This window comes from Rhinolophus ferrumequinum (genome assembly GCF_004115265.2).
Source record: "Rhinolophus ferrumequinum isolate MPI-CBG mRhiFer1 chromosome 15 unlocalized genomic scaffold, mRhiFer1_v1.p scaffold_54_arrow_ctg1_1, whole genome shotgun sequence".
Taxonomy (NCBI): Eukaryota; Metazoa; Chordata; class Mammalia; order Chiroptera; family Rhinolophidae; genus Rhinolophus; species Rhinolophus ferrumequinum.
Genome location: NW_022680357.1, coordinates 4,742,455 through 4,863,890, shown reverse-complemented (window position 1 = coordinate 4,863,890; position 121,436 = coordinate 4,742,455). Strand labels below are relative to the sequence as shown.

The 121,436-nt window shown below is 43.7% G+C and overlaps 7 protein-coding genes, 1 long non-coding RNA gene and 1 pseudogene across 20 annotated transcripts; 5 read left to right on the top strand and 4 right to left on the bottom strand.

Annotated features, from left to right (window-relative positions):
• The first annotated feature begins 6,970 nt into the window (after window positions 1-6,970).
• Window positions 6,971-12,112, top strand: ZNF597 (zinc finger protein 597). Its single transcript, XM_033101033.1, is given in 8 exon segments — window positions 6,971-7,124; window positions 7,307-7,379; window positions 8,205-8,331; window positions 10,271-10,766; window positions 10,768-11,030; window positions 11,033-11,186; window positions 11,188-11,276; window positions 11,279-12,112. Coding segments are annotated over 7 exon segments (1,257 nt in total). The 5' UTR covers window positions 6,971-7,124; window positions 7,307-7,346; the 3' UTR covers window positions 11,374-12,112.
• A 13,152-nt stretch (window positions 12,113-25,264) lies between these two features.
• Window positions 25,265-32,547, bottom strand: ZNF174 (zinc finger protein 174). Of its 2 annotated transcripts, XM_033101315.1 has the most exons (4): window positions 32,208-32,547; window positions 31,048-31,723; window positions 29,821-30,043; window positions 25,265-26,447 (listed from the first exon to the last, which is right to left on the bottom strand). In XM_033101315.1, exons 2-4 carry the CDS (start codon window positions 31,453-31,455, stop codon window positions 25,843-25,845), a joined length of 1,236 nt encoding a protein of 411 aa, XP_032957206.1. In that variant the 5' UTR covers window positions 31,456-31,723; window positions 32,208-32,547; the 3' UTR covers window positions 25,265-25,842. The 2 variants fall into 2 exon arrangements, with proteins under 2 accessions (XP_032957206.1, XP_032957205.1); XM_033101314.1 differs by having other exon boundaries at window positions 31,048-32,547.
• Window positions 32,548-33,278: 731 nt separating this feature from the next.
• ZSCAN32 (zinc finger and SCAN domain containing 32) lies at window positions 33,279-46,898 on the top strand. Its single transcript, XM_033101298.1, is given in 8 exon segments — window positions 33,279-34,621; window positions 36,982-37,147; window positions 38,822-38,916; window positions 39,230-39,353; window positions 42,857-43,333; window positions 44,094-44,540; window positions 44,543-44,722; window positions 44,725-46,898. Coding segments are annotated over 8 exon segments (2,073 nt in total). The 5' UTR covers window positions 33,279-34,255; the 3' UTR covers window positions 44,943-46,898.
• LOC117019515 (zinc finger protein 75D) lies at window positions 34,513-95,207 on the bottom strand. Of its 8 annotated transcripts, none has more exons than XM_033101306.1 (11): window positions 93,973-95,205; window positions 93,701-93,805; window positions 93,082-93,597; window positions 91,719-91,917; window positions 90,945-91,036; window positions 90,533-90,659; window positions 89,370-89,461; window positions 57,739-57,865; window positions 55,939-56,049; window positions 47,581-47,727; window positions 34,513-34,610 (listed from the first exon to the last, which is right to left on the bottom strand). In XM_033101306.1, the coding sequence occupies exons 3-10, from the start codon at window positions 93,484-93,486 to the stop codon at window positions 47,651-47,653; spliced, it is 1,230 nt and encodes a 409-aa protein (XP_032957197.1). In that variant the 5' UTR covers window positions 93,487-93,597; window positions 93,701-93,805; window positions 93,973-95,205; the 3' UTR covers window positions 34,513-34,610; window positions 47,581-47,650. The 8 variants fall into 8 exon arrangements, with proteins under 8 accessions (XP_032957197.1, XP_032957195.1, XP_032957196.1 ...); XM_033101304.1 differs by lacking the exon at window positions 34,513-34,610 and adding an exon at window positions 39,385-40,117; XM_033101305.1 differs by lacking the exon at window positions 34,513-34,610 and adding an exon at window positions 43,125-43,252.
• Window positions 52,481-55,616, bottom strand: LOC117019520 (zinc finger protein 75A-like). Its single transcript, XM_033101316.1, is given in 3 exon segments — window positions 52,481-55,045; window positions 55,047-55,444; window positions 55,446-55,616. Coding segments are annotated over 3 exon segments (495 nt in total). The 5' UTR covers window positions 55,476-55,616; the 3' UTR covers window positions 52,481-54,978.
• Window positions 60,050-64,987, top strand: LOC117019621 (zinc finger and SCAN domain-containing protein 32-like; annotated as a pseudogene).
• A 31-nt stretch (window positions 95,208-95,238) lies between the features above and the next one.
• On the top strand, window positions 95,239-100,729 carry TIGD7 (tigger transposable element derived 7). 4 transcript variants are annotated; one of them, XM_033101310.1, is made up of 2 exons: window positions 95,239-95,691; window positions 98,963-100,729. In XM_033101310.1, exons 1-2 carry the CDS (start codon window positions 95,675-95,677, stop codon window positions 100,611-100,613), a joined length of 1,668 nt encoding a protein of 555 aa, XP_032957201.1. In that variant the 5' UTR covers window positions 95,239-95,674; the 3' UTR covers window positions 100,614-100,729. The 4 variants fall into 4 exon arrangements, with proteins under 4 accessions (XP_032957201.1, XP_032957202.1, XP_032957204.1 ...); XM_033101311.1 differs by having other exon boundaries at window positions 97,597-100,729; XM_033101313.1 differs by having other exon boundaries at window positions 95,394-95,691; window positions 99,141-100,729.
• Window positions 100,730-106,200: 5,471 nt separating this feature from the next.
• On the bottom strand, window positions 106,201-113,110 carry ZNF263 (zinc finger protein 263). Of its 2 annotated transcripts, XM_033101299.1 has the most exons (6): window positions 112,376-112,795; window positions 111,347-111,527; window positions 110,806-110,879; window positions 110,386-110,512; window positions 108,776-108,892; window positions 106,201-108,274 (listed from the first exon to the last, which is right to left on the bottom strand). In XM_033101299.1, the coding sequence occupies exons 1-6, from the start codon at window positions 112,763-112,765 to the stop codon at window positions 107,106-107,108; spliced, it is 2,058 nt and encodes a 685-aa protein (XP_032957190.1). In that variant the 5' UTR covers window positions 112,766-112,795; the 3' UTR covers window positions 106,201-107,105. The 2 variants fall into 2 exon arrangements, with proteins under 2 accessions (XP_032957190.1, XP_032957191.1); XM_033101300.1 differs by lacking the exons at window positions 110,806-110,879; window positions 111,347-111,527 and having other exon boundaries at window positions 112,376-113,110.
• Window positions 113,111-113,156: 46 nt separating this feature from the next.
• LOC117019521 (uncharacterized) lies at window positions 113,157-120,415 on the top strand. Its single transcript, XR_004422507.1, has 3 exons — window positions 113,157-113,269; window positions 118,991-119,126; window positions 119,458-120,415. It is a non-coding gene; the product is annotated as an uncharacterized LOC117019521 (long non-coding RNA).
• The last annotated feature ends 1,021 nt before the right edge of the window (window positions 120,416-121,436 follow it).

Below are 121,436 nucleotides of genomic sequence, written 5' to 3'. Positions count from 1 at the left end.
AGCTGAAGAATGGAATAAGAAGGACCTGCTTACAGCCAAAGGCTACAATGATCAACCCTTAAAGAATTTAGTTCATATAGGAGAGAATAAACGTTATCACAGATTGAAACAGTATAAATAAAATAACAGTATTTTAGAAACGTTAAAAGCACATTCTTTTAACATTTTGACAAGGAAAAGGCGCCTAAAGAGATTAGAAGTTTTTGGTTGGCCCAGTGGCTCAGGCGGTTGGAGCTCTGTGCTCCTAATGCAGAAGGCTGCCTGTTGGATTCCCACATGGGCCAGTGCCAGATGGCTCAGTTGGTTGGAGTGGCGGCTCTCAACCACAAGGTTGCCGGTTCAACAACTCGACTCCCTCAAGGGATGGTGGGCTGCGCCCCTTGCAACTAAGATTGAACACGGCACCTTTAGCTGAGCTGCCGCGGAGCTCCCAGATGGCTCAGTTAGCTGGAGCTGCACCCTCCACAACTAAGATTGAAAGGACAACAACTTGACTTGGAAAAGTCCTGGAAGTACACACTGTTCCACAATAAAGTCCTGTTCCCCTTCCCCAATAAAAAAAAGAGATTAGAAGTTTTGAAGGTAATTGGTATACAAGGTGTGATCAAGAAATAAGATGAATGTTTAAATAAAAAATTTTATTATAGTAAAAGACACATTGCCATTAATCCCCCTCACTTTGAACACACTTATCCCATTGTTCTTGCCACATGCAGTTCTGGAAGTCCTCTTTCCTGAGTGTCTTTAGTTGGGCTGTCGTGGCTGCCTCAATGTTCTCAATCAATTTAAAACGTTTACCTTTCATGGTCATTTTGACTTTGGGGAAGAGTAAGAAGTTGCCCGGTGCCAGATCTACGCCAGATTCAGTGAATAGGGTGGATGAGGACACACTGTAATGTTTTTATTTCACAGAAATTGCCGAACCAGAAGAGATGTGTGATATGGAGTGTTGTTATGATGGAGAATGAAATAAAGACACTCACAAAAGAGGACTTCCAGAACTGCTTGTGGCAAGAACAATGGGATAAGTGTGTTCAAAGTGAGGGGGAGTATTTTGAGGGGGATTAATGGCAATGTGTCTTTTACTGTAATTTTTTTAAATTTAAACATTAGCTTTGTTTTTCAATCATACCTAGATCAAGAGTAGTGTAACAGAAAAAAAATAGTATAACAGGGAGATATAAAACAAGTAATAGATCCTCTAGTGTTGTCTACATAATATGATGTGTAGTGGCTGGTGCAATCCTGATTTATTTAAAGCAAACTGTATTTATATTTCCTTTTTGGAACAGTTTCTGTAAGTTCCTATTTTTAAAAAAGGCTGAAAAGGGCTGTCAGATGGCTCAGTTGGTTAGAGCGTGAGCTCTGAACAACAGGGTTGCCAGTTCAATTCCTACATGGGCCAGTGAGCTGCGCCCTCCACAACTAGACTGAAGACAACAAGCTGCCGCTGAGCTTCCGGAGGGGCGGCCGGATAGCTCAGTTGGTTAGAGCGCAAGCTCTCAACAACAAGGTTGCCGGTTCAATTCCCGCATGGGCGGTGGGCTGCGCCCCCTGCAACTAAAGATTGAAAATGGCAACTGGACTTGGAGCTGAGTTGCGCCCTCCACAACTAGATTGAAGGACAACGACTTGGAGCTGATGGGCCCTGGAGAAACACACTGTCCCCAATATTCTCCAATAAAATTTATTTTAAAAAAAGGCTGAAAAATCACTTGGACAAAATGAAAATTAATGTAATACTATTTACAACTCTGTAGCGTTATAGGTTTAAGTACCAGAAATATGCTACTGTAAGCAAAGATGCTATGGTAAGTCATGTTTCAGCCCATTCGGAACACTCTGAGCACTTTACACAATTATATTTAGTGTGCAATTATTAAATTATTTATTATTAAACTTGTTGCAAAAATAATTATGAGGAATTAGAAAAATCCACAGAATACAGCAAGATAAATGACAGGACAGTCAAGAGTGAGGTGGGTGTGTAAACCGCATTCTTTGAAGTCCTACATACTTTCTAGAGATTGGCTGCAAATTTAGATGCAATCTTTTCAGAGTCCACTTTGAAGAGAATTGGTTACAAGATTTGGTGAGTTAGTGTGTCAGAGGTGACTAATTGTCCCCTAGTTTCCATTGTCCCACTCTGCCTCTTCCTTCATTTTCTTTTTTAAAAAAATAACTGCTTCGGGCCGGACCGGTGGCTCAGGTGGTTGGAGTGCCATGCTCCTAATGCTGAGGTCGCCGGTTCGATTCCCACGTGGGCCAGTAAGCTGTGCCCTCTACAGCTAAGATTGTGAACAACAGCTCTAAGATTGTGAACAACAGCTCTCCCTGGAGCTGGGCTGCAGTGGGCAGCTGGAGGTTGGCGTAAGCTCCTGTGAGCTGTCGCGGGCTGCTGAGTGCTGCCATGGGCTACCATGTGCTACCATGAGCGGCCGGTGGTCAGCAGCCATCGTGAGCGGCCGGCAGCTGGCAAAAGCTGCCGTGAGCTGCCGTGAGCGGCCGACCGATGACTGGTGAACGACGGCCTCAGCCAGGGGGATCGCAAGGCTCATAATACCAGCATGGGTCAGGGAGCTGGGTCCTGCACAACTAGACTGAGAAACAATGGCTTAAACCAGAGTGGCAGGGGTGGGAAGGTGGGGAGTGAGGTGGAAGAAGAGGGGGGAAGTGATGGTAAAATTAAAAAAATAAAGTAACTGCTTTATCATATCTTCTTACAGTAATAGAACCTCACCCCTATAGCAGGCAAACTGCTGTCAAGCTAGGCTTATATTTCTTGGCCTCCTTTGGGGCAAGGTGAGGTTATATGCCCAAGTTTTTACCAATGGACAAGAGTAAAAGTCATGTAGGCAACTTGTGTGTCATGTCCTCAAAAGGAAATTGTGTAAATGTTAACAATTGATGAAGCTAGGTGAAGGGAACATAGATATTTATTGCATTATTCTTTCAAATTCTCAGAAGGCTTGAAATTTTTAAAAGATGGGGTTTAAGAAAAGGAAATTGCTTGCTTTCCTCCTCCTCTCTCTCTCCTTTCCCCATGTTGCCCTCATGGAATATGGATGCAATGGTAAGCCCCTTCAATCATACAACAGAGGAAAACCCTATGCAGGTCCATGCTACTCAAATTGCTCTGTGGTCCAGCCGCATCAGCATCACCTGGGAGCTTGTTAAAAATGCAGAACCTCAGGTCTCACCCAGATTGACTGAATCAGAATTTGCATTTAACTGAGAATCTGCATTTAGCAGGATCCCTAGGTTATTCATATGCATATCAAAGTTTGAGCACTCCCCAGGCGAAGACAAAGTAACAACGTTCTGTTGTTTCCAGCGTTCAATGTACAGATGAACTTAGGATAAGTTTAAGATGAACTGTCAAAACTGAGAAAGGCGTCTATATCCATTCAAACTTTAAAAACACTCTTTTTAAACACAAATGAGAAAATAATGATAGCTATTTTCCCAGAGCTTACTGTGTGCCAGGCACTGTGAGATCCTTACACAGGATCTCACTTATCCTCAGAACAATTGTTTAAGTTAGGTACCACATATTACAAGGGATATTCAAGATAGTTGTCCTCTTAAAAAAAAAATTCTACTCTCTCCCATTGTGTGGGTAGGACTTACTCCACCCCCTAAATGATCCCTAATTGGTCTAACCAGTGAAACTCAGCACATTTTTTCTTGGATCCCTGATTGGCTCAGATAACTCAGCAAGCTGGTCACAGGGATTTGTTCAGGAAAGGTCTAAACAGCACAGAGTTCAGTATTGATTGGTCCCCTAGTCTTTGCCTTCCTGGTTTTTCTCTTTCTGGTGTGCTTTGAGATATTTCTTCCACTTGATCTAACAGACCACTGCCTCTGTGATAAGCAGTCTCTCCTTCAATTTATCTACTGAACTTAAATAAAAAACAAAACACGCTTTTCAGTTCCAGAAAGTTTTGCTATAATCCAGTTGTATTGGGGGTAGAGCTGTCATTGTCTCCTCCGGGAGTTCCGTTTCATCAGGAACTGCCTATTCTGAGAGTTCTGCTGGCTCCTCTTCCCTCTGTCTACAAGGTGTCTTCAGGTGTATTGTTACTTTTCTCTGGCCTACTCCTGGCTCTTTTTACCCTCTCGCCATTGGTCAAGCAGAGAGATAACCTAGCGACACTGCCAGTGGGTAGAGCCAGCAGTCCCTATGCCTGTAATCTAACCACATTCCCAGCTTCCGAGCAGAAGCAGTCCTTTATAGAGCACTTGAAGAAAAGCCCTCAATGCCTACCTCAGCTGCAGAACCCTCTTCCAGCCTCAGAGATAAGGAGGTTATCAGACTCCTCTGGACCAGGCAGAGCAACAAGCTAACACCTATGTGGGCAGGCTCTGCCAATTACCCACCAATAATATCTCATGAAGGATACAGTAAAGGCTGTAAGAACCAGAGACATACTTATTTTTAAATAATGGACCCCCAAAAGCAGTATCTTCTGGGGTGTTAAAAATGCCAAACCTAGTAAGCAGTTAATTCTGGAAATCATGTTTAAAATTACCAAGGAAAAAATATATAGTGAGCAGTCAACAGTGGTAATATCAGGGTGGTACTTTTATTTTTGGATTTTTTTCTTATATGCATTCTATAACTTTCTAAAGTGCATGTATATTACTTTTCAAATAATAAGTCATTCTTAATTTTGAAAAGAAGAGATCTGATCTTCATAGAGAAAGCAGATGTTTAGCTATAGGAAGGATGTTAACACATACAGATTGTTATTTTTATGTTAAAGGCTGAAATGAAGAAACTTGCCAAAAGGTGTTGCAGAAGGACTTTTAAAGTTTTGCTGATTGAAATATTTCACTTGAACATATAATGGATAATAAAGTCAAGTATCTTTGAATTTTAAAAAATCAAGTTAGTATAACTCAGTCTTATTCTTTCAGTCTTGGTCTATCTTAGCTCATCTCTTTACTTTTAGCAAGATCAAGCTTTCAAGCTTCTTTCTTGATCTACTTGGTTAGTTTTGGTAGTTAGAAGGTCTAGGAAAGATTTTGTTTCCTCTCCCATTTCAGAGATGACCTCCTTTCTCTTGTTATCCATTAAGTTAATACAAGCTTCATTTCTAGCTATTGACACTGTGTTTATCTGTAATAACAAGCACAGTTCAAAGGAAAGGGTCATGAGAGTCACTCGTTCTTGATGAAAGAGCCAAAACTCAAAATCAGGAGAATCTGAACCCCAAATGAGACATCTCTGAAACAGGAATATAAGTGCATCATTAAATATAAGTGCAAAGAAAGAGGGGAAAGAGGACTACTGGAACAGCACAGCTGCTCTGTGATGAACATGCTTTTGATTCATACCAACATATAGCAGGCTGTTAGCTCTTCCTAACCATTTATGCTTTGGATTTGTTTAGCCTGTAGAGAAGTTTGTCCTTATCATTCTTACACCTGTCCTTTCAACACCTTTTTCCTTCCTCCTGGGACCCCCAGATACATCTTTTGTGACTCATTCCCTCAAGGCCTAGCTCTTAGCTAGCTGGCAACAGATGTCACTTGTGGCAGATACTGTTAAGTTACCTATCTGACACCTAGTCTACTTCCTTCTTTTTCTTTTACAACAGTGCTCTAATTCTGTGCAAGTAGATGGCTAGGGGAGGCTGGATCCTTCCCACAGTGCCAGGGAGTGAACTATGATGGGTCAAAGCCAATTATGGTAGGTAGTCTTTTTACTCTTGATAATGACTGGTTTAGGATAGATACATGATAGTGCATTGTCATCTTCACTAACATGCTAAGGATGGCAGAGGACAAATATGGAAGCATTGGGACCTTGATGGTGTCACTGAACCACTAAATTAACAAACCTGTAACTGCCCTACCTTTGAACAGGGTTTGTTGGGTTTTCAATTACCTGAGGCGGAAGCTATCCTGATATTCCACTAAACCCCAATACTTATTTTGTGAACTTTGATGATATTTCTTAACCATGCACCCATTCCTTGTTTAACCTTTTAAGTACAGGCATATGCCTGGCACTAGAATAAGGAAATATATTGAGACTCACTCAGAATTTCCTATGAAGGTATGTAACATCCTTATTTTTTCAAACATCTTTGTAAGCTAGAAACTTCTTTGAAACTACACTCTAAGGAGAGGTATTCGGAACTCTTTGAAGCTGAGAAAAGCAAAGTTGTATATTGGCCAAGAGGACCCAAGCAATTAGTGGCAGAGCTTGGAGAAAGAGCTCAATTTTTAACTTCCAAATCTCTACACCACAGCACCCAGTGTCAGTAAAGTGGAAAATATGTCGCAATGGGGCAGGTCGCATGTGAGGTACAAGGAGGCATACGAGACACAACATCCCGCGAAGGAAAACGATGGCTCTACTCCAGCTTCAGGCTCTGAGACTGATCTCAGTAGGGCTGGAGCTGCGGGGCATACTGCCACTAGAATGCACTGGGTCGGAGATTTACAATCCGGCCTAAGACGATCTGAATTTTGTCGAAGTAGAAGACACCACTTTACATTCTACGTACCCACAGTCAGCCCAAGACAAGAGGGCCGCTCAAGCCAAGGACCCGCATTCCTGGTTGGTCACTCATTCACCTTACCCCGGCCGCACCCAAGTTTCGCTACCAATAATCTTTCGGGTTTCGGAGTCTCCCTCTCTTAATTTCCTTCGGGTTTCGGAGCCTCCCTCTCTTAATCTCTTTCTTCCTGAAATATTACGTCCCTCTTGAGTCACCCTAACACTCCACTTGATGGGATCAGCCCTCAAGAAACTCGCCAGGGAGACCCAGGCAGCGGAACCGGAAATACTTGCTTGGAAAACCAGAAAGAAAACTACACCTCCCAGCATGCACGGTGAGACATCCGTCGGCCGTTAAGGGAATTGATTGGTAAACACACTAGAAGACCTGCCCCCTCCGCAGTCACGCTGGCCAATCACAGGACAGGGTTGCGTAAACGAAAGGGGGCGTGCGGCTTCCGGCTGCTTTCCCGGCAACTCCAACGTTGGAGAGAATGGGAATGTGTGAGACTCGAGGGGGCGGTAGCTCGCAGTCTCGGATCTCTTTTGGGGTAACTTTCTGCTGCTTTTGCCTGGGTAGCAGGAGATTTTTCTAAGATCATTAGTCCCAGTGGTAAGTGGGGCCCCGGCCGGCACGGGAGTATGCCCTTCCGAGGCAGAGTTCGGGAGAGGAGCCATCGTTTCAGGTCTTAAAGGGGCTGGGAAAGCGAGGGAGCCTGGGGGTGCTTGGAGGAGCTTTGCAGCAGAATTGGCCCTCCAAAGATTTTTCTTGTTCTTCCCAATTCTGTCCCGAAGTTCCTGTGGTGTCTTGAAGAAGGCACTCCTGCTTTCCGAGATGGTGTCCATGCTCGCACCACCCAGGGCTCAGGTGAGACCAGGTCCCTTCTCCCGGTCCAAGTTCCGGTCGCTACTTTCTGGCCTCTGCCGGTCCTCATTTAGAAAGTATGCCAGGAGGCCCTCTGATCTCCAAATATCCCTTTCACCAAGATGCCTTCATTCCTAGACCAGGCACATAGGAAAACTGGCTTATGAAATTCTTAAATTCAGAACCACCACCTGGGAACGGGGCCCAGTGGAGAAGGCCCCGTTCTCAGGGGCCAGATACAGAGTATCTCGAAGTATTTTTCCTGAATGCTGCTCAAATTGCAGATTTCTAGGCTTCATTCCACACCTGAATAAACAGAACAATCCCCTCAAGTGATTGTTAATCACACTGAAGGTCTGTTGATTTATAGGACTGGTAAACTTAGGGAAGGAAATAGGCCTGGATGTGATGCTACAGTGAGCTTAGCAGAGTGTTATCTGGAAGGAGAAGGACTAGCAAACGGGAGGGTGTTGGGAGAACACTGGAATCCCTATCCCTTTCATGATTCTTCCTAGACTGTGCAGTCGTCCCTTTTCCCTTAGAGCATCCATAATTTATGTTCCCCAAAAGTTGTTCCCTCATCTTTTCTCTTCTAAAACTTCCACAGCTTACCATTTTGGTCCTGAGACCACTGCCTCAAAAATTATGTCCATTTTTAGTCCCTCCTTCCCAATCCCCACCACCATTCCCAGCAGCACTCAGGAACCTTTTACACCAAGCCCTTTTCTTTCTTGCATCTGATGTTTCTGGCTCCTTTCAGCTTTCCTAGACTGAGTGAGGGGGTGGGGTTCATGCCGCTTGTCCTGAGATGGACTCTCATTGTTTCAGGGACTGATGCTGTTTGAGGATCTGACCGTGTATTTTTCTCAAGAGGAAAGTGTGAGTCTGTACCCTGGCCAGAGGTCACTCAGCAGAAACACCACACAGGAGTGTTTCGAGGATATGGCCTTGATGGGTAAGGTGATTGTTTTTCCTGCATTTTGGAACTTTGGTCAATTCTATGAATAGGAATTGATGTCTCATCCACATGTTTGTATCGGGGGGCAGTGGGACCTATCCCTGGGTGATTTATGTGGATATAAGAACTTGCATGGCAGTGCAATTTTCAAAGGATGAGATGACTTTTAAAAGACAAAAATCCTGTCTAGTATAGTGACTGGTTTTTCATGAGACATGGCAGTACCTGATTATCTTCCCAAATATTTGTTACATCAGTTTACAATTTTACTTGTGAAACCCCATTAGTATAGGTTACTATCATTTGCTAAAGTTTGGAAATTGATTTACTGTCAAGAAGGTGCTCTGCCTTTCTCACCTTAGGGGAACTCTATGCAGAAATGTTCTATGCCTGAGTACATTTTATCCCTGACTAGGGCTGATTATTTGAACTATCCCATACTCATATTTTATATTTTCCACTTCTCTCTTCCTCATGTTCATGTTTTCCTCTAACATCTCATACATATGAAGTATATTTACAATAGTTATTCTAACATTCTTTCTACCAGTTTTATCATCTGGGTCTATTTCCGTTGCTTGATTTTGCTCCCAGTTATGGTTCATACTTTTCTGCTTCTTTACATGCCTGGTAATTTTTGATTGGATGCTGGGCATTGTGAGTTTCATACTGTTGGATGCTGGCTTTTTTGTATTTTTTAAAAATAGTTTTGGACTTTATTGTGGAGTGTATTTAAGTTACTTGGGATCGATATGATCCTTTTAAGGCTTGCTCTTTGCTTTCTTAGGGTGTATTCAGAACAACCTTTAATCTAGGGCTGATTGGCCTGTTACTAAGGCAATGTCTTTCTGAGGACACTACTCAAAGCCCTGTGCATGAGGGAATCTTTTTACTTTGGCTGGTGGGAACATGAACTATTGAACTGTTCATGCATTCTGGAGACTGCTCTTTCTGTTCCTTTTTGGTGGTTTTTTCACTGCCCTGGGGTAGTTTCCTCAAATGCACTTTTAGATTAATACTTAGCCCGTCTTAAGAGGACCCCATCTAGATGCCCAGAGCTCTGTGCCTGGGCACCTTCCTCATCTCTGATATTTTGCTGTCAAATTCTAGCCACATTGGCATCACTGAACTTGGTCTCCTCAAATCAGCAAAACCACTGGGTACCATTTGGATTCCCACACAATGCACTTCAGCCCAGAAACCCTTTCCAGGCAGCGAGCTGAGACAGTCATGGGATTGTTTCTTTGGAAGGAAAGACAACTTTTGTATTGACATTATATTGGCTTTATAAATTAATAATGTTTGGGAAAATATTAAAAAGAAATGCTTCTTGGCAGGCCTGAGTTTTGTCAGCCATCCTAGCAGTGAGACTGGTTATTTTTTGCCTGTGGTTTGTGTAGCAGCTCTACCTTAATCTTTCCTTGGTGAGAGGTAAAGAAATTTTAGAGAATTCTCTTGGTGACAATAAAATGATTTCTAATAACGAGAGTGTTTCTCTGCTAGGTAGAAAAATACTCGTTTACTCTCTTTCTTTCTTGATAAATATGAATCCCACTCCCTCCTCGAATTGTAGTTGCTCAGCTATCACTTGAGACTGCTTACACAGTGAAAAGCTCTTGAGACCTAAATGAACTAACCGGAAGATCCCACCTCTAGACAGTGTCTACCAAGATTGCCCTTAGTTCCTATCCCACTGGACCCTGACTTAGTTGTAGCTATTTTCTGCTTCCTCCCTTCACAGGCTCACCTAGAACTAGATCCTTTGAGAAGCCAATAGAGCCTGCTGGCTCCTGATTGTGTATATTTACAGTGTCTGAGTTAAAGGATAAAGCTTCTACAGTTTCCTGGTCCGCTGTGTGACAACCTTAGCTGTTCTTTATCCAGTACCACTTTAGGGTGTTGTTTATGCTTTGCTTTGTTTTATTTTTATCAACAGGATGGGAAGGGAAGATTGAGAATAATCAGCAGTTAAGTTTACAATCTATGGGACTCGATGAACTTGCCCTAGAAAAATACTCCACTGCTGTGCCCCTTGTCTGTTACCCAGAAAAATCCTCTGAGACTGGAGTTAGAGTCCTTGAAAGGAAAATATCAGGTGGAACTTCTGCTTGCAAGAAAATGTTCATAAGCCTAGTAGTTACCATTGAAAACCACACCCCATTAATAGAACTATCCCAATATTTAGTAACCAGAGCACTTTCCGAAATTCTTCAATTTCCTGGGAAAGAAGCCAGAAATTCATACAAGTGTCCTGAATGTGACTAAAGCTTCAGTGATAATTCATACCTTGTTTTGCATCAGAAGACTCATTCGGGAAAGAAAAAGTATAAAAGTCATGCCTGGGGGAAGATTTTCAATCATAAAGCCAACCTGAGGACACACAGGAGAATCCATATTAGCAAGAAGTCTTGTAAGTGTGTTGAGTGCAGCACACTTCCACCAGCACTCACATCTGTCTTGGCACATGAATGTCCACATAAAGGAGAAACCCTACACAAGTGGCACATGCGGGAGACGTTTTATGTGGCACCCAGGATTAGCACAGCATCAGGAAACCCACGCTACCAATAAAGCCTATGAATGTACCAACTCTGGTAAATATTTTGGTCAGAAAACAAATCTTGCTTTGCATAAGAAAATGCACACATCAGCCACCCAGGATCAGTACACTCGCTGCATGAAATGATTCAGTAGCTCTCACATCTTGCCCTTCCCGAGAAGGGCCACAAGGATCACTCTAAATACTGCAGTGATTGTAGGGAAAAATTGCTTTTGTTTTCAAAATTCAAGCTTTTAAAATGTCCTGAATGTGCAATGACCTTTCTTTGTATCTCTGACCTTATTTCTCATCAGCATTCATAAAGGGGAAAAGTCCCACAAATGCAAGACATGTGAAAAAAGTTTTATTTTGGACTCACAGCTTGCATTCCACCAGAAGAGCCACAGGAACTTTTTACATGTACCATGTGTGGGAAAAGTTTCAGGTTGAAAATGAATTTCGTTATTCATCAGCAAACCCATTTGAAAAATGTCATGTAAATATAGCAAATATAGCTTGTGCTTTTCAGTATCTATACTAAAAATTGGGAACGATTACCCTTTATGCCAGGTATTATGGGGGAAGGTGAGAATTTATGCCAAAAATGCTGGTCTGTGCCTCAATATAGAAAGTCACTTTTCCAGATGAGGTTTCCTTCACAAGTAACTTCAGGTTTTACATTTTTCTTTATTTTCCAGATTTTGGAAGGTTATGCCAAATCTCCATAAGAGATTAGAAAAATATCACTTTTACAAAAACATTAATATAGACATGAGTGTAATTGTCTCTTTAGTGTAATATTGTTAATGACTGGTAGGCAGAAAGAAAATTTTTAACCCCAAGTGTCAGTTACTGTGAAAGAGGCATATTTTCAGTTGTTGCCTTATTGTGTGCTTACACCTGAACCTTGATGTAATTCAAACTGCTCTGAGCCCAAGGAGTTGAAGGAAGAGGTCAGGGCCTGCCAGTGAGCTCCATGCTGTTTTTTTATGATGAAGGTTTTTTCACCCTTCTGTTTACTGTGTCAACTGATGAAGATAGATTCCACAGACTGTCATTAACTCAGAGATATTATCAGCCTACCATATTAGTATGAACAAATACTGGATAAAAGTTAATATAGGGGGTCGGCCCAGTGGCTCAGGTGGTTGGATCTCCGTGCTCCTAACTCAGAAGGCTGCCGGTTCGATTCCCATATGGGCCAGTGGGCTCTCAACCACAAGGTTGCCAGTTCAATTCCTCAAGTCCCACAAGAGATGGTGGGCAGCACCCCCTGCAACTAAGATTGAACACGGCACCTTGAGCTGAGCTGCCACTGAGCTCCTGGATGGCTCAGTTGGTTGGAGCGCGTCCTCTCAACCACAAGGTTGCTGGTTTGACTCCCGCAAGGGACGGGTGGGCTGCGCCCCCTGCAACTAGCAATGGCAACTGGACCTGGAGCTGAGCTGTGTGTGCTCTGCACAACTAAGACTGAAAGGACAACAACTTGAAGCTGAACGGCACCCTCCACAGCTAAGATTGAAAGGACAACAACTTGACTTGGAAAAAAGTCCTGGAAGTATACATTGTTCCCCAGTAAACTCCTGTTTTCCTTTCTCTAATAAAATAAATAAATAAATAAATAAATAAAGTTAATATAGGCATGAAAAACTACATGCAGGAGTTTATTGCTATACATGGTTGGTTCACTACCTTTTTGCAGCATGAATGTTGACAAACTATTCAGAGTGAAAACTTTGTACTGAAGAAATTGACTTGAACAAATTTCTTGGGTTTTGTTGTTGATGCAGTGATGAAAATGTGTATCAAACACCTCCTTAACGTGATTACCAGAATATTAGGGTCTGTAATAGCTATCATGGATGAAAACAGCATTATTCCAATAGAATTCAGGTGTCAACAGTTTACGTTTTGTAATGAAAGCATGGAATTTAGTTGTCATTCTTGAAGGAGTTGGACTCAAAATTTTTTAGAGCTTTGTTGTAATAGGTAACAGTCTATTCACATCTCCCCATTTAACATAGAAAATCACTAACCCAGTAATTCAGAGAGTTAAAACTAAAAACAAGTGACATTTCACAGTAAATGCTATTTTGAGTTTTTGACTCCTGAGATTCCATATAATTAATATTGTTTTGATGAGGGCAGCACGTCATACAATCTGATACCGCAGATTTTGCTCAAAGTAATCTGCCAATTTACCAAATGTACAAAACAGATTATGGTTCATCTGAATAGTCTATTTTGAATTGTCCATTACACTTGTTTTCCGTATAGGATTTCAGTAGGACAGTGATTTTGCTTTGACCATTTGTTTAAAAAATAACTAAATGAGCTACATTAGAAGTGTGTATATTCATGTTAGTTTTGTAGATGAAAAGAGCTTTTCATCTGATAATAGTATGACCATTACCCTTTTCAGGCCCATATGATTACAGGTGTTTTGTCTTTTATTTTTTGACATCCCTGCTTGCATTAACAGTCTAGGGAGGATGGGGATATGCCATAATTATACTTATAGAAACCTAAGAATGCTGCAATCTCTAGTTTCTTTTGATACCTCATAAATATGTTGTATGCACTTGTACTGTTTGTCCGTTTAATGTTTCGATTTTACTGTTTTTGATGTATTTTTAGCAGGTTTAGCTCTAAATTGCAACCTCTTACTAGGCAGTGATATGTCTATTTGATGTGCAATTTGACATCCAGAAATGCTTTATGATGACAAGGTGAACTGTTTTCTACACTTCAGTGGTTTTAGGTGGCAGTGAGGTGAATTTTGAAGATTGGTGGGATTGTGGTTTGCAGAGGGTGAATAAATGACTTGGGGCCATTTAAAAATGGAGGTAAAGTCGTTTGCTCCCCGGAACTCATTAGAAAATGCCAGCGCCACTCGGGGAGACAGCGCTGAGACGTTCAGTTCTGTTCCTGTCTTTGCCCCAAGGCGGCGGCACAGGACCAGGTACCTGGTCACTAAGAGCAGCGGTTGCCGCCTGGGTGGAGGAGGATGGGAAGTCGAGGTATGTTGGGTGAGGCTTTCAGCTTTGCTCGGCCTCGGAGAACCTCTGCGGTTCGCGCCGGGCCACCAGCCCCACTGGCCGGCGGAAATGCCAACGACACGAGACGCGCTAGAGCGGTGCGCAAGGCTGGGAACCGGAAGTCGCGAGCTCACTTCCGGCTCCCCCTTCGGGCCGCTCCACTGCGCTCTCCCGAGGTACCCGAGGCTCGGTGGGAGGTGGGGACCCATCGGCGCGCTCGGCCGGGCTGCCCCCAACCCACCCACTGACGTGGTCTCCACAGAAGCCGAGCGGCGGGGGCAAGAGCCATTTGCCGATGGGCTCCTCAGGCCTTTCCTTCCGCATCGGCGGGAGGGTAACGCCGGCGTGACTGTCGGGGACCAGCCGGAATCCGCCCCGCGACTCTAGGCACTGACGGCGGTAGGGACGGGAGAAGGAGCCCCGTGCTGTCTCCCGGCCCGACCCGCGCTTTGGCAATGCGAAGCTACGGGCTCGCCCTGCCTGTGTGTCTGGCCTGTTGAAAGGCTTGTTGCTTTGTGCTTCTCACTTGCCCTGGGTGCAGTAGCTTCTCTAGAAGCAGCGCCAGTCTCGTCTGCCTTCTGTGTGTCCACAGCCGAATGCTAACATGCTTCTGTTACTTACGAGTGTATCCTGGGCTCACCTGAGTACATCCCCTCCACCCCCAAGAGAGCTTAGCCACTTAACACGACTACAAAAACTTCACTTTATATCTAGCCCATGTCTCTCCTCTCCCCTCCACCCTAGATCCCTATACAAGTATTCAAGTGCCTACTAGAGATTTTCCTTTGGATGCCTCTGAGGCATCAAAACAGATGCCCCAAACCAAACTCATGCTTTTAGCCCGTGATTTGTTTGCCTCCAGTATATGGTGCCACACCCACACAATTGCTCATGCTACCAACACACTCCATCTTCCTCTGGTCCTCATCCATTCGGTCAAGTCCTGTGCATTCTACCTCAAAAATAGCTCTCAAACCTGACTGCTTCTGCCTCTACTGTCTACCCTTATCAGGCAATTCTCTCCTGGGATGACTGAAATAGCTCCATCCACTCTCACACCACTCTTGTTCTCTGCTAGCACAGCCAGCACATCTGATCATGTCACCATCCAACTTCACATCTTCCATTGGCTTCCCATTGTCCTTATGATAACGTCCAAAAATTTCACCATGACCTTCCTAATTGTTACTTCCCTGCCAGCTCCAACTCCAGCTGCTCTCCATCCTGTCTCTTTCTAGCTGCACTTGCAGTTCATCAAATACACCACACTCTTTAGTTCCTCAAGAATTGTGAAACCACTTAAATCCTTTTACCTGGAACATCCCCCCATCTCTACCTCCTTTATTTTACCCTCCATATAGCACTTATCATGCTTGTAATTGAGTACTAATTACGTAAATAGTAGTTTAATGTCTGTCTGGGGAGAGGGACCAGGCACATGGCAAGTACTTAAAATTGTGCACTGAAAGAATACAACTTCTATGGCTCTATTGGATATAACTGTAAGACTGGAGGGAAGGGAATAGGCACTATGCTGTCACTTACAAATAGGGAGGAGGTGTAACAGTGGCCCAGAAAAGCCCCAAGGAATTTAGCAAAAAGCTTGACTAAAATAGTTCTCAGGATAAAAATGTTAAGATGCTCTATAGGCTTGAAAGGAAAAATTTAGGAAAGATGCACAATTGCTACAAGCCACGTTTTAAAGAAAGTGGGGTAAATGTGATATTTATTTCAAATAGGATTGTGTTGAGCTAATACAACAGAGAAGGAGACTTGAACGAGTTGAGTCTACATCTTACTGCCTTGAACTTTCTGGGAGTATAGTGTGAATGTTCAAAGTAGCATACATCACTGGACCAGAGGGCACCTGGCCTGATAACATCATTGCCTGTGCTGGTCCCATCCTGTAAGTTCCTCTCAGTGTGAGAGGGGCAAGCACCCAGGATGGGCAGAATGGTGCTACACTTGAAGGCTAAGCTGCACAGGAAATTCCATGAGGGGGAACTGCTGACACCTTGAATATCATGGATCAAAAGGGCCTCGGTCAGCAGGTCCACATTCCTGTTAGAAGTTAAATTTCATTTGACCTATTTGGCTCATGAGCCCATCCATGAACCAACTCCTGTAGCCAGGAGGATGGAGTCGACTGGCCAGGCCTGGTTCTCATGCACTATGGTTGGGGTCAGCCCCGCCAAAATCACATGGATGAAGCGTGACGGAAGAAGTAACTCTTTAAGGGATACTTAGGATACTGTATGAAGAATAAGGAAAGATGGGTGTTGGTGTCAAAAGTAACAAATCCGAGTAGAGAAATCGGAGAGGTAATGAGAATAGTGATCAAAATGGCTAACACTAATCAAGTGTTTCTTATGTGTCTGGCCCTCCTGTGCTAAGCACTTTTTTTGGATTATTTCACCATTATTATTACCATTTTACACATGTAGAAAATAGGACTGAACTGTAGGATATGTTGGGAAACAGGAGATAGGATGGAAGTTGTTGAAGGTGTGCTGAAAAATCGCTAGCTTCCTGTTTTGTGCAAACACCAGTAAATGACTGAGTCTCAGTCTTCTCAAACACCAGAGACTAATCATGAAGTCTCCCTCAAATTGTGTAAGGGTCAAGGAAGAGGCTGTAAAGTGTTCTCAGAGGAATCATTACTGCCATCAAGTGATTGTGGCAGAAGGAGAAAGCTGGAGGGCCTTGACCTTCCCATGTCAAATACAGCCTTCCCCAGTCACTTCCCATCAGGTTATGCCTGTTTAAGTTTCTTTCTTAGTAGTTACTGTTGCAGTTTTACATTTGTTTAAGGATTTTATTCATGTCTGTTTCCCCCTCTAAAATGGACTAAGATAGCATGCACATCGTCTGGGTTCACCATAGAACCCCCAACCTCCCCCCCCCCAGCACCTTATGGTGCCTGGTGCATAGTAGGCATTCAATAAATATTTGTTACAAGAGTGAACAAGTTAATGAATGAACTTCCAGTACAGCTTTTTAGCTTAGGGCCAACTGTCCCCAACAAGCAACTCGCTGGATGTGGAGCCAGATAAAACTACATTTCCCAGAGGGCTCCACAGTGGCCAGGCCCCTCTTCACACTGACAGCTATGACAAACAATAGGAGACAAAGCTTCCTCAGGTTGGGCTCTAGATGGCTCAATCAAAGAGGAATGAACAGTGTAGTTCCTGTCAAGGCCCCTGCCCATCACCAGCTGATTTATCTGCGGGTGCCTCGGCCCCCTCTGCCCAGCAAGTTCCAAGCCTTGCAGAAGAGACGCTGCTCTCGGCTCGCCACTCCTTGGGGGGTTTGGCCGCCATCTGCAGCCCCGCGCGCCATCCCGGGGTGAGGAGGTGGGACAGGAAGGCAGGGACAGGGTTTCGATGTGACTTGGATTGTGGGGATAACTGCAGAGATGAGGACCTGTAGTAGGGGTCATAGGAATGAGGAATAAGGGGTGGCTTCGAGACAGATTTGGGCGGCAAAAGGAACGATTCGGTGGGGTGAGAGAGCAGGCAGTCAGAGATGACTTGTAAGTTTCAGATTTGGGTGTCTTAACGGTTGGTAGCTTTGTAGAGAGAAGATCTCGACCCCTCCTAAGTTTACAGTTTTTTTGAACTATAGAGAGATGCTTTAATAATAAGGGAGTATGACATGGCAGCTGTGTGCTTAGTGCTATACAGGAGAGGCGTGTCATGCTATGAGAGGAATTTCACCTGGCCAGGAAGGTCAGGGAGCACATTTCCTTCTGGGGAGAGCTGGGAGCTACACAATGACCTGTAGCTTATTGGTTGGAGACTTCTGGAAAGGGCACAGGGCAGTGGGCTGAGGCCTGTAATGAAAACCTTACAAGAGTCTCAGCTAATGTGTCTACTTCTGACCCCATATATAGTAAGCTTTTCCTACTCACCTGTACTATTTCCAGGGAAAAACAGCCAGAAATTAGAGGACACAGGTGCCCAACTACATGCTATAGAGGTCCAGCCCCAGCTGCTTTGAGGCTGTCCCCTAAGCCATAAGATGGGTGCTGACTTGGGTGCCCTGGACCTCCCCATCCCCCAGAACTGGAAAGCCTCCTGATAAAAAGATGCCACTTGCGGGTGGGAATCCAACCTAGAAACTCATCTTTCTGGTCCTGAAACACTTCATGCTCATCTGATCAGCTAGTTAGGGTGAACAGTCTTTTGGGATATAACGTCCTGTCCCCTCCACCTGCCTCAGGACATCCCTTACTCGCTATGAGCAAACTTCTCCATCAGAGAGGACTTTCTCCTTGGCTCCAATATCCCTTCCCTGAGGGCACATATCTCCCTTCTGGTATGATCTATGACCTCTGGTTCCTCCAAATCCTGGATCAGAGAGGACTCTTACTGTCCTCTTCTAAACAGAGCCTCATTCCCAGGGAATTATCCTGCTCAGTGCGGTATATGCCTTAGAACTAGACACGCAGGGGCATACTCTCCAGAGGTGTCTGGATCCTCAAATGCTTTACTTCAACTTCGTACTGAAAAACACACCTCCCAGGTGGGCTCCATCTCTGCATTCAGAGGAATTAAGACTGACAGATTTTTACAAAGCCTTTGTGTGGGGTGTTCCAGAGGCTATAACATGGTCTCCCTCATTCCCGGTCCCCTGCACCTGCCCATTGCCTCTCTAAGGTATTCACAGGAGCAACCAGGGCTCCAGAGGCAAAGGCCTGTATGACTGGAAGTCCAGCATCTTAGAACTTAAAACAATGAGGACAGCCCCCGAATGAAATGTTGCACCTTATAAAGTGGCAAGTTCCCCATCTATGAAAATTTCTAACAAGAGCTTGGATGCATCTCTCAGGGTGTGGTGGAGGGATCTATGCAACAGGTAGTGTGGACAATCTTAGTTTTTCTTCTAGCAGTAGGCCACGATTTCTAAGTTATTTATTTTGAATAGGCTGTGATTTTGAAAAGGTTTGTAAAGAGAAGTGTGGGATAGTCAGAGGCAGACTTGATCACCCTTCGAGTTTTGCTGTGGGCCAGCCTTGCCGGTGGCAGCCTTGCCCACTGGTCTACACTTCCAGGTAGGCTGGACCAGACCTGTGGAGCCACCCGAAGCGGGGACCAGGCCTCTTGAGGGATGAGGCATTTCTGCTCTGTGGAGCCTTGCCTTAGCGTGCTCGGGCCCTCACCATGTTGGTGGTACATAAGTCAGACCTTCTCACTGAAACCGTATAGAGTTGAAGAAACAGATTTGAAAGGGAAACTAGAGCCAGGGTTGGAACTAGATTTGTCCAAAGCCAAAGTTCATGCACACTTGGTGCTACAGTCTGAACGTTTGCGTGACCCCCACCCCCCAAATTCATATATTGAAATCCTAACCCTCAAAGATGATGGTATTAGGAGGTGGGGTCTTTGGGAGGTACCTAGGTCATCACGGTAGGGCCCTGATGAATGGATTAGATTTCTTATGAGAGAGACCCCAGAGAGCTCTCGCGCCCCTTCCACCATGTGAGGACAGAAGAGCGCCTGCTATAAACCCGGAAGAGGGCTCTCATCAGAACATGACCGGACTGTTCTGGTGCCTTGCTCTTGGACTTCCAGTCTCCAGAACTGTGAGAAATAAATGTCTGTTGTTTCTAAGCCATTGAGTCTGTGGTATTTCGTTATAACAGCCCCAGCAGACTGAAACACTTGGTTATGCTGAACTGTCTCCAGACACTCCTTTCTTAGAGTTTTCCAAAAGGTAAAACAAGTGCCATAAAACCTTCCTCAGAACACTGTCTTCGGCCTGAACACCCACACTCCACATAAACTACAGATCTCTGCAGTATCACTTCCTGGGCTCTGCCATTTCCTAAGACTGTGTCACTCAGATCTGTCAGCTCAGGCCTTCCCTCCTGATGATGAAAGCACACTGCTCCTGCCCTCTCCCGACAAGGCTGATTCCTCAGTACAGGTATCTCCTGTCCCCATCACCACACAAACATACCCATGTCCCATGCCCGTGTCCTCGCACCTCCTGGTGGGACCCAGGTGAGCCCTAGTTTGTAACTTTCATCTTCGGATGTTCCGCCCTCCTTAAAGCTGCTCCTGTTGGGGATGCCCTCCTTCTACCACACTGGCCTCTCTCTTTGCCCCTAACCCTCTGCTCCCATCTTTTAGGGCAAGCTCTTCCCTAGACCTCTGCACCTGTTCCTGCTTGAAGGGACTCCAGGGACACATTAGTATGGCGCCACTCTCACAAGACTCTGGGCCCTCTGATAAACTTTTCATTGTTTTTTTTTTTTTTTAAACTAATGTATTTGCAAAAAGTAAGGAGCACATTATTCACAATAGCCAAAAGATGGAAACACTCCAATGTCCATTGACAAAGAACAGTTAACAAAATGGGATCCGGACAATGGAATATTATTCAGCCTTAAAAGAAAGGAAATTCTGACACGTGCTACAACATGGATAAACCTGGAGGACATGTGCTAAGTAAAATAAGCCAGCCACAAAAAGACAAATACTGTATGATTCCACTTATATGAGGTACCTAGAGGCGACTTTATAGAGACAGAATTATTAGGTTGGTGCAAAAGTAATTGCGGTTTAAAAGGTTAAAAACAATTGCAAAAACCGCATTTACGTTTGCACCAACTTAATAAAATGATGGTTACCAGGGGCTGGGGAAAAGGGAATGGGGAGTTATTTAATGGGGACAGAGTTTCGGTTTGGGAAGGTGAAAAAGTTCTGGAGATGGATATTGGTGACGGCTGCACAACAATGTGAATGTACTTAATGCCACTGAATTGTACACTTAAAGTGGTTAAAATGGTAAATTTTAGGTTATGCATATTTTACCACAATAAAAAATGGTTTAAATGGTAAATTTTAGGTTTTACAATTAAAAAATAAATTTAAAAAAGCCAATGTGAAAAAAGAAAGTAAGGAGTAGTGTAAGGACCATAGAAAAAAGGGGGTGCATCTGCTTTGGCCTCTCTCTAGGACATCAATTTTATTCATAAATAGCCCTTTGGAGAAATTCTTCTCCCTTTCCAGGACATTCTCCACTGTGACCACAGTGTAAGCAAGTGCCACATGCAGGAAAATAGGACCTCTCCTCCCTTGAATCCCAGCAGCTTCTGCTCATTCCAGGCCCAACTATTTGATCTGAATTGCTGACAGGAGATTTCAAGACGCTCAGTTTTACTTAACGTACGATTCGTCCTCATATATGACACTTTCCAGAAAACAAAATACTTTCACATATACACGTGTTCACTTCACCAGTCACGGAGGTTAAGCAGGGCAGGTCTTCCCATTTCCAGTGGAGAGAAAAGGCTTGGTGAATTTAAGTGACACATCCAGACCACCGGGCTGGAGAACGACAGAGCTGGGTACAAAGCCATCCCTAGGTCTTAGCTTGGTACAAAGTCCACTCCTCTGGTTTGTTTATGGAGCTGCCTCAGATCCAACTAAGCCCAAGTCACCCTGGGATCAAGGTCAGTTTTTGGGGTTCCTCTAGCTGGCTCTGCCCTTATCTGGTCCCGGACAAGTTTCTAGATGACATTTGGAGAGGTCTGCGTCATACTTCTGTTTCACTGGCTATCCAGAATTTGTGACTGTATTGGTCACTTTTGTATTTTGGCAGGTGACAGCTGCTTTAAAGAGAAGTATTGCAATTGTGCAGAAAGGTATATTAAAGCAGAATGGGAGAAAATATTTGCAAGTCATATATCTAAGGAAGACTTGATTCTAGAATATATAAAGGACTCTTACAACTCAACAATAAAAAGACAACCCAATTTTAAAAAGGCAGAGGTTTGGAATATCCATTTGTCCAAAGAAGATACCCAAATGGCCAGTAAACACATCATTAACCATCAGGGAAATGTAAATCAAAACCACAATGAGACATCACTTCATATCCACTAGCATGGCTATGATAAAAAAGACAGGTAATAACAAGTGTTGACCAAGATGTGGAGAAATTAGTACCCTCACATCCTGCTGACGGGGATGTAAAATGGGGCAGACTCTGTGGAAAACAGTCTGTCAGTTCCTCAATGGCTAAACAGAGTCAACATTTGATCCAGAACTTCCACTCTTAGATATACACCCAAGAAAAATGAAAACATGTATTTACAGAAAACTTGTACACGAATGCTTGTAGCAGTATTACTCATAATACCCAAAAAGTGGAATCAACCCAAATGTCCATCAACTGATGAATGGATAAACAAAACATGGTCTATCCATACAATGAAATATTGTCATAAAAAGCATGAAGTACTGAAATATGCTACAACATGGATGGACCTTAAAGAGGCTGTGCTGAGTAAAAGGAGAGGGGCGTAAGGGGGTGCACGGGTGGGGAGAGACTACTAATGACGACAGTATCTCCTTTTAGGCTATTGAAAATGTCCTAAAATTAGATTGTGGTGATGGTTGCACAACTCTGTGACTATGCTGTAATTATTGAACGGTACACTTTAAATGGATGAATTTTATGGTATGTGAAGTACATCTCAATAAAGCTATAAGAAATAGCATTTTTGTTCTAGAAACATCTGGGGAAATTTCAACACTGTCTATTGGATGGTATTTGGGAGTTATTGTTAATTTTCTGGGGTTTGATAATGGTATCATGGGATGGGTTTTACAAGTCCTTATCTGCTGTAGACGGAAAATGCTTTTCAGAGAAATCTGTGAGGTCCAGATTCCCCCACTTATGCATGGATGCTTCCCCCATCCCTGTCTCCCTCGGGGTAACCAGAGGACCAAATTACCTAAGTAGGAGTTACCCCAATTCCACATGGATTAAGTACAGGGCAAACCCAGAAAATATGGTGAAACTTACAAGCTGCTCCATGGGTGAGGGCTGCACAAGAGAGGAGAAAGACTACTTTCTTATGTGGGTTAGCTTATTGCAACCCAGCAGGTCAGTGTTTTGTGCTGAGGCCCTCTGGTGGAACAACACATGGGTGAGGGGAATAGGGGAGGGGGAACCCTACATTTGAAAAACTGAGTATAGACCTGCAAAGGTGGCTGAGCACCCAGGGGCCTTCTTTTAGGACTTCAAGCACTTCTCATCTGGAGTTGAGCCTTATCTGCCAAACTGGGCTGGGCGAGGTGAGGCAGCATCACCTTTTGGAAATGAGTGATATTCAGAGTGGTGATTTCATCACATTTATTCAAGGACCACAGTTGAACAGGTACTCAAAAACATTAAGATTCAGCAATTATTGATTTTGTAATCAGAAGAGAGAAAACATATATACACAGGTTCTTCAAAACATACCAACCAAACAAAGCTGTTATTTAAGGAAGAGTTCCTGTCCCAACTCTTGTAAATAAGAAAAGTGGAAATCTATTTTTTTTTTTTTTTTTTTTTTGCTTTTGGAGAGATCTTTGATTAACCAAGTTGATTCAATAGATGGGTGTGGTTAGCTAAACCATGGCCCCCCCCAAAGGTGTCCACATCCTAACCCCTGGAACTCATGAATGTTACCTTATATGCAAAAGAGATTTTGTAGATGTGATTAAGGATCTTGAGATGGGGAAATTATCTTGGATTATCTAAGTGGCCCCAACATAATCGCAACGGTCCTTATAAGAGGGAGGCCAGAGGGTCAGAGTCAGAGAAGGTGACGTGATGATATAGACTGGAGGGGTACAATCTGAACATGGAGGAAGGGGCCACAAGCCAAGGAATACAAGCAGCCACTAGATGCTGAAAAAGGCAAGGAAACCTATTCACCTGAGAGGTTCCGGAAGGAACCAGCCCGGCTTACACTTTGATTTCAGCTCAGTGAAACTGATTTCGGACTTCTGTCTTCCTGTACTATCTAAGAGATGTTTGTGTTGTTTTAAGCCACTAAGTTTGTGGTCATCAATAGGAAACTAATACAGACATAAATAGGATTAGGGAAGTTATTAAGAAACAACAGTGAAACTGGTGTGGAAAAAGGAACTGGGGTGAAACGGGAGCAGAATGAGAAATCAAGAGGCGTTGCCAGTGAGAGGCAGCAGACAGGAGTGAGGCAAAGTGCAGGCCTAATGAAGACAAACTCTTCTAATATCCAACATCGCTGGGAAGGGGACCATGGTGGTCTAAAGGGCCACGAAAAACTATGAGGAAAGCCATTGGGCTTCCATTAAGTCCATCTCTGCTCCAAAGAGGCTGTCCACTGCACTCAACAGACTGTCACCAGAATCTTAGATTCAGGCAGAAATGGGCCCTAAGGGTAAAGCAGGGGCCCTGCAGGTAAAGCAGAGGCCCTCGGCTCTTCAATTACCGACACCTATTTCTCTTGGCTGGGTGTGGACTAAGCCCAAAAGCTAAAATGATGAAAAAGTAAGGTTCTTATCCTTAAAGATATTTTATTCTGTATGGCACCACTGACATTTTTGACCAGATAACTCTGTTGTGGGGTCCATGCTGTGCACTGTAGGACATTTCGCGGCATTCCTGGTCTCTACCCACTAGAGGCCAGGAGCTACCTTCCCTTCCCCAAATCATAACAACCAACATTTTCAGACATTGCTAAATGCTCTAGGGGATAAATCTGCTCCCAGTCTGAGCACCACTGGTGAGCAGAGTGGAGCCAAGAGTGACACACCCTTTAAGTCGAAGTCTGCCTAGAACTTGTCAGAGAAGACTTTGCAGAGCAGACAACCCTTGGGAGATGAGAGAGGGAAGAGGGAGTGCGGGGGTGGCAGGTCCTAAGGGCAAAGAGAACAGTGTGTGCAAAGACCCAGAGGGCAGGGACACACATGTGTGCACTTGTTTCTGCTGTAAGGAAAAACGTAATGTTCTTGGGGGGAGAGGGGAAGAAGTAAGAGAGGGGAGGTGCAGCACAGGTCATAGCCCTAGAATGACCAGCAGTGATTTGAGGATATTGATGCTTTAAAAAGAATGCTACCTACCCACTTTCTGCTTGAAGTAGCGCATCTACCAACAGAGATCAGCTGGCTTGCCCAGTGTGACTAAAAATTGCATACTGGTTAGGTTTTTCAGACAATGAAGGGATGGGATTAAATGATCTCTCAGGCTTAGTTTGAGGGCTTTAACATTTTATATATTTTGTCATTTTTAGAAATTTCATTGAGGTTTAAATTACGTATCATACAATTAACCTATTTCAATGATTTTTAGTAAATATACTGGAATAATCCAGTTTTAGAACATTTTTGTCACCCCATTTTGTTATTCTTTAAGCTACTGGCCGAAGTGAGAAACAGTCTACACATACTACTTGCTTTTTGGTGTAGCTTTTCCCTATCACTTGGGTGGTTGCAGCAGCTGTGTAGATTTTCTTTTCCTAAATCAAAGGTGCTTTGATATAAAAAGATACCTCAGTGTGTGTGTGTGTGTGTGTGTGTGTGTGTGTGTGTGTGTGTTTATTTTGGTAAAAGCACTAATTACCTGGAAACACTCTACTCACACAAACATGCTCATTCTCTCCCTTCTTACATCCTTTGTTATGAACAACCAGGAATTATGCAAAGAATATTAGAGGATTTATCTTCCAATGAACTTTTGCCTTGAAATTCTTGTCGATCACCCATCTTTATTACAGAAATGTGTGCATGATAAAGATTGTCTGGTATAACAGCAAATGTATAACTATATGTAGAATTTACCCCTAAGGATAAATACCACAACGCAGGGAAGATTTAACACGAGGTGGGGGCACCTGCAGAATCATCCTGATTCTCCCTCATTAGTTACACCCCACTATACAGCAGAGATCCTAATTCTCTTTCACCCAATGCTCAGACCTGCCACTTCTTCACCCTGTCACCATGCAGCTGCTTCTGGGACTCCTTACCAGCAAAATATGCACCATCATTCAGGGACCTCTTCCTTTCCTTGTAAGTCACACAGACAGTCTTTGTGATTTACATGCAAGTAAGGAGAAGGGAAAACACAAATACCTTCCTTTCGAACAGAAAGAACAAAGCCCTGCTTTCAGTCCCCATGGTGGAGTCTGTGATGCTGGTGAAGGTTTGAGCTCTGGCGAAAGCTTTTCCCACACTGGCCGCACTGGTATGGCTTCTCTCCAGTGTGGATTCGCTGATGCAATTTCAGGGTTGACTGCCGCCCAAAGCAGTTTCCACACTCTCCGCACGTGTAGGGTCTCTCCCCTGTGTGGACTCGCTTGTGTCTTTTCAGTTCTGAATTCCATGTGAAGCTTTTCCCACAGTCATCACATTTGTAAGGTTTCTTTGCTGAGCGTGTTGGCTGGTGACCAAGACGTTGCAAACGATTGCTTAGGCTTCTTTTACTTCCTTTGCTTTTCTTTAGCTCTCTCAGTGGGTGACTTTTTAGGGGGCTGCTGATGTATTCCAGTTCTCTGCAATGTCTCTGGTAGTGAGCGAATGGCTTTTGAGCATTTTGGGGGCTGACCTGCCTCCGTGACAACCGGGGGAGTTCACTCATATTTGCCCCTCTTGGTTCAGGACTCTGCAGACCATTCCCTTTGGATCTGCCAGCTGACATTGCACATGGCTTTGCTCCTTTAGCCCCTTCCTGTTGTGGATTTTCCTTGTTCTCACTTTTCATTCTGGGGGCTTCTATAATTAGAAAGAATATGTTTCGTTTTCTGGGCTTTGAGGAAAGAATCTCAGCAACAGTTAAGAAATATACTGCAAGGTTTCTCAACGTGTGGTCCTCCATTGGCAACTTGCATTAGACTTATCTGGGGCACCTGCCAAATAAGCAACCTGCCCTTGCATCCCTGTGACTTCTGAGTGATAACCTCTGGGGGTTAGGACTTGGATATTTGCACAGTTAGAAGGCTCTTGGAGTGATTCAGATTTATATGAAAGTTAGGAACCAAGTTCTCCAACACTCTCCCTCCTTCCTATCTTTAGGGAAAAGTGTAGGAAAGAAGAAATAGGGAAAAGCAAACCCATCAGGCCTGAGAATCAACTAAGGAATGAAAAGAAGGAAGAGAGCTGGAATTTCAACACTGCAAATATACACTCTCTTACTTGGACACTGAATGACCACAATTGTCTCTTCAAATAATGATAAATCTAGCAAATGTGGCATTTTCTTTCCTTATAAAGTTGAGAGCATTTGTGTTTGGAAACTGGAATACGGGCTAGACATGTATTCTCATTATAGAAACTCCCCAACTTCTGACCACAGGATCGAGGATCAGGATGGAAATGAGCTGGATGGCCTGTGGGCAAGTTTGAGGATCTAGAGTTGTGCTATCCTATAGAATTCCTGCCATGCGAGTATGTGTGTGTGTGTGTGTGTGTGTGTGTGTGTGTGTGAGCTTTTCACTATAGCAGCCACTAGCCACATGTGGCTATTAAGTACTTGAAATGTGGCTAGTGTGACTGAGGAACTGAATTTTAAATTTTATTTACTTTTAATTAACTTAAATTCAGATTTAAATAAGTAGCCCATAAAATTATGGTACACTGCTTTTCAACAAGGTTGTCAAAACAATTCAATGGAGAAAGAACAGTCTTTTCAATAAATGGTGCTGGGACAACTGGATTTCCCACATGCAAAAGAATGAAGTTGGACCCTATCTCACAACATATACCAAAATTCAAAATGGATCAAAGACCCAAATGTGAGAGCTCAACCAATCTCTCTTTAAATAAAACATAGGTATAAATCTTTGTGACTTTGACTTAGGCAATGGTATTTTAGATGTCACCAGAAACAAGGAAACCAAGAAAAAATAGGTAAATTAAATTTCATCAAAATTAAAAACATTTGTGCTTCAAAGAATACTATCAAGAAAGTAAAAAGACAACCCACAGAATAGGAGAAAATACTTGCCAATTATAGATAAGGGTCTATATTCAGAAAATGTAAAGAACTATTACAACAACAGAAAGAATAACCCAATTTAAAAATGAGCAAAGGATCTGAATAGACATTTCTCCAACGAACATATACAATTGGCCAATAAGCACATGAAAAGATGCTCAACATCATTAGTCACTAGGGAAATAACTGAAAACCTCCATGAGATACTTCACGCCTAATAGGATAGCTGTAATAAAAAAGACTGACAATAATAACTGTTAGCTTAGCAAGGATGTAAAGAAATTGGAATCCTCATAGGCTCTTGATGGGAATGTAAAATGGTGCAGACACTTTGGAAAACAGTCTAGCATTTCCTCAAAAGTTTAAACAGAGTTACTGTATGACCCAGCAATTCCACTCCATACCCAAGAGAAATGAAAACATATACTCAAATAAAAATCTGTACATAAATATTCATAGCAGCATGATTCATATAGCCAAAAGCGGAAACAACCCAAACATCCACCAACTGATGAATAAACAAAATGTCCATTAACAGAGTATCATTTAGCCATAAAAAGGCTAAATGAAGTATTGACATATGCTACAACATGGAGGCACTTTGAAAACATTATGTTAAGTGAAAGAAGCCAGTTGCAAAAGAGCACATATTGTATGATTCTGGACAATGACATGTCCAGAATAGGCAAATCCAGAGACAGAAAGTAGACAGTGGTTGTCAGGGACTGAAGCGGGACGGTTGGAGTATGACTACATGGTTGGAGTGTGACTACATGGGTATGGGTTTCTTTTTGAGGTCATGAAAACATTCAGAAAGTACAGTCGTGATGGCTGCACAAGGGTGTAAATATACTAAAACCCACTAAATTGTATGTACATTTTTAAAGGCTGAATTTTATAGTATGTGAATTATCTCTCAATAAAAACTTAAATAGCTGCATGTGGCTAGTGGCAACTGTATTAGACAGTGCAGCTCTGAAGGAAGTCACTGTTGGATCTTAGGGATGAGAAGCATGACAATCTGTCATCTTGGGGACCAAATTAAAGGAGCGCGAGAGTGCACATAAACCCAGCTGCATCTCCTGAGGCAGGAGAAGGGAGTGTATGTGGTCTACTTTCTTCAGGACCATGTAGGCCATAGGTTATGGGGCAGAACCTCAGCCAGAGTGACAATGCTTTTCTACTAGATCTGCAGTTCTTCTCCATTCCTGAGTTCTGAGAGTAATCAAACCAAAGTGTTTCAATGAAGGTAGCAAATCTTAAGGAATCAAGGCTCTAGTCTTCCTATACCTCTTCTCTAACCTGACTGTATGCTGTATTCGTATCACCAAGACTGGCCAAAGTGTCACTGTCATTCAGTCTTAGCGATCACAGGACTGTGTAGAGCAGTGCCAGCAATTACACTGGCATTGTAACAGAGACAGGGAAGTGGACACAAAAGTTTAAAGCACAAACAATGTCACAGGAAGAAAAAGAGGCAGAAAATAATATGGAGTGGGTTTTTTTTCCCTAATGAGCAGAACATTCTTTAGGCTCCTTCTAAATATGGGACCATTTTAAACAAAACACAGCTATAGCTCGCATGGAAGTTCATCAGTGGTCATATCTGGATCTGTCTTCACTATAGGAAGCTCTGAAATGGACAGAAAAGTAGGCACTAGAATAGTCTTATTGTGCACTGGATTGTCAAATAGTTATTAACAGAAAATAAAAACATACTCCTTATGTATAGTATCACTACCATTCTAATTAGTGAAATTTGGTAGGGAATAAAGATCTACTACTACATACATTAAAACAAACAAACAAACAAAAAACCCAGGGGCAGCCCGATGGCTCAGTTGGTTAGAGCACGAGCTCTCAACAAGGTTGCCGGTTCAATTCCCGCATGGGATGGTGGGCTGTGCCCCCTGCAATTAAAGATTGAAAATGGTGACTGGACTTGGAGCTGAGCTGCGCCCTCCACAACTAGATTGAGGGACAATGACTTGGAGCTGATGGGCCCTGGCGAAACACACTGTTCTCCAATATGAAAAAAAACACAAACCAAAAAAACAACCCAATACCTGGTCTACGGCTTTTCAGAACCATGAATGCCTTGATGGAGACAAAGGACTGATGAGAGGGAGGAAGGAGGCACAGAGTGTTTACCTGTCCCAGCCAATTTCAGGGCTGGTTCCAGGAGGAGTGGAGACTTTTCCCAATGATGGGGGCTCAGTTGGTCCTGAGGTCCTGCCTGGGAAGGCTCCTCCAGACAGCTCTCCCTGGGATATCGCCTAGGAGTTTGCAGTTGAAAGTCTGGCAGTTCCTGTTCTCCAAGTTGAGATCCAGTTTTCTCCAAGAGCACCTTCTGCCCCTGCATACAAACGGCCACCTAGGAACAAGCCCCAGGCATTAGAGTGTAGCTCGAGGGCTGACTAAGTGCAGCTTTACCTCTCAAGTTCCGTAATGACCCATTTACCCTGGGAATTCCTGATAATGGCCTAGACGTCAACTTTGATAGAGACCACTGAAACTCTCAAAGGAAGCACAGGGAAGAACACGCGGAGTGACCAGAACGAGGCTGCTTCAAATTATCCAGTATTTCTTGAGTGTATGCCCCTAAAGCTTGGGCCTTTCTCAGGCCTGGAGTCCGTCATCAGAGAACAGGCAAAAACATCAGGGTCAATTATGACACTGGCTCAGCAGATTCCCACTCTATACCCACCTGCCTAGATACTTCTCCTGAAAAAGTCTCTGTAGGACTGGGAAGTTGTATGGTGGGGGCCATTAAACACCACCTTTCTCTCATAAATTGTTCTGTCCAAGACTCTCCCTGTAAGGAGATCTCAGTGGTCGTAGGGCTCTAAGAGGACTGCCTCAACCTTGTTCCCTGCTTCCATTCCCCAAAACACATGGTTGTTTGCTTCCTGCCTAGGCCAGACTAGGATCTGACAAGGGGGCAGGGCTGGAAGAAATACTAGCCAACTGAGCTGTGACTTCCTGATCCAAAGGCAATGTGCAAGGCACTTCAGTGGAACAAGGTCCGATTTAGTTCTCCCCAAATCAAATTCCTACCCCAAAGGATAACAGTATCTGCTAAGAAGCCCAATTGTAGGAAAACTTCAAAAGGAATGAGGGCGCTATCTGTCAACAAAGATTCAAGAACCTAATTTGATCCTCACTTCCTCACTGGAGTGCCAGTGGCTGATTTTTCTAAAAACCTGGGACATCTTGGGGTGAGGGGGGAAAGGAGTGTTCCCAAATAGAGGCCAGAAGACACGTGTGAAGCTATCTGGTCCATTTCTGAACTCTGTCTAACTAGGGAGGTATCCAGAGACCAAACACTATCCAGGTGAAAAAGAAATCCTGGGGACCACAAGAGAAGACCCTCCTTACCCATTGCTTTGGTCTCTTGGCTGCTCTGTGAAAATCTTCCACCAGGGTCACTATCTCCTTGCTGCTCATTGGATATCGATGCCTGACCCGACCTTGGATTTCTGGGGGCAGGATATTCAGAAACTGTTCCAGCACCAGCAGCTCCAAAATCTGCTCCTTAGTGTGCACCTCGGGCTGCAGCCACTGCCGGCAGAGCTGTCGGAGCCGGAAGAGTGCCTCCTGGGGCCCAGACACCTCTTGATAACAAAACCGTCTAAAGCTCTGGCGGGAGAGCTCAGGATCAGGACAGTCTTTTTGCACAGCCGGTCCCCGTTTCTCTTCTAGCTTTGTTATGATGTGTCTCTCTTGCTTGGAGGAGGCCTGAATGTGGGACTGCGAGCTCAAAGTTATCTCCATCTTAGCCGCCATTCTGGGGCTGAGGAGACAGCTTCTCTCTCCTTGTAAACAGCTCAAGCCCGAGAGATCATGGTCCTGGAGAAGTCTTTCTAAATGCTAGAAAGATAATAGAAACGAAGCTCCTGCAGGATGTTGAAGACGACAGGATGCAGTCAAGGTCTTCTCATTCTCTAGCTGTGACCCCAAACTCCTGAAGACAACACAATCGCTGGGAGTGGAAAGAATCTGTCTTTCCGCCAATTTCTAGAACTGTCTTGCGAAGGAGAAGAGTCATAACGTTCTAAAAGGAAAATGGGGAGAAGACTGCTTTTATTTCAGTGATAAGCACACGAGGTCGCAGAAGAAATGCGCAATATGACCTAAGGGGCTGACAGGAATCCCTAAGAAAAGTTCAAGTTGTCAGACAGGTCGCCTGCGCCAACTCTCCCGCATTCTGGTAAGGCCGAACTCGCCGGGGGCTACAGAGTGAGCCCAGGTAGGCCGCGGCGTACACCGGGGGTTGGGAGTTAGCGGAAACTCCCTGCTCACGAGAAAGGTAGACGGAGGCACCGAGGCAGCTCGCTCCCGAAGATACGCAGGCCCAGCCGCTCCGGCCTCCGAGGGTGCCCGGCTCGTGTCCTGCGCCTCAGCTGGCCGGGGCTTGGCGAAGCTCCGGCACTCCAGCGCGCAGCTCAGCTTCGTTGCCGGTTACGAGCCCCGACTGGCGCCTGGAATGTAGCGTTGCCAACAGCTTGACAACCTGAGCCCACCTGCAGTGGACTCACCTCTCTAGGGACCAAAGAACCGGAATCCAGGAGCTAGGGCTGAGGGCGGGGCAGAAGCCTCTTGTCGCGGACACTCCCACTGGCTGCCGAGGTGCTACGCCACGGGTGAGCCCGCCTCTTCCCCAGAGGGATTGGCTCCTCGAGGGCATTCTCTCTCGTCTATTGACTGTGGGCCCTGTCGATATTGGCGAGGAACATACCCAGCCGTCGCAGTGCATCCTGGGAATTGTAGTCCAGTGGCAATGCTTGCGAGCATGCGCAGTGGGCGGATTAGCACCAAGGCTCACGGTGCTGACTTCCGGCCCGGCAGGTGAGCGAGTTTGGGGAGTTGCTAGGACTCGTGTCTGGTGAGTGCTTTACTTGCTCCTGTCAGGGGATTCGCGGCTGGGCCCCACACCGGCCTGGGTTGCCTTGCCGCCGAGAGTCTTGTCGGGGCAGTTGGGCCAGTCCCGAACGTCCCTTGCATGTTTCGCGGTCACTTTCCTGCGCCCTGGTGCCCTTCACCTACACGAGTCGGCCAGGCCGGGTTCCAATCTCTGTGCCCGAGCCCGGACTCCCTCTGGCCTGTGACTCTGTTCCTCCCATCTCCGTCTCGCTGCAGCGGGAGCCTGCGGATGTTTTCTTACGCCACTTCAGCCACAGTACCTAACCTTAGCATCCAGTAGGCACTAGGAGTATTCAGTGCATCCTTGCGGAGTGAAAGTGAATCAGTCCGTCCCCCAGTTCTCATCCTGCTTTCCGCTGAGTGGACCATCGCCAGAGGGAAACACGTTTTTGAGAGACCATTTTTTAAAAATTAAGTATGAATGGGAATGTCGGGGTCAAGAGACTGCCGGCTCCGCCTTCTGCATGAAACTAGGACAGCACTTATTATTCTTCATCCAGATAAGGTGCGGGAAGTACGAAAATGTGTAAGGCAAGGGATAAAGGTTCTAGACATGGCCTTGCTGCTGAGAAACTATGCTATTTAGAGGCCCCTTTTTTGTTAAAAAGGGCTGCTAAAAAAAAGGCCTTTGATTCCTCTATCTCTAGTTCCTCCTGCCACACTGAAATGTAAAAAGAATACAAATAAAGTCAGTTCAAGTTCTTTGGAAGAAAGGCAACCTGAATCCATTTTTTAAAAAAGTAATTTTTTTTACTCCCATAAACAGGCTTATCCCTTTGGTGGAGAAGTGCAATGTTGAGTGGGAGTTAATTGCAAATAGCTCCAGTCTTGCATCCTCTCAATTTAACAATTCCCAGAAAAGTTGAAACTTCTCCCATCCTACCTGTATGTAAAATCTCAAGAGAAGAATTTTGACAGGCCCAGCCTTTCTCTGATGCTCACTCCTGGGGTAAGGAGAAGGGGTAGGGATGAATAGCCCCACCAGAGCCTATGGAACAGAGAGGGGCTCTTTCAAAAAGAAGATGCTGTTATCAGAAGTGGGGAAGGAATGTTGGGAGGAAGAGCTACAGCAAACTAGAATAATCATTTATTATCCACATTGTGTGTGGGGTGGTGATGGTAGGGAGAAGGGTGTCATAGCGATGAAGAGGTTACTCGAGAGACACTTATACTATACTCTCCTTCGGTGAAGGTGGCAATTGGGAAGGTGGGTCCAGGCTTCTTGAAGGTAGGGGAGAGCAGGAACAAGACCCAGACATGTGGGAAACATGAGGAGGAACAGCTGGACTACACTGTGAGGACTAGTTTGGGGGATTCATTAGCAGACAAATCTGGCTGGGGATAAAACTATATTTTTCGATATTTCTAATGCTTTGGATCTTTGGCTTGGATTGCAGAGGTAGTAAAGAAAAGGACAGAAGTAAATCACAAGAAGCAGAGGAAAGGGACATGGGACAGTATTATGCTGTCTTTCCATTCTCCCTTCAAAGTTGAGCCCTTTTCAACTGTGAGTCTGTACATTTATGTCACTTTCATTTGTCTGATTCCAGAAAGACACTGCTTTCACTGGTATCCGGGAGAACCGCTTCCTAGTGATGGGAAAAGAGATGGAATCTGATCCTGAGTGTGGGAGTGGCAACCAGTAAGCCAGTTCGTGAAGCAAATGATGGCTGCAACAAGGGGTCCCCAGCGACATCCATCCCCAAGCAAGGGCTCCACACAAGGACAGAAATCAGCCCCTCATAGCAACAGCCCTGACTATGAAGCTTCCTGCCAGCGCTTCCAGCAGTTCTGCTACCAGGAGGTAGCTGGCCCCCATGAAGCTTTTAGCACTCTCTGGGAACTCTGTTGTCAGTGGCTGAGACCTAAGACACACTCAAAAGAGCAAATCCTGGAGCTGCTGGTTTTGGAGCAGTTTCTCACCATCTTGCCAGAGGAGATCCAGACCTGGGTGAGGAAGCAGCATCCAGAAAATGGTGAAGAAGCTGTGGCTCTGGTTGAGGATGTACAGAGAGTACCTGGACAACAGGTGAGAAAAGGAAATAAGAACCTTGTGGTTTTGGTTATCAAGAAGTTGGGGTGAGGAGCACAGCAAACCAGTTACGAGAGAGGCACTTAGTTGATAAATGCACACTAGGCCTCTGTCACCCACCAGAAAGTACTAGCTATCTTGAGTTGGTCCTATACCCTTAGTCTATGGGAAGAATTTCACATTTGCTGAAATAACTTAGACATTTATATATTCAGTGAATGTTTAGAGTCCCTAATTAAAGTGGTAAAAACACTCAGAAAAGTTCTCCAAAACAAGGTCAGGGAAAGGACAACTATCCTTCACTCAGCAGGTCAGGAAAATTAGAGAGGGTGGTGAATTAAAATCTAATCTCTCTTACTAGAAGGTTCCTTGAGGGTAGAGTGCCATGGGTTGTACACTAAACCAAGCTGTATTAGAGCTGGTACTTGCTGCCTGGATTAGCTGGTTAGGGACAGTGATGAGTTTCACAAAATACCCTCTTGTGGAGGTAAGGACTAGGTCTGAGATTTGATCAGTGTATATATTTTGGGAGAAGGGAGTTGTGAAAGGCTCAGGAGAAGGAAAAATAACATGAGGGCTTTGGTTGTGGGCGATTTGGGGGAGAGAAGGCAGCTGAAATCGGAATCAGAAGTCGGGGAGAGGCATGGAGTAACGGAGTGTTGGTGAGAGGAATTCTGTATCCAGAGTAGGGCTGTGCTCTGAGCCAGAAGCAGTCTGCATGGCTGAAATGGGAGGTGTTTCCCAGTGAGGAGGCGGGATGTACGCTGGCTGTGGGAGGGAGAGTGGTAAAGGCGAGTGTAGATGTAATTTCGGAGGATCGAGTAATTTTGACATAATTTGGAGAGGGACGAGCAACATGGTGGTGATGCGTTAGGCAAGAAATTAAGGAAGTTAATTTAAAATCTATGGGATTGGGACTATTAATAACTAGAATGGAGTGGAGAAGGGCAAGTAGTAGCACGTGGATGAAGTTAGCATTTGGAGAGGTGAACTAAATAGAGTGGGGAACCCTACAGGCTGGTTCTCATCCTGGACCCAGCTCCCCTTGTAGATGATCTCTCCCTTGTCCCTCACCATTTCAGAGCCAAACTCTTAATAGGAATGAAAACAAGACAGGAATGTAAGGGTTAAAACAGCTATTTGAAACCAGTCATGGAAGTCAAGGGGAGAGCAAGAAGTGGAGGTAAGAAGTATGAACAGAGGTTGATACCATTTCTCAGACCCGGTTACCTCCAGTACCTCTCCTCAGGCACTTTAAGGATAAGATATAAGCTTGGGATTCAAAGAGTGAAGATGGTTATGAAAGAAAGAAGTTGATTTTAAGTGCCTACGATATGCCAGATATTAGGGATTTTACAGCGAACAAGACAGGTAGGGCCTGTGACCTACTGGATCATGCATTCCTCGGGGGAAACAGACAATCAGCAAAAGATACTTCCAGATACTTTGAATGAGCAAGGTGACCTGATAGGCATCTGTGGGGGAGACCGGGAGGGGGGCAGGGCCCCTCTGAGGGGACATTTGAGCTGAGACGTGATGGAGGAGGAGCCTGTGCCAGGGGCTGAGAGGAGAGCAATCCAGGCAGCAGTCACAGCACACTCCAGAGCCACAGTGGGTGAGGACTCAACATGTCTGGGAAACAAGGGAGGATGTGTGGCTAGAGCTTCAGAATCAAGAAGAGTGGTATGACAGGTGGTGAGAGAGGAAAGCAGGTGCTTGTCATACTGGGTCTTTGGTGCTGTGGAGAGGAGTTTGGATTTTCTTTTGGGTGCAGTAGGAAACCACTGAAGAGTGTTACGAGAGATGGATGGGATCTTACCTTTTTAAAAGATCTACTGGATTCCATGTAAAGAGTGAATGAATTAGAGGGTCCAGCAGCAGAGAGGAGGCAGGGCAGCCAGTTCAGAGGCAATGATAGCAGTCCAGTCCAGACAAGAGTGTCCTGACCAGGCTGGAGGGTGCTGAGAGAAAACAGAGGACCAATACAAGGGATTATTTGAAGGCAGAAATGACTGGATTTGGAGATGCAGGACTTGTGGGGAGGGGAGCAGTGCTGAGATCACAGGAGCCTTCTACATTGGAAGCTGGCATTCTCACTTCCAACAAATGTACACCACATGTAGCACTTCTGATGTGTCAGGCTCTATGGTAGGTGCTTTCATATAAGTGATCTTAATCACTTGAGACCAAGTGATTGAGGCCAAATTCTGTTCATTTTCATTTTTTGACAGTGGCCCTGACACTATTTCTCTTCTGCTTCCTTATGTCTCACATCCTTTTCTAATGCCAAACTCAGGGGTTGAAAAGTCCAGCGTAGGCAGGAATGTGTAGTGACACATGATGGGCTCCGTTCTCAGGTCCTGGATTCTGGGAAGGACTTAAAAGTGCTCTTCGAGGAGACACCCCCTGTGGAAGCAGCCAGAGAATCACTGAAATCCCACCTGAAACAGGGAGTTCATCCAGAGGAACGGACTTTGCAGGAGTCACCGAGCTCACACCAGAGACCAGGGGAACAGTCAGGAGGTAAGCAGAAGCCTCCACCCTCACCGGAGGCAGAAGAAGAACAATCATCTGCGGGAAATACAAGTCTGAGCTTGACAGACTAAAAGCCTTTGAAATATGTCCACAAAACAAGATATCAAATTAGTTGAAGGTCATAGCATATAAATAGAGTGGAGATCCTCGATGTGTTAGCCAAATTCTCTTTTATTGCAATGTAATTCTATTCTGAACCAGTTGTATTAAGGTGGACATGTTTACCCTCACCTTCTGCATAGCTGTTCATGTACTGACATTAAAATCCCTGCCCCATCCATCTTAATCTCTTCTAGAATGCATTTCTCCTATTATGTTTGCTTTTCTTGCAAAAGTCTATTTTTTTCTTACTTGTCTCAATTCTTTTAGACAAAAATTTTAATTAAAGAAAATTTTTCTTAGGTGAAATTCACATATCAAAATTATCCATTTTCAAGTGAACAATTCAGTGGCCTTTGGTACATTCAAAATGTTGTACAATCACCACCTCTATCTAGTTCCAAAATATTTCATCCCCTCAAAGGGAACCCTGTGCCCATTAAGCAGTTGCCCCTTGTTCTCTATGGATTTGCCTGTTCTGGACGTTTCATAGAAAGGGAATCCTATAATATGTTACCTTTTGTGTCTGGCCTTTTTCATTTGGCATGTTCCTAGCATGTGTCACTACTTCATTCCTTTTTTACGGTTGACTAATTTTCCATTGCATGGACAGACCAAGCAAGGCACACGCTTTATAATTCTTTCTGTGAAGCACTTGGGCTCCATACATTTCTAGACAGCCTAAATGTATGCCACTGCTACTCTTCTGCGTATTTGAAAGCTGCCATTACAGGTTCATTAAATAAGTTTTAAAAGCCATTTTAAACATCATATACCTCAAATCCTGGAGGAAAACATGGCGTCTTCATGCTGTTTAAATTGGCAAGCTTCTATTGATGAAATGGAAAATAGTCTAAGAGGTTTATTTGCTTTTGTATTTTTTAACCAATGTAAATACTCCATCATTATCTTTTTAAACTTAGCATTAATTTCCTTGTAATCTTGGGAACATCTGTGTTCTCTGAAGCTTAGGGTCTGTGAGTAAAGGCTGCAGGACTCACTGTGTCCTAGGTCTGCTCCCTGCACTGCCAGTGCCCACGGGCTGCTCAGATCTCAAGTGTTGTAACCTCCCAGTGGGGATCTGGGAGACAGTGTATTGTCTTGGTCTGAAAAAAATAAAAGGTTTGAGTTCCTGTAGTATTTTTAAGAGTATATGGTTATCTTTGGGTGGTGGGCCTATGAGAGATCCCCTCGCCATTCTTGTCCTTTCTATAACCTACATATATTTCTTTGGAATGGGCAAACAAAACAAAACACTGTTGTTTTTTTAAGCTATTATGCCAAGAAGAATCTGGAACTTCTCTACACAGAGAGGCCACTAGCTACGGCAGTCGTCCTCAGACTTGAGTGTGCCTCAGACTCATGTGGGGGCATGTTAAAACAGATTCCCAGCCATCAGCCCCCAGTTCTGATTCAGTAGATCTGAGGTGGGGCCCAGGAATATGGATTGTGCCAGCTTCCCAGGTGCTGCTGATGCTATGGCCCAGGGACCCACTCGGAACCTCTGCTCTGTGTGTCCGTTATGTGGAAGCTGCCCTCTGACAGTGGCTGTTTCTCCCCTAGCCTGGCTTACTCCAGAGGCTTCCAGGAACCATCCCCAGAAGAGGGGTCTTCAAGACCAGGAGACTGGTGCTGTGCTCTGGACCACTGAACCCCAGGTAAGCTGTGGTTGACTCCTTTTGTCCCTTGACGTTCCCATTTCACCTCACACTCACTCTGAAACTCATTATTTCCCAGAGATGTGAGAAAGACTTTTGGGTGGTCCCGTGAGCTTGTCTTGGGTTATTTTCTTATTCTGTCCACTCTGACATCATGACATGCCTGCTGACCCAACCTGATCCTCTCCTCGGAGGCCCCACCTCCCTTGCCTTTCTTTGCCCCTGACCTGATAACTGTGGTCCTGTCTTTGCCCTACCCCAGGCTACAGCGGTGCTATTTTATCAGTAGCAGCAGACCCTGGTGTTGTTATAGGGGCCAGTCACATTTGAAGACAGAGCTGTACCCCTCTATCAAGAAGGACGGACTCACCTTGGACGTGCACAGAGGGCCCTATACAGGGGTGTTACACAGAAGAATGACAGAAACGTCTCACTAGGTAAGGATCTGCATTCCCTCTAGGTCCAGAGTGGATTTGTTCAGTTGTTCAGAGAGAGTGAGTGTGAAAGAAAACGCGAAGGAAGAAGACAGAGGCAGTGGGGACCCTGTTAGGTAGAGGGAAACAGGAAAATACTGAGAGTAGGTAAGAGACAGAGAGAAAAGAAGATACAGAGAAAGGAAGACTCAGAGATGCAGAAAGGAAGTCATAAAGAGGGAAACAGACTGAAAGAAAAAGAAAGCAAGGGAGTCAGAGGGCTTACGACAAGTGTGGATAGCACGCATGTGTGACAGTGAGCAAGAGTAAGGGGGTGTGAGACTGACAGCAGTGGGGACAGAGTGTGGGGAGGTCAGGGGCAAGAAGGGGAGAGGAGTCAGACAGCAAGAGACACACAGAGCAGGACACAGACAGCAGCCAGTGGAGCACAGACTGTGCAATGAACAGGTGAGAGATGAATGAACACGGGCTCTCACACAGCTGTGATGTCCTGAGTGGCAGGATTAAAAAACAAAACAACCCACGTGTCATAGTGCTCATCCATGCCCAGGCCCTTTGGAGGCCCACGTGCCCTTTTTCAATCTCAGGACTGAGTTCTGGCCTTTGTCAAATCAGTTCTGTCCCACTGGGCCGCTCCTCTTCAGGGAAGCCTCCCCCTGAGCATCAGATTCAGAGACAGATGCTCTGCAACTGGCAGAGGCCTTGACGTCTCCTCCCTGCTTCTTCACATGCAGGGTTTCCCATTCATGGTCCAAATGTCATCTCGGCTGGAACAGAGAAAACACACGGGGGACCCCAGATAGTCACCGCTGCAGAGTGAAGAACAGTTCTAAGAGTTCCACAGTGAGACTGGACTGGAAGCCCATGAGACACCACTAATGGAGGAAGAAAAAAATCAAGGGTGATGCAAAACAGCTAGACTTGGGGGATAGGAAAAGTGGGAGGTGACCCTTGGCTGCTGATAAAACCAGGACTTCCCTGTCTGTTCTCAGGGAGCCTCAGTTTTATGAGAAATTCCAGGTGCACAAGCAGAGCAGTCAGCTATACAGAGAAGTCACTGAGCTCTTGTATGAACATTTCCAAAAGACTCTGGAGCAGAGTCAATCCAAGTTCAGAAGCTTCCAGGCCAGTTGCTGTCAAGGGAGGCGAGGCCACAGCCCAGAGCCCTGCGCCTTTCAGGAGCAGATGGAAGCTCTGCTGGTTCTCACAGGGCTCCTCTAATTCTCCTAGGAGCTTGGCAGACAGGACTGTTGAGGCGAAAGGGCCGGGTGAAGGCCCATGGAAGCAGAAAGAGGTGTCATGTGAGGAAACAGTGGAGGACTCAGACAGTCACGGATCTGACAGCAAGTAGCCAGTCCAAGAAAATGGGAGCCCCGGCACCTACAGACTGCTCCAGAGCCACATGGCTGAGGACCTGTCTGCACACATGTCCTGGTCACCTATAAACAAACCACTCCCCCACAGTAGGCCTTGTTTTCCAGCTATAAATTGAGGATGGTTCCTGCTCCCTCACTTTTGAGGGTACGTTGGGATAAAAGCTAGAGTGGATACACAGTGTAAAGCCATTCATTTGGCCACAGGCAGGTTACGATACATACAGGGAAAAGTTGCACCTGAACCCTTTTGTTGTCTGGTAACCCAGGGGATTTCGTTTTGAGTTGTGAAATTGGAAAGCCAAAGCCATATGTTCTGTGACCAAAGTAGTGAGGTGTCTGAGTAGATCTTAGCTCTAGATTTTGTCAGTAGAACATAAAATAATGAAGGTGATGTTGCCCTGGGGAATGACTGCTGTATTCTTGTGGAAGTTGGGTGATGTTCCAGCAGGTGCCTCTGTGTGAATTCAAAATGTTGTCCTTAGTCTAGGAATCACGTTGCACTGCAGCTGCAGGGTAATGGAGCAAAATAAGAGTGATCAGGAATGTGACGGCAGAGGGTGGGGTGCCTTTTTCATTTGGGTTGTCAGGGTAGCGTTCATTGAGAAAATGACATTTGAACAAAGACTTGGAGGAGAAGGAAGGAGCCATGTGGCTCTGTGGGGGAAGAGTGTTAACAGACAGGGGGAATAGCCAGTGCAAAGGTTCTGAGGCAAGAAGGCCAGTGTGATCTGCAGACTGAGGATGAGAGTGATAAACGAGGTTCATGAGCCAGATCGTGTAGGGCAGCAGTATCGGAAGTGACGTGAACTGAAATTGAGAGTCAGCATTTTAAAATGTTTATAGCACTTTAGCATTGCTGTACTACACAACTGATTTTTCCTGTATTTAAAAAAACACAAAAGCCTATTTTTTCAGAGATAATTTGAGAATCATTAAGATAGGGCCTTGAGGCCCTACATAAAGGACTTTGTAAGGACTTTGACTTTCTGAGTTATCGGGTAGCCTTGCAGGGCTCTGAGCAGAGGAATAGTAGTTTAAAAATGATTTGACTATTTCAGTTAATTTGGCACTGAACTCTACTTAAACATTTATGTGTGTCTCCTTTTTGCTGCAGAGACTTGTAGAAGATTGGCCTCCGTGGAGGCAGCATCCGTGTCAGATTGATGTTTGCATTTCCTATAAAATAGCACAGTAGGCACTCAATACATGTTAGTTGAATTGAATGAACAAGGACGGGGTGGGGGGCAACTTTGACTGCTGGGTTAGGAGGTCAAGAGTGGAATCAAGAAGACCAGGGAGGCAGCTAGGGCATAATCCAGGCATGAGATGATAGTGGCTCAGAGCAGAGTGGAGTATAGGGGCTGATGAGAGGAGGTCGCGTGCTCTTCAGAGCACCACAACTAGATGTAAGATGTATCAGAACGCATTTGCTAGGACAGCTGTGGACAAATGAGCCCTCACCAACTGGCCCAGATGGGCACCCCTTGAGCCTTAGGTGGGCATAGAAGTGTGTTGAGGACTGAGGGTTCTCGAGTCACCAGCCATCCTGAACTACTCTTCTCAGGCCTTTACTGCTTGTTCTCACTTTGGGATAGTAACTGCCGTAATGTAGTTTCTTGCTTCTACAAGGATGACAGGAAATGTAACATGGAGATGGGCAGACCAGAAGGTACCCAGGTATCAGAGGTGGGAGTAGGCAGAAGTCTCCTATAACCAGCTCTTCTCTCCTCTCAGTCTTTGCTTCCCTGCCCACCTCCCCTGTTCACCACGTTCTCTTATGTGGCCACATGCCCTCAGGGACTCGCACCAGTGTGGAGACAGGTGAGCACTGCCCTTATCATGAATCATCTCTCGGGGAATGCATGGGATTCAGGACAATTAAAGAGAAATACAAATGGCAGTGTCAGGAGTAGGCTATACTCCTTCTCAGCTGGAGAGGATGTCTTGTCTACTACACTGAAAGTTTCTGTTTCAGGAGAAAAGCCCACAGTGAGATACCTTCCAGACTGATGGCAGCCAGTTGTGGCATAGTTTGAGAAACTAGGATGTAACATGTTGGGCTGCTAAAACCCTGCACTACAGTATCCAGTCTTCCCTGACCTGATCATTGTGTTCTTTGTTCCCTGGCAGCACGTGTGCAGTGGAGCTACGAAGAGACCAAGATGCTCCTGGCCATTATCAGTAATTCTCAATTCCATGAAAAACTCCAGACCTGTCAGCAGAGCAGCCAAATCTACAAGGCTGTAGCAGAACGACTCCAGCAGCAGGACTGTCTGCGGACCCCAGAGCAGTGTTGCACTAAGTTCAAAAACTCATGGTCAGGTTACCACAAAGTCAGGAGATGCCATGTACCTGAATCTTGTATCTTTTATGAGGAAATGGATGCCCTTTCAAGCTCCTCTTCACCTTCTGTAGCAATCGATCCTACTCCTGACCAAGAGGGAAGTGACATGGGGTCTGGAGAGCTGAGTCAGCAGAACGGGGCCCCCACACAGACTGGAGAAGTTGCCATTGTGGATGGTGCAGCTGGAGATGAAAAGGATATCATGTATCCTGGCCAGGAAGTTAGTGAAGTTGACCTGCCAGTCCTGTTCCCGAACAGACTTGGTAAGACCTTTGGCTCTGATGGTCAAAGGATGAGAAAGCCCACATATAGGCCACTAGCCTAGCAATCAAGAGGGAGCCGTGTCTGTTCCAGGCCTCCTCGTCAACTTGATGAATGACCTTATATAGGCCAGGGAGTTTTGGTTTTCATGGAGTTTAAGTATTATTTCTTTTGAACTTTAGAGCCCTGATTTTGCATTTACCAGCCTCTTTCACAGAGTCCGTGTCATTTTTACCCCTGGAATTGCACTTAATCCGCTTCTTTAAATTGCCAGTTAGGCCTCACTCAAGCCCAAACACTATCCCCTTCCCTCTTTCTTCACCACTGATCCTCCTTTCATAACCAAAGCCTGCACTTGCCAGATACTCAGAAACTTCCTTTCTTTTTGTTTGAGCTGCCCAATCTCAGGGTGGCCTTTTATGATTCTGTTCCCAGAAAGTAGGCCATTCAAGAATTGAGACTATACCTACAGACAAGCTGACAGTTGACATAGAACTTAACTCTTTGCTTCACTTTTGTCATTGTGTCAAAATATCCAAAAAGAAAGAGAATAGGAAAAAAGTAGAGGTTTTATGATATATTTACCTGTGACCACAAATTTGGAGCTAAAAAGTATTACAATTGGAAAATAAAATTTAGGCTTTTTATTAGAAGACTGAATCACGTGAAGAATTCTCATTTCTTTATGGTAGTTTAATTGTAACTCATTCCTCATTCCATTATTTTCCTTCTCCACCATCCAATATAATTTTATTCTTTCAGGTTTTGAGATCAAGAATGGGATTAAAAAAGAAAATCCAAAATGGGATGATTCAGAGAAAGAAGTGAACAAGCCTTTACAGAGAAAGTCTAGTGGAGAACTTTTTTGGCACTCTGAGCTCAAAACAGGCTGGGAGGGTGAGCCAGTGTCAAGAAGACAACATAGACATTCTCCAGGGGAGAGTAAGGGAAGAATCAAATCCCAGGAGAGGATAAGTCACCATAGTCTTTGGATTGAAGAGAAGACTTCCACACATCTGTGTGGGAGAAACTGCTGTCACAGCTCTCCCTCCGCTCACCACCAGCCAGCTCCCGACGTAGAAAAAGCTTCTAAATGTCAAGAATGTGGGAAAAGCTTTAGCCGAGGTTCTTATCTTGTTCAGCATCAGAGAATCCAAACGGGAGAGAAGCCTCACAAGTGCAGTGTATGTGGGAAAGGCTTCAGTGAGCGCTCAACCTCACTGCCCACCTAAGGACTCACACAGGGGAGAGACCCTGCCAGTGTGGGGAATGTGGGAAAAGCTTCAACCAGAGCTCCAGGCTCACTGTACACCAGAGGACTCACACTGGGGAGAAGCCTTATCAGTGCACTGTCTGTGGGAAGAGATTCAATAACAGCTCCCAATTTAGCGCTGGAGAGTCCACACCAGGGAGAGCCCATACAAGTGTGCGCAGTGTGGGAAAAGCTTCAATGACAGCTCCCACTTCAGTGCCCACCAGAAAACCCGCACTAGGGAAAAGCCTTACAAGTGCTCTCAGTGTGAGAAAAGCTTCACTAAGAACTCTGCTTTTATCTGCCATCAGGAGGTATTCATAGAAGAGATACGTCATAGGAAAGAAGAAATGTGCTGAGTGTGTAGGAAACTGGACACATCAATTCCTTAGGTCAACATGTGTTTCTTAGAGCTGCTTCTGCTGTGGGGAGTTCTACTAGCCAATCCCTGGATTAGCAGTAAACTTACTGACAACTGGATCTGAAGAACCACATCCAGGAATAGAAATCACCTAAAAATACTGATTTCCATCTCTGCATATGACTGCACAGTCTTACAGTGGATTTCCATTTTGCTTTGAAGGGGGGAAAAGCTGTAGGACCATTAGTCCTGCCAGGAAACTACAGTATCCTTGTTCTGAACAGAGAACAGGTATGTAGTAGCCTGAGAACTGTTTCTGGGTCACGTCAGAGAAGAAATTCTCCTTCTTTGTGGGGAGCACATCTAGAAGTTTAATAGCCTGGATCTATTCTAAACCAATAATTGACCTCTAGGTACCTACTGTTATCTCCAAATCAGATAAAACTCTGTAACCCAACTACCACCAGAAAGGGAACAAAGGAAAAAAAGGATAGGTTAAGCCACTGGATAATACTAAATCTAAGCAACTTAGACTTAATCTTGGAGGAAGCATAACATCTAGTTTGATTTTTATAAGATTTCTCATCTTACCATCACCACATCACAGTTCCTGGTTTCTTGTCTCTTATAGAAAATTGTTTCTATGAATTTATGAGAATTACTATTTCAGATGAAAATAAAAGTGTTTCTCCCTCTACTTCCTGGCCCTTTGGTTATAATTTTCTCCATTAGAAGCTTAACACTCATGTAGAAGCCTGCAGGGTCCTGAAGGGGGTCTAAGTGTAGAACCTCAGGGCAGTAGGATATGCCAAGAAGGAATACAGGGCAGGAAATGGGGAGAGGATGAACTGAATTGGGCAGGAATGGTTTGAGCTATCACTGAGAAGGGAGATCACAGGTGTAAGGAAAGTATAGGGATACAGGATGCTCTGACTGTAGGGGAAAGGCAGGGTAAGTGTGAGGAACCCTAAAAACCAAAGTTAAAACGTACTGATTCAGAAAAAAGCTAAGTATTTAAGGTTTTGTGAAATCTCCATGGATAAAAAGTACTAAAATATGGGTATATTGTACACAGTTCTTGGCTCTTATAGTAACATCTTGGCAAGATGTTACTACCTTAGATAAGTTATGGTGAATATCAAGTGACATGGTCTCTGTTGAGCCATTTTGAGGAATTAAATATGAGCAAAGAACGTACATTCTACCTCAAAGAAGAAAAATTTTTTTCTCCTGAATTTTGGGGAAGAAGCAGCAAAGGCAGGAAACAAGAATATACTTCAGTGTTTCATCAGTTTGAGCCTTGCTGGGGCCACCCCTCATTTCCCTGCATATACTGTCCTTGACCATGGTCCTCAGGGCAAGCTGTGCAGGCCAGTTCCCAGGGTCACATACTTACCTCTTCTCTAGACGGAAATTAACATCTTTGAAGAGCCTGAGCAAAGGCAAAGAGGTGGGCTTGAGTGTGACCTGTTGGGACAGCCTGACCTCACTGGAGATTCATGATGGAGGTGACAGCGCGGGGTGGATCAATTATCAAAGCGCTTTGGATATCAGCTCCAAGAATCGAGACTTGGTAGAAGAGGATAACCAGTGAAAGTCGATCTACGCACTAAGGAAGTGGAGATACTCAGTAAGGCCTCCCTAGCAGGCTTCTCCCATGCCTGGGTCGGCTGTGGCCAAGGAAACTGGGATGCAACTGGAGAATTCCCTGCATTTTTAGGTTGCTTCCACCTCCAAATTGCTTTATTCCCCAGTCTGCTGTGCACAGTACTAGAGCTGGCAAACCTTGCCTGTCTGCTACTATGGATGGCCTGGAATAGACAGGCAAGAATTGGAGAATACATTCATTTAGGAAATATTTGATTGCCTATAATGTACCAGGTATTGTAGGACCTAGCTACAAAGCAGTGAACAAAATATACACTGTCTCTTCCTGAATCATACTCATTGGACCCCTCAGAAATTCCAGGGCTAGTCTGGACCAGTAACCCCTCAAGCTCTGAATGCCAGGTCTGCAGGGCCTCTCTTCCAAGATTTGAAATTCTGGTCAATTTTTCCTTGTATTCTCCCAACCCTATGTGTGGTAGCCGCTTCCTATACTTATGGTATTTGCTGCAATAGTGTCTTCCTCCAATTGCCTAATGCAGCGTAATTCTACACTACCCACTTGAGAATGAAACTGAAGTGGGTTATACAAAAGTTAACAGCCACACATCTATAGATTTCCTCAGAGGTGTAACATTACCCACTTGGTTTAGTTCAGCCCTTCAGATGTGCATTAAAAAGGCACGTTTTCCCCCTGTAAATTAACTTCTGGGGTTCTACATATGGTTTCTTTACTTCCTCACTGAAACATTTTAACTCATTGGTCCAAGTTTTCAATTGACACTATTCCTTTTTCCCAAGGATTCCAAACCACTTCCCATAAACTAAATCAGATATTCTCACTACAACCTAGACAAGTAGGGCAAAGCCTCCTGATTACAAACCTCACATATCTATTGTGGTTCCTCAGCTTAAGGTGGTAGATGGGTAATACCAGCCAAAACAAGAGCTGGGCCCCTCAAGCCTCCTTTCCACGCTCTCCTTTCCTCTTGCCACCTCTTGTATGCCTCTCCTGTGAGGGATGGCCTTACCAGTCAGTTTGGGAACAGCCCAGGACTTCCAGTATTCTGAAGTAGAGCGCACATTTCATTGCTCCCTTCGTCACCGCCGAATCCTCGCTTTCACCATTATCAGCTCCAGTCTCCTCGCAGCCCCACTGCTCATCCTTGGCTTGGCTTCTGGGTAGAGACAAAGAGGACTGAGCATTCTTTTCTTGTGGAAAACATAGGATGAGTAACCTCACCGCTCCCTGTGTGGTAGGATAGTTAAACTGAAGGTATTTGAACTTGGTGCAACCCTACTCTGACATGTCAAGGAAGCTGTACTCCTGAAGCTACTTGGACGTTCTCCATTCACTTGGCCATTCCCGCGGTACCTATAGAGGTTTTCATAGCTTTGCGATTTATGAGAATTGCAAGTTAAGTCTGGGTTTCCTTGTAGCCCTGATGCATACCTCCTATCATAGGTTGAGTGACTTGCATAGTGACTACAGTAAAAGAACTGGAGTTTGAACATGGGTCAAATCAATTTGAAAACCTTAAATTACTTGCCTGTCATTCTCAACAATCTTTTTGGCTAAGAATTTCTGTAAAACTTCACAGCAGAGACCTTACACTCTGTTAGACAGGATAAGGGTTCAAGTTTGGGGTCTTACTAATTGCTATTCTTGCTAATGTTAAAATGTAGCACAGTATTTTGTAGATGCAGCAGTAAACAGGATGAGCTCGACAGGAAGTCAACCTGGGAAGTGTAGCCAATTGCAAAGAAGAAATCAACATGTAATTAACCAAATAGCATATATAAGCAATGGCTAAGCCTCCCTTCTAGGAGACAGAGCTTTGGATGTGAATCCTGTCCCCTTTACTTACTGCAAATAAACAAAACTAATGACAACCACGTGTGGTTCTGGAGTAGAGCACCCCAAGGAGTGAGCCCCTTAATTTCACTAACAATACTGTAAGGGCAGTCTTGATGACATATTCATAGGATTAATGTCTGTCATCTCCTGAATGAATGTAAGGTTCTTGGACAGCAGGGAATTTGATTTCTTCTTTGCTGAATTAGCACCTCAAATAATGTCTGTTGCTAAATAAATATTTGGGAAATTAATGAATGGGTGGAAAAAAACACCAGGGAGACTAAGGTCATGAGTCCTCATTAACTGGGTGTCAAGTACTTAAGCATTATAAAGAATATTAAAGGAGACTACGGGTGGCCTGTGGCTGAGATGTTTCTGACAGTCTCTGGTCCATTTCTACTACTATTGCTCTAGGGTAGGATTTCTGCCCCTCGCCACTACTGACATTTTCGGCTGGACAGGTCTTTGTTGTGTGTGTGGGCTAGGTGGGTATCCTGTACATTTCAGATTGTTTAGCTGAATCCCTGGCATCCATCTACTAGATGTCAGTAGCATGTCCAGTGGTGACAACAAAATTGACTCCAGACATTGTCAAAGGTCCTTGGGGGGCAAAATCACCCATGGTTCAGAACTCCTTGTCTAGGGACATATCATTACACCAGGCTGGTATGAGTCTTCCATCTGTCTACCTGGTCTTCCTACAGAGCAGATCTGGCCTTGGCTTTCTACAAATTTAATCCACAGTTGTTTAACTATTCTGTTCAAAAGCCTTCAAGACTTCCTGTTGCCTCTGAAATAAGCCAAGATCTCCAAGCTTGCAAGGCTCTCCCTGGCTTTCAAGGCTCCAGCCCCATTGCCCACTGCCCCATACACATTCTACAGTCCAGCACAGGTGAACCAGTCCCAGGTCCTGGAATAGGTTCTGTGCTTCTGTAAGGGTGAAACTTAAATCAGTAACATAGTCAACCTATAGCTTGATTTACCTTGTAGCTTACTATTCAGCTATTTTCTGTTTCTACCCCACAGTCATTGCTTGATTCAATGACTATTCCTTTTGTCAAGGCTACACATACTTCACTAATCCAGTTAATCAGCTGAGCAATACTAAAAAAAAGTAATTCCTTAGTCCTCAGACATCCAGGTGCAGGAATCCATTTTGCGACTCCCTCCCAGTTTTTACTGGTGACACATAAAGTCATCGGCCAAAGTGGAGTCCAGAGATAACATTATCTTCAAACAGACCAGACCGCAGGAAGTGACATCAGCCTCAGACCTGCCTGCCTATCCCAGTTTTCTTTTTTCTTCCCCCAACCTATATGCCTATAAAACTACTTGATTATCCCAGGCTCAGGGAAGGTGGCATTTCTCAGGACAACAGTCCACCATTTTCCCTGGCTGCTGGCATCCAGAATAAAGGAAACACTTTTTCTCCTCACCAACTCTTGCCTTTTGAATTCTTGGGTCTTGTGCAGCAAGCGGCACCAAACCTGGATTCGAACACTCCCAGCCTTAGTGCCTTTGCCCATTAAACTTTTCCTTCCTAGAATACTTTTCCCTTGAGGCTGGATTCATTTGTCATAGACACTGAACAGGAGGGGTTGCCGGTCTCTATCCCTCCCAACCAAAGGAGGAAGGCCATCTGAGCGTAGGCATTAGAAATGCAGAACGAAGGAAACATGTTCTCAAGGAGTGCACCATCAAAGGCAAGAAACCACAGAATGATGACTGTTAACATCATCACCACTACACCCCACCCCCACCCCCACCCCCATCACCACTTTGAGACCTCTGAATGCTTTGAACTCCTTGGTCCTGTCACCTTTCCCAGGGCTCCTAATCTCACTCCACCTAATAACACAATTTGTTTCTGATGGGTTTGTCTACTCCATTGGTTTGGGAACTTTCTGAGGGCAGGAGTGCCTGAGTTTGTGTCCCCAACATCCAGCACAAGAGTTCACAAGGACACAGTAGGGCCTCAGTGAAGCCAGTGTTTCTTAGCGTGAAATGCAAGGACAAGAGGCCTAGCCTTTCAAAGGAATCGTAACCTGGGAACTGAACGGCTGGGAGTCCCGAAGGGCTGACACGCCAGGCCACCATGTTCCCACACCTCTCCAGAGGAAAGTGGTCCTGGCCCACGGCCACTAGGTTTCACAAGAGGGGCAGGGTAGAGGATGGCGCCGCACTGCTAAGGGCCCAACCCGCCTGTATACTCCCGAGGCACGAGCCGGTCACCTTTTCCAAACTGGAAGACCAGAAGCAGTCGCGGGGCAAGCCGGGATCCCCAGAAGTTAGACGCATGCACAAGGGCTAAGTCTGAAAAGAGCCGTGCTGGTTGCACAAGTGCTGCACTAAAGTACCGCCCTCCCCGCCTTGTTTCAACCCTGCACTCACTGATCGACTAGTCCTTGCCAGGGAGACAGCAGCCCCTCAGCGTCATACACAGGGAACAAAACTGCTGTTTGAGAACCAGGGGATCTGGGGCTGGGCGTTTATTAATCCCTCCTATTGGTCTATTGCTGTTTATTTGCAATACGCATCAGATTCGGTTACTGGATGTGTCCTTTTACCATTCCTGGTTTTGGCTCACACTGATTTACAGGTGCGACAATAATGAAATAAACATAACGCTTGTGTGCTTGTCAGTTCTAAACAGGTACATACTAATATCCTCACAAAAACCTTATAAAGTCAATATTACTGTTATTTTCATCCTACAGACAACAAAACTATGACAAAGTTTACATGACTGTCTAAAACTGACTTCCACCCCATTGTTGTATCCCCTTATTTCTTAATATTGCATCGCTATGGCAAAAACATTGTCACCTAACAATGAAATCTCTCCAACTCTCATCTCCCAAACCACACATCCTCTCCAGAGGTCATAACAATTATTAGCATGTAGATATTCACGGACCATAATCAGTAATTCTGCCCATTTACTATATCTTCAAGTTTTTGTTTCAATATATAGACCTTATCCTTTTTTTTCCCCAATACTGCTGCATTTAGGTAGTTACCATAATATATTCAATCCTCAATCATTTCCCTTTTGATTGACATTCAAAGATTTTCCTAATTTTCATTTGTGTGCTCTCGATTGAGATATTCTGGATGTATTTTCAAGAGGCAGCTAATTTAATGGATGTGTAGTGTAAGGGAAAGAACAGTGGAGGTTTCTGATTTTATTCTGGCCCCTCTCTGATTTTATTCTGGCCCTTCATCCATTCCACATTTATGAAGACTCTGGTTGCATAATGAAGACATAGTACTCCATCAGGATATAAATGGAGGGAGGTGAGATGTGAAATAGATGATATACCCCCTTAGGTAACATATTCCATCTTCAACACTGAGCAGTTTTCTCTAAGCCCTCTCATATGCATTATCTATTTTGATCCTTATAAAGTTCCTGCCTATTATATTCATTTTACAGATAATGAAATCGAGTGTCAGTGAGATCCACTGACTACCATAGTTAATTAGATACAGAGTACAATAAAATGTTCAAGGGTCTTGGCTCTTAGTGCTGAACTTTCTAAGGTACCCTGCTGCCTCCCTATTCAGAGGGCAGGGCATAATGAGATAACCACATTGACGTGAAAGAGAAATTAGAGTCTGAATTTCAAAAGAGGTTAAGTGTGGAGCGGTGCTTCTCAGCAGCCCTAGTCATGTGTCTCCTCAGCTACCTAGAAACTTCTTCGGTGCACCCTTAAAGACTTTGTTCCTCAGGGTGTGAATGAGAGAATGGAGCATGAGTGTAACTATAAAAACAGGATAAGGAAAGTAGCTGTTCTCAGGATAGATTTAGTCAGAGGTAACTGTCCTATAAAGTAGTCCACTACCACCACCACGTGGGAATTTCAGGTTATAAAGTCTTGCCTCTATCCTTGGCTGTACAGATCCTTGGCTAGCTTTGCCAATGTAGTCACAAGTGACAAGGTTTCAGCCAATGGAGACCAGGAAGAAGATGACTCTGGTCACTAAGATTTTGAATTTTTTGAAACAGGCCAGGTTATGCTACAGAAACACACACCATCAACATCTTAGTGGTTAAACACAAAAGTTTATTTCTTGTTCCCACGAAGTCCATTAAAGGTCTGGGACTCACCAGAACAGCTCTCCTGCAATGTGAGGGACTCAGCATTCCAGACAGGTTTGATCTTGTGGCTCCTCTCTGTCTGTGCTTCCATGATTGAGGTACAAAAAGAGAGCACTACAGAGTCGTGCACCAACAAATAAATGCTTCAGCCCAGAAGTGAGGCTTCTGAGCACAACTTACTGACCAAAACGATCTCATAACACTAACTGCGAGTAGAAAGGCATAACTATTCTCCTTTGTACTGTTCACTAGAATACAAGCTCCATGAGGGTATGCATTTTTTTCTTTTGTTCACTACTATATCCTCAGTCTAGAACAGTGCCTGGGCACATAATAGGCCCTCATTAAACTAAATGAATGAATGCAGTACCAGCAAGAAATCCACATGTATCTTGGGAGAAGAGACATAGTGCCAGCGGTCTAAGTCTGAGGGTGTTGGGTAACAGCCATGCAGATTAGCGATTCAGAGCTGGCCTTGATTAAGAAATAATATTTGGTGTAGTTCATCTCGGGGAAGAAAATAAAATCCCACTGAGTATACGAGACCAAAGCTCAGATGATTTACACCAAAAGCACTGAACCCATAGACCGAATCAAGTCAGCATAACACCACCACCAGTGCTTGGCTCCTCAAAGGAGCAACAAGAGCCACAAAGTCATCCGCTTCTTTAATGTAACCAACCCTCCCAACATATCTGGGGAGCAGGGAAAAGGGAAAGAAGGGCACATTCCTTGAGCATCTATTGACGGCCAGGTTGGCAGGCGCTTTTATGAATTCCTGTAACCTCCAGATCAACCCTGAGGTATTTTCTCTATTACAAAGAGAAAATGTGGAAACTTAAGAGTATTTCAGTCACTAATCAAGAAACAGGAATGTTTTATAAGCTAAAAATAGATACAAGGTCATCCAGGCTGGCTCTGCAGAGATATCATATAAATCAGTCCTGCTAACCCTGCTTTCAGACCTGTGTAATGAATCTAAGCGACAGACAACAGACCCACTGGCTATGGTATCTTGAACAAGTCCCTGTATCTCTTTGAGCCTTAACTTCATTTATAAAATAAGAGATTTGGAAGAGGTAATTTAACCCCTTCGCTGATACTACCTAAAAGCTCTAACAGACACACATCTGAGTCACTGTTGTAGATAAAGGCGGTGAGTTATTAAAAATTCCACAGCCTAGAGAGATTTTTCAGCAGTCTATCACACTTATCACTTAAGGCTATTGCTACATGCTGTGCTGGAGAAAACAGACACCAGTAGACCCTGCCTGCTTAACAGTTTACAGTGTAAAACAACCAACATGGATATGGATTCGTCCAGCCTTGCCAACCACTCAGCATCGATTCTCAAACCTTCCTTTTTAGAAACATAGTCTCCTGCTCACTGAATTCCCAGGTGACCATGCCCAGTAAACCATAGCATCCTGCTTGCAGCATACGCCCCAATTTCTGAACATACCTCTATGTTCTTAGTAACAAACAAAAGCTAAATGAATAACCAAACAAAAACCTGAGAAATTAATCCTGAATGCCCATTAATTTTCTTTTATGCTTCAGGAAAATCTTTATGGCTGTTTTATCCTATTAACATTGTAAGTGAAGAAAAGAAAGGAAACTGTTTTTGCAGAAAATTCTTTATATCTAATCTAATGCATATTTCATGGCTAAAAATTCCAACCCGTTTCCATATGATCTCATTACAAATGTTTTCATTTTTCTCAAACACCGCCAACGAGAGACATAAAATAGTGCATCATTAGTTATCTAGCAGATTCCCTAGTGGTGAAGTAAATATGATTTCATCACAGTAAAAATTTGTGCTAACATGAGTAAAGAGGTAAAGTGGCTAAAAAGTTTAAGAAGGAACTCATATGATATCCAAGAACAAGACAAAGAAATTCCAATTTGGTTCTTGGAAAATTTTACATTAGAATTCATTTCTGCCCCATGAGACTAGTGAAATTGGTAAGCTAACTACTTTGAGGACAATGGAATGCAATAAAACAAGTATATTATTGCTTTTGTTATGAAAGACCATGCTACAAATGTTTCTATCATTATGTGTTTAAGGGTAGCTGGGCAGATTGATGAAAAACCAACACTATTTACCTCTGTGATCACTGAAGACTGATTATCAGATTCATGGCTGCCTCTGTTATTTGAAGCTGAATTTGCTATTTTGCCAGGTACAATCCCAAAACAGCTTTTTCCATTATTCAGAATGTTCTTAGAACACCTCTCTTGCAAAGGAATTCCCTGAAGGTTGTAAGTGACTTAGTACAACTTTAATGCATCCCCTACAGAGTCAACCTTGATTCCTTTCTGTGAAACATGATGCTTATATTACCAAATTTTCCACTGATAAAAAATTCTTCATGCTTAGTAATTTTGTATTTTTTCATAAACTTTAGGGTCAAGTTCCAGTTGGTGAATTTGTTCAGACTGAGGGCACTGGACAAGCTTCCTTCACAGACTGAGTATCTGGTGTTTAAGGTTTGACCGCCTGCTGAAGTTTCTTTTGCATATACTAAAAGTGGGTTCTCCGGTGTTTAATAAGGTGGGAGTTCTGACTGAATTTTTTTCCACATTCATGACACGTAAAGGGTTTCTCACCAGTGTGAGTTCTTTGGTGTGTGTGGAGATTTGATGTTTGACCAAAGCTTTTCCCACACCATGAGCATTTATATGGTTTTATTCCTTGGTGTGTCGTTAAGTGCTTATTAAGATCTGAACTCCATCTGAACCTCTTATCACACTGTGGACATTTATACGGTTTCTCTTCAGTGTGAATTCTTTGGTGCTTAATAAGGTCAGAGCTAACTCTGAAGCTTTTCCCACATTCCTGGCATTTAAAAGGTTTCTCTCCTGCACGTTCTTTCTTGTGACGATCCATGAGTTTCAACAGCTCTTGTCTCCAGGTTAAAACTTTCTCTCTTTTCTTCACTGGAAAATCTGGGTGCCATTTCCCCACCCTGTGCATATCACTATGATTTTCTCTTTGTATTTTGTGGGGAACATTCACTCTGGCCATTTTTGATACTATGTCTCCTGGTGCTTGTATTTCCAAATCAGACAGGCACATCAGCTGATGATTTGCAATGTCATGTTTGTGTATTAACCCTGTTGGAATAAACATAAAAATCTGGAAGGAGAACTGATTCTGAGTGGTGAACACACAATGTGATATATAGATAATGTATTACAGAATTGTACACTTGAAACCTCTGTAACTTTACTAACCACTGTCACCCCAATTAAAAAAAAACAAAAACATAAAAATCAACCAACTGTATGGCAGAGCAAGAAGAGAGACAAAAATTCAAATATCACTAACTTCTAAAATACAGGTAAGTAGAATCTTAAAATGCTAAGCCTTGCAAAGGTTCCTATCAAGGAGCATTTCTCCTCTTCCCATAGTATATTTACCTGTAGGCAGCTCTCCAGGACTGTCCTTGAAATTCGGGGATCCTTGAACCCATGGAGCTTCCCCTTGCTCTAAACAGGACATCAACTTAGGTTTGGGAAGCACAAATATGGCTGTGAAATGGAAAAACTGAGGTCAAGGAATGAAAACTTCACAGTGGTTCCGTAATTCCGAATTATTTCAGAAAGAGCAAAGGACACTTTTACACTGTGTTATCTTAAATAGTTAGGATTAGACTCACACGTGAGGTATTAGGTTTACACTGTATATTGAATTTGTAGGTAGACATACACAGTGGAGACTGAGAAATAAACCTAGCTTCACTGATGGAAAGATCATAGGGCATGGGAATCTTGAGCATGTCCCCCTCTTCTGCCACCAAAAATACCCCGTATTTGACCAAGGAGTAACTAAACTCTAGAGGTTGCAGGGAATACAGCCTGGTCCTATTCACTCTTTAGGACTCACCCTGAATAAAACCAGGGCTAGGAGAGTCAATGTGAAGTTCAGTGGGTTCAGTACCATCTACACAAATGATTCCTGTCATGACGACAGCATTTTTTTATTCAGCACTAGAGCGCTAGACACTGGACTAATAAGGATTGCTACCACTCCTATAGCTCACTGGTTCACATCCCATTGGACCAAACAGACCAGAATCACTTTAGTGGACTTCTTCCAAATACAAATTGCCAGGTTTGGGAAGTACTCAGCATTCAGTCTTTCCACAAGTATCTACTGAGTGGCTATGGCGTGCCAGGCACTCTCTATGAACTATGGATACAGTGGGGAATGAGTCAAAGTCCACCGATCTCGTAGAACTTATTTTCTAATGGGAGAGGGAGACGATCAAGTATCAGTAAACAAATGAAATGTCAGGAACTGGAAATGCTTTAAAAGAAACTAAAGCAGAGTAAGAGAGCTTTTAGGATTCTGCTTCTGTGAAGCTATTTGAGATAAGCCTACATGGAAGGCCTCTCTGAGAAAGTGATATTTGAGCAGACTTAACTGTGCGAGGTTAGACATGTGGTAGAAAACTTGCCAAGAAGAGGGAAGGGGAAAGTTGAAATGAGTATGGCAAGTTCAAGAAATAGCAAGACCAGTGCAGATAGGAAGGGCTGAACAAGGGCATGAGTGACAGCAGATGAGGGAAGGGAGGTGAGGAAAAGCCACATTCTGGATGGTCCTTGGTAAAGAGAAGTTGTATTTTATTCTGAATGTCATGAAAAATCATCATAAGGTTTTAAAACAAGGAAATGTCATGATCTGATCAGGTTTTAAAAGACTCTGGCTGTTGTATGGAAAACAGACTGTGAGAGGGCAAGAGTGGTGGCAGGTGGTGCCAGTTAGGAAGTTACTGAGGAGGGCCTGGTGTGATATGCTGCTGGCTTAGACTAGGATGTTAATAACTCAAGAGGATGAGACATGGTTGGACTCAGGCTATGTCATGAAGGAGGAGTCAAGGGGACTACTAATGCATTAATAGTGGGGTATGATGGCAATATCAGAGGAAAGGATGAAGTATTTTTCTTGTTCTGAGCAAATGGGTGAATGGAGGGGTCCTTTACTGAGATAAGAAAGATATGAGACAGGAGGTTTGCAAGAAAGATGGGAAAGAGATCAAAGAGATCAAAAATTCTATGTAACATTAGGAATGTATACTTGGAAAAAGTTCCCAGGTGGCCTGAATATGCCCAACCAGCTACTGGAAAAGGGACGCTCTCCCAAAGGTGCATTCTCAGTAAGCTGAGAACATGACAGATTACTCAACTTCTATGTAAAGGGAAGGGGAGAAACTTTACCAAGAGAGATGACAGTCTCATAGTTTTCTTGCATGACATCATTGTAGAGGGCCTTCTGACTGGGATCCAGTAACTCCCACTCTTCCTGGGAAAAATACACGGCCACTTCTTCAAACGTCAACAGGCTCTAAAGAACAGAATGGGCTTCAGCTCAGTACTTGCCACTGCAGAAGCAGCCCTGCCATTTGGCCCCTGAAGGAATTAAGAGTACACAATTTTTTTAAAAGAAAGAAGAGAGAAAGGAAGGAGGCAAGTGATCAACAAACAGCCTCAGAGGTGTCCAGTTCCCCAGGAGAACATCGGGGCTAATATGCCTCTGAGCACCGGCTGGGCAGTGTGGGTCATGGGCAGCAGGGAAAGGCAGCCCTACACAGCTCGAAAGCACAGCTCACCTGGGACTCAGGCAAGACGAGCTCAGATGCCACTGTCCAGTCTTTGGTGTTTGTCTGCTCAGGTAAGGCAAGGATCTGGTGAATAGGCAAAGCTGTGGGTAGAAAAGAGCCATGGGAAATATCTTTCACATCTATGAACATCCTGAGGACATTTCTAAACTACAGAAGATCCTGATTCTTTCAGTAGAGATGGAAAAGCTTTACAAGGGTGTGTGATGTGCGGATGTAGCCTTGTCACTGATAATAAGAACCAAGTATCTACCAGCCCCTATAACAGGTTCCCGTTTTCGTTAGTGAAATTAATAAACGCCCTTTTTACTTTACTCTGATGACATAAATTAATCTGTTATGTAAAAATTAAATAGAGTTGACAACGAAATACTCAGGAATTTGGTGTATAATAAGAACTGTAGTTTTTTAAATCATTTATGACTTTTTCCCTGGTACACAATGGGTTCCCATTCTACCACTTATAGCCCATTTCGGATCCTAATTCCTTCTGTTTTAGGAAATGAGGTGCCCTCGACTTTCTACTTTTCTAAGGAAGAGGTCATGTGTAATTACCATGGTTCTGTGGTTTGGATATTTCTGTACGAGGCCAAACCCCACAATCACTCACAGCTGGTCTATTCTAAGATCACCTTCGGGAAGAGGGGTGTATCATAATTGCTAACATGGCTGTATTTGCAGATCCACAGAGCTGGGCACCCCAAAAATGATCACAGCATTCAGGCTGAGCTCCCAGCAGAAAGAAATGATCATGAAGTTCCTTACCCCTCTCGCACACAGGCTCGGTTTCTTTATGAGTATTTCTGCTCAGCTCTTCCTCTACACCCTGGTATTTATTCCAAAATTCTTCATCCTGGGATGTGCCCACTGGCGGCTGGGACTCTGCTGGCTTCAGCCTGAAGCCTGAGGCCTCTGCTGTTTCTTCCAAGAGCACTGCTTCCGTTCCCAGCTCCTGGATAGCAACCTGGAAACAATTTCCATCCTGTTACCACAGAACTTATGTTAGGGTTGGGGGTTGGTGGTAGAGGAGGAAAAGGGTTCAGAATGTGGAAAGTGTAAGACACTAAAAGAAATGATAAAAAGACTTAAAGAGATATTGGGCCACCAATTTTCCTCAAAGATCTATCCGGAAAGTCAGGCAAATTTAGGATGAAAGGAAAAAAGGTGTGGCTACTGCCAACCCTCCAACACAGCAGCCTCCATCCCTCTGCACAGAGCCCAGCTTAGACCACTAGCAGGGTTTGCAGACTGCCTGCTCTCATGCTGCCTTAACAGGCTTTCTCTCTAGACAAAAACCCGGCCTCGTGTCGTCCAGTTTTCTCAAAAGATTAAGAAACTGAATTTTAAAAGTTGTCCCGTCAACCAGATTGTCCCCAATGGCCAGAAAAGGTTTTTATAGAGAATTGGGATGAAATAGAGAAGGAAAGGGGAGGAACGATTCTGGTTCCAACCTCTCTCCAGAGGATTTTGACACCAAACATATGGCCCTACCCTGCATTCTTCACAGTAGGCCTGAAGCCAGTTGATGTGCTGCCACCTGCCCAAGGGCATACCCTGGCCCCCACTCACCAGAGCCAACGACCAACCACTAAGGGAGGCTCTTGTCTAGGGGATGAAGGACACTATCTCTCAGCATCATTCTTCTCTCAGCCACTCTGTTGGGATTTCAAAATCTTTGTTTCCCCCACCGCCTTCCCCACCCCTTCTTCTGTCTCCCCTCTGCCCCAACACTCTGGTTCAAGCCACTGTTTCTCAGGCAAGTTGTATAGGACACAGCTCCCTAGCCCATGCTGGTATTATGAGTCTTGCGCTCCCCGCTGTCTGAGGCAGTCGGCCGCTCACAATGGCTGCCGGCCACTCATGCTGGCCATTGGCCATTCACGGCAGCACACAGCAGCCCACAGTAACCCATGGCTGCTCACGGTAACTACCGGCTGCTCCTGGCAGCACACAGTAGCCTGCAGCAGCACATAGCAACCTGCAGTAGCACTCAGCAGTCCGTGGCAGCATGCAGCAGCCCGCCACAGCTCACGGCAGCTCACGCCGACCTTGAGCTGCTCACAGCAGCCCAGCTCTAGGGAGAGCTGTTGTTCACAATCTTAGCTGTAGAGGGTACAGCTCACTGGTTCATGTGGGAATCGAACTGGCATCCTTGGTGTTAAGAGCACCACGCTCTAACCACTGAGCCAACCGGTTGCCCACTGGTGGTTCAGCCCCAAGCTCAAGCCGTTCTTTTCAATCTAGTTGTGGAGGGCACAGTTCGCTGGCCCATGTGGGAATTGAACCAGCAACCTTGTTGTTAAGAGCTCGCGCTCTAACCAACCGAGCCATCTGGCCGCCCTGGCATAATTCTTGAAGTTGGCCAACAGCCTCACAGGGTCTAGCTACTTTCTAATAGTGGTAGCTCCGGAAGTGCTGGTGAGCGTTCTCAGAACTGAGACTATCCGTTTGTATGCTATATTTCTTACTCTGACTGGAGCTCTCTGTCACAGGTCCCTTGGTCTCCCACAGAGCCCTGATCTGAGGGGTCAAATACTCAGCCACCTTGAGACCTACCGTCATCATCCTTCTCTGGAACAGTTTGCTCCTGCGTTGGACACACCACTAGTATCACCTTTGAGAACTGAGGCTAAGTCAGATCTGGAATAAAATCAATAAAAGGTTCTTCTTCCTATGGCACTGAGGGCAGAAAAAAAGCACACATCAATAAACAAGTCATCTGAACTTTCCTACTTGCTAGTTATTATGAGAGAAAAACGAACAGAAAACATCCTGCCTTGCTTTCCCTTTAAAATCAAATGCCAGGCCCTTTATTTCTCTCCTTTTCTTTAAATTATTGAATTGAACTACAGCACAACTGATTAAAGACAAATGCCAACTTATGATTCCCTTAATAAACTAAATTCACGAAATGTTGGTGGGTGAGAAAATTAGCACCCACTGGTTGCAAAGAGTTTGGGGATTATCCAGAGATTTCATTCGTGTGTTTCTTATCCCACCTTCTCTGTGTCAAGGGAAGATTAGGAGAGCATTTGGAGTTTCTCTAATATTTAAACATATCATCCTAGTCTTCTGTGTTAAGATATAAGTTCTATGACCCAAGAGAATCCTAGAAGATGGAAGCTTTCACTTCAGTGTTCGAGCAGGCTCTCGCCTGGGGTATCTGTGCGGCCAGGGGTATCTGTGTAAAGGGTAGAAAGAGTGGCCTTCAGAGCCTGCCCATCTCCCCTGTTCACCACGTTCTCTTATGTGGCCACATGCCCTCAGGGACTCGCACCAGTATGGAGACAGGTGAGCACTGCCCTTATCGTAAGTCATCTCTCGGGGAATGCGTGGGATTCAGGATAATTAAAGAGAAATACAAATGGCAGTGTCGGGAAGTAGGCTACACTCCTTCTCAGCTAAAGAGGATGTCTTGTTGACTACACTGAAAGTTTTTGTTTCAGGAAAAAAGCCCACAGTGAGATACCTTCCAGGACTGATGGCAGCCAGCTGTGGCATAGTTTGAGAAACTAGGATGTAACATGTTGGACTGCTAAAACCCTGCACTACAGTATCCAATGTCCCTGTATTCTTTGTTCCTTGGCAGCACATGTGCAGTGGGGCTATGAAGAGACTGAGATGCGTCTGGCCATTCTGAGTAATTCTGTTTCATGAAACACTCCAGACCTGTCAGATGAACAGCCATATTTACAAGCCAAAGGGATGAGACTCCAGCATCAGGGATTTCTGCAGACCCTAGAGCAATGTCACACTCTAGGGAAGATGTTGAAGAAAGTTTGCCTTCATTGGTTAATGTGGGCTTTTGTCTATTAGCTTTTATCTGTTCCTGTATGTGAGGTGATTTCTGTACTGTGATCAGGGATTTGAGGAAATTCCCCCTTTGGTCGCATTCTCCTGAGCAGGGGAGACTTGAGATGAGCTTTTCTGTTTGGTCTCATTTTCTCGAGTATGGGAGATATGAGATGATGTTTGCTGTACTGTCTGCGTTGTGAGGTGATGGTTAGCTTAGGGCTAAAGAAATTCTTGATCAGGGGTTGAGAGAATTCCCTCTTTGTTCTGTCTGTTTCGCCCACATCAGCAGATGAAGTGAAGAAGTAGCTAAGTTATATCAGGACGACGTGGCAGGCACATCGCCAGGCTTTGGAAGACCTTGGCTGATGGTCCCAAGCAAGAACAGTAGATATTGCCTTGTCTGGATGAACTAGCCCTTCAGCCGGATAAGTAACATATTTTTTTTTTTTTAATCATTGACTGCTGGACGCTCCCAGAACTGGCTATTCCTTTAGAGGGGAGGCAGGAACACAAAACTGGGCTCTGAGGTACATCTAAAAAGATATACAAGACAGACCTCAGGTGGATTGAGATTGATTGATTGCTATTTCAAGAGACTGCTGTTCAGAAGATTTGCTGTTTCAGGACTGCTTTCCAGGATTGGATTGTTTCAGAGTAAGAAATCGGAACTTGCCTCAATGGGCAGTAGAGACTTCTTTTGTTGGTGAATTGTCATCATTCTAGTATATTTGGGAACTTCTATGCAGCTTGCAGCTTGTAGCTTACAGTATCAGAAGACTTCCTAACTTACAACAACAACAACGCCGACAGCAGCAGCATCTTGGGAACTAGAGAGCAGTGGTATGGGAGACGCCTGAGTTTCTCTCAGCTACAGACCTGGCAAGGTTTTGATTTATGACTTTTCCAGTGGTGTACCCCCCCGCCATTTGGTGATGTTTTGGCATGTACTGTAATACTTACTATCCTATAAAGCTTATTACTGCTTTTGGATACTCCTTACTGATGTTTGTGTATTTAGCGAAGTGATTTTTGATCAATAGTAAACATGTGTTGGGATCTCTTAAATTTATATGAATGTATACTCCTTTGGCATGACGTTGTTATCAATGTATATAGTTTAATCACCTTTACTTTTTGTCATTAGCACATTCTATTAATCGCCTTTGTCTTTTGCTATTGCATATTGCTAAATAAATTGATTAGATATTGCTAAATAAATTCATTAGCTCCACTTGAGCGTGTGTTCCTCCCCTTTTCGTTTCCCCACTCATCATTACACACACCAAGTTCAAAACCCTACAGACTGCTGCTTCTGGCCCAGATGGAATGACAAGGAGTCTAGAGAACTGAATCAGCAGAAGAGGAGTCCACAGAGGTTGGAGAAGGTACCCATGTAGATGGCACAGCCCGGGATGAAAAGGACTTCAGGGATCCTGTATAGAGGAGAATCTATACAGAATCTGCCAGGAAGTTAGAGGAGTTGACCTGCCAGTCCTGTTCCCAAACAGACTTGGCTCTGATGGTCAAAGGATGGAAAAGCCCACGTACAGGCCATGAGCCTAGTAATCAAGAGGGAGCCGTGTCTGTCCTGGCCTCATCATCATCTTGATGAATGGCTTTATATACACCAGGGAGTTTGGGTTTTCATGGAGTTTAAGGATTATTTCCCTTGAATTTTAGAGCCCCAATTTTGCATTTACCGAATTCTTTCACAGAGTGCATGTCATTTTTTCCCCATGGAATTCCACTTACTGTGCTTCTTTAGATTGCCAGTTAGGACTCCAGCCCAGATTCTCTCCCGTTTGCTCCACAACCACTGACCCTCCTTTCATCACCTAAGCTTGCACTTGCCAGATACTCAGAAACTTCCTTTCTTCTTGTTTGAGCTGCCCAATCTCAGGGTGGCCTTTTATGATTCTGCTCCCAGAAAGTAGGCCATTCAAGAATTGAGAATATACCCACAGATTGACAGATGACACAGACTCACTTTTGTCTTTGTTTCACAATGTCAAAGAGACAGAATAGGAGAAAAGTAGGTGGAGTTTAGCGTATATTTACCTGTGACCATAGAAACTGGAGATTAAAATATTACAATTGGAACATAAAAGTTAGCCTTTTAATTAGCAGAAGAGCAAATCATATCAAGAATTCCAATTAGGTATTTCTTCTTTATGGTAGTTTAACTCATTCCTCATTCCATTGTTTTCCTTCTCCGTCATCCAATATAATTTTATTCTTTCAGGTTTTGAGATCAAGAAGGGAATGAAAAAAGAGAATCCAAAATGGGATGATTCAGAAATGAACAAGCCTTTGCGGAGAAAGTCTAGTGGAGAAGGTTCTTGGTATGCTGAGCTCAAAACAGGCTGGGAGAGTGAGTCAGTGTTAAGAAGACAATGAAACATTCTCCAAGTAACAATGAGGAAAGAATCCAATCCCAGGAGAGGATGAGTCACCACAGTCTTTGAACTGAGAAGAAGCCTTGGACACATCTGTGTGGGAGAATGCTGTCACAGCTCTCCAGCCAACCACCATCAGCTAGCCCCGAAGTAGAAAAAGTTTCTAACTATCATGGATATGGGAAAAGCTTTAGCTGAGATTGTTATCTTGTTCAGCATCAGAGAATCTATACAGGAGAGAAGCCTCACAAGTGCAGTGAATGTGGGAAAGGCTTCAGTGAGTGCTCCAACCTCACAGCCCACCTAAGGACTCACACAGGGGAGAGACCCTACCAGTGTGGGGAATGTGGGAAAAGCTTCAACCAGAGCTCCAGCCTCACTGTACACCAGAGGACTCACACTGGGGAGAAGCCTTATCAGTGCACTGTCTGTGGGAAGAGATTCAATAACAGCTCCCAATTTAGCGCTCACCGGAAGGTCCACACCAGAGAGAGCCCGTACAAGTGTGTGCAGTGCAGGAAAAGCTTCAATGACAGCTCCCACTTCAGTGCCCATACTGGGGAAAAGCCTTACAAGTGCTCTCAGTGTGAGAAAAGCTTCACTAAGAACTGTCTTTATCCGCCATCAGGAGGTACACATAGAAGAGATACATCATAGGAAGGAAGAAATGTGCTGAGCTTGTAGAAAACTGGACACATCAATTTCTTAGGTCAACATGTGTTTCTTAGAGCTTCTTCTGCTATAGAAAGTTCTACTAACCAATCCCAGGATTAGCTATTGACAACTGGATCTCAACAACCATGTCCAGGAATAGGAATCAGTCTAAGAATGCTGAACCCTCTTTCCATCTCTGCCTACCGCTCGAGTCCTGCTTCACTGTGAACTTCAATTTTGCTTTGAAGGGAAGAAGGTTATAGAACCCATAAATCCTGCCAGGAAACTAGGGTATCCTTGTTCTGAACAAAGAACGGGTGGCTAGATGCCTGAGAATTGCTTCTGGGCCACATCAGAGAAGAAATTCTCCCCATTCGTGGGGAGCACATCTAGAGTTTAACAGTCTGGATCTATTCTAAACTAATAATTGACCTCTAGGCATCTATTGATTATGTACTACCTTGTTTCCCAGAAAATAAGACCGTGTCTTATATTAATTTTTCTCCAAAAGATGCATTAGAGCGTATTTTCAGGGGATGTCTTATTTTTTTCATGTACAGCAAACTACATTTCTTCAAATACAGTCATACAGTCATGTCATCTTCTTCTGGAACATCATCATAACGTACTAAATGCGTCCATCTGGCTGACGATCATAACTGGAGCTTATTTTCAGGGTAGGTTTTATTTTTGGGGAAACACAGTACTGCTACCTTTAGGGCAGATCACTACTCTGTCACAGAGCCACCACCATAAAGTGAACAAAGGAAAAGAAGACTAGGTTGAGCCATTGACTAATACTAAAAGAAAGCAAGTGAGTTTTTAGTTTCCAGTTTAAGTAACATCCAGTTTAATTTTGTAACATTTCTCATCTTAACATCTCCCCCAACACAGTTCCTGGTTTCTTCTCTCTTACAGTAAACAGATTCTACAAATAAGCATTACTATTTCCAATGAAAATAAAGGTGTTTCTCCCTCCACTTGCTTGGCCTTTGGTTGTAATTTTCCCCATTAGAAAATGACACTCATGTAGAAGCCTGCAAGGTTCTGAAGAAGATGTAAGGGTAGAACCTACTTGAGGGCAGGACATGCAGAGAAAGAATAAGGGGTAGGAAATAGGGAAAGGAGGAACCAAATTGGGCAGAAAAGGTTTGAGCTATCACTGAGAAGGGAGATCACAGGCGTAAGGAAAACACAGAGACTGCAGGAGCCTCTAATTACAGGTCAAAGGAAGGCTGGGTTTGAAGAGCACTAAGAACCAAAATTAAAACTTACTAAAGCTTGGGGAAAAAAAAAAACCTTACTGATCCAGAACAAGGCATTAATATTTAAGCTTCTGTGAAATCTCCATGTATACAAAGAGGTAGAAGGTTGGTTGGTACATTGTCCATGTTTCGTGGCCTGTGCAGGTGAGGTGTTAGTACACTCGCTAAGTTATGGTGAAAAGTGAAAAGCAAGTGACCTGGTCTCTGGTTGAGCCTTTCTGAGGAGTTAAATACGAGCAAAAAATGTACATTCTACCTCAAAGACCAAAAAAATGTTTTTTCCTAAATTTTGGGGGAGAAGGAAAGGCATGAAACAAGAATATACTTCAGTGTTTCATCAGTTTGAGCCTTGCTGGGGCCGCCCCTCATTTCCCTGCATACACTGTCCTTGAGCATGGCCCTCAGGCCAAGCTGTGCAGGCCAGTTCCCAGGGTCACATACTTACCTCTTCTGTAGACGGAAATTAACATCTTTAAAGAGCCTGAGCAAAGGCAAAGAGGTGGGCTTGAGTGTGACCTGTTGGGACAGCCTGATCTCACTGCAGATTCATGGTGGAGAAGGAGGAGACACCCAGGGGTTGATAGATTACTTAAGGGTTTTGGGTATCAGGTCAAAGAAATTGAAACTGATAAAATGAGAAGAGCCAGTGAAAGTCAATGAAAGTGCTAAGGAAGTGGAGATCCTAAACCAGGCCTCTCTAGCATGCGACTCCCACTCTTGGGTCTGCTGTGGCCAGGGAAACTAGGATGCAACTGTTGACTTTACATATTTCAGGTTGCGTCCACCCTTCAAATTGCTTTATCCTCTTGTCTGCTGGGCAGTAAAAGGAACACAGAGGACTAGAGCTCACAACTAGTAGAGCTCCCAACAAGTAACTGACTTGCCTGTTAACTACTCTGAATGGTCTGGAGTAGGTAGGTAAGAATTGAAGAGTACATTCATTTATTCATTCATTCAAAAAATATTTGATTGCCTACAATATAGCAGGTATTGTACAAGCAGTCATATGTAAAGCAGTAAAGGAAGTAGGCACTGTGTATATCATCCAGAACCAGTCTCAGTGGACCCAAGAAATACCAGTGCCAGTCAGGCAGCACCACCTAACCCCCACTCCCCAAGATCTGAGTACCCACTCTGCACAGCCTCCCTTCTAAGCTTCCAAATTCTGATAAACCTAACTTTGTCCTTATGTTCTCTCAACACCATGTGTGATAGCTGCTTCCTATAGTTACCATTTCTGTTACCTAATTGTCTACCTCCCACTGCCTAATGCAGCCTGACACTGGACTACCCTCTTGAGAATACATCTGAAGTAGGCTGCACAAAAGGCAATACCACTAAGGCTATAGATTTCCTCTGAAGTGCACCATTACCTGCCTGGTTTGGTTCAGCCCTTCAAATGTGCATTAACAAGGCAGGTTTTCCCCCTGTTAATTAACTACTGGGGCTCTACATATAGTTTATGTACCCCCTTCCCTCTAAGCATTTCAACTAATGCACATAATTTTTCTTTTATTTTTTATTAGTTTCAGTCATATAATTTTTCTTTTTTTTCTTTTTCTTTTTTTAATTTATTGGGGTGACAATTGTTAGTAAAATTACATAGATTTCAGGTGTACAATTCAGTATTACATCATCTATAAATCCCATTGTGTGTTCACCATCTAGAGTCAGTTCTCCTTCCATCACCATATATTTGACATATAATTTTTCAACTGACACTATTCCTTTTTTCCAAGGATTCCAAACCACTTCCCATAAACTAAATCAGATATTCTCACTACAACCTAGACAAGTAGGGCAAAGCCTCCTGATTACAAACCTCACATATATATTGTGGTTCCTCAGCTTAAGGTGGTAGATGGGTAATGCCAGCCAAAACAAGAGCTGGGCCCCTCAAGCCTCCTTTCCACGCTCTCCTTTCCTCTTGCCACCTCTTCTATGCCTCTCCTGTGAGGGATGGCCTTACCAGTCAGTTTGGGAACAGCCCAGGACTTCCAGTATTCTGAAGTAGAGCGCACATTTCATTGCTCCCTTCGTCACCGCCGAATCCTCGCTTTCACCATTATCAGCTCTAGTCTCCTCGCAGCCCCACTGCTCATCCTTGGCTTGGCTTCTGGGTAGAGACAAAGAGAAGGACTGAGCATTCTTTGCTTGTGGAAAACATAGGATGAGTAACCTCACCGCTCCCTGTGTGGTAGGATAGTTAAACTGAAGGTATTTGAACTTGGTGCAACCCTACTCTGACATCTCGAGGAAGCTGTACTCCTGAAGCTACTTGGATGTCCTCCATTCACTTGGCCATTCCCGCAGTACCTATGGAGCTTTTCATAGCTTTGCGATTTATGAGAATTGCAAGTTAAGTCTGGGTTTCCTTGTAGCCCTGATGCATACCTCCTATCATAGGTTGAGTGACTTGCATAGTGACTACAGTAAAAGAACTGGATTTGGAACACGGGTCAAATCAATTTGAAAATCTTTACTTCACATTCTTTCACTCTCAACACTCTTTTTGGCTAACAACTTCTGTGAAGCCTCAGAACACAGACATCACACTGCATTTTAATACCATCAAGGCAGCCTTGTTGTGACATATTTATAGGTTTAATGTCTGTCATCCTCTGAAGGCATGTAAGGTTCTTGGAAAGCAGGGAATTTGATTTCTTTGCTGAATCACAGCACCTCGAATGACAGATGCCAAATAAATATTTGGAATGAATAGGTGAAAAAATATGAGGAAGAGTGGGGTCATAGACCTGATTACTCTGTTGGGTGTCAGGTACTGAAGCATTATAAAGAATACCAAATGACACTAAGAGTGGCCTGTGGCTGAGATGTTTCTGACAGTCTCTGGTCCATTTCTACTACTATTGCTCTAGGGCAAGATTTCTGCCCCTCACCACTATTGACATTTTTGGCTGGACAGGTCTTTGTTGTGTGTATGGGCTAGGTGGGAATCCTGTACATATCAGGTTGTTTAGCTGAATCCTTGGCCTCCACCCACTAGATGTCAGTAGCATGTCCCAGTGGTGACAACAAAATTGATTCCAGACATTGCCAAAGGTCTTTGGGGGGCCAAATTGCCCATGTTTGAGAACCCCTTGTCTAGGGACATATCATTAGACCAGGCTTGTATAAGAGTCTTCCATCTGTCCACCTGATCTTCCTGAAGAACAGATCTAAAGTTCCTGACTTTCTGCTAATTTAACCCAATTGTGTAACTTCTCAAAAGCCTTCAAAACTTCCCGCTGCCACTGTAAAAAGCTGAGATCTCCTACCATGCAAGGCTCTACTTGGCATTCAAGGCTCAACCTATCCCTCCAGCCTCACTGCCCATTATCCTATACACATTCTACAGGACAGCACAGGTGAACCGGTCCAGGTCCTGAAACAGGATCTGTGCTTCCATCCTTAGTGCCTTTGCCATTAAAATTTTCCTTCCTAGAATACTTTTTCCCCAAAGCTCGATTTGGAACACGGGTCAAATCAATTTGAAAATCTTTACTTCACATTCTTCCATAATCATTGAACGAGAAGAGCTGCCAGTCTCCATCCCTCCAACCATGGGAGAAAGGGGACCTGAGCTTAGGTATTAGAAATGTAGGACTAAGGAAAATTTTATGTTCTCAAGGGATGCCCGGTCAAAGAAGGCAAGAAACCCACAGGATGAGGACTGTTAATACCACCACCATGCCACCTTCTTGAGTCCTCCGAATGCATTGAACTCTTCGGCCCTGTCAACTCTCTTAGGGCATCTTATCTTACTCCACCTAATACCAGAATTTGCTTCTGGAGGGTTTCTGTACCGGTTTGGGAGCTGAGGGCAAGGGGCGTGCCTGAATTGTCACGTGTGCCTGCCGTCCAGCAGAAAGGCCCACAAGGACGCAACAGGCCCTCGGTGAACGACTGTTTTACTAGCGTAAACTGCAAGGGCAAGGAGTCAACAGGAAAACTGAACAGCCGGGAGTCCCGAACGGCCACAGGGCCGACACGCCGGTTTACCCCGTTCCCACGCTTCTCCAGACTGAGGAAGGTCCCGACCCACGGCCACTCGGAGCCGCCAGAGGGAGGGGCAGGGTGGAAGGCGGAGACGCATCGCTAAGGCCCGCCCCGCCAGCAAAACCCTGCCTCACACTCGCCACTCACTTACCACGCCATCTTTTCAATGCACTTGGCCGGAAACTGCCGCGGAGCAAGCCGGGACCGCCAGAGGCCAGACGCATGCGCAAGGGCTAAGTCCGAAAAGAACGGCGTGGACCACGCACGCGCTGCACTAAAGGACTGCCCTCTCTATCTGGTTTCCGCCCTTTGCTAATCGACAGCAGTGCTCACCAATGAGTGAATAGCATCCTCCCTCCGTCATACGCCGGGATCAATAACGCTGTTTGAGAACCAGAGGCCCTGGGTATGGGTGTTTGTCAGTCCTTCCTAATGGTATATTGCTGTTCCGTTTGCACGGCGCTTTTGCTTGTTACTGGATAAGTCCTTGTACCAACCCTGGCTGGGCTCACACCGTTTTACAGAAGCGACGCTAATGTAAAAAACGTAACGCTTGCTGTGTGCTTAGCACAGTTCCAAAATCGTACTTACTAACATCCTCACACCAATCCTATATAGTCAATATTATTACTATTTTCATCTTCCAGAAGTATACCGCGCTTCTAAACCCATGGTTTTTCCTTGTTTTTATTTTCTAATATTCTGTAAGTATCACAAAAAACTCACTGAGAGACCGGCCCAGTGGCTCAGGCGGTTAGAGCTCCATGCTCCTAACTCCGAAGGATGCCGGTTCGATTCCCACATGGACCAGTGGGCTCTCAACCACAAGGTTGCCGGTTCAACTCCTCGAGTCCCGCAAGGGACCCTGGAACTAAAGATTGAACATGGCACCTTGAGTTGAGCTGTCGCTGAGCTCCCAGATGGCTCAGATGGTTGGAGCGTGTCCTCTCAACCACAAGGTTGCCCGTTGGACTCCCGCAAGGGGATGGTGAGCTGTGCCCTGCACAACTAAGATTGAAAGGACAACAACTTGAATTGGAATAAAGTCCTGGAAGTACACACTCTTCCCCAACAAAGTCCACTCCCTCTACAGAGGATATAACGATTATCAGCATGTAATCATTCTTTCTGGGCCTTAACCAGTCAATTTTGCCCATTTTTCTGATTCACTATATCGACCTCATCTTTTTTAAACTACTGCATTTAGGTATGTACCTTAATACATTCAATCTTCAATCATTTCCCTTTTGATGGACAAGCAAATAGTTTCCTAATTTTCGTGTGTGTGTGGTTTTGGATGGGGACTTTTCAAGATGGAGCTAATGGATTGGAGTGTGCAGTGTGAAGTAAAGAATAGTGGAAGTTTCTACACGGTCTCCCTTCCTTTATTCTGCCCCCTGCCCCCCGACCCCTCTCCTTTCATGCATCGGTCATTTATGAAGACTCCAGTTGCACAATGAAGGTGTAGTACTCCATCAGGATATAAATGAAGGGATATGAAATAGGTGATATACCTCCTTAGGTAGCATATTCCATTTTTTAAAACAGGGTTCACATAATGCTTCGTTGATGTTTACGAATAATAGGACTACAACACAGAAAAAGAAAACTAAATCCTACACATCAGAGCTTATGTCTCTTTTGACTGTTAGTCATGCCTTTTACCAGGGTTGCCCTACTGATCATCTATACATTTTTGTTTTTTAGCTTTTGCCTGGTATCATGTTTATGGGATCTGAGCATCTCCTTTAATAAGAGTATCCCTTCTAATTTAATGTCTTTGCTCTCCTTGTAGCTACCCCTTACCTCTCCCAAACGAAAAAAGAATATAGTATTATACTACTTTGGGGTGCATCTTACCTTCCCCCAACACAAAAATTGGTTGGATATATATTTTTTCTACTAGGACAATTTTCACAGTAAAGTCTAATAGTTTTGTTTACATAGGTCCTACACATTTCTGAAATCAATTCCCAGGAATTTATTTTATTTTTGTTTCTTTTGTAAGTAAGGTCTTCATTCCAACTGGCTATTTCTAGTATTTAGGGAAACCTTTTAAAATGTATATTGATTGCATTCCTAATGGAATCTAACTCAACAACAACAAAAAACTGTTTTGTGTGTACTGTTGAATGTCAGAAATTTATATCAGTGTTTTATATGAATATATATTTATATGTCAATATGTGGTATTGTCAGACTTTTAAATTTCCAGATATAAATATTTGTCTGTGTCTATGCCTTTATCTATCTATTATCTATCTATCTATCTATCTATCTATCTATCTATCTATCTATCTATCTATCTATTTCCTACCTCTGTCTACAGAGATGACCTGGGACCAGCTCACTCCAATGTTAATGAGAAATTGACTTCTACATACCATTTTCAACTAGAAGTAACTGGCTGGGCTGTGGCAGGGTTAATAAAAGATAAACATAGAACATCTTGTGGTGCCAGAAAGCAAGGAAGTGCTCAAAGAATATGAGGCCAAGTAAACAGACGCACACATACACACACAGCAGCTTGAATGAACTCCCACTGATCAAAGAAGAGACAATATGATTATAGTAACAAGTTATAAACTATTGAATAAAATGGGAAAACTTGATTCTGTAAGATGTAAATAACAACAGAGTTCCTGGTTTGATTCCCACATGGACAGTGAATTGTGCCTTCCACAACTAGATTGAAAACAATGGCTTGAGCTTAGAGCTGAGCTGCTAGAGCGCAGCCAGTTGGCTCAGTGGTTAAAGCGTGGTGCTCATAACACCACAGTCTCAGGTTTGAGTCCCACATGGGCCAGTGAGCTGCACACTCCACTACTAGATTGAAAACAATGACTTGACTTGGAGCTGATGAGCCCTGGAAAAACATACTGTTCCCCAATTAAAAAAAATTAAAACAAAACAAAACACTATAGAACTTTTAGAAGAAAAAATACAAGTAAATCTTCATGAGCTTGGATTTGGCAATGGATTTTAGATATGACATCAAAAGCAACAAGGGAAAAGAACATAAATTTGCCCTCATCAAAGTTTTAAAAATTTGTGTATAAAAGGATATTATGGGCTGGCCCGGTGGCTCGGGCAGTTGGAGCTCCATACTCCTAACTCCAAGAGCTGCCAATTTGATTCCCACATGGGACAGTGAGCTCTCAACCACAAGGTTGCCAGTTCGACTCCCGCAAGGGATGGTGGGTAGCGCCCCCTGCAACTAGCAACGGCAACTGGACCTGGAGTTGAGCTGCGCCCTCCACAACTAAGACTGAAAGGACAACAATTTGACTTGGAAAAAAGTCCTGGAAGTACACACTGTTCCCCAATGTGGTCCTGTTCCCCTGCCCCAATAAAATCTTAAAAAAAAAAAAAAAAAGGATATTATGAAGAAAGTGAAAACTTACAGAAAAAGAGAAAATATTTGAAAATCATGTATAGGATATGGGCTAATATATCCAAAATGTATAGGAACTCCTATAATTAAAAAAAAAAAAAAAGACAACCCAATATTAAAATGGCCAAACGACCGGAACAGACATTTCTCCAAATTAGAGAAATGGCCAAAAACACATTAAAAGATACTCAACATCATTAGTGACTGGGGAAATACAAATCAAAACCACAATGAAATACCACTTCACACTCATTTAGGTGTCGATGATAATAATAATAATAATAATAATAATAATAATAATAATATAAAACAGGAAAATAGCTAGTGTTGGCAAGGATGTAGAGAAATTAGAACCCCTGTATGTGACTGGCAGGAATGTAAAATAGTTTGATCATTAAAGAAAAGTTTGTTTCCCAAAATTAATCATATAATTACCACATGACCCCACAATTCCACTAATTATATAACCAAAAAAGTGAAAACAGGTACTCAAATACTTGTACATGCACATTCATAGCAGCACTATTCACAATAGCCAAAAGAGTACAAACAACTCAATTCTCCATCAATGAATGGATAAGCTAATTGTGGTATACAAGGTGTAATTAAAAATTACCGTGAATGTTTAAAAAAAAAAGTTGTTACAGTAAAAGACACATTGCCATTAATCCCAATACTCCCCCTCGCTTTGAACACACAGATGCCATCATTCTTGCCACTTTCTGAAGCAGTTCTGGAAGTCCTCTTTCGTGTCTTTAGTTGTGCTGTTGTGGCTGCCTCCATGTCCTGAATCGATTCAAAATGTTTACCTTTCATGGTCATTTTGACTGGGGAAGAGCTATAAGTTGTTCGGTGCCAGATCCGGTGAATAAAGTGGATGAGGACACACCATAATGTTTTTATTTGACAGAAACTACTGTACCAGAAACGATGTGTGACACAGAGCCTTTCCATTGTGATCACAAAATATGGTGAATGCTGCTGCCGAGTGCCACTCAACGGAAAGGCAGGAATCTTCAATATGGGAAGCGACACATTGAACCTTAGTAACAGTGTGTGACAAGTTTCAATTTGTTTGGTGCAGTCAGTAAGGTGTGAGCTACAGTTGAGAGAAGGTGTGTTTTTAAAATGTGCCATAAATCATCCTCTGTCATGACAACACTTTGTGTCACACATTGCTTCTGGCATATATTATGGCAATTTCTGTCAAATAAAAACATTACTGTGTGTCCTCCTCCACCTTATTCACCAGATCTGGCACCGTGTGACTTCTGGCTCTTCCCCAAAGTCAAAATGATTCAGGACATCGAGGCAGCCACAACAGAGCAACTAAAGACACTCAGGAAAGAGGACTTCTAGAACTGCTTCAGAAAGTGGCAAGAATGATGGGATAAGTGTGTTCAAAGCGAGGGGGAGTAGTTTGAGGGGGATTAATGGCAATGTGTCTTTTCCTGTGATAATTTTTTTATTTAAACATTCACCGTATTGTTTGATTACACCTCATATTAATACCAGTGCTGATACATGCTACAACGTGAATGAACTTCAAAAACCATTATGCTTCTTGGAAAAGAGCCAGGCCTAAAAGGTCACATATTGTATGATTTCATTTATATTAAATATTCAGAACAGATAAATCCATTAGGACAAAAAGCAGGTTTGTGGTTGCCAAGGACTGTGGGAAGAGGGGAATGGGGAGTAACTGCCTTATAGATATGGGGTTTTCTTTGAGGATGATGGAAATGTTTCCCAACTAGATAGAGGAGGTAGTTGCACAACATTGTGAAGGTACTAAACGCCACTCAATTGTTCAGTTTAAAATGTTTAATTTCATTTTACGTGAATGTCACCTCATTAAAAAGTTGCCATAAAAAAATCAATTTGCCAAATTTATGTGGGTCTATTTCTGAACTCTCTATTCTATTCCATTGATCAATGTTTATCTCTTTACCAATACCACATTGCTTTGACTAACATAGCTTTAGAGAAATTCTTACAGTCAAATTATATGATTCCTTCCAATTTTTTATTTTTCAAAACTATTTATGTTATCATAGTCCATTTACCTTTCCACCTTGCATTAAATTTATTGATCAGCCTAGGAAGAATCGACATCTTTACTATGTTGAGTCTTTCCAATTTATCAACATTCTATGTCCATCCATTTATTTAGGACTTGCTTGACTTATTCCACCAGTGGTTTGTAGTTCTCAGCATACAAATCCTGTACATGTTAGATTTATACCTTGTTTCATTTTTGAAGCTGTAATAAATATACTGCTTGCAGTGTATAAAAATAGAATTGTTTGTTGACCCTGTGTCCTTCTATCTTACTAAATTTACTTATTCTAGAAACTTCTCTAGGATCTTAGGATTTTCTACATTACAATCACGTCATTGCGTTTTCCTTTCCAATCTGCATGTTTTGTATTTCCTTTTCTTGCATTATTTCACTGGCTAAGACTTCCAGTACAATGTTGAATAGGAATAGTAGGGGTGGATATTCTTGCCTTGTTCCTGATCTCAGAGGGAAAGCATTCAATATTTGACAATTACTTATGATATTAGCTACAGTTTTTTAAAATAGGTGCTCTTTTACATATTAAAGAAGTTCCATTCTATTCCTAGTTTGCTGAGATTTTTTATCATAAATAAAAGTATTTTTGTCTCCATCTTAACTACAGTGCTCACTTCCAGGTTTCTAATTGTGTTGAACCGAAATCAAAGGATACCAGAAAAAATAAATTGTAAACTCATAATGTTTCAGTAGTACTTGGAATTCCAGTATTCTTCTCCAAATCACTTGCTGCTATTAACTCTTTGAAGTTCTAAAATTAGTGCTCCATGAATTCTATCCAGATGTTATAGTTGTTTTCTATGTGAGAGTAAAGGTGAAGTGTCTTACTTAGAACTGAAATCCCAATGCTTCTACCTTTCCGATCCTTATACCATTTCTTTCTTTCCTTGTATTATTGGTTCTCCCCTCTGGTACCTAATCCGTGCATCCACAGATGTCTTTCTAAGTTAATTTCTTTTCGAAGTTTTTAATCTTAATCTTTCTTTTTTCTCATCCACACTCTCCTTCCCTGCCCCACCTGCTACTATTAGCGACCCGGAAGCCTACTTGTCCCCTCTGCTTTAGTCCCTTCTTAATCAATTTTTAAATTGAGATATGTCACATATCATAAAATTCACCATTTTAAAGTATGTTGATATAATTCAGGTTTTATCAGTATATTCACAAATTATCACAACTATTTAATTCCAGGACATTTTCATCACCCCAAAAAGAAACCCCATATCCTTTAGTAGTCACCCTCCATCCACTTGCAGTTCCCAGCCCCTGGAAACCACTAATCTACTTTCTGTCTTTATGGATTTGCCTATTCTGGATATTTCATACAACATGTGGTCTTTTGGGTCTGGCTCCTTTCACTTAGCATGTTTTCAAGTTTCATCCAGGTTGTAGCATGTATTAGAACTTCGTTTCTTTTTATTGCTAAATAATATTCCATTGTATGGGTATACCACATTATTTATCCATTCATCAGTTGATGGACATTTGGGTCGTTTCTAGTTTGGGACTATTGTGAATGTACTATGTACATTCATATACAAAGTTTTTGTTTGGACATACATTTTCATTTCTCGTAACTATATAATTAGGAGTGAAATGGCTGGGTCAAATGGTAATTCTATGCTTAACTTTTGGAAGGACTGCCAAAGTGTTTTCTACAGTTGCTAAGCCATTTCACATTCCCACCAGGAATGAGGGTTCCAATTTCTCCACATCCATGATAACACTTGTTATTATGTCTTTTTTTATTATAACCATGCTAGTAGACATAAGTGGTATTTCTTTGTGGTTTTGATTTAATTACTCTGATGGCTAATGATGTTGAGTGCCTTTCATGTACTGATTGATCATTTATATATCTTGAGAAATGTCTATTCAGATCCTTTGCCAAATAAATTATCTTTACATTATTCAGTTTGTTTCCTATTCTGTTAAATAGTGCTGCTTGAGAGGAACTTTCTGATCATTTTGGGATTGACGGTTATGAAAATTTGGGGAACAGCAAACTAAAAAAAACTGTTTTGGCAAGTAGAATATAATTGCTTATACACTAAATTGCTTATACACTAAAGTTCCTACAATTTTCTTAGAGAACTGTGAATATACAACTTTTCTTAGAGAAATGTACATTTCCATCAGTGATGTATGAAGTACATGAGAATTTATCTAGATTTCTTGTCTCTGCTTTTAATGTTCTAATCATTTTTATATCCGTAAGATTTTTTAAAAATAAAAATTTTGCAGATACTCTCCAAATATGAATGCTAAAGTCCACTCTCTTAAAAGTAGAGATCTTAAGTCAATTAAATCACATCTATTTTTAAAAATTACTATTAAGGCATGTAAGATAGTGAAGGTGTGTTTTTCCTGTTCTATTTTGGGGAACTGGAGTTGGACCTGAAGTGGGAAATTGATCATGGAAAGCCAATCAGCCAACTAAATGAAAATGATACAATCATCCAAATTTTATTTAAACAATGTAAAGAAGCCTAGAAAATGCCCTTTTTATCCCGAATCTAGCATTCTTTAGAAGAAAACAAAACAAAAAAATGTTTGTGAGCATAAAAATCCCAGCAGCTAAAACAATGCCTGGTATATAGAAGGTGCTCAATAAAAATTTACCCAATGTTGAATGAACATACACAGTGTATTATCTTCCCAAAAGTCTTAGAGAGCAAACATCCTCAAGAGAGATAAGGACAGAAACAGGTTTTCGCAGCAGGTTAATGTGTCAACCTCGGAATTACAGGTGATAAACAATAGCTTATGGAACCAGGAATACTGGGTACAAGTAACATTTGATTGGTTAAGTAGGTTTTTATAAATAATAAAGTATGGCAAGTATTAATTATCAATAAAAGGAACTTTCAGAGCAGTTTGTACCACACTTCTTGACTATCAAGGCACTGGATGTCAAAGTACAGAGTAGCTACTTTAGAATAAGTCTAAAAAGACCAAGGGAAGGAACAGATACCAACGAAGGAAAAGGAGAGAAAATTCCTCATTAAGAGGAAGTATGATACCAAATGGGGAAGAAAATAGAATAGGAATATTAAATTTACAGGTCATTTTTCATCTTGGCAGTTACTGCACTGGGATGGTTAAATGCTAATTAAAAAGAAATATGATAAAGCAGGAATGCTTAGAGGGAGGTGAATTATAATAAAATTCTAATGTTTTTAGTATTCAGTTACACATTATTTCAATAAAAAAAAAATCCAAAGCCAATGAAGTAGGTAAATAAGGATACTTTTAGATCCTGGGGAAACACTCTATATTAATGTTGGAGATCAATTATTGTTATTATTTTGTTATTCACTGGCTTCCAGGAAACCAACAATTAACTGCTGCCATTGTACTCTTAATGAGTGAATCACTCTGGGGCTCATTAAAAGTGCACCAGTTGATCATGTAGTTGTAACTCCTTAATAAGTTGCTCTGGGGACCACTCCAGACATCTAGAGTCCTTACTGGACCACCCTCATGATGAGTCATTTGGGTTGCCTGTTCTCATAATTGAATATGTCCTGAGGAGGAGACCAAAAGGGTCCTCTTACAAAGTGATATTGAAAAGTTGTCAATCAAGTTCTGGTTGCCCTGAGGCAGCTCCCATGTTCTCAATTAACTTTGCCTGCTATGGGAGAGAGGGCCTCTGTTGGGTGGGAATTCTTTCTCAAGATGGTTTAGGGCAAAATTTCAAGAACTGTTTATATCTTATAAACTGAACTATTGTTATCATGTCTGAGATTTGCTTTAAAATGCTCTAAAACAAACAACCCTCCCAAAACAAACAAAATAAAAACAAAAAATTGGAGGGGATAAATGAAAAAATTAGCAAAATGTTGATAACTATTGAAGCCTATATAGAAGCCCGTCAAATTATTCTTTCTACTTTTATGTATGTTTGACAATTTCCATAATGAAAACTTAAAAATAAGTATATATAAAGGGATTGTTCATCTCCTACATATATTATTTTAAACCAGTTATTGCTCTATGTGTTATAATTTTGTCAGTTACAGTGAACAGAAACCCCACTTCACACTAGCTTAAACCATAAAAGGAAATGTATAGATCCATGTAGCTAAAAAGTCCAGGGCAGTTCTAGGTGTCAGGTGATGCTTCACTCTACAACTCAATGGTGTCACCAAAGATTGAAATTTATCACTCTGCTCTGCCTTCTATGCCATTGGTTTCATCCTAAGGCTCACACTTCTCCTAGTTTCAAGAAGATTGTCAATAGCTACTGGGTTATATGTATCATTCAGCAAGAGCTGAATTTGTTCTAGCATTTCCAACAAAAGTCCTGGCAGGACCAGCTTAAGGTCATATGCCTAACACTGAGCCAAATTCTAACCAAGGGGATAGACTCCTCCTCTTATTAACTTAGTTTAGGTCACATTCTACACTCCTAGAAGCCAGGGTCCAAAATCTCACTGATCTCCAAATAGAATCAGGGTTGTTGGGAGGGAAGAAAGGGAAAATGGATGCTAAGAGGCAGTCAACAAATATCTGCCACACTTCCCACCTGTAAAGTTTCCAATAGATTAGAATAGTGAGCACAGAATGATATCTTCTAAAACCGTGATATAGGTGTGAAGCTGTGGTCAGAGATCAGAGAACAGGGTAATCTGCAGAGGTAAAAGATTACATTAATGAAAGGACAAGAAGTACCTGGGATGGGAATGGTGATGAGGAATTCCATGAGGTAAGCATTTTATACACACACACACACACACACACACATACACACACACATATATATACACATATATATGTATATATTATATGTATGTATATATATGTACACAAAAAAAGACATTATAAGAAAACTATAAACCAATATCTCATGAACATAGATTTAAAAATCCTCAACAAAATATTAACAAATTAAATCCAACAATGTATAATAAAAATTATACAGTGGAATTTATTCCAGTATTGAACCAGCAAGGCTGATTCAATACTCAAAAATAAATTAATGTGATCCATCATATCAACAGGCTAAAGAAAAATCACAATTATATGAGTAGATACAGAAAAAGCATTTGAGAAGATCTAACACCCATTCATGATTTAAAAAACAAAAACAAGAAAACCTCTCAATAAGCTAGGAATAGAGGGGAATTTCCTCAACTTAATAATAATAAAAAAAAAATCTACACAAACCCTACAATTAATATAATACTTAATTGTGAGAAACCAGACGCTTTCCCGTTAAGCTCAGGAACAAGGCAAGAATGTCCCCTCTCACTACTCCTCTTAAACATCGTACTGGAAGCACTAGATAATGCAAGAAGACAAAAACAAAAATAAAAAGTATATGGAACAAGAAAGAAGAAATACAACTGTCTTTGTTCACAAACAACATGACCATCTATGTAAAAAAAAAACCCAGAGAACCAACAGAAAACTCCTGGGATTAATAAAGCATTTGTAGCAAAGTGGCAGTTTACAAGGTTAGTATACAAACATCAACCACTTTCCTATATACCAGCAATGAACAATTGGAATTTGAAATTAAAAACATAATGCAATTTAAATTAGCACCAAAAATAAAGTACTTAGGTATAATTTAACAAAATATGTACAAGATCTTATGAAGAAAACTACAAGATAAAAGAAATCAAAGAGCTAAATAAATGTAGAGACATTCCATGTTCATGGATAGGAAAACTCAATGTTGTCAAGATGGCAGTTCTTCCTAACTTGATCTATAGATTGAATGGAATCCCAGTAAAAATCCCAGAAAATTATCTAATGGATATTGACAAACTGATTTTAAAATATACATGGACAGTCAAAAGACCCAAAATAGCCAACACAATATTGAAGGAGAAAACCAAAGTTGAAAGACTGACATCGATTTACTCTAAAGCTACATTAATCAAGACAGTGTGGTATTGGTGAAAAAAATAGACCTATAGAATAGACCTATAGATCAATGGAACAGAATACAGAGCCCACAAACAGACCACATAAATATGGTCAACTGATTGTTGACAAAGGAGCAAAGACAATAAAATGGAGAAAAGATAGTGTTTTCAACAACTAGATGCTAGAACAACTGGACATCAACATGCAAAAAAAAAAAGTCTAGATAGATTTTACACCCTTCAAAACAATTAATCTCAAATGGATCCTATATCTAAATGTAAACCACAAAACAATAAAACTTCTATCAGGTAATATAGGAAAAAACTTAGATTACCTTGGGTTTGGTGATAATTTTTTTGATACAACACTAAAGGCACAATCCATGAAAGAAATAATTGATAAGCTGGACTTCATTAAAATTAAAATTTTCTGCTCTGCAAAAGACACTATCAAAAGAATGAGAAGAGCAAAAGACTAGGAGAAAATATTTGCAAAATACGTATCTGATAAAGGACTGTTACACAAATCATGCAAAGAACACTTAAAATGCAACAGTAAGAAAATGAATGACTTGATTTAAAAATGGGCAAAATATCTAAACAGACACCTAACCAGAGAAGGTACACAGATACATTTGCATATAAAAAGATGCTCTACGTCCTGTCATTAGGTAATTGCAAATTAAACAGATGAGATACCACTATACAATTATCAGAATGGTGAAAATCCAGTAACGCTGACAAGGATGTGGAGCAACAGGAACTCTCATTCATTGCTGATAGGAATGCAAAATTGAAGTTATTCTCCTGTAAATCTCAGACCCCTTTGATCCTGAGAAAGGTTATCTGAAGGACCATTTCCAGGTCCCAGATTGTGTACAGGGACTAGAAATGATTTTGGAGGGCAGACCACCCTGGTGAACTCCAAGGAGTTATCCAGAGGAAAAGTGGAGTTCATCCTGAGAATAAGAAGACGCTGCAAAGGGATTCCTGGCCCATGGGGAAACAGGCAAGAGGTTAACATTTAATTGAGGGTGATGGTACTTTCTGTTCAGTGGTTTATGAGTCATGGACAAATGCTTAGTGTGAAAATTATGATGTTGGAAATATATCCATTGGTTGGAAAAATTTAACAATAAGTAGCTAAGTTTTCCCTTACAAGTGCAGTGTATCCAAATAGTATAAAGCTTAATTTTTTGTGTTAGTGTTAAAGATTGTTGCAACTCAGATTCATCATCAAATATGGCAGAAAAGAGAAGTGATTCTGATAGTTTTCCTAAATGTGAAACTCAATGTAAGACAAGATCTTGCTTGCTTAATTCCTCTCATGAGGTAGATGGCGGGGGTGGAAGGTGGGGGGAGACTGCTTCAAGTACAAGCATCAGATATGGGTGAATCATACAGGAGGAAAGCCTTATAGATGCTTGACAGTATCATTGCCCATTGGAGAAGTCAGACATGAAAGAAACTCTATACTTATATCGAGTTTGGTACATGCTTCAAATGGTGCTCTGGCCTTGCTCCCCACTGAACCCACACAAGGAACTATAATAGTGACAAATGTGGAAAAGATTCAGTTAACAATATGCTTGTGTACTTGTTTGGAAAGAACCCAGGAAGAGTGTGGGTAAAGCTTCAACATTTCTTACTTGAGGGACCTTCAGAGACTGCATACAAGAGAGAACCCACACAAAAAATTTGAGAGTTGCAGCAAAGAATCCACTCTAAACAGTAAAGGCAAAGCCCTTGAAAAAAAAACAGGTAGCCTGGTACAAGAGTGGAACCACAGAAAGTGCTCAGTAAGCACTTGTCAGTGGAGTGATTCAGTGAGTGCTTAAAAAAATCCTTTATGAAGTTTAAATCTTTTATTATCCCAACTGTCCAGTTGGATATAAAAGACTGCTTAGCATCCTTCCTCTCAAGCTCTCCAGGGGAATGAAACTGTTCTCATTGTTCCAAAAACTGATCAAAACCCTAGTTTGTTTTAGATTTATTCCAAGCTCTCCTCCTGCTGTGCCCCTCCAGTTAAAAGATAGCTGAGGTTCTCAAGGTCAGCTTGAGGTTCCAGGGTGTACTTAATGGCTGGGAGACCTCTGATCTGGGATGGTCCCAGCATTGTGGCCACAGAGACCTGTGCAGAGAAGGGGTTGAGGATTTGGGGGCTAGCCTGGGTCAATGATACAGCACTCAGAAACAACCTTGGAGCGATTGTAAGACTGTTATCTGAAAAAACTAAAATAAAGGACCTCCTAGTTTGTCCTAGAAATCTTCTGGTTATGGAGGACACATTTGTGAGAACTCTAATACTAGAGTTGTCTGGAGACTAGACAAAGAATTGTGTCTCCAATATCATTTTCAAAACAAGCCTCAATAGATTTTGATTTTATGGTTTTTTTTTTTTTTTTTTTGAGTAATCTATTCTCATCCCTGTGATGAAGCTATAGAAGTTTCTTCTTCCAACTTCCACATGTCCTCCCAAAATTCCAAGCAGAAGTAGTAAGACAATGTGCTGGTGGTTATTGGCTAAGCTTGGACGTTCCCACTGGAGGCTTCTCACTCACCAAATGAAGTATCCTGCTCCTGCTTTCCTGACCAAGATTCTCCTTAACTGTCATCCCTTAATCCAGGAAGAGCAGCCACCTTCCTCTCTACATCTGGAAAATTTGCTTCTGTCCTGTGTCCCATGTTTTTTGAGGCACAACTCACAGAAGGTACTACAAGGGTAGTTACCAAATCATTGCTTGAAGTCTATTGTACTCACATGAGGAATAAAAGGCAACCCCTACCCTCTTCTGAGCCCATGGATCAAAAATCACACCTTGTGTTTGTGCGGCAGTGGAGCACAAGGACACAGAGAACAAGAGGAATAAGGTCACAAAGGGAGGAGAAAAGGTTGCCTTGTCCACTTGAACTCCCCTGGATTTATTCCCTGGTAAGCAACCAGTCTTTCTTTAATATCACCTACAGTCTTGTAAGCTCCTAAGTGTTCCCATCAGTGTTACACCAGTTCAGGGGAGGATCTAGAGGAATCTAGACTTCTAGGGCCAAAGGCCAAGTGGAACGAAAAAAAAAAACCATTCTGAAGCTCTAGTAGAATAGCCACCTCTATTACGGCAGACTAGGTTATACTGCAGAAACACAAAGCACCAACATCTCAGTGGTTAAACGCAACAATTTATTTCTCATTCCCACAAAGTCCATTATATGTCTGGCCAGAACAGCTAACCTGACATGTGAGGACTCAGCATTCCACACTGGTTTGATGTTGTGGTTCTTCTTAATATTAAGTCTCAGTCTTATTTTACCATCAGACTGGCTCTTATACTAATTTTTGCTCCAAAAGACACATTAGAGCTGATTGTTCGGCTTGGTCTTATTTTCAGGAAAACATGGTAGAAACACATCTGAGTCACTGTTACAGATAAAGGATGAGTTATATAAGAAAAATCACAGCCTAGAGAGATTTTCAGCAGTATATCAAACTTATCACCTAACGCTACTGCTAAATGGTCGGCTGGAGCAAATACACCGATAGATCCTGTCTGTTTAATAGTTTACCTACAGTCTTGTACGTCAACCAACATGGATGTGGATTCGCCAACTTTTGCTGACTACTCAGCATCAGTTCCCAAAACTTTCCTTTGGAAACTTAGTCTCCTGCTGACTGGATTCCCAGGTGAGCATGCTCAGTGAACCAAGGATCCTGCCTGCAGCACACACTCCAGTTCCCAAATGTAAAACTCTCTTCTGATTCTTAACAAACAAAACCCCAATGAAAAAGCAAGCAATGAAAAAACTGAGGAGTTAATTCTGAACTTCCCTTAATTTCTTTCAGGCCTTGGGAAAGTGCTACTTTTTATGGCATTTCATCCTATTACCATTGTGAAGAAAGGAAAATCTACTTTGTTACAGCAGAAAATTCTTCTTTATACCTAATACACATTCTGTGGCTAAAAGTTCAAACCTGTTTCCATATGATCTCATTAGAAATGTTTTCATTTTTGTTAGAGCACCCATGAGAGGCATAAGATAGTGCATTATTAGTTATCTGGCAGATACCCTAGTGGTGGAGTAACTATGATTTAGCACAATAAAAATTGCACTAATATGATTCAAAAGCTCAAGTTGCTAAAAAGTTCAAGAAGGAACTCAGATGATATCCAAGAACAAGAAAGACAAAGAAATTCCAATTTGGTTCTTGGAAAATTTTACATTAAAAGTCATTTCTTCCCCATGAGACTAGTGAAATTGGTAAGCCTGCTACCTTGAAATCAATGGAATGCAATAAAACAAGTATATTATTGCTTATGTTATGAAAGACCATGCTACAAATGTTTCTATCATGTGTTTAAGAGTAGCTGGGGAGATCAATGCAAAACCTACACTATTTACCTCTGTGACCACTGAAGACTGATTATCAGATTCATGGCTGCATCTGCTATTTGAAGCTGAATTTGCTATTTTGCCAGGTATAATTCCAAAACCTTTTCCCATTATTCAAAATGTTCTTAGAACATCTCTCTTGCAAAGAAATTCCCTGAAGGTTATAAGTAAAAACAAAAAGTAGTACGTTAGTACATCCCCTGCAGATTCAACCTTGATCCCTTTCTATGAAACATATTTATACCTGAAATTATCCACTGGTGGAAAATTCTTCATACTTCATAACTTTGTATTTTTTTTATAAACTTTAGGATCAAAATCCACTTGGTAAATTTCTTGAGACTGAGGACACTGGACAAACTTCCCTTTACTGGTGGAGTTTCTGGTGTCTAAGAAGGCTTGACCGCCTGCTGAAGTTTCTCCTGCATATACTACAGGAATAAGGCTGCTCACCTGTGTGGGTTCTCCGGTGTTTAATAAGGTGGGAGTTCTGACTGAATTTCTTTCCACATTCATGACATGTAAAGGGCTTCTCTCCAGTGTGAGTTCTTTGGTGTGTGTGGAGATTTGTATTTTGACTGAAGCTTTTCCCACACCATGAGCATTTATATGGTTTTATCCCTTGGTGTGTCGTTAAGTGCTTATTAAGATCTGAACTCCATCTAAACCTCTTATCACACTGTGGACATTTATATGGCTTCTCTTCAGTGTGAATTCTTTGGTGCTTAATAAGGTCAGAGCTAACTCTGAAGCTTTTCCCACATTCCTGGCATTTAAAAGGCTTCTCTCCTGCACGTTCTTTCTTGTGACGAACCATGAGTTTTAGCAGTTCCTGTTTCCAGGTTGAAAGTTTCTTTCTTTTCTTCACTGGAAAATCTCGGGGCCATTTCCCCACCCTGTGCGTATCACTATGATTTTCTTTGCCTGTTGTTTTCTGGGGAACTTTCACTCTGGCCTTTTTTGATATTATGTCTCCTGGTGCTTGTATTTCTAAGTCAGAAAGGCATATTGGCTGATGATTTTCAGTGTTATTTTTGAGATTTAACCCTGTTGGAATGAATGAAAGAATTAGCCACCTGAAGGGTAGAGCAAGAAAACCACAGGAATGGAGAGAAATTTTAAAGATCACTGATTTCTAATAAACAGGTAAGTAGAATCTTAAAATGTAAAGCCTTGCAAAAGTTCCTATCAACGCACATTTCTCCTCTTCCCATGGTGTATTTACCTGCAGGCAGCTCTTGAGGACTGTCCTTGAAATTCAGGGATCCTTGAACCCATGGCTCTTCCCCTTGCTCTAGACAGGAGATCACCTTAGGTTTGGGAAGCACAAATATGGCTGTGAAATGGAAAAACTGAGGTCAAGGAATGAAAACTTCACAGTGGTTCCATAATTCCGGACTACTGCAGAAAGAGCAAAGGACACTTTTACACTGTGTTATTTCAAATAGTTATCATTAGACTCAAATCAGGTATCAGGTTTTCACTGTACTGCATTTGTAGGTACACATACATAGTGGAGACTAAAAAATAAACCTAGCTTGACTAATGGAAAGGGCATGGGAATCTTGAACATGTTCTGCCTCTTCTGCCATCAAGAATGCCCAGTATTTGACCAAGGTGGAACTAAACTCTAGAGGTTGCAGGGAATACAGGCTGGTCCTATTCAATCTTTAGGACTCACCCTGAATAAGACTAGGGCTAGAAGAGCCATTGTGAAGTTCAGTGGGTTCAGTATCATATGCACATGTGATTCCTGTCATAATGAAAGCAATTTTTTATTTAGCACTAGAGCGCTGGACACTGGACTAATAAGCATTGCTACCACTCCTATAGCTCACTAATTCACATCCCATTGGACCAAACAGACCAGAATCACTTTAGTGGACTTTTTCTAAATACAAATTGCCAGGTTTGGGAAGTACCCAGCATTCAGTCTTTCCACAAATATCTATTGAGTGGCTATGGCATGCCAGGCACTCTTTATGAACTATGGATATAGTGGGGAATGAGCCCAAGTCCACCGATCTCACAGAACTTATCTTCTAATGAGACAGTGAGACGATCAAACATCAGTAAACAAATGAAATGTTAGGAAATGGTAAATGTTTTAAAAGAAATTAGAGTAAGAGAGCTTTTAGGATTCTGCTTCTGTGAAGCTATTTGAGATAAGCCAACGTGGAAGGCCTCTCTGAGAAAGTGATATTTGAGCAGACCTAAAGGTGCGAGTTTAGACATGTGGTAGAAAAGTTGCCAAGAAGTGGGAAAGTTGAAATGAGTATGGCAAGTTCAAGAAACAGCAAGACCAGTGTGGATAAGAGCATGAGTGGCAGCAGATTAATACAGGGAGGTGAGGAGATGCCACATCCTGGAGGGTCCTTGGTAAAGAGAAGTTTGGATTTATTCTGAATGTCATGAGACGTCATCAAGAGGCTTTGAAACAGGAAAATATCATGATTTGATCAAGTTTAAAAGGTCTGCACGGAAAGCAGACTGTGGGAGGGCAAGAGTGGTGGCAGGTGGTGTCAATTAGGAAACTTCTGAGGTGGATCCAGTTTGAGATGCCACTGGCTTAGACCAGGATGTTAACGACACAAGAGAATGAGACATGGTTGGACTTAGGCTATCCCGCAAAGATGGAGCCAAGAGAATAGTGATGCATTAGTAGTGGAGTATGATGATAAATGATGACTATGTTCCTTGCTCTGAGCAACTAGGTGAACGGAGTGATGTTTACTGAGATGAGAAGATGTAAGAGCAGGTTTCGGGGAAAGAAATCAAGATTCTATGTAGGATAAGGAATGTGTACTTGGAAAAAGCTCCCAAGTAACCTGGATACAACTTTCCCCCGCATATATCATCTAACTGAGAACCAACCAGCTACTGGAACAGAGACCCTCTTCCAGAGGTGCATTCTCAGTAAGCAGAGAACATGACAGATTACTCAACTTCTATGTAAAGGGAAGGGGAGAATCTTTACCAAGAGAGATGACAGTCTCATAGTTTTTCTGCATGACATCATTGTAGAGGGCCTTCTGACTGGGATCCAGTAACTCCCACTCTTCCTGGGAAAAATATACGGCCACTTCTTCAAACGTCAACAAGCTCTAAAGAACAGAATGGGCTTCAGCTCAGTACTTGCCACTGCAGAAGCAGCCCTGCCATTTGGCCCTTGGACTGCATAGTAGGCCAGGCCCTGAAGGAATTCAGAGCACAATTTTTTGAAAAGAAAGAAGGGAGGAAGGAAGGTGGCAAGGGATCAGCAAACACCCTGAGAGATGTTTAGGTCCCCAGGAGAACACTGGGGCTAATATGCCTCTGAGCACCGGCTGGGCAGTGTGGGTCATGGGCAGCAGGGAAAGGCAGCCCTACTCAGCTCGAAAGCACAGCTCACCTGGGACTCAGGCAAGACGAGCTCGGATGCCACTGTCCAGTCTTTGGTGTTTGTCTGCTCAGGAAAGGCAAGGGTCTGGTGAGCAGGCACAGCTGTGGGTGGAAAAGAGCCATAGGAAATTTCTCTCGCGCCTATGAATATCCTGAGGACATTTCTAAACTATAGAAGATCCTGATTCTTTATTAGAAATGGGACTCCTTTAGAAATATTTAGTACCTAGAAGTGGCTTTCTCAGATCCTACAATCGTACCCTAATTGATTGTTTTCAGTTTTCATGAGTAAACTAATAAAAGGACATTTCATTTTTTTCCTCACATGACATAAATTATTCTCTTCAGAAAAAATTAGAGATGTTTGAAAATGCTGCAGTGTCCAGTGTGCCGGGTAGGGGAAATTGGAACATAAAAATGAAAATGGCAAGCTTAAGAAACGGTAAAAAGACCAATGTGGCTAAAGAAGATGGAACCAAGGCATGAGTGGCAGGAGATGAGAGTAAGGAGGTAAGTCAGGGCCAGATCTTGGAGGGGCATACATGCCTTCTAAGTTGTTTAGAATTTCTTCTGAATGTGTGAGAAGTTATCATAAAGTTTTGAAGGAATGTCATGATCTAATCGGGTTTATAAAAGACTCTGGATGCTTTGTGGAAAACAGACTGTGGGAGGCCAAAGAGGTGGCCAGGGTTCTGATTAGAAAGCTGCTAAGGAGGACCTGGCTAGAGAAGCCTCTGGGTTAGGCCAGAATGTTAATAGCGCAAAAGGATGAGACATGACTGGACTCAGGCTATGCTGCAAAGGTGGACCAAGAGAATAGGGATGCGTTAGTAATCGGGTATGACGGCAAGATCAGATTAAAGGATGACCTAAGTTTTCTGGCTTAAACTATAGGGTAAACAGTGGTGCCATTTATGGGAATGGCAAGATAAAAGAGCAGATTTGGAGGGGAGAGAAGCGGGAAGGATCAAGAATTTTAGGATAAGGAATGAGCATATGCACTTGGAAAAAGATCCCAGGTGACCTGGATACGACTTTTCCCCACATATACTATCCAGTTGAGAACCAACCAGCTACTGGAACAGAAATGCTCTCCCAGAGGTGCATTCTCAGTATGCCGAGAACATAACAGATTATTCAACTTCTATGCAAAGGGAAGGGGAGAATCTTTACCTAGAGAAATGACAGTCTCATAGTTTTTCTGCATGACATCATTGTAGAGGGCCTTCTGACTATGATCCAGTAATTCCCACTCTTCCTGGGAAAAATACACGGCCACTTCTTCAAACGTCAACAGGCTCTAAAGAACAGAATGGGCTTCAGCTCAGTACCTGCCACTGCAAAAGCAGCCCTGCCATTTGGCCCTTGGACTGCATAGTAGGCCAGGCACTGAAGGAATTAAGAGCACATAATTTTTTTAAAACAAGGGAGAAAGGAAGAAGGCAAGGGATGAGCAAACAGCCTCAGAGGTGTCCAGTTCCCCAGGAGAACATCGGGGCTAATATGCCTCTGAGCACCGGCTGGGCAGTGTGGGTCATGGGCAACAGGGAAAGGTAGCCCTACACAGCTCAAAAGCACAGCTCACCTGGGACTCAGGCAAGACGAGCTCGGATGCCACTGTCCAGTCTTTGGTGTTTGTCTGCTCAGGTAAGGCAAGGATCTGGTGAATAGGCAAAGCTGTGGGTAGAAAAGAGCCATAGGAAATATCTTTCACGTCTATGAACATTCTGAGGACATTTCTAAACTACAAAACATCCTGATTCTTTCAGTAGAGATGGAAAAGCTTTACAATGGTGTGTGATGCGTGGATGTAGCCTTGTCACTGATAATAAGAACCAAGTATCTACCAGCCCCTATAACAGGTTCCCGTTTTCATTAGTGAAATTAATAAAAGTCCTCTTTACTTTACTCTGGTGATATAAATTAATGTTATATAAAAATTAAATAGAGCTGACAATGAAATATTCAGGAATCTAAGTGTATAAGAAGAACTGTAGTTTTTAAAAATCATTTGACTTTTTTCCTGGAACACAATGGCTTTCCATTCTACCACTTACAGCCCATTTCGGATCCTAATTCCTTCTGTTTTAGGAAATGAGGTGCCCTCGACTTTCTACTTTTCTAAGGAAGAAGTCATGGTATAATTACCATGGTTCTGTGGTTTAGATATTTCTGTACGTAGGCCAAACTCCACTATCACCCACAGATGGTCTATTCTAAGATCACCTTCATGGGGAGGGGTGTATCATAATTGCTAACATGGCTGTATTTGCAGATCCACAGAGCTGGGCACCCCAAAAATGATCACAGCATTCAGGCTGAGCTCCCAGCAGAAAGAAATGATCATGAAGCTCCTTACCCCTCTCACACACAGGCTCAGTTTCTTTATGAGTATTTCTGCTCAGCTCTTCCTGTACATCCTGGTATTTATTCCAAAATTCTTCATCCTGGGATGTGCCCACTGGCGGCTGGGACTCCGTTGGCGTCAGCCTGAAGCCTGAGGCCTCTGCTGTTTCTTCCAAGAGCACTGCTTCCGTTCCCAGCTCCTGGATAGCAACCTGGAAACAATTTCCATCCTGTTACCATAGAACTTACGTTAGGGTTGGGGGTTGGTGGTAGAGAAGGAAACGCGTAGAGTCCAGGTCGTGGGAAGTGTGAGACACTAAAGGAAATGTCAAAAAGACTTAAAGAGATATTGGGCCACCAATTTTGTACAGTCTATCCTCAAAGTCAGGCAAATTTAGGATAAAAGGAAAAAAGGTGTGGCTACTGCTAACCCTCCAACACAGCAGCCTCCATCCCTCTGCACAGAGCCCAGCTCAGACCACTAGCAGGGTTTGCAGACTGCCTGCTCTCATGCCGCCTTAACAGGCTCTCTCTAGACAAAAACCCGGCCTCGTGTCGTCCAGTTTTTTCAAAAGACTAAGAAACTGAATTTTAAAAGTTGTCCCGTCAACCAGATTGTCCCCATGGCCAGGAAAGGTTTTTATAGAGAATTGGGATGAAATAGAGAAGGAAAGGGGAGGAACGATTCTGGTTCCAACCTCTCTCCAGAGGATTTGACACCAAACATATGGCCCTACCCTGCATTCTTTACAGTAGGCCTGAAGCCAGTTGATGTGCTGCCACCTGCCCAAGGGCATACCCTGGCCCCCACTCACCAGAGCCAACGACCAACCACTAGGGGAGGCTCTTGCCTAGGGGATGAAGGACACTCTCTCTCAGCATCATTCTTCTCTCAGCCACTCTGCTAGGATTTCGAAGTACTTGTTTCCGTTTTCATTCTCCTCCTTTTTCCTCTGCAGTCTTCCCTTGTTGAGTTTCCCTTCCTCTTTACTATCCTCTCATTTGGTCCTACGATTCTACCTTTTTTGGATCTGCCCATTCCTTTCTAACTTCTTGTTGCCCTTTATTTGTTTCTAGGCACTTAAAACACAACTGCTAGGCCAAGCCAGATTGGATTTATTATCCTTCATATACTCTGGTTCCAAAAAGGGCAAAAAGCAATTCTTTCTCTAAGGGCAGGGAAGTCTCTGACATTATCTCTGCAAACTAGGGGATGAACACTGCTGCAGGTCTGCGGTTTCAGGTCCTGCCCTAGATAGCTTAAAGGAATAATAGATCATAGACCTAATTCATCTTATTTCTCAATTAACTGCCCACCCTCCATATATCCACCTTCATTCTATTTCATTGTATGTACTGGGAATCTTTCTTCTCACCCCATTCCTTGTTTGACTGGATTCACTCTGCAAGTGGTCTACTAAGGCCACAGCCTCCTCAATGCTCTGTAGGTGGTGCTTCTTTATCCGATTCTGGGTGTCCCGGGGCAGAATAGTCAGAAACTGCTCTAGCACCAGGAGTTCCAAGATCTGCTCTTTTGAGTGTATCTCTGGCCTCAGCCATAGACGGCATAATTCCTGAAGTTGGTCAACAGCCTCACGAGGTCCAGCTGCTTCACGATAGTGGAAGCTCCGGAAGTGCTGGCGAGAGTTCTCAGAACTAAGACTTTCCATGTGTGCGGTATATTTCTGAGTGGAGCTCTCTGCCACAGGTCCCTTGATGTCCCACAGAGCTCTGATCTGAGGGTTCAAATGCTCAGGCACCTTCAAATCTACCATCATCATTCTGCCTGGACGTTTTCTCCTGTGTTGGACACACCACCAGTATCACCTTTGACAACTGAGGCCCAGTCTGGTCTGAAATAAAATCAATAAAAGTATCTTCTTCCTAAGGCACTGAGGGCAGAAAGAAAGTGCATGTGAATAAGCAAGTCATGTGAATTTTTCTACTTGCTAGTTATGAGAGAAAAATGAACAGAAAACTTTCTGCATTGCCTGCCCTTTAAAATCAACTGCTACACCTTTGTTTCTCTCCTTTTCTTTATATTATTCAGTTGATCTACAGCACAACTCATTGAAGATAAATGTCAATTGATGATTTTGCCTTTATAAGAAAACAATAATAAATGAGGAAAGGTTGGTGCATGAGAAAACTGGCACCCACTGGCTGCAAAGAGTTTAGGGATTATCCAAAGATTTCATTTTTGTGCTTCCTATCTCATCTTCTTCATGTCAAGGAAAGATTAGGAGAACATTCTGAGTTTCTCTTACATTTTAGCATATCATCCTAGTCTTCTGCTTTAAAAAGAGTGTACAAACTTCTATGACATTTCATCCTCTTTTGATGATGGAAGATTTCACTTTGTGGAACACTTGAGGTTCTCCTTTCCTTGTATGACACTGGCAAAAGAGCTCTGAAACAGCGAGGTCAGAATAGAAGAAAAAGAATTAGGGAAAAAGTAGAATTTTCTTCTCAGAAAGCAATTTAGTAACTAGATGCTCAACTTTCTTCTTTGGCACTTCTTTGCAAGACGTATAAAAGACACTACACAGAAGATTTATGCCTGTATTTTTAAATTTCTGTTTACTTGAACTAGAAAAAATTGAGCCGACTTTTCTTTACAAAATGTTTATCCAAATATGAATTCGCAGAAAAGGAGAGAATAGCAGTTGATGACCTTTCTGACTTTACATTTAAGGGTCTATTAGAGTTCTAAGGGAGGCTGAGGAGAGTTTCGTGCGCCCCTCTCCCTGAGGTGATGCAGTAGAACCGGCACCGAGATTCTGTCCGAGATGCCACGGTATTCACAAACTGCCGCCTCCTTGTTGCCCACCCGGGCTCAGGGGGCACGGAGACAGGTCCTACGCTTTTGCATCAGCAGAAGCTGATCTTCCTGACGTTGAACTGCGGCTCTCCCGCGGTCACATCAGCCCGCAAAGGAAACGCCAGCAGTGGCGGGAAAATGGACATTACTGCTCGCCCCGCATCCGGACAGCGGGGAGGCCCTCTTGAGCACTGTGCAAGCGGGCAGTGTCCGAGTGGGCTCCAGCCGCAGGCCCAGGGCTATCTGCGCAGAACGAGTGACCTGCGTAGCCTGACCGCCGGCCTTCCCAAAGTCGCGCCGCAGGCTCGGGCCGCCCGACCACGAAAAATGGCTGCCTCGCCTCCAACCGCCTTGAAGCGGCAACGAGCTGCAGCCGGCGGCTTTCGGGGGCTCCGGAGCCGACGCCGAAAGAGAGCTGCTTCTTGGTTACCTCGGACAGCTGGGCTTTGTGGAGGCCTCGCCTTCTTCCTTGGGCTCAAATGCAAGTCGCCGCCCTTCCGGCCGCGGATTAAGGGCCACAGCGCTCCGCCTCGCGCCCCTCAAAAGGGTAGTCCAGCGAGCGGAGGCGTCGGGGCTATGCGGGACAGGCACCGCAACACCACACACCCACAGGTAACCTCGCCTCTTCCGTGGCGTCCCGTGGCGTTCCAACGCCGTGGTCCGGGAGCCACGCTCCCACCGGAACCGGAAGTGGAGTACTTCCGGGGTGGCTCCGGGCTGCTGCTGCGTCCCCCAGCGCCGAGGCTCCAGGCTTAGCGGAAGGAACTGATTTACTGCCTGGTTCAGCCCTGGCACCTGATAGAGTTAATGCCACCGAGTCTCCAGGCCGCGGCGCCTAGATGGGCCCTACGCGCGGCTCGGCCCGTGCGTGTCGCCGTCTCGCGGTCTGGCTTCTGGGGCGTTGCGCGCCTGGGTGGTTCCTGCGTCGTCTTCGGCTGCCGGCGGCCGGGTAATAGGGAGTCACGCCGGGTGAAGATTGCCCCCCCCCCCCCCCCCCCGCGCTTGTGTGGCCTCAGCCTTCTTACAGCCCAGCAGGCAGTCCCGGAGCTCGTCGCAGTGTCCTCGAGGAAGGAAGCCGTTTGTCTCGCCCAGGATCAGCGGCCCTGAGTGGTCTATACCCTTTTCTGGGCCGCGCTTCCCTCACAACGATGTTTTCTCTTATGAGGTAGGTTTTAACTTGTGAAATAGGTTACATTTATAGTTCTCCATGACAGAGAAACTTAGAGCTAAGAAGTGACTTAGGTCACATAATTTACCAGTGGCAGCTCCTAGACTGGAGTTAGGTCCCCTGTTACCCTATTTTTTTCCACTACAGAATGCTTTTTGGAGAATGGGAACCTTTTTCACCTTGTCTCCTACAGTGTCTGGCCGATTTACCTGGGTAAAGTGGGCATTGCACGCATATTTACTGAATCATATTTAAACGAATCTGAGTGTTTCGGTTTGTTTGTATTTTAATTATCAGTGTTTTCGTAGTATCAGCCTCTAGCAGTCAAGGGATTAAGTCTACTAGGTATAGCCAGTGTTACAAAGTCGGCAGGACAATATCTTTGAATCAGGGAATCTGGCAGAAGGGCTGAGGCAATTGCATTAGTATCAGTAACACGGGGTAGGGTAAGGTAAGACATAAGCTGAAAGCTGCAAAACTTCCAAGGAAATGGAAATTGATTTTTGTTTGGGGATAATTATAAAAGACATTGGGGGATTTGCCCGCAGCAGGGAGTGGGCAAAAGGAAAGGTTAAGAGCAAAGCCTTGAAAAGCTGGAAAGACTAGAGTGTGACATTTTTACTAAATGTAATTGGGCTACATTTAAGGAAAGTTAGTTAGAAAATAACTTGATGTGGATCTATGTGCTTTGAGTGGGAGTGAAGAGATTGCATTTAATAAAGTACATCCTAGAGCATCATTTGAGGGTTTTCAAGGGAGCTTCTTTCCAGGGCAGTTCATCTAGAGGTAAGTTAAGGTGGGAATGAAAATGGGAGATCATTATGCTATTTTTGCTTTTACATAGAATGATGTTAGTCCTTTGAGGCATTGGTCTTGATCCTTTTTGAGAGAAAAGGATTATACAGAGGCAATGATAATAAGCATGTGCCTAAATCACTTGCATATGTTTCAAAGTAGGTTCATTTCCTTAGAATCTCAGTCAGGTTGGGGCTTACTTTCTTCAAAGGTCATTTTGTTTCCAGCCTCTCAGAACCAGTGGACAGTGATGCTCTTAGCATTTAGAGCCCCATTATCTGGCCCAAAGCATATAATTAGAACTTAATAAATTGAATAAATGAAGTTCTGCCAGCAGTGCCCTTGGATGTCATCGGAAGGCCTGAATCATGTAACATGGGGAGGGAGTTGGTTAGGGAAGATGGGGAGAAGAACGTGGGAGAAGAGACCCTGTGAAAGGAAGACGAAGAAGCAGGGCACAAAATGGTGAATAGTGAAATGAGGGCCACTGATGCTTTTCATTGGTTGAAGTTTGTGCCATAGTTACTTACTTTTGCTGTGGAGCCCATAAAAGTCCTGAGTCTTTCCTTTAGATGTCACCTTCCCTTATATGGGCATCATTTGAGAAATGCTGACTGTACCGTTGGGAAGCAATGAAAGCAAACACGTGGCCTTTATTATGAGACACCACACAACTGCTGTAGTGGGCTGAATGGTTTTTGCTGGGTGACTGGCTAGAGTTAATGGTGCTGCTATTGGCTGACAAATACATTGTTTTCTTTTTCCATTTACAATAGTTATTACTTAGTATTGCCTTAGTTATAGCTGTCTCTTTTACAAAGTTGCTTGATCTTAGTCTGTCACTGGTTCCACACCCTGTTAACTATGATACCCTTTCATGATCCTCTCAGTGCTCCACAAACCAGTTGGCAGTTCTTTCCTCTAACAAATCTTAGAGGAAAACTAACGGTGTAGACTCTTTTGGATTCCTAGATAAGATGCTTGTGAGAATTCTATGTAGTTGAATGCATGGAAAGAAAGCCAGTCAGGCTTTGCCCTAAGGAGAGGAAAAATCTGAAATACCAATCATTTTCCTCATTTCTCTGACATACTTTTTTTTCTTCATAGCACGTGGAATGGCAATTTATGTTACTTCCTATGAGGTTGTGTATCTGGAATGAGAACCATGAAATTAATCTAGAGTAGGACATTTCTAAGGACATGGAATGGAATTGGGCAGCATCAGGAGGTCCTGAAAAGAATATTAAAGGGAGCTGAGCTACAGAAGTTTGCCAACAGAAGGATTTATGGGAACAACTGATCAGAAACACTAGTAGAGAAACTTTTTGAATTTCTTCAAGCAGTGGAAAAAATGGGAGTCTTGGTTTAAATTAAACAAAATCTACACTGAAGAGAAACCAAATAGTCTCAAATACTAAAAGTGTGTTACTTAAAACCCTAATGTAAATTTAGGAAAACAAAAGGACAGATCTTCTAAAATTTTTAATTATTGTAAAATATGTGTAAAACTTTTGGACTCACCTCTAAGACTTGCCACGATTCTGAAACTTGCTGACATCCCAGGTGAAAAATAACACTTGAGACTACATCAGATGTACACAAGGAAGAAGATCTAAGAATGGATAAGTACTGCTAACAAATTATTACGTACTTACAGATTACCTTGGTTAACATAAGAAACACTCAATTTAAAGCTCAGTCTTTAAGAATGCTATATTGAATGTAATAAGAGTTGGATTTCATTCATATGGGTAACAGAAACACCAACTTCCTTATTCACTTAAAGATATTATACAACAGTTACCAAATTCCAGCTCTCCAGACACCCCAATTCAGGGAATCTTGGAGTTTTTTATCCAGGTGGATAGACTGCTGCCCAGTGAACACTAATACAGAGCCATATGAGCACCATTTTCTTTTTTGGCAGTGAGGTAAAATCAGATCCTTTGGGAAGAGAAGCCTCATTGCACCTCTGCTATACAAGATTACTCTGTCCTTGCCTTTGAGGCTTTCACACTTCTTCTCAAGCACCATTTTTTATTGAGACTTATCTCACCTGGAGCTGTTTTTGTGTGCACATCTCACCTCCTCTCTTCCTTTTGTGTCTTTTCCTGTGTTAACTTAAAAAGAGTATACAGGTATTCCTGTTATTCCTGACTGGTGCTGCTATATCTGTTGAGGGAGAGGAGGAGCAAAGGGGTTCTGAAAACTGACCAAACATGTCTTGCAGGAGCAACAGCTAGAGAGGACTTTGGCATTGACAGATTTCTGAGTTCGTAAGACCTTTACCTCTAGACCAGCACTTTGGTTATGAGCCCTTACCCCTTTTAGCCCATTACCCTCCAGTACAAATAAATGCCTGTGCCTTTTAGGGCTTTGAGTTAGTTTGGGGGTAGGGGGTATTGTTTTTTAGTATTTTTCCAATTTATTACGGCTTTTTCCTTTTTTTCTACTGGTTTGAAACCAAATTCAGTATGAATAAGAGAGGGAAATATACAACATTGAATTTGGAAGAGAAAATGAAGGTTCTAAGTAGAATTGAAGCTGGACGATCACTTAAAAGTGTAATGGATGAATTTGGAATCAGTAAATCTACATTTTATGACATTAAAAAGAATAAGAAGTTGATTTTGGACTTTGTACTGAAGCAGGACATGCCATTAGTTGGGGCTGAGAAGAGAAAGAGGACAACAGGAGCCAAATATGGAGATGTGGATGACGCAGTCTACATGTGGTACCAACAGAAACGCTCAGCTGGTGTCCCCGTCAGAGGTGTGGAGCTTCAGGCTGCTGCAGAGAGGTTCGCACAGTGTTTCGGGCGAACAGACTTCAAAGCTAGTACTGGTTGGCTTTTTAGATTTCGAAATAGGCACGCAATTGGGAACCAAAAAGTATGTGTGGAACAAGTCCTAAGTTCAGTTCCAGAAAACGTTGAGCCATTTCGACAAAAACTGTCCATGCTTATCAAAGAGGAGAAACTGCTTCTAGCTCAGCTATACAGTGGGGGTGAAACTGACCTCTTTTGGAAGTCAATGCCAGAAAACATGCAGGCAAACAGAAAAGATATATGCCTACCGGGGAGGAAAATAAACAAAGAGCGGCTGTCTGCTCTTTTATGTGCAAATGCAGACGGAACTCATAAGTTAAAGTCCATCATTATTGGAAAATCAAAGCTGCCCAAAAGTGTGAAGGAGGACACAAGTACATTACCTGTGATATATAAACCTAGTAAAGATGTTTGGTTCACCAAAGAATTGTTTTCAGAATGGTTCTTTCAAAATTTTGTTCCTGAGGTCAGGCATTTTCAACTTAATGTTCTAAGATTCCACGAAGAGGATGTCAGGGCCTTGTTACTTCTGGACAGTTCCCCAGTTCACCATTCTGCAGAATCACTAACCAGTGAGGATGGTCGAATCAAATGCATGTTCTTTCCCTATAACACTTCAACCTTGATTCAACCAATGAATCAAGGTGTGATCTTAAGCTGCAAACGACTTTATAGGTGGAAGCAACTTGAAGAGAGTCTTGTAATTTTTGAAGAAAGTGATGATGAGCAAGATAAAGGAGAAAAAGGGTTTTCCAAGATTAAAATCTACAACATAAAAAGTGCAATTTTTAACTGGGCAAAGAGTTGGGATGAAGTAAAACAAATAACCATAGTAAATGCATGGGAAAATCTGCTTTACAAAAAGGAAGCTGAATATGATTTTCAAGGATTAGAGGATGGGAATTACAGACAAATTCGTGAGAAATGGGGGGAGTTGGAAACCAAGCTAGATGATGATAGTGTGTGGTTAAATAGGGGTGATGAAGAAAAGACTAGTCCCCCAAAATCAAAAGGTGGAATTACAAAGGAAGTTGTTCAAAAAAGAGAAGCCAAAGAGCCGATTGCTGAATTTAAGTTATCTGCTGTAAGAAAGAGTTTAGACAACCTTCTTAACTTTGTTGATGCCACACCTGAGTTTCAAAGGTTTCATTTCACACTGAAAGAGATGCAACAAGAAATAATCAAGAAACAGTTCCAGAGTAGAATCCATTCTAGAATTGGTAGCTTTTTGAAACCTAGGCTTCATAATATTAAGGATTCCTTCAGTATGCCTTCAACTTCTGGTTCTAGTATTTAGATTTTGTGTTTAAAGATTTCTGTATTTATATGATATGAATTGTCATTGTTTTTATCAACTGACCTCATTTTACATATCAGTGCCCATATAGTTTATAAAATACACAATTTGAAAACAATAAATGTGTTTCTTTAAATGTATATATTCATTAATCTATATATTTTTTCTATTTTAGACAAGGATCTGAATAATGAGGAATTATTGCCCCAGGTTATCTAAAATGGAATGGATTAAATGGGGGGAGAAGCTTTAAAGTCTATCTTAATGTATTAACAGAATATAACAAACATATTCTGACTGGTTCTAGTTTAAGAAGATAAGGATTAGGTTTTCAATTTAATGTTATGACATGCTCTACTTTCTTAAATCTGTTACCACGTATTTAGTGTTTGTAACATGCTGATGATAGAAGATACATAAAAAGAAAGTATTCAAATTCTATTGACCGATAATAGTCTCCCTTAACACTTTGGTATATTTCATGTATTTTTAAAATAGGCAGATTACATTATAAATACAGTTTTATATCTTACTGTCTTAATATATTTTAGGCTTTCATATTTATAAGAAGTTAGCATTTGTTGAGATACCTTGCAAGCCTAGAGTAGAATGGATTGTGGAAGAAATTGAAGGGGATGTCAGATGAGCATACTGGACAGCTCTCTAGTTCTTTTTGAGTCATTGCATCAAATATCTTTCCAGAATAAATTCCCAGAATAAAAGACCAGCAGTCACACCCTTTTTCAAAAGTTATCAATTTACTCGTGCTGGGCAAACTTCATGTTGCCTGCCCTTCTATGCTAGACATGGGGCATTTAGACCTGAATTACAAAGAATATGAATAGGAACAAACCACTGTTGGATATGTAAGAGCTAAGGTGAGTATGGAGAGGGCTTGGATAGGAGTCAAGCGTGAGGGTCAAGCATGACTTTTGTGTTGGGCTTTAAAGTTTAGTGGAGGAAGGGAAGGGCAGTCTGGGCATAGGGGAGTGTGAGCCCAGGCTTTGTTGTGAGAGTACATCTCCCTAGGAAGCTGCAAGGTCCCTGGATGTTTGCTGTAGGAGCAACTGGCAGGAAAGACAGGTCAGGGCCAAATTTTCAGTGCCCTTGGGAATCATCCTAAGATTTTAGACTTCGGTCTGGGCCCATGTAAAGCCCTGTCGGCTCTACCTCCTCTAGTCTCCACATCTCCCTCCTCTCTGTTCCAGTCCTTCCTACGTTGCCATCCCACCCTGCATGGATGACTGCACCAGTCTAGTCGCCCAGCCTTCTTTCTTGTCCTCTCCCCATCCTTTTCCCCACCCTGTAGCCGTGGCGATTGAACTAAAACAAAAATGAGGAGGCACTTCTGCTTACGGCCCCTTTCCGAGTGCCCATCCCCACAACAGCTCTGTGCTGTCCTGTTTGCTGGACTGAGAGCCGGCCCTGACGCCCAGCACCGCTGTCGGCCTGGGCTGGTACGCACACCTAAGAGACCAGGACGTTTCGGAGTGTAGTCGCGCTGCCATTACCCTCTCGGGTGGGTAGAGAGGGAAGCCCTGCGGCCATGTGCCGGTTCTACCCCGGTTCTACCCAGGTAGCCAGGGCTGCCGCAAGTCCACAGCCAGGCAGCCAACCAGAGCGGCTGGATGGGGCGGGGTCACAGGCTGAGGCCCGCCAGAGAAGGGAGCCTCTTGGGGCAGGAACGCAGTGGTGGTCAGAGGGGCAGGGCGTCAGAGAGGGGTGGGGAGCCTGTACGTGCCTGCGTTCACTCACTGTTCCCGCACTGGTCTAGAAGCGCTGGTCTCGAAGGAGGACGGTGGAGGGTGGATCTGAAGGGAAGAACGACAGGGACAGAGGCGGCCGCCGACGCCCCGTCAGCTCTTGCTCCTTCAGAGATCCGCTGGAGAGTCATCCTGAGTGAGACCAGTCTGGTGGGGCAGGCTGGTGTTTCTAGCAAAGTGGCGTCCAGTCCCCGATGCCCACGGAAGGCTAAGCTGCGAGAGCCACAGATTTGTTTGCTTTACCCAAGTCTCAGAAAGGACTTACGTCCTTGGTTCTGAAAATCATTCCTAAGAACTAGAGCTCTTCTGAGAAACTTCTTGTTCCAGTGGCTCGGGCAGGATTCCTAAATGTTAAGCTGGACACCTTCCCAGGAGAGCAGGGAATCCCCTCAAAGGCAGCTTCACCTAGGTTCTGGAGCGTTTTTCCTGCCTTGAGGGGAAATGAGGATGAAGAGGCAAACACAGTTCCTCATTATGTCTACGACACCCCAGGATCTCAGAAATAAACTTAGTATTTTTTTCCCCACCCTTTCTGCTTGGGGAAATATTGTCTCCCTGGAACAAGTTTGGGTCCTGGTGAGTCACCAGTTTTGACTTAATCTTCTGGGACATTCAAGGTATCTCAGTGATGAATTGAGGACATCAACTGGAAGATCTGTCCGGATTTTTCGTGTGGTCTAAGCCATTTTTCATCAACCATCTTGTCATTGAATTTCCCTAAGCCCATTCCCACTGCCTTCTAACTGTGTACCAGTCAGGCAAGACGGAAACCTTCCTAGTAAAAATTATCGGATGAGAAAGAATTATGTCTCCCTTTCAAGAATGGAAATCAAGTTTAAATCAAGTGCTTGTAAGCTAGATTGAAGGCTAAAAGGAAATGCTAATAAATACACTTTTACTTTAATTCATCTTGCTATTCTCGAGCTCCCCACACTCAAGTGTTAGGAAGTCTAGTGATGATAAATTTGCTAGTTGGTTTCCTATAATACACATTAAGACCTTTTACATGACTTATTTCAAATGCTTGCGGAACATTTACAAAAGTTACATGTCTTGAAGCAGTGGTGGTGACTTTGCCTATTCCAAAATTCTATCAGTTGATAATGTATTGGTTCAACAGTAAATTTCAGAATATATCGAGACCCATAAATTCATTAGTGCAGTAAAAATTCTTAAAGTGGTGTCTGATAAACAATTTAATACTTGTTTTAACTCTTCCAGTCTCTGGACCTATAGACTGTCCTCATTACTGTCTGGCCAGCTTTTAGTCTGCCTCTGACAGGCTTTTTCACATTTCTTAAATGTCCTACTGATTCTCCACCCAGGAGGCTTTCTGCTGCTCTCCTGTGCTACATTTGCCAGAAGGACATGTGGCTATTACTCAGGGTCAAGCCACATCTCCCAGGTCACCTCTGTACCTCTTTGGACTTAGGGAGCCAGGGGTCTTTAGTGCATAATTCTCCCTTTGACATAAAGCCAACTGGAATCTGTTCTGGTTTCTTTTACAAGAGGACTAGCAGGTTAAAAGTATTATGTACAAAGTATGTGTGTAATGTAAAAGTATGAATGTAAAAAGCATACACTTGGCTATCCCTTGCAGTGACCTCATGGGAGCCTGCAGTAAGGGCCTCTGACCTGCTCTTTGAAATATGACTACAAGGGAAGATGGCATTAATCCTGCCTATCTCTAGCAGACTGCTCCCTCAAGTTCCTGCCAGTGTGATTTTACATTGATCTCAGTGCCAGCGAATTTGAAGAAAGACAACCTTACCAGTATAACCTGCCCACAGATGACACAAATACAGAGGGTGCCAAAAAAATGCATACACGTTAAGAAAGGAAAACTATTAAAATTGTAATACTCAATATATACCGATAACAAAAGATGAACACAAGTCATGTTTGACTTCTACAATTACAAGAGGTGCTCAAAGTGGTTACCATCAGCGTCCAGATACTTCTTACAGCCAACTACGCTTGAGTAGTGTTGACCAAGGTGTCCACTTGTATACATTTTTTTGGCACCTCCAGTAGAGGAGTACTTTCTATGTGCCAAGCACTGTGCTAAATGTTCTACATGCAACAATTCACGTGACATCATCTCCTTAAAAGAAGGCTGAGGGCCTGCCCGGTGGCTCAGGCAGAACTCCGTGCTCCTGACTCCGAAGGCTGCCGGTTCGATCCCCACATGGGCCAGTGGGCTCTCAACCACAAGGTTGCCAATTCAATTCCTCGAGTCCTGCAAGGGACGGTGGGCCACGCCCCCTGCAACTACGATTGAAAACGGCACCTTGAGCTGAGCTGCCTCCCAAATGGCTCAGATGGTTGGAGCGCGGGCTCTCAACCACAAGGTTGCCAGTTTGATTCCTCGCCTCCCGCAAGGGATGGTGGGCCGCACCCCCTGCAACTAGCAACGGCAACCTGACCTGGAACTCAGCTGCACCCTCCACAACTAAGACTGAAAAGACAACAACTTGACTTGGAAAAAAGTCCTGGAAGTACACACTGTGCCCCAATAAAGAACTGTTGTCCTTCCCCAACAATTAAAAAAAAAAAACACACACACAAAAAACAAAAAACAAGGCTGAGAACAGTTATGCATCTGATGTTTGACAGAAAGGGAGCTAAACTGGGCGCTAAGTGGAGGGTTGTACTGGAAAGCCTTTTTAATGCTGAGAGCAAATATATGGGGGTCCTTGTTGCTCTAAGCCTCAAGCTGCAATGCTCCACGTAGGAACACCACCAGTTGGCCCTTTGTAAGAGATACATGGGGGATACTACTGGGGGAGGGAAGAGGAGGGAGAGTGAAGGGGAGGGAGCTTTCCATTCTTGTGAGATCTACAATACACAGGTCGCCATCTTAACCAGAGAGTGCTTAGTGACACCAACTTGACACCACCCACCCATTTTATTGCACCAGCAGCCACATCAGCCCCATCCTACTCCTACCACTGTGGATCCTACATTAATCTCTCTCAAATTCCCACTGCCCTCCAAGCCTTGCCCCAGTGCACTCCCATCCCCACATTACCACTGCTCTCTTGTGGATAAGAGAAAGGCAGAGAAATGAGAAACTAAGATTTTTTTTTAAAATTAGCTAAGAAAACCAAGGAAAAACTCATATTAAACTGAGGCAGGGCTAAGACAAGACTGATAAGAAAAGGGTGGAGCACATAGGATTGTTTCCTCGCTTTAAATTGCTATATTTGATAGCTGGTTGCCAATGAAATGTTTCACCATTTTCTCCCATTTTTCCTGGCATCGGAATGTCCTACTCCTAGAATACTTCCTGATATTTTACCTCTTTTTCCATAGGTACACACTCCTAGAATTCCTATTCCTGATTCCCCATTCTAAAATATAATGCTTTCCCCTAAGAATTTTGCCCTCCTCACGTATCTTCCTTCCATTAATGGGCAGTAACTCAGTTACATCAGGACTATCTTTTCCTGGGACTCATTTGCAAGATCAAAATATCCTGTCTTTGTAGAGCCAGATCTTCCTTCAGTTACTTCACAAGGAAGTAAACATTCTAAACAAAGAATTGAAGACACTTTTACTGCTGTGCACCACAGAAGAAAACCTCAGAGACCATTATAATATCACCCCAAGCAGCCACTGGGCTTGACCCTTCGTTACCACATAGCAGTCCCAGACTGGAGCTGGCCAACGCGACACGCACCATAGCCTGTCTGCTGCCACCTTTGTCAGACCCTTCCCAACCAACCCAGTTAGACCACAAAGAGAAAGCAGGTCCTCCAACCAAAGCAAAAGGGAGACAGATCAACACTGGACACCAGGACAAAGGCCCTCAACGAAAAGTCACACACTTTCGTATTTCCTGAAGATATTTATTACCATCCAAACATATCTCCAACGGGAAAAGACATGATCCCTAATTTTCCTCCTAAGATCCACGTTTTCAAAGTCTCCCAGGGAACCCATCTTACATGAAACTCTGAAGACTCCAGAGCTCTGTTTATCTTTCTCTGACAGAGGTGGAAGTCTTGATCTCTGCAAAGGGTAGACTAATTCAGACTCCAGTCCTCTGCCAATTCCTAGGCTGACCTAAAAATTCCATCTTACTATTTCCCTTAGGTCCTTAGGTCTCTGGGTCCTTCTTGTCTGAAGTGCCATTTACATGCATGGCCTGCCAATGGACCCATCCTCCTGTCGAGCACTGAGGTGTACTGGTGGCTTCCCTGTCAGGGCCTCTGGAGAGCTACAACTCACCACCAGTCTTTGGTTGCTCTCCAGTTGGTTTCCCAGGAGACTCAGCCCCTCTTCTTTGGTCTCAAGGGCCTCAAGAGCTCAAATGCTCCTGCTGAATGTCCCAAGTGAGGAAGCAGGAAAAGGAAAGTCACATGGATTCCCAAAGTTGCTGGGAAAGATACTAGACACAGTTAAGGCCTCCAAATCACAACTTGATAAATATACCAAGGGGGCAGGTGCACCGAGACAGGGCAGACTTCACGGAGAATTTCACCCTTAGCACATCACCTCAAAGACTTGCCATCCTCACTATTTCAAACATAATTCCTTTATAGTTTTATGCAAATCCTTTGCTGCCTCACAATGACCCTCACACCCCGCCATCCCTGTTACTCTTTATAGTAATTACCTTAAAAACACAGATGATTTGGTTGGCTGGATAAGCAATACCAGCTCTCAACAACAGGACCCTCTGAACATGCCACCTTATCTGGGGCAAAATGAAATCCTATTGTTTCTATCCGGTGTGAGTTCTCTGATGACTTATAAGGCGTGAACTCCGAGAAAAGCTTTCTCCACATTCAGAACATTTATAAGGTCTTTCTCCTGTATGGGTTCTCAGATGACGAATCCGATTGGAGCTGTGAGAGAAACTGTCTCCACACTCGTGACAGGTATAGGGTTTCTCTCCCGTGTGAATTCTCTGGTGCCTGATTAAGTTAGATCTATGAGAAAAGTTTTCCCCGCAAAGGGCACATTTATATGGTTTCTCTCCTGTGTGTGTTCTCTGATGTCTGGTGAGGTGCATGCCCTGCCGGAAGCTTTTGCCACAAGTCAAACATTCAAAGAGTTTCTTCTCTGTCTTGTGGGTTCCATGATTTGTAAGAAAGGGGGTGCTGTCACTCATTGCTTCTCCACACTCGGAGAAGGGGTAAAGCCTCTCTCTCTCGTGAGTTCTTTCATGTATGACAAGGTGAGAACTGCGCGAGAAACTTTTCCCACACTCAGCACACTTATAGGGTCTCTCTCCTGTGTGAATCCTCTGGTGCCTAAGGAGGTTGGAACTGTGAGCAAAGATCTCCCCGCACTCAGGGCACTTGTAAGGCTTTTCACCGGTGTGCGTTCTCTGGTGTCTGTGGAGGTTGGAGTTGCAAGAGAAGCTTTTTCCACATACGTTACACTGATAGGGCTTCTCGCCTGTGTGGGTGCGCTGATGGCGAGTGAGGTGAGTATTCTGACTGAAGCTTTTTCCACATTCGAGGCACTTATGGGCCTCCTCTCCCAAGTGTGCTCTGTGCAGTGATAGAAAGTGTGGGTTCCCTCCAAAGATTTCACTGCACTCCACACCCATACACAGTCTTTCTGCTGCATGTATTCTCTGATGTCTAATCAGGTTCGAGTTGTTAGAGAAATTTTTGCCACACAAGGGACATAAATGGAGCTTCTTCGGCTGTAGTTCCTTTGGTCGTCCCACTTCTCTGCAACGTGTGGCCGCCACTAAAGACTGCTCCATCCGACCCGCTGGGGGAGTCTCCCAATGCCCTTCTGCCCTGTCCCCAGGCTGTCCCTGCTCAGGACTCCAGGGCACCTCCCCTCTGACCTGGCCAGGCAGCAGCGCCTGCGGATGAATGCTCTCAGGGGAAATGGACCAAGCACTTTCTTCCCGGTTCTCAAATTTCTCTTCCCCTGGTAGATGGAGAGAAACCAAACCTCTACATTATTTCTACCCCGGAAAAAAGAAAATCCCACAGTAGGTCAGAAGTCCAGAAAAGCTGGTTCTATCTCAGTTTCCTATCTTCCCCATCCAGGGAAAACATTCTAGGGAAGCATCTGGATTAAGAGGTAGGGCCATTGCTCAGGAATCAGAGCTCAGACCAATCCTGAATTGCCTTGTAGGGGCCCCCATCTCCTTCAACTGAGCCTCTGGCTTCTGCCCTTCAAAAATGGATGCAATGGAGCAGGGCTGGGACTACAGAGGGCAAATGAGCCAAGGAGTGAATGCCTCATTATATTTTGCACCGTGGGTATCTCACCAGCTTCACTGGGATGAAAGTGGGCAGTAGAGACACAGCAAGCAATGTACCGCCCTGGCAGTGGTGTGGGCTAGCCCCACACTCAAACCCTCAAATGTCTCACTCCCAACTGGGGGAGACTAGCTAGGCAGACTGCTCGTCTTTCATTCCTTACCTGGAGCTGGGCTTCTGGGGCTCAGGCCCTCCTTGCAACTCTGGACACTGGGATCCCATGGTTTTCCTTCTTGTTCCACCTGGGTGCTCAGGGCTTCCTGACTGGGAACCTGAGACTCTGTTCACAATGAAAGAAAGAAATTTCTAAGTCATCACTTTTCTCTGGCAGGCAGGGGAAACAAAGATAGTCGTCTTCCCTGCCCTCAGTGGGTGGGTAGAGGGTGTAATAAGTGACAGCAATTACTTGGAATATACACTAACCTGTTCCCAGTGGTTACTTCTAGAGAAAGAAATTGGGAGAGACTAAAGCTTTTTTCCTTTTTTTTGCAGTGAGAATGTACACTTGTAATTAAAACAATCAAATGAACATAGAGTGGTTAATTCCTCGACGAATCAGTTTAATATTGTAGAAGAGCCCTGACTCCTACGTATAAATAGAGAATAGAACTAAGTTTGGGCAACTCCAGAAGGAGGAAATATAATACGATGGACAACCAGAAAAGGACCTGGCTGGGACTCTGAGAGGACCCTGAAGTCAAAATCCAAAAGTGCCACTCCTGTGCCATGCTAAAAACAAAAACCTCACTCCAACTAAAGCAAACATGGACTTTAAACAGTGTAGCTTTAAGAACTTGTGTTCTGAACTTCTCTCCCTATGGAGCACACTCGCTGAAAGACCTGTGCTCAACTTAGGGCACCTAGCCACAGCAGTGACCCTTTTGCAGAATTAGTGCAAGTGAACTGATAGCTGTGCTTCTCTTTATGAAAACCTGATGTATGAAAACAAAGTGCAGTGTGATTCTTCTACTGTGTACAGCAATGTAGCCATAATCATAATAGACACATTCCTGTCTTATGTTGTTTTTAAGACTTCCCCCAACTTTTTATTATGAGAATTTTCACACAGAAAAGTTGAAGGAATTAAACAATACACTCTCCACCTAAATCCTACAAGTTGTTCTATACTCTCCACCTAAAAAACTATCGGTTTTTTGTCGTATTTCACAAGTTTCATTTTAAATCTCTGCATAGTATTAATAGTTCAACATATAGATGCATCTTAATTTATGCTTAATATATTTAGCTCCAGTGTTGGATATATACATCATTACCAAATTTCCACAAGGCCTTCCCTGCTTCCTGAATTTTTAAGGGCTAGGACGGCTGCTAAGCTGTAATGTTGATGCCACTGCCCCTGCAATTTGTATCTTTGGGGAAGGGCGTAGAAATACTAATGAAGCACAGAAAACATAAGTGAGGTCAAGAAGAAACACTTCCAAATTGCAAGGTATCAAGAACTTAGAACCCCACAGCATCCTACGACACTGAAAGTGTGTAGTGGGGAGTGGGGGCAGTCACTGGATTTGATTCATTCTGTCCTGGGAAGTCCATTATGGCTCAGACTCCCTGCTTTCGGCTCTGGCAGCTGGGGCCCATAGTGTGCCAAGTGTGCCACTTGGAAAATGTTTAACTGATCCTAGTCCAGGGGATTTTAGACAAAGGGAGGCCTTTTGGAAAAATTGGGAACTTAAGTCCAGAAGGTGAGTGGCTAAGGGACAGGACCCTGGCCAGAAATGGCTCAGTCTTCATCCCTGGAAAAGAAGTCCTTACCCAGTGAGTCCACATTCTCATAACTCTCCTGCACCGTGTCCCTGGAGAGGGCCCTCTTACTAGGATCCTGATGCCCCCACTCCTCCTGGGAGATGTACATAGCCACGTCCTCTAAGCTCTCAGGCAACTGAAACAGCACAAGATCTCCTTTAGCCCCTGAGGCACCAAGAACAATTCAAGCAGAGTCATGGGTTAAAAGGGCAAAACCCGGGGGTGCCAAGGACACATTTCATGGGGAAGAAGGGTGCCAGGCCTAGGAGTAAGGTGAGGAGGCAAATAAAGATGGGAGAGATGTGCTGGTGAGGGAGAAAGAATCCTCTCCAAGTGGCAGAAGGACCCAACCACCACAAGAACAACATGGGGTGTGTGTGTGTGTGTGGGAGGGAAGCTAAGGGGAGACATTGAGAATTTCCACATCACCTGGGGCCCAGTCATCTCCTTGTCTTCCATGTTTCCTTCGGGAGGAAAGAGAGAAAGCCAGGGAGCAGACAATGCTGAAGGTGACAGAAATCATGATGAGAATGGCATTCCTAATTCTTCGCAACCCAGGGATTATTACAACATAGTATCCATTCCCCCACACCCAGTCTCTGGTCTGGGGAGTAAACACTGAACAAAAGAAGGCAAGAGAGGCATAATAAAGCCATATCGAAAATGACATCCTAAATTCCAGAATGAGGGTAAGGAATACCAGCAGGTAATCTGCAGCATTCAATCCCTCTATCATTCATCTAGCTCTAAATGTCTGTTCTGCATACAAAAACGGCTTACTTACTAAGGGATCCCCCTCCCTCTGCCCACCCCCAGAAAAACCCAACCACCAGTTCTAGGTCTTTCACTCCACTCTGGGAACCCTGAAGCCAGACATTCCCTCCTCCTCGGCAGTGGTGCTCCATTCTGCTGCCAGGGGCAACCCAAAAGCCCCTCTTCCCTCCCACCTGCCCAGATGACTGTTCCTCACCCCTCTCCTTTACAGCCTGGGGGTCCCTTTTAAGGCTGGGGCCTAGCAGCTCCTGCAGCCTGGGGCCAGGGCTTCGCTCAGTCTCCATTGGCTCCAACTTGAAGCTCGGTGACTCTCGTGCTGTTTCCAGAGGCAAAGGCTCCTCCAAAAGCATTTCTGTTCCCCGCCCACGGTTTGTGACCTGGGAACCAACCCACATCACTCATCATCACAACAGGGCCCCACAGGACAGGAAATTAATACAGAATTCTGAAGGAAAACCTTCAGAGAACTAGCAAGAGAAAACGGTGGTTTCCACCCTATTCTGATCCCATGTGCATGTGAAAAAATGGGGGAGGGGGGAAGAGAAGAGTCCACTGCTAGAGAACACTTTCCCCACACAGCTCTTCTGACACACCTCACTCCCTCTTGCTTTCCCCACTTTTTCTAGATGCTTCCATTCCTCACTGTTGAATAAGTTAAACTTGGCTGGCCCTGGGGGCAAGTGCTCTCAAAGCCTCAGTGCCAAACTGGTTTTCTAAATCCACAATTAACCCCGACCCAGCTATGAAGAGAAGACCAGACTGCTGGCCCTAATACAACAATAGCTAACAGATATTAAGCAGTAACTATAAGCCAGTAATGACCAAAACTACATGCTGCCCTTTCTAACTCAAAGCAACACTAGAAAGGTATGTTACCATTTTCAAATTTACCAGTGGCATATCTGAGACTCCAAAAGATTAAGTAACTTGCCCAAAGTCACAAGGCTAGTAGAACAGAGTGACAATTTGAAACCTGCGAGCTAATTCCAGGGCTCCCACTAATGCAGACACTGCCTGCATATGGTAACGGGGGACTCTTCATTACTCACTCTATCCACTTGGATAAAATCTGGAGAATGAATGTTCCTGACTAAACTGCAAAAAGGCTTCTTGCCCATGTAAGTCCTACCCAGGGAAATGAAGTAAATTCTTATGGGGAACTGGGCCAACACGCTCTCCCAGTCCTGGGGCCAAACAAATCGCAGGTAAAACATCTTTTTCTCACCTGTTGCCTCAGTCTCCCAAGTTCCCGCTGCATATCTTCCACAAGGGTCACCGCTTCCTCGCCGCTCTCCGGGTGCAGCTCCTGAACCCTGCTCTGGATCTCCTGGGGCAGGATGGTTAGAAATTGCTCCAGCACCAGCAGCTCCAAGATCTGCTCCTTGGTACGCATCTCAGGCCGCAGCCACCCATGGCAAAGCTCCTGAAGCCGGGTTAGGGCTTCCCGGGGCCCAGCGGCCTCCTGGAAGCGGAACCGTCTGAAGCGCAGGTGGGAGGCCTCCGGGCTAGGCCCTGGGTCTGGCGGGAGCAGCTCCTGGTTCCAGGCGCAGTCCTCCTCCAGTTTCACTATCAGGAGCCCTTCCCGGTCTTGAGACCCCGGGCCCGACGCCATCATCAGGACCCCGGAGTGTGCCTTGCCCCCGAAACGAGCTGCGCCCTCCTGAGAGGGAGCCCCCGGCCCCAGGCAGGAATAGCTGGCGTCAGGAGCCGGGGGACCCGGGGCTTCAAGTCACGGCCAAATTGCCCAGCTTCAGCCCGGCCGCAGCCGCCTCCGGCACCTAAGCCTCAGTAGGTCCAAGGCGCCGTAACGCCGGCCCCCTGGCCAGCCCTCCACAGGACCGCCTTAGGGCAGGACCTGAGCGCCACGCTTTTCGCCTCGTCGCGGACTCACACAGGACTCACGGCTTGGCTCCCACGCCGGAAATTGCAGAGCGCGAGTTAAGCGTCCACAGCCAACTGCGCCTGCCCGGAACCAACTTCCGGGTCACGTTCCGCAGGTCTCGGCACAGATTCACCGCCGACCAACCAGAAGGGAAGATTTACCTGCAGGGACGGGAGAAGCGAGAGGCCAATTGGAGACGAGAGGCGGGGCTATTCGGCGAACCCCGAGACGCCAGAGGTCGCTGGGGTTGGTCACGGGAGTGGGAGCGGGGTCGCTAAGTCGATTTGTGGGTGATAATCCCAAAACGGGTGCGACCAGCGGGGCTACCTGGGTGAGAATTCTCCGGAAATCTCACTAAGATACAAACTCTCGAGCGATGCGAGATCCACTTCTTCAGAGTGTCGAGGTGGGCCCGGAAATCGGAATTGTTACATCCCCCCGATAAATTATTCACCCACAGGCAAGTTTGAGAATAACCGTCCAGGACATGACGGACTTAAAGGCCGTATCTACCCACGCCTGTTACTTAGGGTTTTAGGAGAGGACCCCACCCACCCTGGCGGCCTCGCAGGTTCGAGTCGGGCCGAACTTAACCGCCAGCTGGGCGTCCCCGGGAGGCCGGGAAATGAGCTGCCCCGCCCGAGTCAGCGTCCTCGCGGGGTCTGCCGGGAGATGCAGTCCGTGGTGCGGTACGCGCCTGCGCCTGCGCCATGGGCAGGTGCGGGAACGGTGGAGAGCGGCGTGGGGAAAGCGTCAATCCCGCTCGGTACTGCCGGGGGTGTGGAGGCCGTGGGACTAGTGACCAGTGGCGGTCCCCTGCCCAGCCAGAGTCCTGCTTTGGACGGCTGAACGTCCCCGAGGACCGCTCCGGACTCGGGCCCGCGCCACCGGCTCATGATTTGAAACCGGATTTTAAACTTGCCTGGGACTTGTCGTTCATTGTCCCCCACTGCGGGGGCGGGATCGTTATTTATCTCCCTTCTAGCTCGGCGGTGAATTTTCATCGTGAGGGGAGAATGGAAGCAAACCTGGAGGGTCGGTTCCCTGGCCGGCGCAGTTGAAGGCTTTGTGCCCGTAAGAGGGCGAGGGGGCGGCCCAACTGGGAGGCGGGTGTCCATGGCCAAGGTCCCCCCAGCTCCTCCATTCCCTTCAGAAGGGTCAGGCCTGTGGGCTCGGGAGATAGAAGCGTCCTCGGAGTGAAGCGTGACAACCAGTACCGTTTATTGAGCACCTGCTTACGTGCAACCGGATTCTCACAACATACAAAATTGTAGGAAGTAGATGCTATTATCATGCCCGTGTTACAGATAATGGCACCGCGTGTCAGTTCTAAGTCACTCGCCCAAGGTCACACAGCTAGTCTGTCGCTGAAGTTCAGGCCACCATGATGGCAAAAGGTGATAAGATGGAGAGAGTTGATTTGAATGACTGGGTGGAAAGAGTCCTAAGTATTTTTTTTCTTGTTTCATGCCAGGGAAAATGACAGGTTCACAAGCTGTTGTGGCAAATGCAGGCCCAGAGGCCTCACAGCACATAAGCAGGTATAGGTCCATTTCAGAAAACGTGACCTCAGAGTCCTCTAAGACCATTTTCATGTTTTAGACATATTTCAAGAGACTATAGATTCTAACCTTATAACCAGTTATCTGGCATTTATTGTGTCATCACAGACAAGTAATTAAGTCTTGCTAAGCCCCAAACCTCAGTCCCTCATCTGTTTTGAGGGGATAATTCTATACCTACTGTCACGCAGGGCGGCCTGCAGGGTCTCAGCTCCCACTCCCCACATAAGAATGCAGGACATAGTGAGGCCAAAAAGGAACACCCACGGAGCCATAGGTAGGGGAGTCACACCACTATATTCTCGCTGGTGGCTGGGTTGGAGACACAGGAAACAGGAGCCACACTGTTCGTAACCCTCACTGCTCCACTTGCAGACTCAGCCACCATCTTCTTGCTAGCTCCCCCTTTTTTCTGCTAGCGTAGCCACAGCAGTTATATTAGTGGCCAATTGCTCACTGGTTACAGCTGACGGCCAACTAGCCGCAGCTGATGGCCATTTGATCACAGTCGACAGCCATTTACTACCTGAGCCAGCACCTTTCTATGTGAGGCTGAGAGCCTGGAAACTGCTTTTTGGGGCTCTGTCCCCACACTCCACCCCTACAGGGTCTCGCCTCACAATCTATGTGACAAGCGTCTTCCGCGAGGGGCCCTGTGCGAGGAGCCTGGAGGTGAATGCTATTTCCTGGACACAGCCAAGCTCTCTGGTCAGAGCCAGGGTTTCTCAGGGCACCACCAGTACTTCTGAGCACAGCCAGACTTCCTGGACTTCTTAGGGTACCACCAGTCTCCCCGGGCACAGCCAGGGTTTCTCAGGGCACCACCAGTACTTCTGGGCACAGCCAGACTTCCTGGACTTCTTAGGGTACCACCAGTCTCCCCGGGCACAGCCAGGGTTTCTCTGGGCACCACCAGTACTTCTGGGCACAGCCAGACTTCCTGGACTTCTTAGGGTACCACCAGTCTCCCCGAGCACACAAGGGCCTCTCAGGGCACTGCCACTCTCTCTGGACACAGCCAGACTTCCTGGACACAGCCAGGGCTCTCAGGGCACTGCCACTCTTTCTGGGCTCAGCCAGACTTCCTGGGCTCAGCCAGGGCTCTCAGGGCACTGCCACTCTTTCTGGGCTCAGCCAGACTTCCTGGGCTCAGCCAGGGCTCTCAGGGCACTGCCACTCTCTCTGGGCCTCTCATGGCACTGTGCTGGAACAACAGCGGCTCACAGTCAAGGTGCTTACATACTCTCAATGGTGGCTGGTCAAGACACAAAAGCAAACATCCGCCAGTTCCACTACATAGTGGTATGTTCCCAAACAAATAAGCTGTCCATTAAATTAGGGATGGAAGGCAATTCCCCATAGTCCATAGTCATTCGCCAGGGCTGTCCTAAGGGTGAGGGATGACCTTGACCTCACCCTCAGCTCCCATGGAGGACTCAGCAAGCGTTTCCTCCTGGGACTACAAGTCCTGCATCCGGGCTGCCTCAGCAAGCACTTTCCAGCCCACGGGGCCGCAACGACTTTCGCTTTCTCCGGCCTTTGCTGGTTGGGGAACCGTCCACGTCTTTCCACCCCTCCATGGGGTCCAGCTCTCCAGCAGCTGCTCCTCCTGGTCTTCCTGCAACTGAGTGTTCATACGCACAAACTGCTCCACTGCCCTTCGGAGAGCTTTGTCCGACACCATACCCTGCTCGCTGCGCCATGTGTAGTGCAGGGGATCCTGCCAACTTCGCCATATGTCATGCAGGGTGTCATGCGGGGTCTCTGGTCCCGCTCCCCACATAAGAATGCAGGACATAGTGAGGCCAAAAAGGAACACCCACGGAGCCATAGGTAGGGGAGTCACACCACTATATTCTCGCTGGCGGCTGGGTTGGAGACACAGGAAGCAGGAGCCACACTGTTTGCAACCCTCACTGCTCCACTTGCAGGCTCAGCCACCATCTTCTTGCTAGCCCCCATTTTCTGCTAGCCTAGCCACGGCAGTTATATTAGTGCCCAATGGCTCACTGGTTACAGCTGACGGCCAACTAGCCACAGCTGATGGCCATTTGATCACAGTCGACAGCCATTTACTACCTGAGCCAGCACCTTTCTATGTGAGGCTGAGAGCCTGGAAACTGCTTTTTGGGGCTCTGTCCCCACACCTACCTTATAACATTGGGTGAGAATTAAATGAGTTAACATATGTAGGATGCTTAGAACAGTATACGCAGCACTTAGTGTAAACTCAATAAATATTACATATTATCAGTGCACAGCAAATTCCTGAAGCCTTACCCTATTTCATAAAAAAGCCACTTGGATTATTATTGCAGGATGGGGATATTTGCAAAACTACACATACCTTCATATGAGAAGAATGAAGGATGAATCATTTGCTATGTAAGTTCCCTTTGATTTTATGTTATTAATGGATATTTAAAGCTAGATGGAGTTTCAGATTTACTCAAAATTAGTGTTAATACTCCGCCATTTCTTTGAGGTCTAACTATATTCAGACAGAAAGTAGCTGCTATTTGGAAGTGGGGTTACAGGTCAGCAGATCTACAGGGGTTCATTTAAGGCAGGAGTTCCTAAGGTCCTAAGGAGTAACCTAAGGTCCATGAAATTCTAGAGCAGCACTGTGCAATAGAACTTACTGCAATGGTGGCTCCTGAGCACTTAAAATGCAGCTAGTGTTGCTAAGTGCTAGTTAGTGGCTATCATATTGGTCAAAGGGTGACATGGATAAATTAGAGATTTTTGTAAACCTATTTATATTGTATGCAAAATTGCATGTGTATGTGTATTTTCTAGGAAGTGGATCCATGGCTTTCATCAAGTACTCCAAACCACCAAACAGATTAAGAGCCACTACTTTAGGGCTTTGGTGAAAAGTAAATTAAGGAAAATAAGTATGCCCTCTTGTAACCACTGTTGATTCTGCTTTCTTAGACTTTCTTGTCCTCGGCTATAGGTGGCTCTTTAACTCTTAACAGAGAAAAACACATTTGAATCTCAAAGAACCCCTACTACTCCTGGTCCTAGTTCTTATGAGTACTAGATTCTGTCTCTAGAGCTGCTTTCAGTCCTTACCTAGGTCTTATAGATTCCTGTGCACTCAAGGGGGGCAGTAGTCTGTGCCTGGTTTTCAAATTGGCATTTGATGAAATCTAGTGTTAAGACTTTCAAGTCTGTGCTCTTCCGCATGGGAGCAGACAAATGAGCAGCTTCTGTCTTTCTGAAATGCTGCTCACCTTAGGATATACTGGCCTCTAAGCTTCTCCCACCTTAAGCCTTTAGTATTTGCCTCTACCCAGTTTTGGTTTCTTCCTACTTTACTTGACTACAGCTTTCCTGTGATCTGTGGCTTAGGGTTTACTTTTAAGTGTATCACATTACTCTTAGATCTCACCTTAGCTTTGAAATCCAATCATAAAATAGTGACTGTAAATGGCATTTCATTTGAAATGTATTTTTTTATTAATCTGAAATATATTGCCTTTTCCCCATGAAAATATAAAATAAGGCATTTTGCTCCACTTCCTATAGCTTGATAAAATGTTCTGGAATTTACATTTTCCTTCACATTAACATGAACCAAACTAACTTACTACTATTGTTTGTTAATGTTAATATTTAAACATTTTTCTCTATTTGGATCTTAAATCATGTTTACCAACCCACATTTTATTGCAGTCCACTAAATTTTGTCAGAGGTGAGGAAGGAGAGGAAGAGTCACATAAAAAGGGTGCAAACTATAACTGCTGTCAGTGAGGGAAGGAATGCTAGGACATGGCGGGCTGGAGAAAATTTTTCAAGTCTTTAGATTGCCAGAAACATTGGTAGGTAGTTGTTTGGGTTAATTTCAAGATAATTCACTTCTAGACTTCAGCTAGAAGAAACACATAAAGGTGGTTTTTGTTAGTCACCAACCAACCCAGTTCACATACCAATTTTTATTTGAAAATCTCTTAACTGAAATTAATCCAGGATGTAGTTCTAAAACTTCCACTTTTACCCCTCTCTCTCCTCTTGTGACTCAATGGGAGAATGCTTCTCATCTTTAACACAGAATTTTAGGAAGATTTACTTCAGATTTTAGTCCTAATTTAGATAATTCTATTATAAAAATATTCAAAAGATAACATAAAACTAATTTAGGGCATTGACTTTAACACAAAATGAATTCAGTCCTCTTGCACGGGAGGACAAGAGCCTTGAATTCAACTCAAAAGGAGTTTTTCCCTCATTTTGGTTTTGTTTTAATATTGAAAAACTGCCTGACAAAGGCTCCAAGTAAAATAATCCAACTGAGAAGGAAATAGAGAGGCTATTTGCCCCAGTAGTCAGCCTGAATTCAGGAAAAACCAGTGGTAACACAAATATACTTCTTGTTTTTCTTATTACCAGGATATCCAGTACCACAACCTGACCTGAGCTTCCCAGTGGAGCACAGAGATATGGCATGGATGGAGGGATTGGAGATTCTACAGAAATGAAACAATTATTTGACTTCAGGATAGGCCGAGTGTCCACTGGATACGAGGTAAGAAAGAAAAGAAAAATTCAGGGCCTGGTGGCTCAAGAGGTTGGAGCGCTGTGCTCCTAACGCTGAGGTCCCCGGTTCAATTTGCACATGGGCCAGTGAGCTGCGCCCTCTACAGCTAAGATTGTGAACAACGGCTCTCCCTGGGAGGCGGAAAAAGGGAGAAAAAAAAAAAAAGAAAAAAATTTAGCCTTAATTGGAGTAAAAGCCCTGAGATCTATTTAGATATTTCTATCATCCCATTACTGGTTTAATACAACTCTTTTTTACTCCCTCACTGTATTTCTCCTTGGAATAGGGTGACATGTTCAATTTCTGTTTCTTCTCTCAGGTTTTGAGATCAAGAGAGAAAAAGGAAGAAACTTCTTCAAAGCAGAAAAAACTGGGAATTCTGCATCCATGCATTGTTCCTTTAGAGAGGAATGCTATCCATGATTCTATTTTATAAAAATGACTAAAAATGTTTTAGAAAATCAGTGTGGAAATCCCCAGATTTAGCAAAACTTATAGATCATCATAACTAGAGAGAAAGAACCCAGAGAACTCCAACCTGGAAGAACTTGTCAATGTTGGACTTACTGAGCACCAGAGGATTCATTCAGAAGAAGAAACTCAAAAGTACCCTGGATGTGAGAAAAGCTTCCTTTGTTGAGACCTCTATAGACAGACACCAGTACCTCCACATGGAAGAGATCCTATGAACACACTACATTTTATGGAAAGCAATTTGACAGTGTTTTTTAAGCATCTTAAAATGTTTCTCCTCTTTGATCAAGCAGTTCCACGTATGAGAAACTATTCTAAGGGGAGAAACCAAAGGAAAAAATAGCTGCAACGAAAATAAAAGTCTTCACAAACACACATGAGCAACCTTCAAAGGTTCCCCACTTCCCTGATAATAAAGTCCACATTCCTCAACAAGGCTGTAAAGATATTCATGATGCAGGTCCCAAACTGTGGCAACAAGCACTGCAGTTGACTCCTGCCCCACCCCAAGTCAGAATCACTCTCTTCTGGGTCCCCAGATGCTTTGTTTAGACCTCATTTTTAATAACACAGTTCACCTTAGCTAGGAGGGATACTTGCAATCATACTATGTATGACCTGTATCCTCCTCTGCCCTTCCAATGTACATACATCAATGTCACACATATGACTGGAGTTTTATAGGGTAGAAAACATCTATTATTCATATCTTCATCCTTTAAACTGCCCTGTACATACCAGACATGAATATGGCACTGATTCAAGAAAGATGTAAAATAGCTCTTGGAAACTAAGAACATGAAACATTGTGGTGGGCCTGCCTAGTTGTACTTCTAATTTGAAAAGAGAAGCATAAAAATCAGTGCCCCCTCATAAGTATTATAATGATTAAGTGAAATATTTTAATGTAGGCTCTATACAAAATAAACTTTCATATAAACAGTATATATCAATGTATTTTATTTCTAGTCTTTGTTGTTTATAACGATAAAAAGCATTTAAGGCTATGAGTTTTCCCCTCAGTACAGCTTTGGTTACATCCAATAATTTTTATTAGAATATTCTCCTTATTGATGATTTCAAATTAGTTCGTCGTCGCAGTATTTAATTTATTTCATCTTTGAGCCAAGAGTTGGTCAAGTGATTCATCTGGTCAAGAAACTTTCTTAAATTTTTAAACTGCATTGATTAGAGAATGAGATTCTATTTCTGCTTTGAAAGTTAATTTAGGTTTTCTTGTAAACATATTTGATAAAAAGAAAAACTTGTTAAGTACCTAAAGGCTCTAGAAAGCAAGAGTTCTATTTGTAGTGCAACAAATCTAAAATAGCCTTGGACCTCGCAAGTACTTTTAAAAGTTTGGAAGCATGCTTGGTGCTTGTGTGAAGGGAAAGTGAGATAGAGGGGGCAGCTGGATTGCTCAGTTGGTTAGAGCGTGAGCTCTTAACAACAAGGTTGCCAGTTAGATTCCTACATGGGCCAGTGAACGGCGCCCTCCACAATTAGATTGAAAACAACAGCTTGATCTTGGAGCTGAGCCGCTGGTGGGTGGCCGGTTTGCTCAATGGTTAGAGTGCAGTGCTCATAACACCAAGGTCTCTGGTTCAAGTCCCACATGGGCCAGTGAGCTGTGCCCTCCACATGTAGATTGAAAACGACTTGACTTGATCTGCACCACCCACAACTAGATTGAAAAATAATAATGACTTAACATGGAGCTGATGGGTCCTGGAAAAAACACACTGTTCCCCAATATTCCCCAATAAAAAAAATTAAAAAGAAAAGAAAAGAGAGTGAGTTAGAGGAGTTTGGGCTGCTTCCCAT

Excerpts from the sequence above, each read along its gene's own strand:
- ZNF174 (XM_033101314.1), bottom strand. The coding sequence starts at position 31,455 with ATGGCGGCTAAGATGGAGATAACTTTGAGCTCGCAGTCCCACATTCAG. Across the intron at positions 30,044-31,047 it reads CCAAGAGACCAAAGCAATGG|GTGGCCGTTTGTATGCAGGG; the intron begins GTAAGGAGGGTC and ends GCTTGTTCCTAG. Across the intron at positions 26,448-29,820 it reads CCTGAAATTGGCTGGGACAG|AAGCCCCCAGAATGAAAAGT; the intron begins GTAAACACTCTG and ends TTCTAATTATAG.
- LOC117019515 (XM_033101301.1), bottom strand. The coding sequence starts at position 93,486 with ATGATGATGGTAGATTTGAAGGTGCCTGAGCATTTGAACCCTCAGATC. Across the intron at positions 89,083-89,369 it reads TCGTCTTGCCTGAGTCCCAG|AGCTTGTTGACGTTTGAAGA; the intron begins GTGAGCTGTGCT and ends TCTGTTCTTTAG. Across the intron at positions 87,315-88,955 it reads TGAGACTGTCATCTCTCTTG|CCATATTTGTGCTTCCCAAA; the intron begins GTAAAGATTCTC and ends TCCATTTCACAG.
- ZNF263 (XM_033101299.1), bottom strand. The coding sequence starts at position 112,765 with ATGATGGCGTCGGGCCCGGGGTCTCAAGACCGGGAAGGGCTCCTGATA. Across the intron at positions 111,528-112,375 it reads TTGGGAGACTGAGGCAACAG|GTCACAAACCGTGGGCGGGG; the intron begins GTGAGAAAAAGA and ends GTTGGTTCCCAG. Across the intron at positions 110,880-111,346 it reads CCAGGCTGTAAAGGAGAGGG|CATTGTCTGCTCCCTGGCTT; the intron begins GTGAGGAACAGT and ends TGTCACCTTCAG.